This window comes from Odocoileus virginianus, chromosome 17 (genome assembly GCF_023699985.2).
Source record: "Odocoileus virginianus isolate 20LAN1187 ecotype Illinois chromosome 17, Ovbor_1.2, whole genome shotgun sequence".
In the NCBI taxonomy this organism is placed as follows: Eukaryota; Metazoa; Chordata; class Mammalia; order Artiodactyla; family Cervidae; genus Odocoileus; species Odocoileus virginianus.
In genome coordinates this window covers 49,405,058-49,546,626 of record NC_069690.1, presented here as the reverse complement: position 1 = coordinate 49,546,626, position 141,569 = coordinate 49,405,058, and the positions used below count along the sequence as shown (strand labels likewise).

The following is a 141,569-nucleotide window of genomic DNA, read 5'->3' as shown; positions in this document are numbered from 1 at the left end:
CACCTCCCCCGCTCCACGGAAGTGGCTTTTGTCAAGTCACTAGCAGTCTCGATGCTGCCAAGTCTGCTGCACACGTTTCTGTCTTCACCTCCCTCAACCTCTTAGAAACATTCAACCCAGTTGGCTGTGGCCCGCTCCTGGGCAGGCTGTGCCTGCTCAGCCTCCGTGACAGCTCACCCATGCTTTACTTCCTGCCTCTCTGTTCCTTCTCAATGTCCTTTGTGTTTGTCCCTCTTCCTCTCCCCAGGGCTCTCTCTGGGTCCAGATGGCATCATTCCTATGACTGTAGATAGTGTGATAGGAGTATGGTAACTCTCTCCTCTGAACTCTAGACTGAAATACTCAATTGGCTACTGGACCCCACTATGTGGATAATAATAGGCATGCAACCAACAGCATCTGGGATGAACATTTGCCCAAGGACCTGCTTATAGCACAGGGAGCTCTGCTCAATAATATGTAACAACCTAATGGGAAAGAATTTGAAAAAGAAGAGATGCATGTATCTGTATAACTGAATCACTTTGCTATACACCTGAAACTAAAATAACATTGTAAATCAAGTATGTTGTTGTCTAGTCCCCAAGTCCCTTCTGACACTTTTGCAACTCCATGGACTATAGCTTGCCAGGCTCCTCTGTCCATGGGATTTCCCAGGCAAGAATACTGGAGTGGGTTGCCATTTCCTTCTCTAGCAGATCCTCCGACCCAGGGATCAAACCCTCATCTCCGTATTGGCAGACGGATTCTTTACCACTGAGCCATCAGGGAAGCCGCAAATCAACTATACTCCAATATAAAATAAAAAGATAACAGAAATATATTCTCAAAACAAACAGATAAAATAGATAATCCAATCAAAAATAGGCAGAAGATCTAAATAGACGTTTCTCCCAAGAAGACATATAGACGACCAAAATGCACATGAAAAAGTATTCAATGTTGCTAATTATTAGAGAAATGCAAGTCAAAAGTACAGAGTTATCACTTCCCTGGTCAGAATGACCATCATCAAAAAGTCTAGATAATTAACTCTGAAGGGGGTGTGGAGAAAAAGGTACCCTACTACACTGTTGGTGGGAATGTAAACTGGTACAGCCACTATGGAGAACAGGTTCCACTCCCATAAGGGGCTACAGCCAACTATTAAGCTTGAGGACACAGTCCACTCAAGACTTTCCTCATTTCTAATATCAGTTGCAAGGTCAGGGTCCTCAAGATCACTGTCTTATTCACCCTCTTCCTCAACCCAGGAGATGGTACCACCATCTGTCCAAGCCTCAAATTTGCTCAAATCAAAAGCTGAGATGTCTTTGTGAATTCTTCTTCTCCCTCATCTCTATATTCGGCCTGTCCACAGTTCTATTAATAACATCTCCAAAATACATATAACCTCTGATTCCCCCCACCCACCCTGGTCCATGTCACAACATTTTCTTGCAATAGCTGCCTGCTTTTGCCCCTGCCCTCTCCAAACCAGCCCTGTAAAGCAGCAGGTGCTGGTTTATGTAAACATTTTTAAAAAGTATTTTATCTATCTATCTATGCCAGGTCTTAGTTGCAGCACACAGGATCTTCTATCTTCATTGTGGCAGGATCATTTGTTGTGACCTGTGGGATCTAGCTCCCTGACCAGGGATCAAATCTGGGCCCCCTGCCTTGGGAACACAGGAGCTTCGCCAGTGGATCACCAGGGAGGTCCCAGTGAGTACTGTTTTAAAAACAAGAAACTAATCATATTGTTTCTCCTGCTTAAATTTCTCCAGTAATGTCCTATTGTGCTTAGAATAAAATCTACACTTCTTCCTTTGGCCTCCAAGGCCCTGGTGATCCAGCCCCTATCTATACCTCTTCACCTTTATCTGCTGATCTGTTCTCCCTGCCCGCTCTGCCCCAGTCCTTCCGGCCTCCTTCCAGCTTCGTGACCGCTGAACTCATGCCTGCCTTTGGACCTTAGCTCTCTCTGGAGCTCTTGTCTCCTATCTCTTCACTTGGCTCTTCTTGCTCACTTTCCCATCAAGCCTCTAATGTCCCTTCTCCAAGAGGATTTCTCCTCCTCAACTCTCTGCCCTAATCCCTTGTACTTTCCTTGATGGTGTATTTTCCTTAACATTACTTATCATAATTTGTAATCACTTGTTTATTGGCCTAACTTATTTGTCTGTCTCCTTCACCAGACCAAAATGTGGAGAGAGCAGGAACTCTGTCTGTCCAGATCACCACGGCTGGTCCCAGGCCTGGGCACTTGGCAGACACTTGGTGAGCGCATAAGGCCTTGGATATACATCTTTCTGGGAATAAGATGGATTCTTATAGGTTTCATCCATCCATCCATCCACTCATGCATCCATCCACCCACTCCCCATCCATCCATCCGCCTATCCATCTACCCATCCATCTACCCACACTTCCATCCATTCATTCTGTTCATAAGTCAGAAGCTGAGCTAGCCCTGAGTAGGACATAAAGATGCACCAGCTATGCATCCTGCCTTCCAAGAGTTGATAGCTGGGGAGACATGAGCACAGAAGATATGATATGAGAAGACAGAGATGTCCGCCCCAAAGAAGGGAGCAAAAACGAACACAACATTATAAAGCAATTATATTCCAATAAAGATAAATAAATAAAGAAGGGAGTTGATTGTGCTACGGGAGTCCGGGTGACTGAGTGGTAACTTTCAGACCAGGGAAAGGAAAGATGTGCCTTTTCAGTTGAGTCACAAAGGATGAGGACGTTATGGGCACAGGGAAGTGAAAGGGAAGAAGGGACAGCCAGAGCAAATGCAGAAGCAGGACCTGGGGAGCTACACTGTGTCAGTCTTTGGAGGGTTTGGAATCTGTTTATGGGCTTTTTAAAAAAAATTATTTATTTCTGTTTGCCCTGGGTCTCTGTTGCTGTGGGGGCTTTTCTCTAGCTGTGGTTGAGTGGGGCCTACTCTCTAGTTGCAGTCAGCAGGCTTCTCATTGAGGGGGCTTCTCTTGTGGCGCATGGGCTCTAGGACATGGGGCTTCAGTAGTTGCAGCGCATGGGCTCTGTGGTCTCGGCTCCTGGGCTCTAGAGCACAGGCTCAGTAGTTGTGGGAGCATGGGCTTAGCTGCCTCGCGGCATGTGGGGTCTTCCTGGAGCAGGGATTGAACCCACGTCTCCTGCATTGACTGGGGGATTCTTTACCGTTGAGCCACCAGGGAATCCCTGTTTATGGGCTTTGGGGGAAGTGGGCTGGGCAGCTAGGCCAGGGCCTTGAAGACCACACCTGGGAGTCTGGCTTCGTCCCCCTGGTTTGGAGAGCCCCTCCCAGGGGTGCTGGGTTGTTTACGTTGGCCAGCGTGTATGTGCCCCCTGCTCACCCTAACGGTGTGTCTAGAATAGAGGGGCAAGCTGTGCTGTTTGCAGTGGCACCAGTGGAGAATGAAAGGACACCTGGGTGTACGCACGGCTACTTTCTGGCAGGGACAAGCACTGATAATGTCCTGTGTCAGTAGGTTGGATGTCTTGCAGGCAGATTGCCACATAGCCCCTCAAGTCCAGCCTGGAGTAAAGGGAGCCATGTGACAGCTCAAACCCTCTTTCCACCAGCCACAGGATCAGTCTCTGGCTTCCACCTCAGAGATGTGGTGCTTGAGGACCTGGGGTAACCTCTTCTCATGGAAAAATTTTAATATTTATTTTATTATTATTTTTTGGCTGTGCCAGGTCTTGATTGCAGCACTCGGCCTCTCTGATCTTTGCTGCCGCTTTAGCTGCGGCATGTGGGATCTAGTTCCCTGACCAGGGATCGAACCTGTGTCCCCTGCATTGGGAGTGTGGAGTCTTAGCCACTGGACCATCAGGCAGTGCCCCTCCCCTCCTCCCCTCCCGCCCAGCCCCCACCCCGCCCCCAACTGAATTTAAGAATGTTAGATTTGCAAGGACCAGAGACATGGAGTCCAACTCCTTCATTCTGCAGATGGGGAAACTGAGGCCTTGAAAGGAGCAGTAACTCCCCACCCCCCAGACCACACATTTATTCGTTTAACAAACATTTCCTGAGCATCCGCTCTATGCTGGGCTCTATTTGGGGAGCCAGGGATACAGGAGTGGCAAAGTCCCTGTCCTCACTGAGCTTGCATTCCCGAGGGAGAAGGCAGATAATAAATAGGGAAACAAATAAGATAATTTTAGAGAATGATAAATGAAAGGCTGAGCCAAGACTAAAACCCTGTTCCGTGGGCACCAGAATTCAGGAAGTGAGAAGCTCCGTCCGGAAACTGCGTCAAAACGGAAGTTTGGGCGGAAGTCGGGGTTACAGTCTTGGGAGCCTGGAGGCAAGGGGTGTGAAAGGAAGGGTCTGGAGTCAGGGAGCCAGGCTAGGGCCAGCTGTCCGTGGGCAGGGAGCCGAGGGGAGGCAGCTCTTCTCTGGGGCGGGTCCAGCCCTGCATTGTCTCTCTCTGTGGGGCTGCCAGGTCGGAACACCCAGTTCCAGATATAGTCTGACCGCAAAGATAGAGGCCTTTTCTCCTTGGCCTGGACACCCATTGTATTCATTCATCCCAAAATGGCATTCCCATTTTCAGCAGCCCACTTACAAGGGGAGTTTACAGACACCCCTGGAGTTTTCAACATGAACTGTGGCCATATCAGAGTTTCACCATCCTGTAATTATGCAACTGACTTTTCCCTTTTAAATCCACGTGGAGCTCAACAAAATATTAGCAAATCAAATCCAACAGCATATAAAAAGGTCTATACTCTACAACCAAAAGGGATTTATCCCAGGTATGCAGCACAGATTCAACACTAAAAAATCAGTTAATTTTTATAATTATATATTTATTTGGCTCTGCTGGGTTTTAGTTGAAGAATGCCGTATCTCTCTTTTTTTTTTTTTAAGTTGTGGCATGCAACCACTTACTTGGGTCATGTGGGTTCTAGTTCCCTGACCAGAGATGGAACTGGGCTGCCTACATTGGGAGCACAGAGTCTTAGCCACTATGCTAAGAAAATTAGCACAGGAAAGTTCTGAAAATCAATTACTGTTAATCTGTCATATCAACAGGCTGAATAAAAATCCTATGGTCGTATCAATGAATATAGAAAATGAATTTGACAAAATCCAACACCCATTCATGATAAAAGCTTTCAGCAAACTAGGAATAGAAGAGAACTTCCTCAACCTGATGGAGAACATTTTCCTAAAAAATCCTACAGCTGACATAGTACTTAATGGTGAGAAACTAGAACTTTCCCCATTAAGATCAGGAACAAAGAAAGGATGTCACCTCTCTCCACTCCTTTTCAAAATCACACTGAAGTTCTAGCTAATGCAATAAGACAAGAAAAGGAAATGAAAGTTACACTGATCAGGAAGGAAGAAATAAAATTGTCTTTGTTAACAGATGACATGATTGTCTTTGCATAAAACCCAAAAGAATCGACCAAAAACAAACAACCCCCCCTTTGGAACTAATAATGATTATAGCAGAGTTTCAGGATGTAAGGTTAATCTAAATTCAGGTGGTGGTGTTTAGTCACAAAGTTGTATCCAACTCTTTTGCGACCCCATGGACTGAAGTGCCACCAGGCTCATCTGTCCATGCAATTTCCCAGGCAAGAATACTGGAATGGGTTGCAATTTCCTTCTCCAGGGGATCTTCCTGACCCAGGGATTGAACCCATGTCTCCTGCATTGGTAGGAGGATTCTTTACCACTCAGTCACCTGGGAAGCCCAAATTCAGGTGTAGGATTTTCCATCTACCTCCACTTAAGTTCCTCTCATTCATTGCACCTCTTGACCTGCAATCTTTTGTAAAATCTTGATTCTCCCCACTCAGTTCAAGACCAATCCCTCACAGCTGATTGCCTACGATCCTAATTGTTCCAAATTACTGGCCAAACAAAACTCATGACAGACATCCCCACCTCCTGCCACTATATGCTTCTCGAACCTTCTCTCTTGGGACACCAAGCTTCTAAGGAGGGTCCTTCAAACCACCTAGGTGCACTGAACTCGCCTGAAACCCCCCAAGGAGCCTCAGCCATGCCCTGCCAGCTTGAGATGTAACAGCTGCTATGGGAAAGTTCCGGAAGACTGAGAATGGATGAGACCTGCCCCTCACAGCCTTCCCGTTCACTCTAGGGCATATTTCCCAGGATGCAGAGATGGTGGATGACTTGCTGGCCTTACTCAGTCACCATCTCTCTTGCCAACCAAGCATGCCCTTCATCTCTAGTAAAGCCGCTGTTCAGGCTCAGGCTGTTTCTCTCTGGATTGAGAGCAAAATTACCCAGAGCTCCAGCCAATTCTCAAGCTTCACCTGCAGTGAGGGCTCAGACTCAGGACTTTTTGGGAGGCTGAAACAGATCAAACTTTCTCTGTCCTGGCCAAAGACGGCATCCTGGTGGTGGCATCCTGGTGGCCTACTTCCCAAATTTCTGCATTTCTGCTGTGGCCCAGCACCAGGAATGCACCTCCCATCCCCCTAGTTGTAAATCTCAAATCACAGCTTTTTCTCAGATGGGGTATGCTGGCGGTAGGGTGGGAAGGGGGTAGCTGTGTTGTGTCTCTGCCACCACTTAGGGCCTTGGCCTTGGCAGGCCAGGGGCCTGGAGGAAGTCACCCCAGATGGCCCTCCCCTCCTGGTCTGACACTCTGTGGAGGAAATCTGCTCCAGGAGGTCTTGGAGGGCAGCCTGGAGCTTCATGCAGAAACCTCTGGGCACGCAGGAGCTACGAGAGTTCTGGGAACCCTCAGGGTCACAAGGTTGGGGTGGGGGAGAGGTTACCATGGATAAGGAGTGGGCTAACGCTGATGACACTTTCCAGTTGGGGCTCACTAGGTTGAAAGAAGCCTCCCTTTTTCAGGCACCTAATTAAACCAGCCTGATGATTTCTCCTGCCTATGGGGAAAGAATGATCGTAGTGTGGCCACATTTATTTTGCACTTACTGTTTGCCTCGAGATGGGGTTCCCAGGAATGGGTTTTCCCTCCCAAATGAAGTGAAAGTGAAAGTCACTCAGTTGTGTCTAACTTCATGTATAGTCCATGGAATTCTCCAGGCCAAATTCTGGAGATGGTAGCCTTTCCCTTCTCCAGGGGACCTTCCCAACCCAGGGATCAGACCCAGGGCTCCAGCATTGTAGGCGGGTTCTTTCCCAGCTGAGCCACAAGGGAAGCCCAAGAATACTGAAGTGGGTAGCCTATCCCTTCTCCAGCAGATCTTCCTTACTTGGGAATGACTCGGGAATCGAACCAGGGTCTCCTGCATAGAGGGAAGCCCCTCCCCTCCCAATACTGATCCTTAAATCAAAGGAATTGATCTTATCTCAAGGTGTAAATTCCAGCCTCATCAGCATCAGCTCGGGGAAGATTCTATTAGGAGTGGGAGGGGGTTGGTTCCTCTGACCCCCAAACGTCAGTGCACTAACCTGTCATCCTGACATGTGTGGGCCTGAGAGGTAGAGGCCCAAGAATTATTTTTTTTTCTTAATATATATATATTTCATTGAAGTATAGTTGATTTAGTGTTTCAGATGCCCAGCAAGGTGATTCAGTTATAAAATACACCTATCATTTCCCAGATTATTTTCCATTATAGGTTTTTACAAGATATTGACTATAGTTCCCTGTGCTAGACAGTAAAGCTTTATTGCTTGTTATATATCTATTTTTTTTTAAATTAGAAATCTAGCACTGAGAATTATTTCTTGATCCAGAGCAGTCATCCGTATGTTCATTTGGTGTTTAACGCATGCCAGGCACTGTTTCAAGTGCTTCGCATTCATCATCCCAGCTACTAAGTGGTGGAGCCAGGATTCAAATGTGGCTCTTGGAGGGGCCAAATCCACGTGCCTGCTGCTACAGACACAGCCTCCCTCTGGCTCGCCCAGTGGGGGATGGTGCTCAGCCCGGCTACCCTCCCCCAGCCCGGGGCCTGCCCAGGTTGCAGTCCCATCCAGTCTCCCCCTGGGCTGCCCTGATCCTCACCTGTCTGTCCTCTTCAAAGGACAGACCAGAGTCCTCGGGCCAAGCCCCTGAAAGGCGTGGGCTAGGGTGGGTGTCTGGCAAGCCCTGGCAGGCCCCAGGCTCAGGCTTCCTGGGGCCTCAAGTTGGGAGTGGTGGGGGCTAAGGGCCCCCACCTGTAGCTTGGTAAAGAGCCTTTGTCAAGGTTTGGTTTTTCATTTGCACCAATCAACTCTAAAATACCCTCCCAACTTCCTCAGCAGCCAGCCTGCACACACACACGCACACACACACACGCACACACGCGCGCGCGCGCGCGCGCACACACACACACACACACACACACACACACACATTCTCTCTCGCTCACTCACTCGTTGCTTCTATGAGTCATTTCCCACCTGCTCCAAGGGGTGGGGAGGCTAATTAGTTCCACCCAGGCGTGGGGCTTCCTGCCCTCCGCTGGCTCTCTCAAAGGTGCCCCCCAAGCATGGTGATGGGGGCTCCATGGATGGTCCCCCTCCAACTTGTGTGTGCACAGCTACATCTACACACATATCCAGAGCCACCTTGTCCATCCTCAGGCAGACCCACCCCTGCACACCCGGCCGCCTCCCCTCACTCTGCCGGCTCCCACCTAGGTCACCCCCTGGAGCTGCCAGCCTCTGTTCTCTCTGCCACGCACCCTCCCCACAACCAGACCATGGCTGCCAGGCCTTTTTCCTGCCTTAGCCCTATCCAGAAGGTGAGAACAGCATGGTTCAAAACTGGTTCTGAGCCTGGAGAGCTCCAGGGCCAATCTGGCCCCGCTTCCCTCCATCCACCCCTAACCATCTGGGTAGCCTGGACTTTGACCCCTCTCACCCACACTTGGGCTCTAGGTCCCTGCCAGGCTCAGGGAATTGGACGAGGAGTGTTAGGAAGAGCGGCCTGCAGAACCTGAGCCTATAACCCAAACCCCCAAGGAAGGCCGATGGACCGTCCCGCCCCTCCAGCAGCTTGGCTTTACCACTCAGAGAACTTGGTTCAAGCCCAGAAACTGCTCCAGGGATGTTTTCTCACCAGTGACCCTGTGGAAGATCCTTCTTCCAAATTAGGCCAATCAAGAACTTAACAAGCCTCAAAAAAGACAAGAGTCACCTGCAGCTCTTACTAAAATGTGAGCCTGGGGTAGGGGGAGGCTGGGGTAGGGAGAAGCTCGGCTTTGTCCTTGGCTCTCAGAGCCCTTAAGGCAATACCTGTAAACCACACACTCATAAGGGGAGCTCTGTCCGTAGGATAAAAGCATCTCTTGGTAGGAAAAAAACCCACCGCCTCCCAGGTATGTAGGGTACCCAGGGCTGGACAGGGTCTAATGCTTCCTGCCAGACACCCCCACCTGGTAGCTTCTTCTCCCCTTCTGTTACTCCCAACCCCCCAACAAGGAGACATTTATTTCAGAGTCATAACCTGATAACAAGCGTACAGTGAATTCCTAGTTAACACTTATATACTTGCCAAGCACTACGCTGGGCACCTCACATGCAATGAGCTCATGTAATCCTGACATGATCCTATTGTTATTATTCCATTTGGCAGATGAGGAAATGGAGGCACAGAGAGGAGAAGGAAGTTGCCAGGTGTTATTTATGTAGTAAACTGGGGCTCTCGGAAGAGCCCCTGGCTCTGAGTCACCAAGGTATGTCATTACCCCAGAGTCTAAACTGGGCCATGCCCTTCTCGCACCTATGGGGGTGGAGGAGGGGCTGGCACCTGCTTTCACAAACCAGTTCAAAAACAGAGTGGGGTCTGGTGACTCTTGTGCATTTCTGCTGGGCCTCCCGGCAGAGGGCAGGGAGGCCTGCGCGGGGTCGGGGGCAGCCTGCCCTTTGAGGGGCACCGAGGCCCCTCTGCCACTCCTGACGCCCCTCCCACTCTTCTGATTGTCCCGTTCCCTGCCCCCCCGCCCCGCCACACACACACAAGGGCTGCCGGCTGAAAACTGCAGGGAATAAAAATAGCTGTGCTGACGAGGCAGAATGGGGGCCAGAGCACATGAAAGGCCTGGGGCTGGGGTGGCAGAGGTGGAGAGACCCTGGGATTTCCCCAGCCCCATGAGCACCTTCCAATGGAGCCGTGGGGGTGTCCGGGCCTGTTCCTGCCACTGCAGAGTTGGGGACCCCCAGGGGTGCCCCCGGGGACCCACTGCCCCCAGGGTCTCGGGGGCGAGCTCTGCCCCAGGGAGTAGGGGCCGTGGCTACTGTGGACAGAGCCCTGGCCCCTCACGAGCCGTGTGCCCCAGGTAAGTGACAGGACCCTCTGAACCTGAGCCTTCCCTAGAGAGGACTCGAGGGGCAGAGGTTTGTGTAACATGGACGGGGGCTGCTGACGCCCCCTCCTCTTCCCCTGCCTTCTCTCTACCTGCTCTCCGAGGCCCCTGGGCTCAGATCTTTCATGTCCCTTCTATGCATCTCTCCTATCACCTGGAGAGAGTGAGCCTTCCCACTGTGGTCTGGAGGGTCCAATCCCTCCTCTCCTCTCTGCCTTGCCTCCCCTGGGAGCCTTCTCTAAACCCACCCCTTCCTGCCATCACCCACGCTTTTCTCTGTTCTGGTGGCCAGAGTTGCCCCCAAAGGCAGGGACTTTGTCAGGACCGCCTCCAGCATCTGGCCAGGAGTTCAATGCCTTCAACATCAGCTTCAGGGCTTCCCCTCCCCTGGGCCTGGGTGGGTCGGGGCAGGGAAGCCGGCTGGGCAGACTTTGACACTCAGGCCAGCCTAGAGCTGGAGGCCACCCTGAATCCTGAGCCTCCACCCTATGCAGGTTCGGATGCAAAAATGACAAGGAAGCCAGGCAGGGATGGGACCACCTAGGAAGGACTCTTAGATATCTTCCCCAAAGCCCTCCCATCTCATGAGAGCTGCCTGGCATGAAGAGGGTGGGCCTTGGGTTATGTCTGGGCCCCTGCATCATCCCACACAGGGGACATGGCTCCAAATACTAGTGCAGTGGCTACAACCATCCACATCATTGGCCACGAGCAGGGGACTGGGGATGACCCTGGAAGAAGCTGGAGGGTCCTGGGAGAACCAGCCCTCTGACGCCTGCCCCCAACCCCAGCACTGTCACCCCAGATGAGTGACCACAACGCTCACCTCTGGTTTTGCCCCAGCTTCTGTCAGCCTCCTCCCCTCTCCAGACTAGACAGACACGGAAATTGGTCTCTAGCTGCCCTCCCCAAGCTGGCTCATCTTTAGGGGCTGAATTAACTGGCCTTCAAGCCTTCCCAGGTGGCTCAGTGGTAAAGAACCTGCCTGCCATGCAGGAGACACAGGAGATGCAGGTTTGATCCCTGGGTTGGGAAGATCCCCTGCAGGAAGGCATCGCAACCTACTCTAGTATTCTTGCCTGGAGAATTCCATGGGCAGAGGAACCTGGTGGGCTACAGTCCATGTGGTTGCAAAGAGTCAGACACAACTGAGCAACAGTTACATCATGTTAAGGCTCCCCTGGGCTCTAGCCTTCCTGGGCTCTGGGGCAGGTGCCCACAGTGGGCAGTATAGGTCGGAGGCGGGCCTGTCTAGTCTCCACCGGGAAAGCCATCTCCCCACAGTGGGGTGTCACAAGCTCTCATCAGGACCTGGCCCCCCGCCCTGACCTTGTGCCCTGAGCAGGGTGAGGGGCACTAGCAGGGTGAGCCGTGCTAATGCCTTAACGGGGCAGAGTGGGAAGGGGCTCAGCCCCCCTGCCCCTACCAGGGCACTCTTGGAAGCCTCAGAATCCCCCCCATCCCACCCCCCTCCCCAGGCCTTCTAATGGGGCATCTTCTATCTTTTGAACAAACTCCCCCCAACACACACAAAACATACCTCCCTTCAGCTCCATGAGCCTCCAGAAACACCTTCTCCCATCTCTGCTCAGACCATCAGGCCTTCTTGGCCAGCCCCTGCCCACGCTCCCTCCCAGCGTCCTGGGTGCCCTGCTCTGCCAGCGAGGAGGGGGCCTGTGCTCTGCCCTGGCACTGCACCCCTGCTGCCCCCCACCTCCAGCCCCCTCACCCCAGCTCCGGTCTCCTTCTGAGTCCCCCAGAGACCCTTCAGTGTGGCGGCCCCATGAGGGATGCCCCTCGCCCCGGACTTTCTGGCTCCCTGTCCCCACACCCCCTCCACTAAGAGGAGCTGCTCCTCTGCCCGCCTCCTCCTCGGTTTCTCCAGGAGAGGAGCCCAAGTGTGCCCTGGGGCAGGGAGAGGCAGGGGCAGCGGGCAGAGCCCGGCCGGCCTCTTAGCCCGAGATGTGTCCTTTGCTGGCATCTCGCAGATTCCCGTTCCAACAGAGCAAAGGAGCCGCCGCCGCCCCCCAGCCGGCCTCCCGCTCTCCTCCCCGCCAGCCCTGCCTTCTGGGCCACTGCGACCAGGCCAAGCCGAGTCACTGCTCTGGCCCCTCCACCCTCCTCCCCTGAGAAACTCAGTCCCATCTCTGTCCCTTGGGTCACCCCGTCCGGAGCCGAGCCTTAGCCCCTGGGCCGTCTGTGACCAGGACGACGACCCTGGTTGAGGGCAGGGCTGGCCGGCCAGACGGGGGCACAGGCCGATGGGGCAGGGAGAGGCAAGCACAGGGATCTGGCCGGGGTCATGGCACAAGGAGCTTGGGCAGGGTGGCCGTGGAGCGGGGCCCGGCGTGGGCAGGAGGACAGCGGTGCCCGGAGCAAAGTGGTGACTTCCTCGGAGCCAGGCTGGGCTGGGGGCCAGGGCGCCAGGCCCCTGGGGGTGGCCTGCCCTCGGGGTGCCCGGCCCGGCGAGGCACGGGGGTGGGGGGGCGCGATACTCACTGTTGGACGGGAGCAGACGAGCCTGGAGCGGCGTGCCCACCTCGGGCTGGGGCTGAGACTCTGGGGGACTTGGCCGGGGGGCCGGCCGGCGGGGACAGCTGCTGCCGCTGATGTCACAGGGTCATGAGTGAAACCTGAGGACCCGGCCAATCTTCAGGTGGGAGCCTGGGCCGCGCTGGCCTCACGGGTGCCCGGGGCTCGGCTTGGGACTGCCGGGGCTGGGGGGCCGCTGACCCGGAGCGTGACACGCTCAACACGTTCGTCCACTCTCACACACACACACGCACACACACACGCCCACTGGGGCATGCGTCTGAGCCCACAGGCTCATTCTCATACGGGACTCTCTTTCACACTCGTTCCCAGAAGCACTCCCAGGGCACACACTGGCTGGCACACTCTACACACTCACGGCTGTGTTCCCCCCTGCCCACTGTCACACTCATACACGCTCAGCCGGACAAGTAAACTATACCCTTCACACAGTCACACAAATGCGTCCACTGCGTGTCACACTCATTCAAATACATACCTGCTACTCAGAAGGACACGCTCCCATGCTCACCGTAGGTTTGTGGACATATGTGTATTATTACACACATGCAGCCACATGCCCTCTCCTGCCCAGATGAGCATAGATGTTGCATATCCCAGACACTATAGTTGTATCAAGTGTGTACATGTACATGTACCACAGTCATGCCCATGCATTTGGGCATTTCAGGCATGTTATTTTTATCCGGGTGTTTGTGCCCACAAAGCATGCTTCATTCACATGTACATAGGACCACCTATATGTACCTATGGTCATTATATTTTTTAAAAAATATTGATTTTATTTATTTGATTGCACAAGATCTTAGCTGTGGCATGTGGGATCTAGTTTCCTGACCAGGGATTGAAACTGGGCCCCTTGCATTTCCCAATGTGCGGAGTTTTTTACCAGTGGACCAGCAGGCAAGTCCCTGATCACTAGGTTTTTATCAAGCGTGTGTCTGTCTGTATTACCCACACCCACATCTCACACCCATGAACTCCTCCCCCAAACACAGCTGTTTAGCAGGACCACACAGTGGTCTTGAGGGTCATTCCTCTACCAACACTCCCCCACCCCACTGACTAGACATCTGTCCCTCGGAAGTTGGGGAGGGGGTGGGGTGAGGGGAGGGACGAGGTTAGTCTAGCCCCCCTCCCCAAGTTCCACTCTGGGGCTGTGGTGACCTCTAGTGGAGGTGTCGAGAAATGACCCATGGCTTGTTGCTCATCAGCTCCTGCCCTGGGGCAAACAAGAGAATCTCTGAGTGAATCCAGAGTAACTGTTCCCCAAAACGTCCCCCAGTCCTCCTACACCCCTCACTGCCCCTGACTTTTCTGGCAGCCAGAGCTCTGTCTGAGCTGAGCCCAGGCCAGAGTGGCCTTTGCAAGGGGCATAGGAAGCCCGGGGAGCGGTCACCCTCCGTCCTGGGAGCTGGCCCCATGGTGCCGCTCCCCCCAGGGGCCCTCTGTGGTTCCAGCTTCAGCACAGTCCAGCCCCTCCCTGGGGCCAGGCCTGGCTGCGGTCTGAGAAGTTCCTGCTCTGCCCAGACTTCGAACAGCTCCTCCCGGTGAGTCATTGACACCCTCAGAGGCGTGTCTTTAGACCAAGGTGGAAGCCTTGGTGTTTTTGCTGCAAGGTTCTTTATCCTGCTTTGCTCACTGACCTGACAACCATTTTCCGTGTGGTTGTTGTCAGGAAGCATTTAACAAGAGGTTTCCTGTGTGCTGTTTTGGATCTGTCAGGAACGCTCTGGCCCTTATTAATTCCTGAATATTCGGGATTTAAGAGGAGTGGCAGGCCTTTCCCAGGGCTGAGGAATCCAGGCATTTCTCATTACAATGATAAGTACCCTCTTCCTTCTTATGAACCATACAGTAAAAGATGATTGTTTGCAACTTTCTCTTTGATAGGGATCGTCTTATGTTTTGTAAGCCTGGAATTTTAATCTTTATCTTTGCTGAGAATAACTACCTTGTAAGACAGTATATATGCCCACACCATGTTGATTAAAACACCTTTGCTCCATCAGAGCTTTAGTCCCCATGTCTTTCTTTTTTTTCTCTCTCTCTCTATTTCTGGCTGATTCCCTGGAGTGCGGAAGCCAGCTGCGTAACCCAGGGAATATTAGCCTCTTTACTTCTTTCATTGTCTCGTCGTCGACTCCGGACCACCAGGTTCCGGTCCATTAAAGGACCAACAGTTGTATTGCTAATGTAGTCCAGCATCTGCCGGTCCGACTTCTTCTTTGCTTCTTCTGGCATTCAGAGAAAACATGAGATTTTATCTCACATCCCTTCACAAGTTGTCTCCCTGAAACTGCTCCTCGGGGGTCCCTCTCGTCACTCCCAGTCCTGATACAGCTCCAATTTGCTTTGCTGCTGGCCACCGTCTGGAATTCCCGGTCAGTGTTCCTTGATAGCACACTGCTCCCTGTCTGTGGGCACTGGAGGGGAGGTGGTGGGAGGCAGCTGTCATTCCCAATTATGGCTCTGCCCTTTAGGTCTCTGCCTTGCCACTGCCCAAAGCTCTATGGAGTCAGACTTTCTTTAATGAGGAATTGGGAAGTTATTGAAGGGAATTATAGTACATAAGGCGGCAGGGTTGTATGCATTCAGTTGTATGGGTTGTGCACTGCACAATTCTGGTAACCAATCACATCTATAGTCATTATAGATTAGTGTATTTAAGATGATAGTTTTCTAGCAGATGGTGGCAAAATATCTCAAGGAAGGGGCTAATTTTTCTGATTTGCCCAAGGTGCCATTTGGATTAGGGATGGGGCTCATGGGAAAACAAAAGCTGTGTGTTCCCGAGGGGAATGCATACTTCTCTATTGATAACAGGATTCTTCCTTTCTTTGGGAAACTGCTCCTCCCCTACTCCAAATATGTGATTCTGGCCAAGCTGCTGATTACAGGACAGCCACCTTGCCCTGGCCACTGAGATGGACATTGTCACCTAGATCTGGCCAATGCTCTTGGCCACAGTGGTTGGTCCAAAAGCTGGATATGTGACTCAATCAAAGGTCTGTATAGTCAAAGTTATGATTTTTCCAGTAGTCATGTAGGGATGTGTGAGTTGGACCATAAAGAAGGCTGAGCACCAAAGAATTGATGCTTTCAAGCTGTGGTGTTGGAAAAGACTCTTGACAGTCCTTTGGACTGCAAGGAGATCAAACCAGTCAATCCTAAAGGAAATCAACCCTGAATATTCATTGGAAAGACTGATGCTGAAGCTGAAGCTCCAGTACTTTGGCCACCTGATATGAAGAGCTGACTCATTGGAAAAGACCCTGATGCTGAGAAAGGTTGAGGGCAGGAGGAGAAGGAGATGACAGAAGACGAGATGGTTGGATGGCATCACCAACTCAATGGTGATGAGCAAGCTCTGGGAGATGGTGAAGGACAGGGAAGCCTGGAGGCTGCAGTTGGACACAGCTGAGTGACTGAACAACAGCAAGAGCCAGTGATAGTCCTTCCTGAGGATTTATATGTATCAACACAAAAGAAAGATCTCTCTCTCTGTGGGATTCTCTAAGTTTGTCTAGAGTAACTGAAGCACATCTGAAGGTGCCCAGGGTATCTCTGTCAGAAGTGAAAGAGTCTGTTTATAGGAAGGGGGGACACCATGCAGAGAGAGGGGGACAAAGAGGGTGGATTAGAGGAACCTGAAGACACCTGAGTCAGTTATACTATGAACCAACTCCATCACTGTCCTTCTGTATCACAAGAGCCCAAAAATGTTCCTTTTATTTAAACTGGTTTAGGTTGAATTCCAGCTGCCCACAGCCAAAGAATTCTGCACACTAGAATCCCCTTTCAGAAAAATCTCATCCTGACCCATAGGAATTGGCCCTGGCACATCCTGTCCCACTTCCGACCCCTTGGCCTGAGCAGTCAATTTCTCCCCTGAATCATTCGGTCAAGGGTGACTTCCTGGGAGTTTGGCAAGTGCTCCCCCATGGTTAGGGGCACCCCAATTCCAGGGAGCCCAGAAGGGTAGGATTCTGGACTCCATATCATAGCTCTGTTCTGGTGGGGTGAAACCTGTAAACTGTGTCCCCAGCACACAGCATCCCAATCCCACCGGTGTGATCTATGTGTGCGTGCTGTGTGCATGTTAAGTCGCTTCAGTCATGTCTGACTCTGCGACCCCGTGGACTGTAGTTCTCCAGGCTCCTCTGTCCATGGGATTCTCCAGGCAAGAATACTGGCGTGGGTTGCTGGGTCCTCCTCCAGGGGATCTTCCTGATCCAGGGATCAAACCCGTGTCTCTTATGTCTCCTGCATTGGCAGGTGGGCTCTTTACCGCTAGCACCACCCGGGAAGCCTGATCTACATGTTTATAAGTCCCCAAAGTACCATCAGGGGCCTTTTGGATAACTTACACCCCCCACCCACCCACCACATACACATGCACACACACACATACATACATCTCACAAGGATAACCACAATTTGTAGAAATAGCAGAGTTGGAGCCTCTAAGAGGAAAAATTGAATTTCTTTACTGTTACAATGTCAAGACTTCTGTCCACAAATCCATTAGTCTTGTAATTCTGCAAAGCGGTATTTAATACTTCTCCTTCAAGAGTCACATTCTAATTCCTTCCAACTTGTGCCTCTTTAGGAACTGGGCCCTCCCAAAAGAGCCTGCCACTAGGTCAATCTCTCTCCGTGTGGCACCTCCTCATCACGGACATTTCCAGTTAAATTCCTTTTTATTATTATTAATTAATTATTTGGCTGTGTGCCTCTGCAGTTAGGGTGCACGGGCTCAGTTGCTCAGTGGCGTCTTGGATCTTAGTTCCCCGAACAGGGATTGAGCCCACGTCCCATGCATTGGCAAGTGGATTCTTAACAACTGGACCACCAGGGAAAGTCCCTCCACTTGGATTCTTAAAGGGACCCTTGTCTCTCCCCTTCCATCTGAGGAAGAGAGGAGGGAGCCACGTGCTCCCATCCAATGCTTTTTAATGGCTGCACACACTTCCTTGGAGTGAATTGCCTCCATTTACATAACCACTTCCCTATTACTGGATATTGGGTAACATTCAACTTTCAGCTCTTAAAAATAACACTGCAATGGACACATTTGAGTAGGAATCTTTTTTCCATGTCTAGCTTATTGCCAGGAATAGATTTACCAAGGCAATGGGGAGGACTTTTGGTACATGTTGTCTTGGGACATTTAAAAAAAAAAACACAACACAAAACTGAAGGTGTAAATAAGGGTCCCCATTGAGAAGAAAAGGAAAGGAACTATGTGGAATGTTTAACACCCCAGACAAAATAATAGTAGGCAGGGTGAATAGTTAGGAAGTCAACTCCATTGTTGCACTGATAATAGCGCTGCCAGATAAATGCGTGGTTTTCCCATTATTCAAAGGGCAAGGGCTTCAGTTTCCTTTGACAATGAACTCTAATTGGATACCAGAACCAGATTGTTTGAATCTCAGCCCTGTCTTCCAAAATATAAGCAGTCTCACATAAGGTTAACATACAATCTTACATGTGAGGTATCAAAATGATCACTCTTCCTGCTTCTCTTCCACAGCCGCCTCCAGCCCACCCTGGGCTTCCTTTACAGGGAAAGAAGGTGGCTTCCTTGCTGGCCTCCCTGCCTCCAGCTCTGCCTCATTTTAATCCACGGACCTTTATATTCCCAGACGAATGTTTTTCAATGTCTCCTTTGGTGTTTCTCATCATGGGACACAAATTCATCAGAGAGCTACTAGAAGAGATTTCCCCCAGAGTTAGCAGCAACCTGGACAGAGGACATGGAAAAAGTGGGAAACTGGTGTCTTAGTTTGAATTCTCCCCATAGCAGAGCCTGAAACAAGGACTTGGGAGCAAGTAACTCATTTGGAGGGTGATCCCAGGAGGCACTGTGAGGGGGTGGAGACGTGGGGAGACTGGCAGGAGTAGGCCACCCTGACAGCTTCTCTATAATTGCCCCCCTCTCTCTCCCTCTTTCCTTCTCTCTCTCCACACACATGCACATTTATACATATATATAATTTTTCAAACAAAAATAAGATCTTACTCTGCTTTCTGATTGCCTTGCTCGACTCTGCTGGACATTGTTCCACATCAGATATATTTTGTACCAAAATTGTCAGTGGTGGAACAAGAATTCCACTGGGAAGACACATCCCATCAGACATCTATTCTTTCTAATTCTGGCTGACATAAACAAAGATAAGACAAACAAGATAAATCTTCCTAAAACATAGCTGTTGACACGTCATCCGCTTATTTTGCTCCTGCAAAACCCACCAAGAATTTCCCATTACCCATATGGCAAAGCCTCACTTCTATAACTTGGCCATGGAGTCTGACCTGGGTCTGCCTGGAACATCCCTCCGCCCAGCCCCCCTCGCCCCGCCAGGCAGTTTGAGCCACTGGATCTTTCCAGGTCCTGTCTCTTCCTGCATCCATGCCTTTGCTCTGGCTGTGTCCCCAGCCTGGGCTGCCCTGTCCCATCCACTGGCCGCATTCTAAGGGTCTCCACTTCCTTCAAAACTCCATCCTTCAGCGACTGAGTCCTCTCTTTTTCATGATCCTTTCTCGTATGGTTCATTCATAGGAGGCTTTGCACAGGTTACACTGTGCCCTCCGTTTTCACTTCCCAACAATGCTGGGACCAGCAAGGATACACCACTGTGCCTAGAGTGCTCAGAAGCAACACACGCAGGCACCTCCTGGGCACAAGGCTTGGTTCCCTCTTCCCACCTGGAATGAGGCGGGGTCTGGGACCACAGTGCCCCATCTCAGCTTGGTCATGGCTGTTGAAGCCATAAGACCCCTGGGATCAGCTAACACACTGCCCACATTACCCCATCTCCCAGAGACAGGGACGAAGCCTTACAGATGAGGAGGTACGGATGGCCTTTCTGGTTCTAGACGCCAGGACTGCTGGGAAGGAGAACAGAAGAGAAGTGGAAGGTGGGGGACGGGCAACTCCAGGGTGCTAATCCCAGCTTCCTGTCTGGATTTTCTTCGACTGCTGCTCAGGGCCTATCTTAGGATGGTCACAGCTGCCGAAATAGATCTCTCCCTTCACCTGTTCTTAAGCAAAGAAGACCTTGATAACTTCCTGTCGAAAGAATGCATGCTTTGGTAGTTTTTTAAAGATAAAGGACAATAACGGGGGCACTGATGTTAAACTCCCCGCTCTCCACTTCTTTGGAGAAGTGGCTCACCTTGACCGGGGACCAGGGAGCAAACAGGGGCCAGCCTCTTCCGCGAACTTGGTCCGTGTTTCCTTCCATGGTCTGCTCCAGAAGCCTCTCTTGGCCTGCAGGCCAGCCCTCTGATTCGGAGTATGTGTCTGTGCTCAGTCATGTCTGACTCTTTGCAACCCCCATGGACGGCAGCCCGCCAGGCTCCTCTGTCCATGGGACTGTCCAGGCAAGAATACTGGAGAGGGCTGCCGTGCCCTTCTCCAGGGCATCTTCCCAACTCAGGGATGGAACCCGCGTCTCCTCCATCTCCTGCACGGCAGATGGGTCCTCTACCGCTGAGCCTCCGAGCAAGAGATGTGGAGCAAACCCCCTGCCCTCCTTACTCACCTGCCCCTCGCCCCCAAGCCTACTACAGTATAATTCTCTACTCCTAACTCGTCATCCTAGTCAACTGGGCTCCAGTCAGAAAACCAAGTGTCCGAGGTGGGGTGGGCCTCCCCAGTCACTCATTTATTCATTCAACAAACATTCCCCGACCCCCTCCTCCACCCCTCACCCCCACCCTTCCCACCCCGCTCCCCAGGCCTGGTGCTGGGGATGCCCAAGAGTGTGAGATACAGCGTAGGATGAGACGTGATGTCCAGAGAGCCCCAGCGCAGGGGTTTGGATGTGGACATCTGGGAGAGAGTCGGGCCTCCGGAGCTGTGGGGTAAGGATCCCTGGGAACCCCTCCTCCTTAGAGTTGGAGAGAGCAGAGCAGGAGGCGGGGACTTAGGGCGAAAGCCCAGACACCAGAGCGCAGGCTGGACCTGCGCATGCGTGGGAGGAGACTTTGGCGTCCTCCAGGGTCGTCAAGGTAACCCTGATCCCTGCAGTTGGCCATGGCCTCAGGGACTGGAGGGAGCTGGAGCCATCCCCCAGCACAGACTGCAGCCCCGATGGTGAAGGCTGAGTCAGGGAGCGGAGCCTGCCTTTGTCTGGAAGACCTTGTGGGCAGGCGAGGGTGGGGGGCCGAGTTGGGGAAATGTTCCTGGAGGGGGTGGTGAGGAGAGAGACCCCAGCCGGAGAGGAAGAGACTTGATGGAGAACTGGGAGGCCGTGGGGGCCAGAGGGGAGAAGCTCCTGCAGGTTTAGGGGCTCCCCATCCCTTTCCCGCCTGCCTGACTGAGCCCCCCTCCCCCCAGTCCTGGGTGACCATTCTGCAGCCCCTCCCATGGACCATCCCACCTCCATCCCCGCAGCCAGGCCGCGTGAAGGAAGGTGAGACTCCGGGAGTTCCCCATGTTGTACCCTGCTCTGCCCAGCACATTCTCTGGGCACGCCCCCACCCCACCCCACCCCCCCCCCCCCAACCCACCGATCCACTCCCGGGGCAGGACGCTGGGGAAATGAACCTGGCATCACCAGCAAGGGCAGGGGAAGGGCTGGCAGGGGCTTGCTGAACTCCGGTCCCCTAGACCTGCTGGAGCTGATGATGCTACAGAACGTTCAGATGAACCAGCTGTTTCTGAGTGGCCAGGTGGCAGCGGTGCTCAACCAGGGGCTTTCCTGGACTCACCCACAGGTGCGTTGCCTGGGGGTGGGGGTGGACTACTAGAGCTGCCCACCTGCAGCGACAGAGGTGGGCAAACATTTGGGGTTCCCTCTATCTTGAGAAAAAAAAAGAAAACCAGGCAACAGAGGAGCCAAAAGTCAACCCACATCTATGTGGCTTCTCTGTTTGGCATCTATTATGTGCCAGATGGCTATGTCATCCTCCATGGAGTAGAGGTAGGGGGTCCCAAAATCCAGACCATTCAGGTCTTGTGTTCAAAGATCCCCTGCAGTGCATCCCCCGCTGGACTCCCAGGGACAGAGAGGCTCCACTGTACCCTGGGACTATAGGGTACCTGATAAATTACTAGTGACTCAATTGCTTTTGTTGAACAAGTGACTGAGTAAATGAATGACTATGAATACAAGGCAACTTTGGCTGTGACTGGTACAAATTGTGAGGGCCACCTGGTTGGGGCTCCTCGGAAGAGCACATGGCCTTAGAACCAGCCCTTAAAAGTCAGGTAGAGGAATTCCCTGGTGGTCCAATGTTAGGACTATGAGCTTCCACTGCTGGAGAGCCCAGGGTTCAATCCCTGGTCAGGGAACTAAGATCCCAGAAGACTTTTTGTGTGGCCAAAAAGAAAAGATAAGAAAAAAAAAAAAAAGCCAGGTAGGATTCTGATGCTTGAAGGAGGTGAGAGGTGTACAGTCCACCATCTAGGTGAACAGTGACAAAGTCAGAGACAGAATGGAGAAAATCTTGTGTGCGTGTGCGCGCACGTGTGTGTGTGTGTGTGTGTGTGTTGGGTGGGGGTACATGGGAGGAGCTCCAAGGAGGACTTTATTTAGCAGATGATAGGCACCCTGAGAGGTCTGGAGGAGTGACAACGGGTGGAGAGAGAATGCCAGTCAGCTTGGAGGGAGCAGAGAGGGGGTTCAGGAGGGGCTGGTCGGAGGCAGAGGGAGAACCTGAGGGGCTGCTGCCGTCCCACCCCTTCATCCCTCCCCTGCCGGCCCTGGAGGTGGGGATGGCCCTGGGGATGAGCACCCCACCTCAACAGGGGCGTAAGTGGATCAGGGACTGGGGCTTGAGATGGGCTGGGACCCGGAACTCTTTACAGAAGTGCTTGCACCTGGACTAACCATCAGTGGAAAACAAAGGAACTAAAAATAACTGCACGCATGCGCAGCTGGGGCACTTATGAACAATAAGCTACAAAAAGGTCACAAATCAACTGCCGTTTCTGAGCTTCAGGGAGCAAAAGAAGGGTACTACGCATGATCCCTGCACCCGCCAAGAGAGTGGGCTGGCCACCTAAGCCACCCCTCCAGCCCAACCCGTCCATCAGCCCTCACTCTCTCCCCATTTAAGGAACCAACCCACTCTTCTTGGGGAGGGAGCTTGGGCACCCAGCGACTCTCATTCTCACTCCCTGGTGCAGCTTGAGTCTCAGTGAATTCTCAGCCTGAATTCCTTGGTTGGTTTCTTATTAAAATCTATTGATTAAAGAGCCGTATCGGACTCTTTGTGACCCCATGGACTGTATACTCCATGGAATTCTCCAGGCCAGAATACTGGAGTGGGTAGCCATTCCCTTCTCCAGGGGATCTTCCCAACCCAGGGATCAAACCCAAGTCTCCCACATTGCAGGCGGATTCTTTACCAGCTGAGCCACAAGGGAAACCCAAGAATACTGGAGTGGGTATTCTATCCCTTCTCCATTAAAGGGTCCATGACCCTGAATCGGTAACAGGGTGAGGCCAGCAGGACTCCTGGGCCCAGCTCTGGAGTCATATTTGGATCCCTCCAGTCCCTGCTTGGCCACTTAGGAGCTGGGTAGCCTTAAAAAAGCTGCTTAACCTGTGAGCCTCAGTTTTCCCACCTGCAGAATAAGGAATAAATGTCTCCAAAGTGCTTTGCTTGCTTGTTCTAAATCCCCAAAAGACAGGAGCCGTTTTGAGCTGCATATCTGAAGAAATAATTCAGAGGAATGGAGGACCAGGGGCAGGGAGAATCTGACGCTGTATCCTCTCCCCTCCCATCTTGCACAATCCCCAGGTCTCCCTGGAGGTTCAACAGGCGGAGGAGACTGCAGCTCAGGAGGAGGCACCTCTGGTTTTCCACCACCACTATCTGCCCTGCCCGATGCATGCCCTGGGCCCCCTGCTTCCCTGGCCAGGCCCTCTTCTTTCCCCTCCCCTACACCAGCCCCACGTGCAGGATTCAGCTGTGATTCAGCACCACCCTCCTGCACCTGGAAAAAGGAGGGTGTAAGTGAGGCTGGAGGTCTGGGTGCTGCCAAGGCTTTGTTCTGGGGCTGGAAGAGCTGGACAGGGTCTGTGGGTGGGGTGGGAAGACTTGGGGGTCAAATTGCAGAGGCCACTCTGAGAACTCTGATGGGGGGTTTCTTTTCCCTTTCCCATCTCAGGAGAGCGGTGCCCCCACCCCCACCCCCCAGTGCCACGGGAACTGTGGGTGCAGATGTACCTCCAGCTTCAGGTAGGGACCAGGTGGGTGGTCAGCAGGGCCCAAGTCAAGGGGTGGATCCGAAGGCTGGGAGGGCCACAGGCCCTGAGGTGGGGGGCATGTCCTATTGTCATCACTACAGAGAGTGGGTCTCTCCCCTTAACTCTTCCTTGGGGTCCACTGAGGCAGGGGGCAGTCGTGGTGAGGATGCTTCTCCCCCCAGACTACTATGATGCGGAGAGCCTATAATGAGGACAGACAGCAGCCCTGGGGCCCAGGCCAGCCTCATTGAAGAGTTGGAAACAGCCACCCTGGAGCCTCCATGTCCCTCTCGTGCCTAACAACCCCTTTCTCCACCTGGCAACCCTTCTTACCTTCCCATGCCCAACCAGGCCATCTCCCCGGGGTGGATGAGTTCCATCTCCTTGGGGTAGATGAGTCCTGTCTCCACCACTTGGAGACCTTGAACCAACCTGATCTCTGATTGGGGTGAGAGTCCCTTAGAGCTCCGTCCAGGCCCCAGAAGCCACATGAAAGGCCAACCATGTCCAGTTGATTGCTGCCCCGGTTGGCAGAGGCCTGGGAGACGGAGCCCTCCCTCGACCTCCTCCCCTTCCCCTCTCTCTGGATGACCAGGACTGCGGCGTCTCCATTTAGCCCAATAACAGAACTGGAGGTAAGAGGCGAGGACTGCTTTTGTTTCCATGGCTCTCCGAAGGCCCAGAGTGATGGGGGAGGCCTGGCAGGGAGGTTCCCGGAGCCCAGCCACTGGGCCCCCACACTCACCCCTGGTGCTGGCTCTATTGGCAGAAGAGAGAAGCCAGAGCCATGTCCTGGAAGGCCACGTGGGAACAGAGTGTCTCTCTGCCCCTCTGGGCCAGGCGGGTCTTCCCGCCCTCCGTCAGGAGGAAGCAGCCTCTCAGGGTCCCATGAGGCTGGGTGCCTGGCGCCCGGGCCGGTCGGCCTGGGGGCACGCCAGGGCCTGGGTTTGCTGGGGCTCCGGAAGGCCTCCGAAGGAGAGGGCGGAGGGGGCAGAGGAGACGTTTGGAGACAGAAGTTCAGCCAGGCCTGGTGGCTCCCCTTCCTGGCCATTCCCAGCAGGAGACATGAAGGCACAGGGTTAAGTCCAGGTGTTTGTATTCAGGCTGTTTGCCTTGGTCCCCCAGCCAGGCCTGGACCACACCCTAAGGAGCCACAGTGAGTTCCAGTGGCCGCCGTGCCAGTGGCCACGCCGCTCATAGAGGCGGTGCCCGGTGGCTCCCTATCAGCCTCCTCCAAGTGGCATACACACCGTAATGACCTGTCCGCCCCCGGAACCACTTCTGGCTGAAGACAAAGCACAGGAGGATGAATGTCACAAACAAGAGCAGCAGCACTATCACGATCGCGATGATCACCGTCTGGTTGTTGGGCACAGGCTCTGGGGAGAGAACGGGTAGAGGTCACAGGAGTCCTCTGGTCCCAGGTGCCAGGCTCAAGAGGGGCAGCTGTCTACCCGTCACCCACCCATGCACACCTGGTCATCCTGCTGTCACTCGGCATTGCAGGTATGAGTGGCAAAAGGTGTTATCACTAGAAGGAAGGAGGACCCAGGTCCAGGCCTCCAGTCGGCCTCTGTGAGACCATGAGGGCAGATGGACTCAGATGGTCCCCATGCCATGCGCTGCGAAACCTCATGGTCTGGACTGTGGCGTGTCCAGGCCAAGCCCCTCCCTGGGCAGAGAGGAGGGAGCTTCAGCCAAACTCTCTGAAGACAAAGAGGATCTTCGCCATCTAGGGTCACAGAAGAGCAGGGCTCCAGGGGACCTTAGGAGTCAGTCAGGTCAAATTTATCATTGCAGAGAGCGGTCAAGGCCAGAGAGGAGCTTGACGTGGTTAAGGTCACCCAACTCGCTCATGACCAAGCAACTAGTCAGAGTCCAAGCTAGGAACTCGCTGGGAGCTCCAGGGAACCCCGGGGATCAAGCGTCGTTTCCCCGAATGCCTCCCCTGAGCTGGCAGAGAGTGGGGCAACGGCGTTCTCTTCCCCAGAGGGGCTGAAAGTGAATGCATCCCCTGCTGATCTGTGGGCTCCCCCTCACCTTTGACTTCAAGCCTCTGGGGATCTGAGACCCTGTGGACGAAGCCACCGCCGCGAGAGCGCAGGTCCATCTGGGCCTCGCATGAGAAGTTATAGAGGCCGTCTTCCCTGTGAGCTGTGGTGTTGTGGGTGACCACGGCATCTTGGGGGGAAAGTGCTGTCCCCACAATGGTCTGATTGTACAGGATCTCAGTACCACGGAGCAGGGTGACAGTGAGACCTTCGAGGGGGGCCACAGCAGGGACCCTGCACTCGATGGTGAACAGTGTCCCTACGGCCACTGAGGTGGGCGACAGCGTCAGCAGCACTTGCTTTGGAGGGTCTGCAGGAAAGCGGAAGGGAGGTCTGGTCAGGATGGGTGTGCATCTCCGCAGGCCCCACCCAGCCCAGACCATCCCCTGTAACCACTGTGTTCTCAGGATTTACGCTGGGCTGAGCTAAGGAAGGAGGAAGCAGTTGAGGGTGAAGGATGTACTGGGTGGTAGTTTTAGGGACATGATGACCTCTGCAATGGACAAGAAAGGAGGTGCCCTGGTGTCTACAAAGAAAAGGTTCAGAATCCCTTCAATCAACTAGAAAGATAAAATTTGGGGCTGTGTCTCTTTCCTCTCCATAAATTCAATAGAAACTTCAAAAATTAAACAGTTGGATAGCTTTGTTGAGAGAGACTTAGAAGGGAGTACTCACTGGAATGGGGCCGTGAATTGTGAGATTATCAGAGGCGAGGGCAAGAGTCAGACCTGCCTTGGATTTCAGGATCAGGTTTAAAACTATCTCTATCCCTTAGCTATTAAACTCCATGCTTCCCTGAGTTCCCTTTAAAAAAAAAAAAAAAAAAGATTTATTTCTTTGGTTGTTCCAGGTCTTAGCTGTGGTACATGGGATCTAGTCCCCTGACCAGGGATCAAACCCGGGTCCCCTGCATTGGGAGTGCTGAGCCTTAGCCACTGGACCACCAGGACATCTCTCTGTATTCATTTCTGAACTAGAATACCTAGTCCCCATTACCCCAGGATAATATGGTAGATTTAGGACATGTTTCTACTCATTTGATCACTGATAACAGTTCTGAGCGATACCCTGGGTGCCGAGCTTCCGAGAGAACCTCGGTCTATCCATGGTCTCTGTGGCCCGTGGGCAAGGGTGTGTGTGTGTGATAGTCACACATTTCCAAAGGGCCCTCAGAGGGAGATAAGACCAGGACCTTCTCTCCAGGAGGTGAATGGGTTAGTGGAGAGTGTGCCAGCCCTCCTGATGGGGTCCCTGCTGCTCGTCACAGGATGTGGGGTGTTCTGGTGATGGGGGTGCTCCCCAGCTGGGAAGACTGTGGGAAATGACTATTAGATTTATCTAAACCTTGCTTGGATTGCTTGCTTCTGAGCAAATCTCAAAATCCTGGTTGCTGGCAGGGTTCGAAGAGGCCGGGGGTGGGGCTGTGAGCATATTCTGAGCCTGTGGCCTGGATCCAGGAGCCCAGGGAGGTGGGGGCCACAGGGGAGCGCCCAGGAGCAGTGACATAGCAGCTCTGGGTGGGTTTGCAGACACAGGCTCCGGTCTCGGGGAGCAGGGCCCCGTGGGCGACACTCACAGAACACGGTGATGTGGAAAACTTTCGTCTCCTGCTTGCCGCCGCAGGTGGAACTGCACAGGAGCTCCTCATCCTTGGAGATGTTGTAGACCTTGAACAGCTTCCACTGAGTCTGGCTCTCCAGGAGAGTCTTGTTTAGGGCTGTCTCCAGAACAAGTCTCTTGGGGTCCGTACAACTGGCAGTACAGTTAATGAACTGAAACTCTCCAGACCCCACCATCAGTTGCTTTGGCCCCTCGAACGCCTTCTCACCAGACCCTGGAAGGACAGAAAACACTGGGCAGCATACACCCCTGCTGCCCTGACCGATGGGGCTGCCCACGATGGGCAGTCTGATCAAGGGGTGCTCTCTGCTCCTCTCTCCTTGTTCAGACATTACTGCCTCTGGTCTAGACCAAGGGGGATGCGCCCTAGTTGTCTCCCTGCCCCTGATGCTCGCCCAGCTGGTCCCCTCCAGGTGAGTCTTCCTCATGCACCTCTGCTATCCCCAAGAAGGTTGTATTCGAACTTGCCCCCCAGCCCAAATGACCCCTCCTCTGTGAAGACCTCCCTGAAGTGGAGGTGGATCGTGTCCTCTCAGGCCCCTTGTCCATGAGTTCGGAGTCCCTCACTCCTTCCCTCTCTTCTGCAAATCCTTGTAGAACACCGGCTGCATGGCAGGCACTGTTCTAGGCTCTGGGGAGCATCAGAGACGGAAGAAGCTCAAAGCTTGTCCTTGTGGAGCTCGCACTGCTGCGAGGGACGCAGAGTAACAAACTAGGGAACTAGCCAGCCTGTCAGTTGGCGCGAAGTGCCTGGGAAAGGAAATAGGGAGTGGGGCGGGGCTGCCACGTAATACTGTGCTCTGGACAGGTTTCATGGAAACACTGACATTTGAGGAAAGGAGGAAGGAGATGGGGGGAGCTTGGCTGCCAGGTATCTGCAGAGGGCAGAAAACCACCAGTGCCAAGACCCTGGGCAGGGGGGACACCAGGATGGCTGGAGCCCAGTGAGGAAGGTGAGGAATCTGAACTGAAATTGGCCGGCTGGGCCTGTATGTGTCCTGTGTTCCCGCCAGCAACACCCACCCACCCCCACCTAGCCCTCAGCTGGGGAAAGAGAAAGGTTCTGTCGGGAGAGAGAGAGCTGCCTCTGAATCCTGAGTTTGCCAGCTCTGTGGCCTTGGGCAAAGTGCTTTCCTTTTCTGAGCCTCAGTTTCTCCATCTGTCAAATGGGCTAGTAATCCCTTTCCTGACTGGTTGTCATGAAGGCACCTGACAGGTTTTCCAAAACAGAGTGCTCACACCTGGAGGCATTCTCCTTCACCGTCCCCTGGACTCCCCAGAAGGGGCTTCGTTTTCGCTTTGATGGTCAGCAGAAGACGATGCCCGCCACTGGCGTCTGCTCTCCACTGGGCCACCTCTGAAGACCAGCTGGGACGGGCCCTCACTGTCCCTTGAGCCCCAGCCTCCATTCATCTCCCCATCAGTGTCCACGACTTGCCACATCCACTACCCTGAAGTTATGGGGCTTGTTCAACCCAAAGTGTGAAGGCCAGGTCCCCCATCTGCTGCCCCGGGGTCATGGGGTCATGGGGAAACCAGGCTTGCATAGCATCCTGCACCCATGGTGGGCAGCCGCTGTGCTCAAAGCCTCAGCGACTTCGGGACAAGGACCCCCTTCTCCACAGGACATCAGGGGAACAGGCGCCCCAACCTCTGGCTGGCACGCACCCAGTCTGGACCCCCAGGCTCACCTCGGCAGCAGAGCAGGGAGAGAAAGGCTGCGAGCGCTCCCCAGCCACCAAAAGGGGCCATCGCGAGTGGCATCCGCAGGCTCACAGGGAGCGTTGAGGACTGCCTGCAGAGAGGGGCAGGGCGCCGGTCAGGGAGGCGGGGGGTGGGGGGAGGACTTGCAGCTGCAGTCCGGAACCCCCAGCCTTCCTCCGCTCATGACCGCATTTCCCCTCATTATCTGAGTGGTCTTCGGGAGGCCACATGGAAGGCCAGCTCCCAGGGCAACAGGTCTGCACGAAGTTGGGCAGAGGAAGCCAGGAGTCAGCTGATAAGCGGGACATACCTAGTCCTCCTGGCACGGTCCTATGTGGGGTGGGTGGGCACCCGAGGCTCATGTGTGTGAGATGTGTGTGCACACGGGACAGTGACCACTACAAACCCCAAATCTGGGGAGTCCCAAATCCCACAGCACATTTCATTGGTGTCAGCAAGGGAGGGACTTTCCAAGCTGGAAAGAGGGTTTGGGAGGCGATAGCTGGACATTCTCCTCCTTCCTCTGCCCCTCCCCTCAGATTTCTGGTGATGCACACGGCCCCCTGCACTTTCCTGTCTCTAAGCTGAGTGTGACTTCACGTTACTAAGACAAGGAGGAAGGAGAAGAAACCAGCGTTTCACTGATGCCCATTCTCTGTTAGGGACTAAGTAAGGTTTAAGACACTGTCTCATTATCACAGCAAATCCACCAATTTTGATCGTGCATTGAGGAAGTTCAGGGCTCAGGTGAGTTAATAACTTGCCTAAATCACAGATATTAGGTGATGGGACTGAGGTGAGAACTTAGGAATGAGGAGTGGCTGGTTGGAGAATTGGTAGTTGCCAGGGATTAAAGGGAGGGAGAAATGGACTGAAAGAGCAGAGAGGATTTTAGGTCAGAGAATCTACTGTTTACAGTGGTGCACAGGTGTCAGTACACACTTGTCCAAACCCACAGAATGTGCACACCAAGACTGAACCGTCATGTCAACGATGGTCTTTGGGTGATAATGACATGTCACTGCATGTTCCTCAATCATAAGAAATGGACCACTCTGGTGGGGGATGTTGATAACAGGAGAGGCTGTACACGTGTGGGGACAGGAGGTATGTGGGAAGTCTCCACTTCCCCTAAGTTTTGCTGTAAGCCTAAAACTGCTCTTCTAAAAAGGAGTCTACTAAAAAAAAAAAAAAAAAAAAGGAGATAGTGGAGGACAGAGGAGGCTGGTGTTATAGTCCATGGGGTTGAAAAGAGTCAACACGACTTACAGACTGGACAACTACAACAGAAAAATAGCTCAAACACACCACCTTGGAAGGCAACCTTCTGGGTTAGGATGCTTGTCAGCTATGGATTGTTGTTGAAAACGCAGGCTTTTATGACTTCCCTGGCTGTCCAGTCGTTAAGACTCTGCTTCCAAGTGTTTGATCCCTGGTCTGGGGAACTATCATTCCATATGGGCATTCCATATGCGTGTAGAATGGCCAAAAATGAAGAAAATGCAGGTTTTAAACTCAGTTTTTAGCGGCTTTAGAGGAAGTCATGGTCTCAGCCCTTTCTTTTTTTTTTTTTTTTTTTGTCTCAGCCCTTTCTAAATTCTCATCTCAGATTACATTTTAAAAATATTTATGTATTTACTTGGCTGCACCCAGTCTTAGTTCTGGCATATGGGATCTAGTTCCCTGACCAGGGATGGATCCCAGACCACATGTGCATTGGGAGCTGGAAGTCTTAGCCACTGGACCACCGAGGGAAGTTCCTTGGATTACACTTTAAAAATATTTAAACACAAAACCCAGTTCTACATTGTTTATGAGACACATCGAATGAGTAACAGGGTGGAATAGTTGACAGTGGAAGAATGAAAAAAGATATACCAGGCAAAGCTAACCAAAAGAAAATCCAGGAGGGTCTATTCATATCAAAGAAAAAGGAATTTTAAGACAAAAAATATTTATTAGGGATACAATGAGTACCTAGATTAAATGGTCAATTTATACAGAAATTATAATTGTTGTAAACTTGTAAGCACTTAGTTTGAAAGAACAACAAAGAGATAAAACCATCATCATAGCAAGAAATTTTAATACAGCATCTCTTTATATTGAATAATGAAATAAATGTTAAAAGATGCTCAACATCATTAATCATCAGGGAAAGGCACATCAAAACAACAATGATGTATCACCCCACCACTATCAGAATGGTTATCATCAAGACAACAAATAAAAAACATTGGCAAGGGTGTGGAGTAAAGGGAGCCCTCGTGTACTCTGGTGGGATTGTAAACTGGTGAGAATGCTGTGGAGAAAAGTACGGAGGAGCCTCAAAAATCAAAAATAGAACTGCCGTATGATCCAGCAATTTCACTTCTGGGTATTCTCCTGAAAAAACAAAAGCACTAATTCGATGACATGTATGTTCACCAATGTCCACTGTGGCGTCATTTCCAATAGCCAACATGTGAAAGTCACCTGAATGTTCATCCATAGATGCATGAATAAAGATGCAGTTGGTATAACTACACAACAGAATATTATTCAGCCATAAAGAATGAAATCTTGCCATTTTCGACAACACGGACGAACCTAGAGGGTATTATGCCAAGTGCAATGACTCAGACAGAGAAAGACAAATACCATATGATCTCACATATATGCAGAATCTGAAAAACAAAACCAAAAACAGGCTCCTACATATAGACAACAAATGGCTGGTTGCTGGAGGCGAAGGGGCCGAGTAGGATCCAAAACGGATGAATGGGATTAGGAGGTACAAAGCGCCAATTACAAAGTGAGCCACAGGGATGTAACACAGCATTAGGAGTATGGTCAGTAATATTGTAATAACTTTGTATGGAAACAGGTGGATACTAGACTTATTGTGGTGATAATTGCATAATGTATGCAAATGCCAAACCACTCTGTAGAACACCTGAAGACTACATAATACTGTATATTATAAGCCAACCTAAAAATTTAAAGTAATGTATCTTGCAATTCACAAAAGAAGACTACAGACTCATAGAGACAGAAAGCAGAATAGTGGTTGCCAGGGCCTGGGTACAGGGGGAAACGGCGAGTTATTTGTTTATGGGTATAGACTTTCAGTTTTGTAAGATAAAAAAGTTTCGAGATCCATCAGGAAACAATGTGAATGTAACACAACCAAATGTACATTTAAAAACTGTTAAGTGGTGTATTTTGTGTTATTTGTATTTTACCATAATTGAAAATTAATTAATACAACATTGTAAATCTTCAATAAGCTTAAAAATTAAAAACTTACAAAAATTAAAAACTTATAAATCATTTATGCCAAGGAATATGAAACCAAGTAGACCAAGTCTTAGAAAAAGTCAGTTCAGTTCAGTCGCTCAGTTATATCCGACTCTTTGCGGACACGCAAAAAGTAGAACTTACCTAACTTTGATTGAAGAAGAAATAAAAAGCCTGAATAATTATACAAGTATTAAAGAAATTACATCCATAATTTGAAATCTTCCCACAAAGAAAATATCAAGTCTAGACAGCGTTACAGATGTTTAAGTAGGGATAATTCTAATCTTACAAAAACTCTTTCTGAGGATGAAAATAGCAGGAACACACCCTCTTCCTATGAGGCCAGTGTAACCTTAATACCAAAATGAGACAAGAATAGGATGAAATAGAAAAATTAGAAGCCAATATCACTCATGAATACAAATGCAAAATAAAAATACAAACAACCAAATCTAGCCATGTATTAAAATTATTAGATGTCATATCCAACTATGAAAAGCTGGTCACACGATAGAATAGAAAGCTGCAAATGTCATTTATTATTTTGGGAATAGTAAACTTTGGTGCTTTATGTCACATTACTTCGGCCTTCCTCTGAAATTAGCTGCATTTACAGCAGATAATTTCCTGCAACCTGAGACTCATCTTATGCTCCATGACCCTACCTCAAGTTTATACCATGTTTCTTTTTTGCTTTTTTGCCTCAGGGTCTTCTTCAATGTTTTGGAGTCACTTAGCTATCTGCTAGTGTTTCCCAGAAGCCTAGGAGTTTCAAGTTTCCTAACATGAAACCCTCAACCAACTATAGGCCAAGAGCTAGTAGCAATATGCTCCAGCCTCTTTCTTTTGGGGAGGCAATTCTAGCCAGCATCCTGTAGACTTATCAGAGATTCTGAAAGGCTTGAACTCCCTTTGCTGACACCTGCGGCATCAGTTATGCATCTTCTATTGGCTTTCTCTCCCCTGTTTCAGTCTTCTTATTCCTTCACTCCCTACTTCCTGGCCTCAATGATTCAGTAATCTACCTGAAATAATCTACCTGAACTGAAGTCCTTGTTGCAGGCTCTTACTTGAAGGAGCCCAGGCTAAAAACTTATGTTGCAGACTTAAGAAGAAAAAAAATATGATAATCTTAACAGATATAGAAAAAAAAATAATGACATTCAACATTCTTTCATGATAAAAGCTCTTAACAGACTACAAGGAAATATCCTTAACATGATAAAGGAAACTTAGAAAAAGTTTGCACATGTCCTATTAATTTTTTAACATCTGTATTATTTTTCTAATGAGTAAATCTCGGAACATTTCCTTTAAAATCTGGAACCAAACAAGGATGCCCACTATCTTTGTTTCTATGGTAACATTTTGCCAGAGGTCCTTGAGAATATAGTAAGACAAGAAAAAGAAATTAAAGGCCTAGGGATGGGAAAAGAGCAAAATCATCAGTATTTTCATATGATATGGTTGCCTAGATAGAACATTCAAATGAATGATCGGAAAATTGATTCAAAATAATCAGAGATTTTAGCAAGACAGCTAGCTGTAAGATCAATATCCAAAAAGAAATTGCTTTTGTATAGAACAGTAACAAAAAATGTAATTTAGGACTTCCCTGGTGGTCGAGTGGTCAAGACTCTGCACTTACACTGCAGGGGCCACAGGTTTGATCCCTGGTCAGGGAAGTTCTGCAAGCTGCATGGAGTATCCAGGAAGAAACAGTAGTTTCAAAAGCACATTATGTATAGTAGCAAAAAAATAGAAGTAATACATATACAGAAACAAAAAGATAGCCAAATATAAGATCTACAGTAGGAAAGTTATAAAACACTATTTTTTTTATAAAACACTATTGAAAGACATTAAACACAATTTAAATAAGTGTAGAACCAGCCCATGTTCATGACTAAGGGATTCAATATTATAATGAGGACAATTCTCTTCCTATAGATTTAGTGCAATTCCAATAGATTCCAAGAAGGGATTTCATGGAAAACAAAAGATGATTCTAAACCTTATTATGGAAAGAACCAATGGACCAAGACACCTCTGCAGAAGAATAAAATGAGGGGATTTGCTCTACTAGATATTAAGACTTACTATAATATATAATTTTAGTGTAGATGTAGGCAAATTAACCAATGGAGCAGTAAAGTGCCCAGAAATAGTCTTGCATGAAACTCACACACCTGACAAAAATGGCACTGTAGATCACTAGGTGGAAGAAGGATATATAAATGAATGATGCTTAATCAACTGGTTAACTATATGGAGAAAAAAGATGGGAAATGTATCCCTATATTGCTCCCTTCACTGGGAGGGATGTATCCCTTCATTCCTCACATGGAATGAGGAAATCAATTTTATCTAATTTAAAGATTTACTTGTAAAAGAACACTTTAAAAACTTTTATAAGAAAATATATACTTAGTCACTCAGTCATGTCCAACTCTGTGAGTCAGTGGACTGTAGACTGCCAGGTTCCACTGTCCATGGGAATTCCCAGGCAAGAATACTGGAGTGGGTTGCCACTTCCTACTTCACAAGATCTGCCTGACCCGGGGGTCAAACCCTCAGCTTCTGCAGTGGCTCCTGTGTTGCAGGCAGATTCTTTACCTGCTGAGCCGCCGGGGAAATACATGAGAAAATATAGGAGCATATTTTTATGTCCTTGGGGCAAGGAAGGATTTCCTAAGCAAGACCTCAAGATCACCACTGCTAGAATAAACAACTGATAATTTTGAGTATATGAAAGACATGATGAACATTTCAAAGAAAACAAAATGTCTCAGCTAATGAAAAGATGCTTTTACTCAGTAAGAGCAAGGGAAATTAAAAGCACAATGAGGAACCACTTTATATCTACTAGATTGGCAGAAGTTAAGAAAGTCAACAAGACCAACTGTTGGAGAGGCTGTGGGTCTCGTATATTCCTGGTGAGAGTGTATTTTGGTTCTCTGAGAAATGATGAGGCATTATCTTCTAATGCTGAATAGTGTTATATCCTATAACCCACAATTCCACCCTTAGATATATGCCCTGGAGAAATTCTTACACTAAGATCCAGAAGACCTGTCCCATTCTTACTATCTATGTGACCCTGAGCAAGTCGTTTTAATCTCTGTGTGCCTCAGTTTTCTCCTCTGTAAAATGGGATTACCCATAGCACATTCCTTATGGGATGGTTTGTGGAGTAAACTAATTAAATGACAATATTTAAAAGTATTCAAAACAGTAACTGGCACACAGTATATGTTACATGACTATTTCATAAAATGAAAATAAATGTGTATGTGATAAAGCACTAGACTGCATATGTGATTAAGCACTAAATTAAAAGAAGAATCAAGAGAACAATAAAAGCAGACTTTGGGAGGGTGGTTATTTATGTCTGGGTGGGAGGTGAGTAGCACAGTAGGTAGACAGAAAGTTTAGTGGTAGTTCATCCTTGGGTTGAGTGTTGGGTTCAGGGAGGTTCATTATATTATCTTCATGTACAATGCACATGCATGTTACATAGATGTGTTCATTATGTGTCACATATTAAATTTTACAAAAAGAATACAAAGGGAAAAGAGAAATTCCTACATACCTAGAAAGAAGAGGCTCCTTGGAAGTATGAGCCACAGGATAGGAAAGTCCCTTCTAACCAGATAGGATTTCATTGAATAGGATTCATCAGGAACCTTGAATATGACCCCAAGAAGCTGGGGACTATACTTGTGCCCTAAGCATCAACTCTGAGCTCAATCCAGATGAACTGGACCCACCTGGGCCATGGTGGGAAGGCAGTTCACGCTTCTAAGACAGTTATGTGGTTGACAGAGCAGGAGAGGAAGAGAAAGGGCAAAAAGGGAAAATAACCACAAAGCAATAGGCTGTTGGACTCAGAGAGATGGCTGACGTGAGCTCCTCATGCAAGGGCCAACCAGACGGAGGAAATTTTGTAACAACTCCAGCCCCTGGGCTTATGGGCAGACAGGGAGGGAAAGAAGAAGAACTCAAGTGTTGATTGACAATCTATCCCAAGCCCTTTCCACTGTGCCAAGAGGGAAGTGGGGAGCATCCCCTTACCTGTATCAGCAAACGGGTGCTGCTGTGATAGGTAAACAGGGTGGCCGAGGTCCAGCTTCCAGCAGCCGTTGTTCCCTGGGCTGCTGCTGGTTCAACAAGTGCTACCTGGTTTTTGACTGATTTCCCTTCTCAGAAGTCACGTGCTTCCTGTCCCAGCTCTGACCTCATCCTCACATCACTTTCTGTTTGTTATCTCTTGTTTTAAGCCCTGGTAAATGCATACCGGGGCTTCCCAGGTGGCTCACTGCTTAAGGATCCGCCTGCCGCATGTGGGAGCCGATTCCTGAGTCAGGAAGATCCCCTGGAGAATGAAATGACACCCCACTCCAGTGTTCTTGCCTGGGAAATCCCAAGGACAGAGAAATCTGGCGGGGTATAGTGCATGGGGTCAACAAACAGTCGGACACGACTGGGCATGCATGCATGCAAGGGACCAAGGTAGTTGAGACCACAGATGCTGAAGATCCCCTGGTTGGGGATCTTAGTTCCTCAGCCAGGAATTAAGCTCGGGTCATGGCAGTGAAAGTGCTACTAATCACTGGACCAGCAGGAAATTCCCTCTGCACCCTTTTTTTGATGTGTGGTTTCTGTGCTCCTGGGGGCCTTTGATGAACAAGACAGATCCAGGATGAGCCGCCCACTGAACCCCTGCAGGAGGCTTGTCAACATCAGGGAGCAAGGTCTTCCCTGTATTTGACATGCCCAACCACCAAACACTTCTACTTACACCTAAGAACAATTGTTCTGAGATCTTTCACATCTGCCACTTCACCTAACAATCAAAAAAACCCTCCCCTGGCAGAGTAGCTTTGTACCAAGAGGCAGAGTTTCAGAGCTGGGTGCTAGGCAGCCAGCTGGGCTCACCCACAGCAGAGGTTTTGCTCTCACAGGCCTGCCCCTCAGCGCCTACCACTGAGAGTCCTGGCTTAGCAAAGACACAAATGAGGATGCATCTGGGACCAAGACAGGGCTTTCCTGGTGGCTGAGTGGTATAGAGTCCACCTGCCAATGCAGGAGATGCAGAGGCTGTGGTTCGATCACTGGGGCAGAAAGATCCCCCAGAGGAGGGAACGGCAACCCACTCCAGTATTCTTGCCTGGAGAATCCCATGGACAGAGAAGCCTGGGGCTACAGTCCACGGGGTTGCAAAGAGACACGACTGAAGCGACTGAGCACTGCACAGACAGGACCAGGGGCAGGGAGAGTCTGATGTTGTGTCCCGTTCCATGTGCACAATCCCCGGGTCTCCCTGGAGGGTCAACAGGAGGAGGAGACGGAGCCCCAGGAGGAGGAGATGGAGCCCCAGGAGGAGGCCCTCTGGTTTTCCACCACCACTACCTGCCCTGCCCGATGCCTGCCCTGGGCCCCCTGCTTCCCTGGCCAGGCACTCTCCCTCCCCTCCCCTTCACCAACCCTGCTTGCAGGACTCGACTACCATCCAGCATCTGAGAAAAGGGGAGCTTCCATGAGGCTGGAGGTGTGGGTGCTGTCAGGGCCTTACCCTGGGGTTGAAAGAGGTAGCCAGGGGCCAGGGGTGGTGCGGCGAGACCTGTGGGTGAATTGCTGATGCCACCCCAGGAACTCTGATGGGGGATCTCTTTTCTCTTCTCCATCTCAGCAGAGCCATGCCCCCACCCCCACCCACTTGTGCCACGGGAACTGTGGGTGCAGCTGTATCCCCAGCTTCAGGTAGGGACCGGGTGGGTGGTCAGCAGGGCCTAGGCCAGGGGATAGATCGGAATGCTGGAAGGGCCATGTGCCTTGGGGCGGTGGGGGGCAGGTCTTATAATCATCACCACAGACAAGGGGGTTCTGTCCCCTTAACTTTTCTTCCTTGGGGTCCACTGAGGCAGGGGTAGTCTCGGTGAGGCTGCTTCTCCCCCCAGGCTACTGATAGGTTACAGTGAACAGTGTCAGACTCGTGATCTCCAAAGAAGATTTAGCTTAAGGACCAGAGACCAGGCTTAATCACTCAAGAGGTTTTGTGTAGCAGAGTTTTATTAAAGTATGAAAAGGATAGAGAAAGCTTCTGACCTAGACATCAGAAGGGAACGGAGAGTGCCCCCCTCGCTAGTGTTAGCAAGGGAGTTATATACTTTTTAAATTAGTTATTACAATAAATCAAAAGAATGTCTTTAGGTTGTGAAGATCTTACTAGACCCACTCCCGTAATTTACTTTTTTTAAGATAACAGGATTAGCCTGAAGGTTTTCAGGAAGGAAAAACTGCCCTCAAGCAGGATACATTGTTGTTATATAATCCTCAGTACACAGTTTAAACTGAGTTGTTTGCTGTAATCATCAGTTCCTCAGGTTAAAGAAAACAACGTTTTATGTGACTAAGGGCTTCCCTTATAGCTCAGTTGGGAAAGAATCTCCCTGCAATGCAGGAGACCCGGGTGCAATTCCTGGGTTAGGAAGATCCCCTGGAGAAGGAAATGGCAACCCATTCCAGTATTCTTGCTTCTTGCATAGAGGAATCTCAGGAACAGAGGAGCCTGGCAGGCTACAGTCCATGGGGCCGCAAGAGTCGGACACGACTTAGCGACTAAACCAGTAACACCATGTGACTAAGAAAAAAAGATGTTTGTTCTTTCCTCCTCCTTGAGAATTCCAGGTCCCTTTCTCCTCCTCCCTGGGGACCCCAGACTTCTTATCAAGCTGCCTAGGAACTGACTCTCTCACTACTACGATGCTGAGAGTCTCAAGACATGAAAACAGACATCAGCCCTGGAGCCCGCGCCAGCTTCATCACGGAGCTGCAAACAGCCCTGGAGCCCCCGTGTCCCTCTCATGCCGAACAGCCCCTTTCTACACCTGGCAACCCTTCTTACCCTCCCATCTCCCACCGGGCCCTCTCCCCGGGGTGAGTGAGTCCCGTCTCCCACCACACGGAGGCCTTAAACCAACCTGATCTCTGATCCGGGTGAGAGCCCCTTAGGGCCCCATCCAGGCCCCAGAAGCCACAAATGCCAACCCTGTCCCGTTGATTGCTGCCACGGCTGGCAGAGGCCTGGGCGACGGAGCCCTCCCTCGACCTCCTCCCCTTCCCCTCTCTCTGGATGACCAGGACTGCGGCGTCTCCATTTAGCCCAATAACAGAACTGGAGGTAACAGGCGAGGACTGCTTTTGTTTCCATGGCTCTCCGAAGGCCCAGAGTGGTGGGGGAGGCCTGGCGGGGAGGTTCCCGGAGCCCAGCCACTGGGCCCCCATACTCACCCCTGGTGCTGGCTCTGTTGGCAGAAGAGAGAAGCCAGAGCCACGTCCTGGAGGGCCACGTGGGAACAGAGTGTCTCTCTGCCCCTCTGGGCCAGGCGGGTCTCCCCGCCCTCCGTCAGGAGGAAGCGGCCTCTCAGGGTCCCATGAGGCTGGGTGCCTGGGGCCCGGGCCGGTTGGCCTGGGGGCACGCCAGGGACTGGGTTTGCTGGGGCTCCGGAAGGCCTCCGAAGGAGAGGGCGGAGGGGGCAGAGGAGACGTTTGGAGACAGAAGTTCAGCCAGGCCTGGTGGCTCCCCTTCCTGGCCATTCCCAGGAGGAGACACGAAGGCACAGGGTTAAGTCCAGGTGTTTGTATTCAGGCTGTTTGCCTTGGTCCCCCAGCCAGGCCTGGACCGCACCCTAAGGAGCCACAGTGAGTTCCAGTGGCCGCCGTGCCAGTGGCCACGCCGCTCATAGAGGCGGTGCCCAGTGGCTCCCTATCAGCCTCCTCTTAGCGGCGTGCACTCAGTTGTGACGTGGCCGCCACCAGTACCGGTACAGGAGGACGGATGTCACCAAAAAGAGCAGCGGGACTACCACGATCGTGATGATGATCCCCGTCTGGTTGTTGGGCACGGGCTCTGGGGAGAGAAGCGGTACAGGTCACACAAGGCCTCTGGTCCCAGGTGCCAGGCTCAAGGGAGAACAGGCATCCACCTGTCACCCACCCACCCATCCCCTGGTCATCCTGCTGTCACTCGGCATTGCAGGTATGAGTGGCAAAAGGTGTTATCACTGGAGGGACGAGGACCGGGGTTCAGGCCACCAGCCTCTGTGAGACCATGAGGGCAGATGGACTCAGATGGTCCCCTTGCCATGGGCTGCCAGACCTCATGGCCTGGACCGTGGCGTGTCCAGGCCAAGCCCCTCCCTGGGCAGAGATGAGGGAGCTTCAGCCAGACTCTCTGAAGACAAAGAGGATCTTGGCCATCTAGGGTCACAGAAGAGCAGGGCTCCAGGGGACCTTAGGGATCAGTCAGGTCATCTTTATCATTGCAGAGAGCGGTCAAGCCAAGAGAGATGAGCTTGACTTGGTTAAGGTCATCCAGCTCACTCTTGACCAATCAACTAGTCAGAGTCCAGCTAGGAACTAGCCAGGAGCTCCAGGGAACCCTGGGGATCAAGCATCGTTTCCCCGAGTGCCTCCCCTGAGCTGGCAGAGAGTGGGGCAAAGGCGTTCTCTTCCCCTAAGGGGCTGAAAGTGAATGTCCCCCTTCCTGATCTGTGGGCTCCCCCTCACCTTTGACTTCAAGCCTCTGGGGATCTGAGACCCTGTGGACGAGGCCACCGCCGCAAGAGCGCATGTCCATCTGGGCCTCGCATGAGAAGTTATAGAGGCCGTCTTCCCTGTGAGCTGTGGTGTTGTGGGTGACCACGGCATCTTGGGGGGAAAGTGTTGTCCCCACAAAGGTCTGATTGCACAAGATCTCAGTACCACGGAGCAGGGTGACATTGAGGCATTCGAGGGGGGCCACAGCAGGGACCCTGCACTCGATGGTGAACAGTGTCCCTACGGCCACTGTGGTGGGCGACAGCGTCAGCAGCACTTGCTTTGGAGGGTCTGCAGCAAAGCAGAAGGGAGGTCTGGTCAGGATGGGTGTGCATCTCCGCAGGCCCCACCCAGCCCAGACCATCCCCTGTGACCACCGTGTTCTCAGAAAGTGGGCTAGGGATGGAAGGAGGAAACAGTTGAGGGTGAAGGATGTACTGGGTGGTAGTTTTAGGGACATGATGACTTCTGCAATGGACAAGAAAGGAGGTGCCCTGGTGTCTACAAAAAAAAGGGTTCAGAATCTCTTCAATCAACTAGAAAGATAAAAGTCTGGACTGTGTCTCTTTCCTCTCCATAAATTCAATAGAAATTTCAAAAATTAAACAGTTGGATAGTTTTGTTGAGAGAGATTTAGAAGGGAGTACTCACTGGAATGGGGCCGTGAATTGTGAGATTATCAGAGGCGAGGGCAAGAGTCAGACCTGCCTTGGATTTCAGGATCAGGTTTAAAACTATCTCTATCCCTTAGCTATTAAACTCCATGCTTCCCTGAGTTCCTATTGTTTTTTTTTTTTTTTTTTTAAGATTTATTTCTTTGGTTGTTCCAGGTTTTAGTTGTGGTACGTGGGATCTAGTCCCCTGACCAGGGATCAAACCCGGGTCCCCTGCATTGGGAGTGCTGAGTCAGCCACTGGACCACCAAGACATTTCTCTGGGATCATTTCTGAACTAGAATACCTAGCCCCCATTTCCCCAGGATAATATGGTAGATTTAGCACATGTTTCTACTCATTTGATCCACTGATGACAGTTCTGAGCGATACCCTGGGTGCTGAGCTTCCTAGAGAACCCTGGTCTCTCCATGATCTCTGTGGCCCTTGGGCAGGTGTGTGTGTGTGTGTGTGTGTGTGTGTGTGTGTGTGTGTGTGTGTGTGTGATGGTCACACATTTGCAAAGGGCCCTCAGGGGGAGATAAGGACCTTCTCTCCAGGAGGTGAATGGGTTAGTGGAGAGTGTGCCAGCCCTCCTGATGGGGTCCCTGCTGCTTTTCACGGGATGCGGGGTATTCTGGTGATGGGGGTGCTCCCCAGCTGGGAGGAGACTGTGGGAAACAACTTTTAGATTTGTTTAAAGATTGCTTGGATTGTTCCTTTCTGAGCAAATCTCAAAATCCTGGATGCTGGCATGGTTCAAGGGGGCCTGGTGAAGGTGTGAGCAGATTCTGAGCCTGTGGCCTGGATCCAGGAGCCCAGGGAGGTGGGGGCCACAGGGGAGCATCCAGGAGCAGTGACAGAGCAGCTCTGGGTGGGTTTCCAAGCACAGGCTCCGGTCTCGGGGAGCAGGGCCCCGTGGGCAACACTCACAGAACACGGTGATGTGGAAAACTTTCGTCTCCTGCTTGCCGCCGCAGGTGGAACTACACAGGAGCTCCTCATCCTTGGAGATGTTGTAGACCTTGAACAGCTTCCACTGAGTCTGGCTCTCCAGGAGAGTCTTGTTTAGGGCTGTCTCCAGAACAAGTCTCTTGGGGTCCATACAACTGGCAGTACAGTTAATGAACTGAAACTCCCCAGACCCCACCATCAGTTGCTCTGGCCCCTCGAACGCCTTCTCACCAGACCCTGGAAGGACAGAACACATTGGGCAGCAGACACCCCTGCTGCCCTGCCCGATGGGGCTGCCCACGATGGGCAGTCTGATCAAGGGGTGCTCTCTGCTCCTCTCTCCTTGTTCAGACATTACTGCCTCTGGTCTAGATCAAGGGGGATGCGCCCTAGTTGTCTCCCTGCCCCTGATGCTCGCCCAGCTGGTCCCCTCCAGGTGAGTCTTCCTCATGCACCTCTGCTATCCCCAAGAAGATTGTATTTGAACTTGCCCCCCAGCCCAAATGACCCCTCCTCTGTGAAGACCTCCCTGAAATGGAGGTGGATCGTGTCCTCTCAGGCCCCGTGTCCATGAGTTCGGCTCCTCCCTCACTCCTTCCCTCTCTTCTGCAAATCCTTGTAGAACACCGGCTGCATGGCAGGCACTGTTCTAGGCTCTGGGGAGCATCAGAGACGGAAGAAGCTCAAAGCTTGTCCTTGTGGAGCTCGCACTGCCACGAGGGACACAGAGTAACAAACTAGGGAACTAGCCAGCCTGTCAGTTGGCGCAAAGTGCCAGGGAAAGGAAATAGGGAGTGGGGCGGGGCTGCCACGTAATACTGCGCTCTGGACAGGTTTCATGGAAACACTGACATTTGAGGAAAGGAGGAAGGAGATGGGGGGAGCTTGGCTGCCCGGTATCTGCAGAGGGCAGAAAACCACTAGCGCCAAGACCCTGGCGGAGAAGACACTAGGATGGCTGGAGCCCAGTGAGGAAGGTGAGGAATCTGAACTGAAATTGGCCGGCTGGGCCTGTATGTGTCCTGTGTTCCCGCCAGCAACACCCACCCACCCCCACCTAGCCCTCAGCTGGGGAAAGAGAAAGGTTCTGTCAGGAGAGAGAGAGAGAGCTGCCTCTGAATCCCGAGTTTGCCAGCTCTGTGGCCTTGGGCAAAGTGCTTTCCTTTTCTGAGCCTCAGTTTCCTCATCTGTCAAATGGGCTAGTAATCCCTTTCCTGAATGGTTGTCATGAAGGCACCTGACAGGTTTTCCAAAACAGAGTGCTCACACCTGGAGGCATTCTCCTTCACCGTCCCCTGGACTCCCCAGAAGGGGCTTCGTTTTCGCTTTGATGGTCAGCAGAAGACGATGCCCGCCACTGGCGTCTGCTGTCCACTGGGCCACCTCTGAAGACCAGCTGGGACGAGCCCTCACTGTCCCTTGAGCCCCAGCCTCCGTTCATCTCCCCATCAGTCTCCACGACTTGCCACATCCACTACCCTGAAGTTATGGGGCTTGTTCAACCCAAAGTGTGAAGGCCAGGTCCCCCATCTGCTGCCCCGGGGTCATGGGGTCATGGGGAAACCAGGCTTGCATAGCATCCTGCACCCATGGTGGGCAGCCGCTGTGCTCAAAGCCTCAGCGACTTCGGGACAAGGACCCCCTTCTCCACAGGACATCAGGGGAACAGGCGCCCCAACCTCTGGCTGGCATGCACCCAGTCTGGACCCCCAGGCTCACCTCGGCAGCGGAGCAGGGAGAGAAAGGCTGCGAGCGCTCCCCAGCCACCAAAAGGGGCCATCGCGAGTGGCATCCGCAGGCTCACAGGGAGCGTTGAGGACTGCCTGCAGAGAGGGGCAGGGCGCCGGTCAGGGAGGCAGGGGTGGGGGGAGGACTTGCTGCTGCAGTCCGGAACCCCCAGCCTTCCTCCGCTCATGACCGCATTTCCTCCCATTATCTGAGTGGTCTTCGGGAGGCCACATGGAAGGCCAGCTCCCAGGGCAACAGGTCTGCACGAAGTTGGGCAGAGGAAGCCAGGAGTCAGCTGATAAGCGGGACATACCTAGTCCTCCTGGCACGGTCCTATGTGGGGTGGGTGGGCACCCGAGGCTCATGTGTGTGAGATGTGTGTGCACACGGGACAGTGACTGCTACAAGCCCCAAATCTGGGGAGCCCCGAATCCCACAGGACACTTCATTGGTGTCAGCAAGGGAGGGACTTTCCAAGCTGGCAGGAGGGTTTGGGAGGCGATAGCTGGACATTCTCCTCCTTCCTCTGCCCCTCCCCTCAGATTTCTGGTGATGCACACGGCCCCCTGCACTTTCCTGTCTCTAAGCTGAGTGTGACTTCACGTTACTAAGACAAGGAGGAAGGAGAAGAAACCAGCATTTCACTGATGCCCATTCTCTGTTAGGGACTAAGTAAGGTTTAAGACACTGTCTCATTATCACAGCAAATCCACCAATTTTGATCGTGCATTGAGGAAGTTCAGGGCTCAGGTGAGTTAATAACTTGCCTAAATCACAGATATTAGGTGATGGGACTGAGGTGAGAACTTAGGAATGAGGAGTGGCTGGTTGGAGAATTGGTAGTTGCCAGGGATTAAAGGGAGGGAGAAATGGACTGAAAGAGCAGAGAGGATTTTAGGTCAGAGAATCTACTGTTTACAGTGGTGCACAGGTGTCAGTACACACTTGTCCAAACCCACAGAATGTGCACACCAAGACTGAACCGTCATGTCAACGATGGTCTTTGGGTGTTCCTCAATCATAAGAAATGGACCACTCTGGTGGGGGATGTTGATAACAGGAGAGGCTGTACATGTGTGGGGACAGGAGGTATGTGGGAAGTCTCTACTTCCCTTAAGTTTTGCTGCAAGCCTAAAACTGCTCTTCTAAAAAGAAGTCTACTAAAAAACAATAAAGGAGATAGTGGAGGACAGAGGAGCCTGGTGTGTTATAGTCCATGGGTTTGAAAAGAGTCAACATGACTTAGAGACTGAACAACAACAGAAAAATAGCTCAGACAGACCACCTTGAACGACAGTCTTCTTGGTTAGGATTCTTGTCAACTGTGGATTGTTGTTGAACATGCAGGCTTTTAGGATTTTCCTGTTAGGGTTTCCCTGGTGTCCAGTTGTTAAGACTCTTTGCTTCCACACAGAGGGTGAGCCTTGGATCCCTAGTCTTTTATCCCCTAGGAATTAACATTCCATATGCGCATTTCATGACCAAAAAGAAAGAAAATACAGGCTTTTAAACTCAGTTTTTAGCAGGGTTTATAGGGAGTCATTTGCTCAATCATTCCTAAATTCTCATCTCAGATTACATTTTTAAAATATTTAAACACAAAACTTAGATCTACATTTTTTATGAGGCACATCTAAAGAATAAGAGTGTGGAATGGTTGAAAGTCAAAGAATAGTAAAAGATACACCAGGCAAAAGCTAACCAAAATAAAACCAGGAAAGTTCTGTTCGTATCAAGCAAAAAGGAATTTTAAGACAAAAATATTTATTAGGGACAGAGTGAGTACCTAGATTAAAGGATCAGTTCACCTGGAAATTATGAGTTCTAAACTTGTAAGCACTTAGTTTGAAGGAACAACAAAGAGATAAAATCATGATCATAGCAAGAAATTTTAATACAACATCTCTCTATTATGAATAATGAAGCAAATGTGAAAAGATGATCAACATCATTAATCATCAGGGAAATGAAAATCAAAACCACATTGAGATATCACACACCACTGTTAGAATGGTTATCATCAAAAAGAGAACAAAAAAAAAAGCATTGGCAAGGTTGTGGAGAAGAGGGAACCCTCTTGTACTCTTGGTGGGGTTGTAAATTGGTGCAACTGCTGTGGAAAAAAGTGTGGAGGTGCCTCAAAACATTAAAAATAGAACTGCCATACGATCCAGCAATTTTACTTCAGAGTATTCTTCTGAAGAAAACAAGAGCACTAATTCGAAGACGTATATGCACACAAATGTTCACTGTGGCATCATTTCCAGTAGCCAACATGTGGAAGCAAATTAAGTGTTCATCAATGGATGCATGGATAAAGATGTGGTTGTATATCTATACAACGGAATATTATTCAGCCATAAAGAATGAAATCTTGCCATTTTCAACAACACAGATGGACCTGGAGGGTGTTATGCTAAGTGCAGTGAATCAGACAAGGACAGTTACCAAATATGATCTCACTTGTATGTGGAATCTGAAAAACAAAACAAACAAAACCAGAACCAGGCTCCTAAATACAGACAATGATTGGGTGGTTGCTAGAGACTAAGGGGCTGAGAGGGTCCAAAATGGGTGAATGGGATCAAGAGGTACAAAGCGCCAACTATAAAATAAACCACAGGGGTATAACACAGCATAGGGAATATGGTCAAATAACATTTTGATAACTCTGTATGGAGAGAGGTGGATACTAGACTCATTGTGGTGATAATTTCAAAATGTATGCAAATACCAAACCACTGTGTAGAACATCTGAAGCTTACATAATATTGTACATTATAGGCCAACCTAAAAATTTTAAATAATATATCTAGTAATTCACAAAGAAGACTATACAGATTCATAGAAACAGAAAGTAGAACAGTGGATGCCAGGGCCTGGGGGCAGGGGGGAATGGTGAGCTGTTTGTTTAATGGGTACGGAGTTTCAGTTTCACAAGTTAAAAAAGTCTCAAGATCCATTATGAAACAATGTGAATGTAAGACAACCATATGTACATTTAAAAATGGTTAAGGGGTGAAATTTTTGTTATGTGTACTTTACCATAATCAAACATTTAATTAATACAATGTTGTAAATCAATTACACTTCAATAAAGTTAAAAATTAAAAGACTATAAATCATTTATGTCAAGATATATGAAACCAAGTAGACCAAATCTTAGAAAAAGTAGAACTTACCTAACTTGATTGAAGAAGAAATAAAAAGCCTGAATAGTTCTACAACTATTAAAAAATTACATCCATAATTTGAAATCTTCCCACATAGAAAACATCAAATCTAGACAGTGTTACAGAAGTTTAAGTAGGGATAATTCTAATTTTACAAAAGCTCTTTCTGAGAATGGAAATAGCAGGAACATGCTCTCTTTCTTTGAGGCCAGTGTAACCTTAACACCAAAATGAGACAAATTAGGATGAAACAGAAAAATTATAATTAAATTATAAAATTATAATTTTATATTATATCTTATATTCAATTTTAATTTATATTACAAATATACTTTTATATATTATATTTATATTATACACATTTTGTTTATATTATATATTTATGTTATATTATATTTTATATTCACTCATGAGTATGAATGAAAAATAAGAAAAATACAAACCTAGCAATGTATTAAAAATATTAGACATCATATCCAAGTTAGGCTTAGCTATGAATAGTTGGTCAAACAATAGAAGAGAAAGCTATGAAGGTCATTTGTTATTGGTGGTAATAGTAAACTTTGGTGCTCTATGTCACATTGCTTATGCGTGCCTCTAGAATCAGCTGCATTTACAGTGGATAATTTCCTGCAATCTTAGACTCATCTTATGCTCCAGGGTCCCACCTCAGGTTTATACCGTGTTTTTCTTTGCTTTTCTTCCTCAGTCTTCTTCAATGCTTCAGGAGTCACTTAGCTACCTACTAGTGTTTCCCAGAAGCCTAGGAGTGCCAAGTTCCCTAACATGAATCCCTCAACCAACAAGAGGCTAAGAACTGGCAGATACAGCTCCAGCCTCGTTCTTTTGGATAGGCGATTCTGGCCAGCATCCTGGAGACCTATCAGAGGTCCCGACAGACTTGAACTTCCTTTGCTGACACCTGCAACATCCGTTATGCATCTTCTATTGGCTTTCTCTCCTTCCCTGCCCCAGTCTTCCTGTTCCTTATTTCCTGCTTCCTGGCTTCAATAATTAAATAATCTACCTGAAATAATCTACCTGAACTGTAGTCCTTGTTGCAATCTCTACTTTTGAAGGAGCCCAGACTAAAAACTTACATTATAGTTTTAAGAAGAAAAAACATATGATCATCTTAATAGATCTAGGGAAAAAAAATGATGACATTCAACATTCTTTCATGACAAAAGCTCTCAGCAAGCTAGATGGAAATGTCCTTAATGTGATAAAGGAAAATCAGAGAAAGTTTTCATATGTACTATTATTTATTTTACATATGTATTATTTTCTTTGATGAGGAAATTTTAGGACATTTCCTTTAAAATCCACAACCAGACAAGGATGACAACTATCTCTGCTTCTATGTAACATTTTCCCACAGGTGCTAGACAATATAGTAAGACAAGAAAAAGAAATTAAAGGCCTAGGCATGGGAAAAGAGTAAAACCATCAGTATTTTCATATGATATGGTTGCCTAGGTAGAAAATCCAAATGAATGATCGATTGGATGAATGATTCAACATAAGAGATTTTCGCAAGACGGTTACCTGTGAGACCAATATCCAAAAAGAAATTGCTTTTGTGTATAACAGTAATGTACAAAAATGTAATTTAGGACTTTCCTGATGGTCCAGTGGTTAAGACTCTACACTTATACTGTAGCGGCCACAGGTTTGATCCCTGGTCAGAGAAGTTCTGCATGCTGCATGGAGCATCCAGGGGAAAAAAGTAATTTAAAAAGCACACAATGTATAGTAGCAAAAAGATAAAAATTATATATATATGTATATATGTATATATATATATATATGTATATGTATATATATATATATACAGAAGCAAAAAGATAGCAAAATGTACGTAAGACCTATAGTAAGAAAGTTATAAAACACTATTGAAAAACATTAAGTACAATTTAAATAAATGTAGAACCAGCCCATGTTCATGACTAAGAGAGTCAATATTATAATGAGGACGATCCTCTTCCCATAGATTTAATGAAATTCCAATGGATCCTAATAAGGGTTTCATGGTACACAAAAGATAATTCTAAAACTTACTATGGAAAGAACAAAAGGACCAAGACACTCCTAAAGAAAAATAAAATGAGGGAATTTGCTACTAGTATTAAGACTTACTATAAAATATGATATTAGTATAGATGTAGGCAGATTAACCAATGGAACAGCATGAAGTGCCTAGAAATAGACTTGCATGAAACTCTGACACATGACAAAACTGGCATTGTAGATCACTGGGTGAAAGAAGGATATATAAATAAATGATGCTAGATCAAGTTAACTATATGGAGAAAAAAGATGGGAAATGTATCCCTACCTCACATGGAATGAAGAAATCAATTCTATCTAATTTAAAGATTCGTATATAAAAATAACACTTTAAAAACTTTTATAAGAAAATATGTTTAGTTGCTAAGTCATGTCCAACTCTGTGATCCCATGGACTGTAGACCACCAGGTTCCTCTGTCCATGGGATTTCCCAGGCAAGGATACTGGAGTGGGTTGCCATTTCCTACTTCAGGAGGCTTTTCTGATCCAGGGGTCAAACCCTTAGCTCCCGCAGCGGCTCTTGCATTGCAGGCAGATTCTTTACCACTGAACCACTCACTGGGAAGCCCTTGAGAAAATATAGGAAAGTATTTTTATGTCCTTGGGGCAAGGAAAGACTTCCTAAGCGAGACCTCAAGATCACCACTGCTAGAATAAACAACTGATAATTTTGAGTATATTAAAGACATGATGAACATTTCAAAGAAAACAAAACCTCTCAACTAATGAAAAGATGCTTTTACTCAGTAAGAGCAAGGGAAATTAAAACCACAGTGAGGAACCACTTTATATCTACTAGATTGGCAGAAGTTAAGAAAGTCAACAAGACCAATTGTTGGAGAGGCTGTGGGTCAATAGGAACTCGTATATTGCTGGTGAGAGTGTATTTTGGTTCTCTGAGAAATGATGAGGCATTATCTTCTAATGCTGAATAGTGTTATATCCTATAACCCACAATTCCACCCTTAGATATATGCCCTGGAGAAATTTTTGTACCAAGAACCAGAAGACCTGTCCTCTTCTTATTATCTGTGTGACCCTGAGCAAGTCACTTTCTCTGTGTGCCTCAGTTTCCTCTTCTGTAAAATGGGATTAACCACAGCACATTCCTTATGGGAATGGTGTGTGGATTAAACTAATTAAATGACAATATTTTAAAGTATTTGAAACAGTAGCTGGCACACAGAATATGTCCTATAACTATTTCATAAAATGAAATAAATGGATGTGATAAAGCACTAAATTAAAAGAATCAACAATAAAAGCAGACTTTGGGAGGGTGGTTATTTACGTCTGGGTGGGAGGTGAGTAGCACAGTAGGTAGACAGAAAGTTTAGTGGTAGTTCATCCTTGGGTTGAGTGTTGGGTTCAGGGCTGCTCATTATATTATCTTCCTGTACAATGCACATGCATGTTACATAGATGTGTTCATTATGTGTCACATATTAAATTTTACAAAAAGAATATAAAGGGAAAAGAGAAATTCCTACATATCTAGAAAGAAAAGTCTCCTTGGAAGTATGAGCCACAGGATAGGAAAGTCCCTTCTAACCAGGTAGGACTTCATTGAATGGGATTCATCAGGAACCTTGGGTGTGACCCCAAGAGACTGCAGACTATATTTGTCCCCTAAGCACCAGCTCTGAGCTCAGTCCAGATGACTTGGGCCCGCGTGGGCCATGGTGGGGAGGCAGCCCCACGCTTCTAAGTCGGTTATGTGGTTGACAGAGCAGGAGAGGAAGAGAAAGGACAAAAACAGGAAACAACCACAAAGCAATACACTGCCGGACTCAGAGAGACGGCTGACGTGAGCTCCTCATGCAACGACCGACCAGTTGAGGGAAATTCTGCTGCATATCAGCCCCTGGGCTTATGGGGGGCCTGGAAGGGGTGGGTGAGGCCCGGGGAAGGGCAAAAACAAGAACTCAAGTGTTGACTGACAATCTATCCCAAGCCCTTTCCACTGTGCCAAGAGGGAAGCAGTGAGCATCACCTTACCTGTATCAGCTAACGGGTGTCACCGTGTTGGGGAAAGAGGGTGGCTGGGTCCAGCCGCCAGCAGCCATTGTTCCCTGGGCTGCTGCTGGTTCAGCGAGTGTCACCTGGTTTTTGACTGGATTCCTCTCTCAGAAGTCACGTGCTTCCTGTCCCAGCTCTGATATCTGACTATGCCTTTCTGTTTATTAGCTGTTGCTTTAGACCACAGTAAATACACACCAGGGCTTCCCGGGTGTCTTAAAGGTGAAGAATCCACCTGCCCATGTGGGAACTAATCCCTGAGTCGGAGAGATCCTCTGGAGAAGGAAATGGCACCCCACTCCAGTATCCTTGCCTGGGAAATCCCATGGACGGAGTCTGGCAAGCTACAGTCCCTCGGGTTGCAAAAGAGTTGGACATGGCTCAGTGGCTAAACAACAGCAACAAGAAAACATGCACTCGGTAAAAGTGACCATTCTAACCGTTTTTAGTGTAGGGTTCTGTGGCATTAAACACATTCACATTCTGTGCAACATCCACCACCATTCCCCTCTAGAACCACCATCCCTCACCCTCATCCCAAAGCGAACACCGCCCCTCTCCTTGAAACGCTGGCTTTCTATCCCCCTCCCCGCAGCCCTTGGAAACCACTGTTCTTTTGGTTTCCGAGTTTGATGACCTGTGACTGAGCACTCCTGTGAGTGGAATCAGACATCATTTGTCCTTTCGTGACTGGCTTATTTCACCTAGCTTGATGTCCTCAAGGCTCATTCGTGCTATAGCACATTTGTTAGAATTTCCTTGCTTTTGAAGGCTGAATAGCATCCCCTTGGATGAATACACCCCATTAGGTTTATCTACTCATTGGTCAGTGGACACTTGGAATGATTCTTCCTGTGGTTCTTGTGAATAACACTTCTGTGGTCGTGAGGGTAAAACAAGTCTTCAGGGTCCTGCTTTCAACTGTTTGAGGCAAATGCCCAGAAGTGGAATTGCTGTAGCCTATGATAGTTCCATGTTTTCTTTTTTTTTTCCCCCAGTCATGCCCTGGGGCTTGCGAAATATGAGTTCCCCAACCAGGAATTAAACCCAGGTCACGGTGGTGGAAGTGCTGAGTATTAACCACTGGATCACCAGGGAATTCCCTCTCCACTATTTCTTTTGATGTGTGTTTTCTGTGCTTCTGAGGCCTTGGATGAATGAGACAAATCCAGGATGAGCCGCCCACTGAATCCCTGCAGGAGGTTTGTCAACATCAGGGAGCAGGCAGGGTCTTCCCTGTATTTGACACACCCTGCTGCCCAAAACTACTTACACCTAAGAATGATTGTGTTCTCAGATCTTTTCACGTCTGCCACTTCACCTAGCAATTTAAAAAACCCCTCCCCTGGCAGGGTAGTTTTGTACCAACAGTTTCAGAACTGGGTGCTGGGCAGCCAGCTGGGCTCACCCACAAGCAGAGGTTTTGCTCTCCCAGGCCTGCCCCTCAGCACCTACTACTGAAAGTCCTGGCTTAGGAAAGACACAAATGAGGATGCATCTGGGACCAAGACAGGGCTTTCCTGGTGACCGAGGGGTAGAGAGTCCACCTGCCAATGCGGGAGATACAGGAGACTGGGATTCGATCACTGGGTCGGGAAGATCCCTTGGAGAAGGAAATGGCAACCCACTCCAGTATTCTTGGCTGGAGAATCCCATGGACAGAGGAGCCTGGCGGGCTACAGTCCATGGCGTTGCAAAGGGTCAGACACGAATGAGCATGCACACGTGCATGCAAGGGACCAGGACAGTTGAGGCCACAGTTGCTGAAGTTCTGCTGGCTTTGAAGTGATCTCTCCTGTACATTTGTGCCTCGATTTCTTCATAGAAGTTTTTTTGAAAGCTTCCTCTCACAATGCTGGTCAGATGTTGGGGTGGGGGCATCAGGATCCAAGGCTTCGAGGGGCCCAGGGGACTTTAGAGTTTTAAACACAAATCAGGGTTTGAGTGTCATTCACCGTTTCCCCTCCTCCACTCCCCCTCTCCTTCTCTTCTCTGCTGAGTTTCTTGTGCCTTCCCCTTTGAACCACCAAGAGCAGGTTCAATAAATGTTAATTAGATTTAAGCTAATGACTAGGTTTTATGAGACACGTGCGTGTGTGCTAAGTCGCTTCAGTCATGTCCGATTCTGCAAGCCAATGAACTGTGCCTGCCAGGCTTCTCTGTCCATGGGGTTTTCCAGGCAAGAATACCGAAGTGGGGTGCCACTTCCTACTCCAGGGGATCTTCCCAACCCAGGAATTGAAATGAACCCAGGTCTCCTGCATTGCAGGTGGAAACTAACACAATATTACATAAATCAACTATACTTAAAATTTTTAGAAAAATTTTAAAAAGTCAGTTAGATATTACCAGATGTTTATGGTTTTTAACTATTAGAGTGTGTGTCCAGGATCAGAGGTGACAGTCACAGAGTCTGGGTCCAGGGACAGCGATGGGACCTTGTCAGGCGAGTTCTGGGGCTTGACCCTGACCGCCTTTTCTCCAACTTCTGTGTAAGCTTTGCAGCTGTAATGAGGCCACCCAGCCACAATCAGAAATGTGTCACAACAACACAGAACCGCCTCAGTTCACTTGTCAGTTCACATGTCAGTGACATGCCCTAACCTAACTTCAAGAGAGGCTGGGACTGCCGTCTTCCTGGGTTTCCAGAAAGAGGGAAACAAAATCGGATGAAAAGATAACATCATCTCCGCCACCCCAAACACCATTCCTTCTTTATTCCCGTTAATGAAAGGAAGTAGTTGGACATGAGGGCACATCCTCGCTGGGAGAATCTCCAGTGAGTATATGAAAGGCCTCCGAATGGCATTGCAGTAAACAGGGAATCTTTATTTGATTCAACGTTTCTTGAACCTATTTGGTCACTGAGCCTCTTTTTCTGAGTTTCACTTCCCTTGGAACTCTGAGGCGCGAACTTTGGGACGTGGTCCTGTGGGTCTTGGTCCTCTTATCTGTACCGGCTGCCTCTCAGTGCCCGGCATCTGGAGCAAGAGGTGACCCTGGGGAATCCTGGAGAATGGACGGCCACCCCACCCCCGCCCCACGGTGAACCCGTGAACCCTTCTTTCTGGTACCTCCCCACCCTGCTTCCTGTGTCACACCCCTTTTTCTAGGAACTCATCACTGGGAGGGGAGGCCCTCAGGCTTTATTTAGAAGGGACCCAAACCCAACCTCTGACCCAAAGGAGACTTCCCCTTAGTCTGTTCAGGGTGAGGCCCTTCCCCTCTGTTGGATTCCTCCCGAGACTGCACCCGCTGCCTTGCCGCCCTCCTCTGGCCTGGCTGGGCGGTTCAAGCTATTAGCAGCCCTTCTCCCTTCCGGAGCCGGGATCTGCTGTCGGGGACCCTGCGCCCCCGCTTCCAGCTTAGACGCTTGTTCCTCATCACATGACAGACATCTGTGCCCCCACCAGCTCCTCCCACATCTCTCCAGGCCAAACTCCTGTGTCTTCAAATGTCAGTGAGTTTCCAGCCCCTCACAGCCCTGCCCTCCACCTCTGGCCCTGTCGTTAATGTCAAGGCTGGACTTATCATCATCTTTGTTTGGGCTCAGCATTCCAGTTTCTGGTACCTTCTGGAATCTTCATTGGGTCATGAATCATCTTGGTGATTGGTCACTCTTTCCAGCTCTGCATTGCCTGCAGATAAACTTCCCTGGTGGCTCAGATGGTAAAGAATCCTCTTGCAATGTGGGAGACCTGAGTTTGATCCCTGGGTCAGGAAGATCCCCTGGAGAAGGGCACGGCAACCCACTCCAGTATTCTTGCCTGGAGAATCCCATGGACAGAGGAGCCCAGTGGGCTGCAGTCCTTGGGGTTGCAAAGAGTCAGACACGACTGGTGTGACTTAGCACAGCAGAGGCAGACAGACTCACGAGCCTGCATTCCTATGGCTTCATCCAAGTCGCTGAGCCAGGCTGGGGAGGGGAAGGCGGATTTTGAAGTTCAGGGAGTAGGGGGTGGGAAGGGTACTTACTGGGCTCACCTGCCAACCCGCTCAGAGGCCAAGTTTACATCCTCAGTTGCTGTCTTGCCGGCCCTGCCCTTCCTGTGTCTGGAAACGGCCCCCAGGAACCCCTGCCATTTTCCAATACGGTCTCCCAGGGGCTGCCATGTTCTCACCAGCCCTGTTCATCTGCTCACGGTTAATTGGCTCAGACACAGGGTAATGACCTGATTTTCTGCCTTGTCAAAGGGTCTGGTTTGTTTCTCACCAAAGAAAGGATGTTATGTGTTCTTTCTTTTAATATTTATTTATTTGGCTTCGCCTGGTCTGAGTTGTGGCATACAGTATCTTTGGGCTTTGTTGCAGCACGTGGGATCTAATTCCCTGACCAGGGATCAAACCTGGGCCCCCTCTGTTGGGAGCATAGTCTTGTTTGCTGGACCACCAGGCAAGTCCAGTTAAGTGCTCTTGATCTTGAGGAAATACTGGTCTGCAGGGGGAGAGGACTAAGGCCAGCCAGCCACCAGGGCACAGGTATCCCAGCTCAGTGCCTGCCTGGCCCCGTGAGATAGACAAGCAGGCGGGGTTAACTGTGACTTTTTGTTATCATCTCCTGAAGCAATGGAACAGTGACAGATTTTATTTTTGGGGCTCCAAAATCACTGCAGATGGTACTGCAGCCATGAAATTAAAAGACTCTTACTCCTTGGAAGAAAAGCTATGACCAACCTAGACAGCATATTAAAAAGCAGAGACATTACTTTGCTGACAAAGGTCTGTCTAGTCAAAGCTATGGTTTTTCCAGTAGTCATGTATGGATGTGAGAGATGGACTGTAAAGAAAGCTGAGCACAGAAGAACTGATGCGTTTGTACTGTGATGTTGGAGAAGACTCTTGAGAGTTCCTTGGACTGCAAGGAGATCTAACCAGTCCATCCTAAAGGAAATCAGTCCTGAATATTCATTGGAAGGGCTGAAGTTGAAACTGAAAGTGCAATACTTTGACCACCTGATGAGAAGAACTGACTCATTTGAAAAGACCCTGATGCTGGGAAAGATAGAAGGCAGGAGGAGAAGGGGACAACAGAGGATGAGATGGTTGGGTGGCATCACTGACTGAATGGACATGAGTTTGAGCAAGCTCTGGGAGTTGATGATGAACAGGGAATCTGGTGTGCTGCAGTCTATGGGGTCGCAGAGTCGGACAGGACTGAGTGACTGAACCAAACCTGAAGCTAAGGCATGTGTCTAGCACACAGGACAGAAATGGGCCAAATACAAAAAGGTAGTACAAACAAGTGTGTTCACTGGTGGAATACAATTGGGTATATCTGCACATACATCTAATAACTCTGGGGAAAAAAAAAAAAGTCCATGGCCCTGGCCTGACGACCTGTTGGCCTCGCCCTGTTCTCAGAGGTGGGCGAGGGTGCTACCAGCCACCTCCCTCCCTGGCCTGGACCAGTCCAAGACATGACCCCAGTCTGGGCTCAATAGCTCCGTGGGGAATCTGAGAGCCACATCAAGTGACAGAAGGCAGCAAGCAGGTGCCAAGTGATGCCATCTAAACATCTCCTCCTCTGTCGCCCCCATCTCCTCCTGCCTTGCGGCTCCCTTCTGCTCCCTTGGACTTGGCTGCATCCAAGGACCCATGCTTCAGAGAGAGGGAGTGTCCATGGCTCTCAGGGGTGCCCCTCGTATCCCCTGGGTGGGGATAGGGGTGGGAAGTCGGGGGATGGGATGCTGGTTGGCTGAGTGGAAGGAGCGAGTCTCCAGGCAGAGCCCTTGCTGAGCTGTTCTGGGGCTGGCGGGTCCTTGGGATCCTCTGGTGAATGACCCCCTCCTGGTGGCGCAAGAGAAAGCAGAGCATCCTTGGATGTCACCAGAGGGGATGCAGCCCGAGGGGTGAAAGCATGTTAGTAGGATCCTAAAATCCAACCAGGCTGGCCGCTGAGCTCGTGCCTCGGCGTGTGGGCAGACATCTTATGTGCTTTGGACACATGGCACGCCGTGTCTTTCCCACCGCTGTGTTGGCTGAGTTGCCTCCCTGGTATTTCTCCCCTTTTGGATTTCCTGGACCAACAACCTATTTACACCTGCCCCAACCCCTGCCGCACCATGAGGCATGTGGGTCCTAACCTGGCCACCTTCCTGGAATTCAGCCTGAACCAGTACTTTAGGGGAAACTTTCTGCAGTGTTTCAAGGAAGCTCTGCCCACAGAAACTAAGGAGGGGATTTCCCTGGAGGCCCAGTGGTTAGGACTTTCCAATGCAGGGGGTGTGGGTTCGATCCCTGGATGGGGTGGTCCTAGGATTCCCACATGCCTTGTGGCCAAAAAATAAAACAGAAGCGATACTGTAGCAAATTCAATACAAGACTTTCTTTAAAAATGGTCCATATTTAAAAAAAAAAAAAAAGCCTTTAAAAAATATAAAGAAACTAAGGAGGACTCTCCAGCCCTGGGACTCTGCCATGAACACCAGCAGGTAAACACACCCCTCCTGCCTTTCTTCCCACCCACTGAGCCCACTGCTCCCTCACCAGCCAGACACCTACCCAGGAAGACAGCCCAGAACGACCCCCTGGTCTGAGAGCGGAGGTCGAGTCTTTAAGAAGATGGAGCTGGCTTCCAAATCTAAAACTGCCTTTATTTGTGGTTGGCTCAGCGTAAGGTGCCATCATTGATCAGCAGAGTTATAAAACTGTACAGGAGGTACAAAAATAGGCTGTTTAACTTAGATAATTACGTCACATCATCGACCTTTAAAAATACACGTAAAAATTGTACAATCTGGCAGTTTATAAAATATAAAGCTAAAAAGAGGATTTTTAGGTTCCACAAAGAGGATTGTATCACACGATTAACACATACCCATGAAACAATTAACTGTCCACAGAGAAGACACAATGGCACAGAATTTAACAAGAAAAAAAAAAAATCACTTAAAAATTAACATTTTTACCCTGACCAAATTATTCACCCTTTAATGACAAAACTACTGTAAGGCGTCCATCCCATGGAAGGATACAGTATAACTTTTCCAGTTTTAAAATGGTCAGGGGTGTTTATCCAAAGCAAATCTGATGTGCTTTAAGCAAGTGCAACTGTCACTGGATACACTTCAGAGTAAAAATTAAATAAATATAAATAGGTTCAATAAATAGGTCGTTGCAAAAAGAACACTACATAAAGTTAGCATCTGAGAATGGTAATGCTTTCCAGGTCAGTGGGGACGCCCCCGTCACAGCTTCCGGGACACTGAGAAGGATACTCTACCTGCCGGACACTCGGGAACAGGGGGTGAGGCGAGCCGGGTGGGGACTTTGGCTGGAAGTGTTGGTTAAGGCTGCTCCAGTGGGGAGGCTCGTTGTGGTTTTCCAATGAATACAGAGAGGATTTAAGTCCTGATACAAGCACTGGGACCAGTTACTCGTGGGAAATCACTGATTCACAGAGAAAACCAAATATACAAAGAGTAGACTCTTTGGTTTAAAAGATAATGGTCCAAAAAAATAAAAAAAGAATGATGACGGTCCAACCCTGGAAAGTGGAATTCCGGCTCATCTGTACAGGACACCTGGAGACTTACTTCCAGGCAAGGTCAAAGTGCACAGAGATGCACAAATGAGAACAGCCCCGGGAGACCCAAGCCTGGCCCCGGTCCAACTTTGGAGAAAACAGCGTCCAAGAGGAGAAAGCACTACAACCCAAAGTCCCCCCTCATATCCTCGACATCAGACCAGCCATCAGTTCACCTTCTTCATTGAGGTGATAAATGGATGGCATTCACACAAAACCTCACCCAAAGGATCAGTCAACTGAAGAAACTACTCCAAGATGGTGAAGGGTGGCCAAGGAAAAGAAACACTGGGAAATATGAAGAAGAGGGATTTCAGAAGCTGAATGATAAGAGAGAAAGCTCAAGAGAATAGAAAGAGGCTCCTTTCAGATGTGCTGTGCTGTCCTCAAGCCCTTCCACAGAAGGCTGTGAAAACGGAACCAGCCCACCTCCCTGGATGACCTCAAGGCTGAGGGTCCGATGAACAGAGATACACAATGAGAACAGTGCCGGGAAAGCCAAGCCTGGCCACGGTCCAACTTCGCAGAAGAAAGCATCCAAGAGGAGAAAACTTTACGACCCAAAGGGCCCCCTCACATCTTCGAGGTCAGACCAGACTCCTTCTCGCACTGCGGTGATAAATGAATGGCGCTCACACCAAACCTCACCCGAAGGATGAGGGGGAGCTCTGAGAAGGAACTTTCTTCTCGAGTTGGTAGGAAGCAAGCGCTTAGATGGGCCTGCTAACCGGTGGACCTCCCACTGAAAGACGTGTAAGGGGTGGGAATGATGTCTCCCTGGGGAGAGCCGACGAGGACTACTGCACTGAGAAAGGGGGAGATGGGAGAGGAACTTGGCGCCCAGGGTGGCAGGCATGAGACCTCAGGTGCTTTAGTGACATCACGTAACACCTGTGATTGCCGAGCGTGCAGACGCTCTGGTGCCCATGACAGGTGGAGCTCTTTAAAAACAAGTTAAAAGGGCTCAAGCAGCAGCATGAGGATTCTGGCAGGTGTGCCAAGGACAGATTCGACACAAGGTTCAATACAAGATTTAAAGAGACGATGGTGTCCTTGGGATTCCTAACAGATGTGACTAAATTCTGTCTTAAAAATGAGACAGGACTTCCCTGGTAGTCCAGTGGATAAGAACCGGTCTGCCAATGCAGGGGACACAGGTTCGACCCCTGGTCTGGGGAAGTTTCGCTATGCCTCGGGGCAACTAACTGAAGCACCGCAACTACTGAAGCCTGTGCGCCCTACGGCCTGTGATCTGCAAGAAGAGAAGCTACCTCCATGAGAAGCTGGTGACCTCAGCTAGAACAGCCCCTGCGCGCCACAAGCAGACAAAGCCCGTGTGCAGCAACGAAGACCCAGCACAGCCAAAAATAAATTAAAACAAAAAAAGAAGATAAAGATGGTGTACTTGTGAAAATGCAGCCTTCCAGGAATCGTACAAAAGGTCAGATCAATGGCTCAACTGTGACAGGACGTGGCCGACTGCAGAACCCTCTTTTCATGAAAGAACACCTTCCTGCCCAGAACAAGAAACCAGAATTCTAGAGACCGGGACAGGATAAACCAGATGGTGCCCGAGGTGTCAGCATGACAGGAACCCATACAAGACCTCACCACTTGTGAGGACTGACGGGTGGCTGGGTTCTCAAAGGCGATGGACAGAAGATGAACAGTAGGCAATTTGCTGGGTGCCAACCCCAGATGCACACCCTTCCCCACCCCCGCGTTTTCTTCGCAGCGCTGGTATTTACTCCCTGCCCGCTCTCTACCACTGGCTCACAAGAAAGCCGAGGTTTGGCCTGTTTGGTTCACCTGTGTCTTTGGCACCCAATATCCTGTCCAGCACATATAGAAGTCCTCAAATAAAATACAGTGAATAAACGAGTTTGAGACAGTTGGATGGTTAAAAACTAGTACCACAAGCAGAAAAGGCAGTTAAAAAAAAAAAAAAACCTGTCCTGGAGGCAAGAGGGGCCAAAACAGAGAGACGAGACAAATCCTGGGGTGGTGGGAATGACCTGGCTACTCCCCAGAGAGAGCATTCAGCAGAGACAAAGAAGAGGCGGCTGACCCCCTAACCCTGCCCCCGGTGGCACAGGAAGCTGACGGTCCTTTAAATCACCCACGGCACCTTCTCCTTCTCCACCTCGAACTGTCTCACCATCCGTCCTGGCGGAAAAGTGACCTGCAGAGTCATATGAGAACAGCTGGGGCGGAAGCTGGCCCGGGAGCATCAGAGCTGGGAGAAGACGACGTTGGTTTTCCGTGTTCCTGAAAAACGGACAGCATCGTACGAGACACTGATGCCGACCGAGGATGCCGGGGTTCCCAGGTCTAAATGAGGTAACTGATGAGGTTTAAAGATGTAGGATAATTTTAAGAGAGAGAGAGAAAAAGAGAAAATGGCTTTAGGCAGACGGAAAAGAAGGGAGCTGAATTCACTGAAGGCAGAATGAGTGTTTTGGTGACTGGTTCTCGTTCAAATCCACTGCCAGAAAGCATCTTGCGGGGAGAAGAAACACCGATTTCTCTCTGTCAGTGAGAGCAGCCTGATAGTAACGTTCTTCCTCCAGCGCGGAATCTCTGAGTTCACCAGGACCGAAACGCAGTGGTCCATCCACCTGGCTGGAGAAGGTACACAGAAAATGCTTTCTTACCTATATCCTGACTGTATTAAACCTCTAAGGCTTTTGGCAGAGAAAAGACAGAGAAATTTTTGACTAAAACTAACGTTAAAACGTTGTATCAATTTGGGGGGGAAAAAAACCATGGTATTGACATAGTTTGGAGAATATGATTTTGAGGTTGTGTCATGCATGTACATAGTGTTGCTACAATGTTTTACTCTTCAGCATTAGAGAACCAGGGGATGGGGCTTTTGGTACCCTACAAAACAGAAGATGTATTATTCTGTTTCTTGCATTGCTTCTTCATGAGTAAGCTTCAAGTTCAGTTTAGCTCACACTAATGTAGCATTCTACGGTATGATCAAAATAAAAAGTCATTAAAATCTGCCAAGGGAAACATAAAAGCCTGCCCACAAAGGGTGTGGTGACCCTGGCCTCGGCCCTCAACCCCCTGGCCGGTCCTGCTGGCCCCAGGGACAGAGCGGCCTCACCGCCTGCCCACTGGCCAGGACTCTCCAGGTGGGCCCTCAATGTCCATCTGGCCTGCTCCCCTCCGGCCCCTCCGGCCTGTCCCTGCCTGGGTCCGAGCTTCTACCCCTCATAGCCAGGGGACTTATCACCTCTTGCCCCCAAATGTTCCTAAATAACCCGAGTGCCCAAGGCATGGACCCACCGCCACCATTCAGGCCACTGGTGCCCGGGGCCACGGCATCCTCTCTGTGTCTGTGAGACCTGCAGACATTGCCTCGCCTTCCAGAGTGCTGGGCTGGCCTGTCCCCTCACCGCGCCCCCACACTCAAGGCTCTCGCCGCCCCAGAGGAAACGCTGGTCACAGTGACCTGGGAGCCTGTGGGTGCACCAGTGATCAAGGAGACCTCTCTGATCCCCAGGGACGACACCCTCTGAAGGCCCTCCCCCTCCCAGGGACCCTCTTCTCCAGGGCCCTGCTCCTAGCAGACGCCACACTTGGTGCAGCTCAGCCTAGCTGGTCCGAGAAAGGGGTGCTCCTGGACCCAGCATGCGGGCAACATGGAGGGGTCCCTCGTCTCTCTTCCTTAAAGGCCTACAGGCTGGCATCAGACAGGGAGTTTTAAAAGAAATGCGAGTCTGAAGCGAGTATATCCAGGAGAGAAGACGGACAGCGCTCCTCTCTGCCTCTGGGACTGGTCCTCCTTCCCAGACATCCCCCGATGGTCCAACTTTCATGACCAGCATCTTCCCAGCTCCTCCTCAGGTTGGGGGTGGGCAGGGGGGCATCACCTCTCCCTCTGCCCGGGGTTGGCATCTTCCCCTGCTGGCTGCGGAGCGGGCAGCTCAAGGCACTTGGCTTCGGGGCCTGGTCTCCCTGCTCGGCCGGGAGGCACCGGGCTGCGGCTCGTAGAGACCAGGCCCTCAGTCCCAGCGAGGCCACCAGCGTGGAGGCCGCCCGGCTCAGAGGGCGTCTGCAGTCACTGAGGGCTGGGGCTCGGGGGGCTCGTGGTAGTAGGGCTGGAAGGGCCTCTCGTGGCGGCACAGCTCCATGGCGCGGTAGGTGTGCAGGAGGAGGTGGGGGAAGCGGGAGGTGAAGTAGCGCACGAAGCCGTCGGGGAGGGCGCCCAGCGTCTCCTGCACCTCCTCGGGCAGCTCCCGGTAGTGGTGCTTCTGCAGACAGGCAGACAGACACACGGTCGGCGGAGAGGAGCCCGTGGGAGCCGGGCCAGACCCCCGCTCGAGGAACACAGGCTGTGAGGCTGGGTGAAGGGACCACCCGTCCACTCCCCGGCCTCCTCCCCTTCTTTGGGGGAGGCCTCTGAGGCTGGTGCGGGGAGAGCGGGGAGCGGCAGTCAGGTGCAGGAAGGGCCCCCATAGACGGACTTCATCATCCGCTGTCCAGGCAGGAACAGGGCACCGTGCAAGCCGGTGAAGGATGCGGCATCTGAGCCCGCTTCCCAGAGCACGGCTCCCCGCCCCAGCATCCCTGAAGAGAAGGCTCATCCAGGGGAAGGAACAGCCGCTAAGGTGTCTAGTGCAGCCACGGCCGCCCAGCCTCTGCGAGCTCCTCACTCCAGGGAGGCCGGAGCACCCACGGGGAAGGGATACGAGGAGCGGGCTGTGCAGCGGCCCTGCCCGGCCCCACCGTGCGCCCTCGGCCCTCACCTTATTCCTCATGGCTCGGAGGAGATCTCGGACCGAACTGCCTTTATAGGTTCTGAATTTCCGCAGATCTAGAAAAAATGAAAAACAAAAACAAAGAAGGGAGGCAATGTAACAAATCCATGAGATTCCAACAGAAAACAGTTCCTGGGGCTCCTGGAGATGAAACAACTTAGGACAGAAACTAACTAACTCCATCCTCATCGCAGAGTTTCCCAATTTGAACCTGGTGCGGGGCGAGTCTGAATTCTGCCTTCCATCATGCCCGCAGTCAGAGATGACCGCTGAGAGCACCATGCCTGTCACAAACCCGTCACTCTGAGAGATAAAGGAGGAGACACACGGGAGCAATGGGGTGACCGGCTATCCATACCACAGGAAGCCTCGACCCCAGAAGCGGTATTTGTAGCCCCAAGCGGCCTGGAGTTGTCGCTTCCACACCTGCATCTCAAAACCGTTCACAAGAACCGCTTCCGCCCACAGGCACCCGGGGCGCCTCGCGGTCACCTGTCTGCAGGGGGACGGTGATGTTTTCCCGCCAGTCCATCTTCACCACGGCCCGCCCACCGCGCTCCAGCTGCTTCACTATCGGGCCGTCCAGGGCCTCCTTCTCTATCCGGTCACTCACGTCCTGGGAGGGAGACAGGGCAATGGGTGATGGTCAGTGTGGAGGCGCCAAGGGCCGAGGACAGACACGCGGGGTGACGGGACGGCCACCCCTGCCTGAGCTGGGCGGCGAGGGTCCTGCCTGCTCCCGGGAGCAGCCCTGTCTGCCGCTCGCTGCGGAGAGACCTCCCGGCTCCACCACAGACGCGCGCCAGTCCACAGGCCCGCAGCCCCTTGCCCGCGTTTCACCCACACTACGTGCCACACGGGGCCACGTGTGCAATCTGTATCATTGATGAAGCAAGAAAAAGGTTCACTTGGATTGACACGCTGTAACTTCTGTGTGCCCACACACACAAAGCCATGACTAAAGGTGGGGGGGTGGTGGTGTTTATCATTCTTCAATCAAACAATTAGAAAAAACAGGAAGCCAAGACTTCTTTCCGAGGAGAAAAGCCAGTGACAAGAGTATCAGGTCCGAAGGCCCCAGCTATGGATCCAAATCCTGCTCTGTTTGAGGGGATGCACCCGGCCACGGGCCTCGCGGAGTCCCCATCGGTGACAGAGGTCCACTGGGCAGCCTTGTGGGGAGCACAGCCTTCATCTTTGATGAAGATAAAATCAGACCGGCTGGCTGGCTAACTTGCAGTGGCAAAAGGAAAGCCTTGGAGGGAACTGATGGTCAACTTGGGTACATGGGGGGCTTCCCCCGTGGCTCAGTGGTAAACAATCCACCTGCAATGCAGGAGACACAGGAAACAGGGGTTTGACCCCTGGGTCAGGAAGATCCCCTGGAGCAGGGCATGGCAACCCACTCTAGCATTCTTGCCTAAACAACCCCATGGGGAGAGGAGCGTGGTGGGCTATGGTCCACAGCATTGCAAAGAGTCAGACATGGCCGAAGCAACTGAGCATGCACTTGAGTATATGGGGGCCCTTGGAGCTGAACCTCAAAGCTGGTATAGCTCGTGATACAGACGGAAGCCTGTGTGTTCACAAGACATGTGATGGAGATACCAAGAACTCCCATCCCAACCCGGGGTGCGGTGAAGGTCCCTCTGCCTGAGCTTTATTCCTGCATTACATCTTATCATCAGCCAAGTGACCTGGCTAATCTAGAGGTCCCCTGAAGACGTCTGACCTCAGACATAATGTTACTGCATACTTAGACTACAGTGTGGTGTAGACATAAACATTTATGTGCACTGGGAAACCAAAAAGTATGTGTGACTCGCTTTACTGCAATATGTGGCTTATCACCAGGGTCTGGAGTCGAGCCTGCAGTATCTCCCAGGTCTGCCTGTATGAAGAGAATATACTGAGATGCCAACTGTGGTTCTCTTTCGGTTGTGGGATTATGGGTCATGTTTCATTCTTCGTTCTTTGCTATAGTTCCTAGAAAGAAACAGGAAAGCTTAAATGAATATTTCTGATGAAGAAAACAAACATCTCCACCTGGAAGAACTGGAGCTGCTTTTCCAGGCTCCAGAAGAAAGGGTGTTTCAGCACATGCTTCGCTGACGGGCGCTTCTGGGGATCCATGGCGATCATCTTCTCTATTAACTCCCGGGCAATGACGTCCTCTGCAGAGGAGGAAATAGACACACAACTTGTTATGACCAGCCTCAAGCTGCAAGCAAATAAATACCCAAAACCTTAACGGTCTGCATCCCTGCGACTCAAGGTTCTACTGACAAGTGAAAGTCGCTCAGTCGTGTCCGACTCGTTGCAACCCCATGAACTATACAGTCCATGGAATTCTCCAGGCCAGAATACTGGAGTGGATAGCCTTTCCCTTCTCCAGGGGATCTTCCCAACCCAGGAATCGAACCAGAGTCTCCTGCATTGCAGGCAGATTCTTTACCAACCGAGCTATCAGGGAAGCCCTGATAGCTACTGAGGGAAACCCATTCCAGTAACATGAGACTTCAGCTAAAAAGGAGAGACCCCCTCACGCAGTTAATGAAAAGGAGTGATCCTAAATACTCGCTATCAGAGTCTCGGGCGACACTGTCCTGCCTCCACACACTGGCCTCTGGGCCACGAGGATAACACACTGGCTGAACGTGGATGGACACGGGTAGAGAGTCAAGATGAAGGTTAAAAAGGAGTGTGCTTTCCCTGGTGGCCCAGTGGTTGAGAATCTGCCTGCCAATGCAGGGGACATGGGTTTGATCCCTGGTTTGGGAACTAAGATCCTACATGCCATAAGGTAACTAAATCTGTGCATCACTGTGCCCTAGAATCTGTGCTCCGAGACAAGAAAAGCCACTGCAATGAGAGCCTGTACACCACAATTAGAGAAAGCCCACGTGCAACAATGAAGACCCAGTGCAGCCAAAAATAAATCAATAATAAAAACAGAGCATGCTGCAAAATACTATGTACTATTTAACTCCATTTTTTATAAAAATATGAATATGTGTCTAGAGAGATGATCAGAATAATGTGTACAAAGGTATTGATAGCAGTCATTCCTCACTGTAATGGATCTATGAGCCTTTATACTAATCTGTTTTGTCTCCAGGGAATAAGGAAAATTAATCCATGAACAAAACTATAAGATAGTTTAAATCTTTTTAAAAGGCAGGAGTAGGTGTCATAGGCCAATTACAATGTGGGAAGCCCTTCAGTCAGGCAGAAAGGCTTGTCCTCCTGCCTGGAGAGTGAGGACCCAGACCATCTGTCTCCAGACCAGGGTGACCCCCTGACCGCCAGGCCACACCTGAGAGACCAGTTTACAGAGCATGGCCCTTCTGTCTCCCCGAACGTCGGGACAGGAAGGGATCTCAAACTGTTTAACCCTCAGGAGTCACAAACTAGAAAACAGAGGTCCCCAAAGAGGCCCTGCCCCGGTCACAGAGGTCACTGTGTGACCTCAGGAACCCAGGAACTACTTGGCTTCAGGACACCCCACCAGCCCTCCAACCAGCTCTGGACCAAGTCCTTGTTCACTGAGGCCCACTGGGCGAGCAGCTGCAAAGAACGCCCTCTGGGGGCTCAGAGTTGGCACCATCCCCGCCCGCAGGGGCTGCTTCCGAGCCCCCCACTCTGCCGCCTGCTCACCGTACTTCTTGGGGTGCAGGCAGTCGAGCCCTGCCCCCCGCCCAGCCCCCCACTCACCATGCTTCTCAGGGTGCAGGCAGTCAAGGCTGTAGGCACCCAGGAGAATGTTGGCCTGGCGTTGCAGGGATTTGCCAAAGGGGTGGCTGCCCTCGGATATCACGTAGTAGAAGACACAGCCCGCGGAGAAGATGTCCACCGTGTAGGTCTGAAAAGAAATGAGGGGTGTCAGATGCACTGGAGGGTGGGGGAGTTATTCTCACCCAGCAGCAGAGGAGGGGGTGTTGGGAGAACACCCTGAAGGTGCCTTGGGAGAACCAGTGGATGGGGTGCAGCTGCTCGGAGAAGTGCTGGGCACAAAGAACTGGGCTCTGGAGCCAATGTGTGGGACGCTGGCTCCGCCACTGGCCCCCGGAAGTCCGCTGGCCACTCTGCACCTCAGCATTCACAACCATGAAATAAGGATAAGCCCATGGGGCTGCTGTGAAGATTAGATGCATCCTTGCTGCTAGTCATTCTTTACCCAACCAGCTCATCACTCCTTGAGGGCACGGCTGCGTCTGCATCCCTGTGGTACCCCAGGTTCGTGCATACAACAGGTCTTAACCTTTGTTAATAAATGAAATACAGCTTTTGGTGGGAATTTTCTGGCAGTCCAGTGGTTAGGACTCTGCGTTTCACTGCTAAGGGCATGAGTTTGATTCCTGGTCAGGGAATTAAGATCCTGTGTGCTGTGTGGTTAGGCCAAAAAATAAAAAAAAGAGCTTTTCATTCAAAAACAGCTCCAGAAAGTGATTATTTGACAAGTTTCTAGTGCGCTCACTTTGATGTTATCTATTAACATGTCTCACTTATCCCATGAAACCATTCCGTGTCTAGAGATGAAACCAGTGTGTGTGTGACTTCTAGCTCGGTCTACGTGGGGTGTAACGCTGGGGTGTAACCCAGGCACGGCGTGGGTCTCTCACGCCAGGCCCCACCACTCGGATTTTCCACCAGACGACGTGAGGCTCTGGTGAGAGAAAGTCAGGAGCTGGTCACCTTCCTCACTGGAGAAAACACACCCTTCACAAGAGCCTCGTGAGGTGAGCGGAGGAAACGTCACCATCCCCAGATGATGACACAGACAGAGGTTTGATGACAAGCCCAGGGTCACTGCTGGGGAATGACAAACCAGGGCAAGACGCAGGTCTTATTGCCAAGTCCGATAAATTATTCTGTTGTCAGAGCGCTCCTGAGGTGGGTGACAGATTCAGTACCAGAGGAACAAGTCCACCAGTGCTGACGTCCTCACCTAATGGCCACTGCCCGCCTCCTCGGGGCACGGCTGATGCTCCCCGTTTTCCGCAGCCTGTGCTGCTGCGTCCCCAGCATTCCCCCAGCATCCCTCCAGCATCCCGTCCCTGATGCTGTCCGGGGGCTCCTATCCTGCATGCTGGTCCCTCTGCCTCCCAACCCAAGAGCCTCACCTCTAGACTCAGCTATGCTCTTTCCCAAACTCATTTCTGCCACTGGTCCTTGTAGTTTAAATCCTCTGTAAGCTGATAAAACACACATGCCGCCAAGTCTGAGGTAAGCTGAGTCTTTGGTAAGACTTGATACGAGAAAGTTGCTACAAAAACTGCTGTGGGATTAGACGTGGGAGACTCAACTGTGAGCTAGACGGGCCATAAATAGCTCGAGGCTAGGATTCCGCTCTCAAATCACTCAGGGGGTGTTTGAAACGTCCGAGTCTCAGTGCAGAACCCACAGAAGGCATTGTGAGCGTGCTTTATGCAAGAGAGGAAATCAGCAACTCCATTCAGTTGGGCCCAAAGTCAAAACAAGACCTTGTTTTACAGCAAAGATTTTTCTTAGAGAGCTGTTACTTAAATTTAAAAATAATGTTTAGAGTGTGTATGTATTTTCTTATGACTCTCTATAGTAACTTTTTTGATTAATAGACCAAATGCTGGTCCCCAGTGAATTAGATAAGATGGCTCTGTTGCATCTTATCTATTTTAGGATGGCTGATCCCATCCAAGTCTGATTGTGGAGGTGTCAGATAATCCTCCAGGGCCTTGCTGAGCCAGAAAGCAAGGTGCTCAGACACGACTGGGCTCTTAGCAGAAGAAGGAAGAACCCAGCTCAAAGAGGCTCTGGTTGGGCAAATCTGGAACAATTTGAGTACCAAAAGGAATGGGAGCTATTTTCACAGAAGTTTAAGAAACATCAGATGAAGCTCAGCTTTCAGGAACCAAGGACTGCCAGATAATACTAGCCTCTACATTAAGCATTTAGATGCTTACCTGAAATCTGCCTTGTACAAAGATAGATTGAACTGCACATTGTTTAAAACTTGACTGCTATTAAAGCAGAAATTATAAAGTTGTAAAAAAAAGGGGGGGGGATAGGAATAAAAACAAGACTATACCGGGTTATATTACTGTTTTTTTTTAAATCCATGAGTCCATACTGACTTAAAAAAAAATAGAAAGGGCATAGAAAAATGTCAGCTAATAAATGTAGAATTTCAACTGAATGGAGTGATTCAGGCAAGGGATGCCAAAGGATGCTGAATCACTACCTGAGTGACTGTTGGTATTGGGATACTGACATTCTGCCAGGGTGTTGCCCCACACGGTCCTGGCAAAGGGGATATGCCACTGTTAAATACCTGTGCCAGGTGGGCCAACTCGGCATCACCAGTAGGAGAATAGTAATAGTAACGGTACAACCTGACTGTGGTTGTTTTTGTCCAAAACACTTAGTTGGAATCCAACTGAACCTTTAGACCTACTTCTAGTTCACAGGAAATATAAGGAATAGATGGGCAAATTCAACATCACCAAGAGGAAATGGGTGAGTGAATCCTGAGTGGGGCATTCTACAGAGAGGCGTCTGGACTCTGCAGAGAGCCACTGTCACGGGGCAGAAAAGGTGGGAGAACCGTGTCAATTAAAGGAGAGAGAATCAGGGACTTCCCTGGTGGTCCAGTGGTTAAGACTCCACACTCCCAATGTAGGGGGCCTGGGTTTGACAGCTGGTTGAGGAACTGTTCAAATGCCATGCAACAAACACACTTGGTTGGGTCCTGGTCGACAAAATCCAGCTCTATAACAGACCTCTGGGGAACAACTAGGGAAACTGGAATATGGATTGAATACTAGGCATCGTGGAAACAGTATTAATGATTGAGGTGTAATCATGGTGAGGTGATTAGGAGGTAGAATGTACTTGTCTTTGGGAGACAAGTGCTAGAGAATTAAAGGGTAAAGGGCTGGGAGGCCTGCCGCTTATATGCAAGTAGTTTCAGGGACAGAGAGAAAGTGAAAAATATTGACAGATGCTGAACTGGGGTAGAGGTACAGAGGCTCTCATTGCTCTCAATTCTCTCTATTCTCAAAACAGAAAGTTGGAAAACCAAAAATTTAAAAAAGAATGAAAACTGGAAGTCAGCTCACCTTAGGCTAGCCCTGATTTCCCAGTTTCCCAAAATAGGGGGAAAGTGATTGGAAGACTAGGGGGGGAGGAAAAACAGACCACTGCCTACACCTGCCTCTTTCATTCATGGACAGGAGACGATGTTAAAGTGGCAGCATGTGCTGCTGGGAGAGTAGCTCTTTGCTAAAAAAAATCCCTCTCCAGCAGTGAGCCTGCAGCCCGTCGGCAACTGGAGGTTCTGACTCCCAAAGGTACAAGAGGCTGGCTCCGCGGTTTTCACAGAGCCGTGCTCATCACTCACGGGGTTCTCCTTGCAGTCTTCGCTCAGCATCTCTGGGGCAATCCAACCTTCGGTGCCCGGCACGCCCGAGCGGCGGCTGAAGCTGTGCCTGCCCACGGCCAGCTTCTTGCAGAGGCCGAAGTCGGAGATCATGGCCTTGATCCTGCCGTGTGCGTTGGGCATGGAGAGGAGGATGTTGTGGGGCTTCAGGTCTCTGTGAACTAACAGAACACCCCAGGTGAGTCCACGTCTTCTACCATGGGGACGTGCCCTCCCCAGATTCCCGAGAGGCCCGCTGCTGCCTCTAAAGCTCCTGGTCTTCAAACGTGAAAGTCCTCAGGTTCGTAGACAACTGGGACCCCAGCCATGCAGCAAAGAGCTTCAGCAGAGGCGAGGCCCATTGGGCAAGTCACCTCCCCTCCCGGTAAGGGGAGGCTTCTCACCGATGTTGAGGGAGTGCAGGTGGGCCAGGCCCGAGGTGGTCTGCTGCAGCAGGGTGATGGGCTCCAGGCCGAGGTGGGCGAAGTCCTTCTGCTCCACGTACTGCAAAGAGACACAAAGGTGGGGTCACCGCACGGCACCCCTGGGACTCCGCTCCTCAGCACACTTCTCTCACTCTCTCTTTTTAAAAGTGATTCAATTTTATTTAGAAAAACTCTGCCTGAAGGCTTTTGCTTTAATTAACATCTGGTATTGGGTCAGTTTGTTTTATTATATTTAAGAAAGAAATGAGAACTTTTACTGACAATGTTTTCTGTCTACTTCCATATTTTCCAGCAGACTTTCTCCTGAAGTTATAGGCTAACTTAAATAAGCAAACAAGGCTCCAGTTTACTAGTTTATAATGAGATGATGAGAGGGTAAGAAACCCAAGTTCATTGCCTCCTACAGTAAACTCTATGATGAAGCCAAATGATACTCAAAACAGTTTTACAGCCTTGAAACTGAGCAAAAGGGATTCAATGGATGATCTTAATGACTCCAGTCATCAACCAGCATCCTCCTAGCCCACACCAGCCCTGACTAGCAATGAGAAGAAGGACCAACCACGTTTCCTGGAAGCCAAGAGGGAGAGAGATGCCACCTGCAAACAAAGATTTTCCCAGGCAGCCGAGGGGACCACACAATTAAAGTTTGGGTGAGGACTTCCCTGGGGGTCCAGTGGCTAAGACTCCAAGCTCCCAGTGCAGGGGGCCCGGGTTGGATCCCTGGAACTAGATCCCACATACCGCAACTAAAGACCATGCATATAGCAACTAAGAACTGGTGCAGCCAAGTAACTAAACTAAAAAAGCTGGGGAGATGAAAATGCACTATATTCCACTGTTCATGGCTAAATGTGTACATACCCTTGTCGACATGCAGCAAACGGTACATTTAAAATGAATATATTGTAATGTAACCTTAATCAAGCTAATAAAACTAAATGGGAAAAAAAAAAAAAAACAACCAGCAGGCAGTTCCTAAAACGGCGCCAGAGCTGCGGGGAGAGGGACCGGGGCACCCACCTCCTGCAGCGTGGCCGCGCACAGCTCGATGGCGATGTACTGGAACTGCCGGTCCCTCTCGGTGCAGAAGTAGCGGATCACGTTCGGGTGCTCGTCCGACTCTCTCAGCAGCTGGACCTCACGGTCCGCGAAACTGAAACACTCGGGGAGGATCCTCTTGACTGCCACGTCGCGGTTGTCAAACATGCCCCTGCCGGAGGAGGAGAGGAAAGCGGGCTGAGGAAACGCTCGGAGAGCCCTGGGCCCGCAGGGCTCCTTCCACCGACGCAGCGGCTGCCTCGGCAGCCTCACAGCCCAGGGTGTCCCGACCCACCACCTGGAGGCCCCATGGCCATCACTACCCTCCCTGGGGGAGCTCTTCCGTCTGGTCACCGCAATGACCCCCCTGCGCCCCGGGAGCCGATGGGAGCTCCTGCGTGAGGCGGTGGGGGTCCGTGGCTCTCCAGACCACTCACCGGTACACAATCGTGCCCTCAGCTCCGTGGCCCAGGACGTCCTTTGGACAGAAGGAGATTTTCCCAACAATCACCATGCTGGTCTCCTCATCTGGGTCAAAACAGGGAAAAGAACAGACGTGACCTAAAGAACCTTGAAACCAGAGTGGCTGTGAGCTCCCTGAGGTCAGATGGAGGAATGAGAATTCAGGTTTTACGCCCCTGGGGCCCTGGTGAGCAGGAGCCCCTGGGTCCTCTTCCCACGCTCGTCCAGGGCCGACTCCTCGGTCTCCACCTTCTGTTCCTGATTTACATTAATTACTGTGAGGATGGGAGCCTGAAGACAGGGCTTCTCTACAGGTCGGCCTAAAGGTCTGGCTCTGAAACACTCAGCTCGTGACGGGGGCGGGGGGTGTGTGAAGTGGAGAGACTAGTAGCAGAGTCTGCAACCTGAGACCCAGGACTCTGGGGTCTCCTGCCCTGGTCCTGCATCCATCCCCCCAGAACATCAGCCCCGACAGTCAGTCTGAGCCCACCTCCCCGAGGAAAGCGGCTCCACAGCTGCACATGTATGTGTGGTCCCTGGCCACCCTGGGGGATGCTCTGGACCCAGACGCCAGGGTAGCTTAGTCGGCAGCGACTCCCAGCCCCAGCTGAGTGAGACGGAGGAAGGGGTGCCACGGTGGCCCCCAGGAAAGAAGCCCTCTGAGGGGAGAGGCTGAGCGATGGGGCAGAAGCCCAGCCCCCGAGTGGGAGGGAGGGTGGGAGGGGTGAGACCTCAGCAGACCCTTGGGAACTTCATAAACCCGTGGAGACCCCCCGGAGGCTCTGGGGGCTCTGTGGTCCTCAGGCTGTGTTTCCACGAAAGAGCAAATGGCAGCTCCCTTTACCCTCATCGTCCTGCTCCAGGAAGGGGCTGGTGACAGCCTTGGAGGTGGAGCCGGTGGAGTGGACCGAGTGGTTGGAGGCTCGGGGGGACGTGTTGGGGCTGCTGGTGGCCGAGCTCTCCGAGTACTGGCCGGACGAGTCCTGGAGTTCCGCGTCCTGTGCCGCGTCCCCGGCTGGGTGGAAGGGCAGCTGCTGCTGCTGCAGAAGCTGGATCTTCTCCAGTTCCTTCTGGAACTGCTGGTGCTGGAGCTGCCGCTGCTGGTGGATGCTCTGGGAGGAGAAGCACATGCCCGGGCCAATGCAGCCGCTCCCCCGGCGGATGGGCGGGCGAGGGAGGACGGGCTGCCTATGGCAGAGGAGCGGGGGATACTGGACGTGACCCTGGGGGCGGGACGCGACCGGTAAGAAGGCAGCGGGGGCAGAATCCGGTCAAGGGCTGGATGGAAGTCTTCCTGCCTGTCAGACTTCCTAGGACAGCCCATTCCCCCGACTGGAGGGGCCGGCAGTGGCAGCTGAGGAGGGATTCTGATATAGGTGGAGGACTCGGCCGGGTGGTGGGAGTTCCGTTCAATTCTACGGTTCTGGGGCTTTTCTGAAAGTCTGGGGTAATTCCCTGGCGGTCCAGAGATTAGGACTCTGAGCTTTCACTGCCCAGGGTGTGGGTTCAATCCCTGGTTAGGGGGCGTGCTAAGTTGCTTCAGGTGTGTTGGACTCTGCGAGCCCATGGACTACAGCCCGCTGTCCATGGGATTCTCCAGGCAAGAACACTGGAGTGGTTGCTGTGCCCTCCTCCAGGGGATCTTCCCCACCCAGGGATCGAACCTGCGTCTCTTATGTCTCCTGCACGGGCAGGTGGGTTTTTTTATTTTTTTATCACTAGTGCCACCTGGGAGTGTGGCCAAAAAAATTAAAATTATGAAAGCCTGAGGATTGGTGCAAGAGTGAAACCAACAGGAAGAATGGGTACCAGGTGTCTGAGAGCTCTACCGTGGCCATGCACGTGGCAGAGGTTTGTGCAAAGATCAGCAGTGAAGATCAGTGCAGAGGTGAGGACGCTGGGGCTGAGATGTGGGGAGCCTGGCCGAGGTCGGGTTCCCAGTTCATCCCGCTGCCTTCCCCATGCCCACACGCCTCTCATTTAATCTGAATGACACATTCCATCCTAGTTTGAAGTAGCAGCGACTGTGATTATTAATTGTCCCCACGCGTGGGAGGGAGGGTGACTCCAAGGATGGGGGTGTGTAGCCAACACTTTCCTGGGGGTTTTCTGGAGAGCTCGCTCTCTCTTTTTCAACTTGGGTTGAAATTCTGGAAATTCCATCTAGTAGCTGGGTTACCTTGGGAGAGTTACTGAACTTCCCAGAGTCTAGTTTCTTTCTTTGTGGGTAGGGGATAAATAGGGCTTCCCTGGTGGTGCTAATGGTAAAGAATCCGCCTGCCAATGCAGGAGACCCAAGAAATACACGTTTGATCTCTGGGCTGGGAAGATCCCCTGGAAAAGGAAATGGCAACCCTCTCCAATTTTCTTGTCTGGGAAATCCCATGGACAGACCATGCCCCTTGGCTTGTGGGATCTTGGTTCCCTGACCAGGGATGGAAACCAGGCTCTGGGCAGCAAGAGAGCAGAGTCTTAACCACTGGACTGCCAGGGAATTCCCATGTGTAGTCTTAAAAAAGAAAATACAGTTAAGTATTTAAAATGATCTGCAAGCAAGGTTTCCAAATCAATTTTTACAGTCAAACTGTAAGTTGTAAGTACAAAACTGTAATTTCCTGAGAAGTGAGCATCTCTTTGATTACAATGTTTTTGAAGGTAAGCCAATATTGACTCTAAAGTGGGGGGAAAAAAAGTATTTGCTTGTTTGTTGCCTTTGTCTGGAACTCACTGACAGGCAAAGGTTCAGAAACAGGTGGGTGGAGGCGGGTGTGGTGGGTGAAGGAGCAGACCCTTACCAGGGGGTAGGTGATGATGAAGGCCACCCAGCCGATGAGCAGGAAGGTGCTTAAGATGATGGTGGCCATGTCCTTGAGCATGGAGTCCACGGGGGCCTCGGGCTTGGCAGGGGCGTGATCAAACTTCTCTTCCATGTCCGGAGAAACCGTGGTAGGTGCGTTTTCTGAAGTCTGGTCAACCAGGTTGATGACCTTGTGTGGGAGAGAGTGGTGACATCACTGCTCAATTTCCAGCCAGATATAAAAGAGCCAAACAATCAGGAGAAGCCATGACTCAGCTCAGATGGGAGTGGGGTTTGGGGGAGAATGGATACATGTGTGTGTATGGCTGAGTCCCTTTGCTGCCCACCTGAAACTATCACAACATTGTTTATCGGCTAGACCCCAGCACAAGATAAAAAGTTAAAAAAAGTAGGAGAGAGAAGCCATGATTATTTATGAGCAATGACTATGCTGTGAAATATGTTGGATTGTTTTTAAAACCCACCCAAGACCACAAAGCCAGATAACTGTTGCCCTTTTCAAAGCAACTGCCTTGAGAAGCCATGCGCTATTGCAGTGACGGAATCATTACTCAAAAAAACGGTTTTCAGAGAAATACTTTAGAAAGTGCCTTCACATGCAATATTGTTTCGAAAATCCTTATTTAAGGCAAAACCCTCTTTTGACGGTAGATTTGCCGTTTGGGGAAACTCTGAAATCTTCAGTAACAAGGCTGGTGGAAAGCTGGTGGTCCACTTGGTAACAGCATTTCACATTAAAAAGGAAAACACACAATCACACAATCTAGGAAGTAATAAAGCAGCTTTCCAACATTGCTTGTAAACTTTCAGTGCGACTCCAAACACAAAAACACTTATTCAAACAGTCCACTATATTTCAAAGTTTTTAAAAAGCATTAGGGTCCTTTGTTAAGCCCCAAATTAACTCAGATAAAGTGGAGTTTTTGCCCAAACTCTTCAGAAACTGTAGGACTTCTAGAAAAATGCATTGATTTGTTCTGGGACATCTACTTGTCCAGGCGTGCTACAATTATTTGCTGGATGAGATGGACACACAGCCTCCTTGGCACCCCCCACGTGCTCACACCTCCCTCCCCCTCCCTCGGGCCCTCCGCTGTCTGTAGGGGTGTGTGGGTGGCCTGGCTGCTGGCAGCTGAGGAATGTGTGCTGACCATGTGACCAGAGACAACACCACTCATTTGGTTATATTTGCTCAAGTGTGTTTGTTTTTAAAAGTTAGTCTTAATACCAGACAAATGCACGTTAGAGTATTATAATGGACTTTCAAAGGACTCTTTGCTCAAGATGGAACGATTATATAGGAAAATCTCAATGACAACCATCTCTGGGTGTTAGATCAAGGGTATTGTTTAATTTTCTTTTTAGACTTTTGCTAGTAGGGTTTAATAACAAATATGCTGGGCTTCACTCAGATCAAAATCAGATGCAGATTTTAGGGCCCTGGTCCCTCTCCAATCTGGCTGCCTCCGAAGACGAGGGACAACTCAGCATGTCCCTGAATCTTAAACGTCCATGTTATTTTCTTTCCGTTTCTCTCTGAATAAAAACCTAAAACTCTAATGTGAATTTGATATGATCACAGCGCACCCCCCACCCCACATCAGCCAGTTATTCCCCTTTCTCCAGCCCTGCCCACAGGCCCTTCTGAGTCACAGGACCCTCACCGGCAGGGCTGCAGTATCCGCCAAGCCCAAACGGCCTCTGGACCCCCACCCCCAGCCCCCACCTCTGGGCCCCGACCCCCAGCCCCCACCTCTGGGCCCCGACCCCCAGCCCCCACCTCTGGACCCCCACCCCCAGCTCTGGACCCCCACCCCCAGCCCCCAGCTCTGGGCCCCGACCCCAGCTCCCACCTCTGGGCCCCGACCCCCAGCCCCCAGATCTGGACCCCCACCCCCAGCTCTAGACCCCCACCCCCAGCCCCCACCTCTGGACCCCCACCCCCAGCCCCCACCTCTGGGCCCCGACCCCCAGCCCCCACCTCTGGACCCCCACCCCCAGCTCTAGACCCCCACCCCCAGCCCCCACCTCTGGACCCCCACCCCCAGCCCCCACCTCTGGACCCCCACCCCCAGCCCCCACCTCTGGGCCCCGACCCCCAGCCCCCACCTCTGGACCCCCACCCCCAGCCCCCACCTCTGGGCCCCGACCCCCAGCCCCCAGCTCTGGACCCCCACCCCCAGCTCCCACCTCTGGGCCCCGACCCCCAGCCCCCACCTCTGGACCCCCACCCCCAGCCCCCACCTCTGGACCCCCACCCCCACCTCTGGGCCCCCACCCCCAGCCCCCACCTCTGGGCCCCGACCCCCAGCCCCCACCTCTGGGCCCCGACCCCCAGCCCCCAGCTCTGGACCCCCACCCCTAGCCCCCACCTCTGGGCCCCGACCCCCAGCCCCCAGCTCTGGGCCCCGACCCCAGCTCCCACCTCTGGGCCCCGACCCCCAGCTCCCAGCCTCCTGCAGCCTCCGCACCTACCCTGCACCCCAGAGGCTGCGCACATGGGCGGAGCGATGGTCTCCCCGCCCCCTGGCGTCCACCAGCAGATGAGACAGGGCTGGAGCTCTGTGGGTCTTGGAGTGTCTTCGCTGGAGCCCCAGGCTCCACTCCCTCCCCACTGGCTTCAGGCTCAAGTATGCTCTGAGAACCCCAGAACTGCCCATGGTGTGAAGGAAACCCCCCTCAAATCATCCTAGTTTGGGTGGTCGTCTGCTTCCTGCTGAGAGCCTGAGAGCAGGCTTCATATCCTGGGGCTCAGGAGGGCGACCTGGGCCGAGTCGGGCGGGCTTCCCGAGTGCCCCACACCCACTCAGCAGGCGCCCTGGGTCCCCGCCAGACACAGCGGCCAGAGCAGGCCATGCCTGGCTTGAGAACTCCTCAGTCTCCCACCTGCTGTCTCTGCCAGCTCTCCCCTCACTGCCCCGCCTGGAACATGGTCACCTGACCATGTCTCCCACGGCTCCCTGCCGGGCATCCTACAATCCCGTCAGGCTGTCTCCTCAGCCCCGGAGCTGGACATGCAGGGCTAACCCCGCTCTGGGCCGTCACCTCTGCCTGCTTCCCTCCAGCACGCCCACCGCCTCGCCCACAGGCCCCCGCCCCGCCGTCGGCCCTCCGCACTTTGTCTGCTGTGGATTCCACTGCACCCCTTCCCCTCCTGAGTGGACTGCGGGTCCTAAAGGCAGGATAGATGCCTTATCCCCCAGCTCCTGACTCGGGCGCCGGTGCCTGACAGTCCATGTCCCCACTCACCTCCTCAAAGCTCTTCTCCGAGTCGGCGGGAATCACGTTCTCCCGGTGTTTGGGCAGATTGTTGGGGAAGCGCTCCAGCATTTTGGTGGACGCAGACAGTGGGGTTTCGTGGTGTCCTGCCAGAGAAAGCATGGCCTCTAATGAGAACGGTTTCCCCACGCGGTGGCCGCACTCGACACCCAACTGAGACATCAGTCGCCACCCAGAGAGGCGCCCTCGATGAGAGCTGGGGACCGGAGGAACTCCACCAAGACAGAGCTCTTACCTTCGAAGGCCACGCATGCAGTATTCTGAATCTCACAATAAGGAGCAAAGACGTGGTCCTGTCATGAGAAGGACTGGGATGTCCAGGACACATTCAGAGCAAGGTGTGCGCGCGCGTGTGTGTGTGTGTGTGTGCGCGCGCGCGCTCAGTCGTGTCCAACTCTTTACAATCCCATGGACTGCAGCCCGCCAGGCTCCTCTGTCCATGGGATTCTCCAGGCAAGAGTACTGGAGTGGATTGCCATTCCCTTCTCCAGGGGATCTTTCTGACCCAAGGATTGAACTCGTGTCTGCTGCATTGCAGGTGGATTCTTTGCCATCTAAGCCCCCAGGGAAACCCCCAAGAACTAGTCTGAACTATGTATACTTCTCATCTGGAGAAATCCCCTTGAACTCTCTCTCTAGGTCAGTTCTCTACACCGTCAACACTGCTCATTAAGGGAAGCCTAGGTTTGTTATGAGCCACATAAGTTCCCCTCATCTTTCAAGGAACACTGAGATGGCAGGATTTCCTGAACTGGTTGCCTGCCTCAGACCTCTGGCTCACACTTGCCAGTGGGGCCCAGGGATCTGACCCGGGAGTGTCTCCAGGTACCTATGAGGCTTGCGAACAGCAGACCCTCAAGCTAAGAGGAGGGTAAGGTTGCCCCTCCACATGCCACCCTGAACTGTGGCACTCTGCCTGCTGCTCTCAGGGTTCCAAGTCCTGTCCCTTGGCCAGGTACCACCCAACACTCTGTGATGAGCCCAAATCCCCTCTTCCGCCCACAGTCCTTATAAACAGGCCTTCCCCTAGTGGAGCCTTTAGCAGCATCACGGAGGGCACTCTGAACCTGCTGTGCTACGAACGTTGACTGAGATCCTGAAACATTTCTGTGCAAATAGGACCTGGTCTTCTGATTTTCCAACAGAGCCATGAAGACTTTTTTCTGGATCTTTCATGGTCTCACATATATATTTCCTCAGTTTCCAGTAACTTTTTTTTTTTTTTTTATCTTTGGCTGGGCTGGGTCTTTGTGGCCACGCGTGGGCTTTCTCCAGTTGTGGGGAGTGGGGGCAGTGCATGGGCTTCTCTCTGTGATGGGTTGTTTTGTGGCAGAGAACAGGGCTCCAGCAGTTGTGGCAGACAGGTTTAGTGGCCCCAAGGTACGTGGGATCTTTCTGGGGCAGGGACAGAACCCATGTCCCCTGCATTAGCAGGCGGATTCTTAACCATTGGACCCACAGGAAAGCCCAGTTTCCAATAATTTTTTCATTCTTAACCACTGGTAGACAGTCAATGCAACCCGTAACTGCTTTATAAAACCAAGGGGCCCTGTGATATTAACGGCCTCTGCCCATCAGTTCTTTCTTTCCTCCACCTTGGGCCCATTCTCAACATGCTTTCCAAACTACATCCATTCAGAAAAAAGGGTAGAATTATTTTGTTATCTTCTCTACCCATGATTTGGTAAAAGTAATAACCAGAAGAAGAATGGAACAAGGAGTCAGGATGAACAAAGAACAACAAGGCCTGGATGATGGTAAAGGGATGCGTGGGGGCTCCAGGACATCTAGCTTTCTCTCTGTGATGCCCAGTTACGTCCCCCCTTGGTGAGTAAACGGGCATATGACACCCGAAGGCAGTGAGTGTGACCGATGAAGGCAGAGGTGACAGGAGCTGTGTCTCTGGCGAGCCTCCCAAGCAATTAGAGTAATCCCCCATCCAGATGCCACTGCCTGGCTGCCTCCCGGGTCTGCAGGCTCCTAGGCGGCCCCACTTCCCTTTCCCGGCGCCCCAGGTCTGACCTCTCTCTGCCCTGGCCCCAGTCCGCATGAGCACTGGGAGAGAATGGTGGGGAGAAAGTTCATCAGCCCCAGTACTGCACCCCCTCTGGGGCAGGAGACGGCAGAATCGGGGAGTGGACGCCACACAGGAAGGGCAAATCTGATCAAGAAAACTGTCTTGCTCTAATTACTTGTGATGCTCACCAACAGCTCCTGTCACCTCTGCCTTCCTCGGTCACATTGACTCACAGGGGCCTCCAAGCCTGGGGGCCATCAGGGATGGCAACAGAAACGGAAGAGAAGGGAAAAGGGACCATCCCACACCCCCGGGACTTCTGCCTGCTGTGGCTCCTGGACCGCAGTCCAGCCTCTGACTCTTTTCCACCCTCAGTCCCTCCAGGGTCTTCAACTCTTTCCTCTCCAACCCCTCCTGCTCACCCAACACCAACTCCCAAGTAAATTCCTCCACAGAGGATGCCTGCTTCCTTAACTCTTAACTGGATATAACAAGGGAGCCGACCTTGCAAAGGGGTCATTTGTGGGAAATCAGGAAATATTCCAAAGTGCCTGGCACAGACATCCAGCACATGTCAGATCAGCGCACAGAGCTTGCAATATTTAGTACTGGAGTTTTGGGACATTAGTCAAATGATTTCTGAGAACTGACTTGGTAATACAGCTAGCCTGTTTTGTTTTCCTTGGGGGTGAAATAGTCCGCGGTCTGAAAGACCAGCGTGGACAGGCACCGAGCACAGAGCTGAGCGCTGTGACTGGTAATGTCGTCTCTCGGCCACAAGGAGGCAGCAGGTCGTCGCCGGTGCCCCGAGGAGCTGACTTACCGATGAGCAACCAGTAGTTGCGCAGGTAGTTGAGCTTGCTCTTCCCTTTGAGCCCGGGGTCGAACTTCAGGTCCGTGCTGGGCGTGATCACACACTCCCCTTTGTCCCCGATGGTGACACCGTCGGTCTGGGGGCCTTCCAGCAAAGGAAGGGTGCTACCCCTGGGCTGTGAAGACAGACCGGAGTGAGGCTAGGGGCGGCCAGGAGGACAGCAGTATTCCTGCGCGGAGCTGGCTGGGAAGGCAGTTCGGTTCAGCCGCTCAATCGTGTCCGACTTTCTGTGACCACATGGACTGCAGCACGCCAGACTTCCCTGTCCATCACCAACTCTGGGAAGGCAGAGCGGGATTCAAAGTCCCCAAGACGGGGCAGGAGCAGCCCTTCCCCTAGGATATGACAATGCTGCCCTGATGTCTTTTAAAATTCGGCTGTCTTTTTATTTATTTATTTACTTATTTACGCCACACTGTGCAGCATGTGGGATCTTAGTTCCTGGGCCAGGGATCGAACCTGTGCCCCCTTCAGGGGAAGTGTGAAGTCTCAACCACTGGGACGCCAGGGAAGTTCCTTGGGCGTCTTTTGAAATGCGGACATCTCTTTAAATCTAGGAACAGGGAAACAGGAAGGGTGTGTGTGGAATTCCATGAGGCTACTGTGACAAGCAGATATAAGTGATGGAATTCACACATGGTACAAGTGACCGGGGTGCGAACACTCCAGCTGCGAGCCCAGTGCTGGCTCGGGCACCGCTGGACCCTGGCAGGCCCTGCCCCGAGCAGCTGACAGACTCACTGGGAAGACAGGAGATGCCAACCAAACAGCTCAAACACTGTCCCAGACGGTGATGCCTCAGACTCTCAGAGACGGGGCGCTTGAGGCGAACTGGCAAGGCTGAAGGAGCCTGGACCAGTCACCAAAGGATGCTCAGGATTTGAGGAGGAAAAGGGAAGACAGAACAATCAAAGTGTGAGGCGCAGCCTGATCAAGGGCCGAGAAAGATGGACAGGAAACTCTTGGAACTCAGGGAAGAGAGGAACGGTGCAGTCCCCACAGTGACACCGGCTGCGGGGCGGACGGGCACCGCGGGGCTGGCCTGCGGAGGGCCTGAGCCCCAGCTGGGGAGTCCAGACTTGAATCCAAAAGCCAAGGGGAGTAACCGGGGCTTCCCAGGCCCAGGAGGCTGCCTTAGTCAGAAGACTCTGCTCATGAGGTAGAACATGGTACGTGCACAAATTATCTCTGAGGATTTAGGATGTGTGTTTTGTGTCCTTAACAGGATGTTTGTATATAACTCAGTTGTTCTTTGCTGAAATGGAACAGGAGTGCTTCGAGGTTGCCTCCGTGAGCCCCACCCCCGAGCCCCCAGAGTGGACTTACCACAACGGCGACGCCCTCGTGTACCATCGAGGGGGAAGCATAGAGACTGGTGGAGTACTTCCCCACATACAGGGTGGGCCTAGGAGCAAACAAACAGATACATGCATTCCACTGTCATTTAAGCTCTGGACCCACAAAAGGGGGCTTTCTGGGGAGAGTCACAGCCCTGACTACCGCCCCCAGGAAGAAGCACATGAACCCCCGAGCTCTGAGCATGCGTGGAGAGGGTGAGAGGCAGGGGGACTGCCCTGGGCCTGAGGAGAGCAGGGCCACCGGCCCTGATGTCACTGACGCCTGTGACGGGCCACCTGCCTGCAGCCCGGGTTTCCTCATTCGCCAGTGGCGGGTCTGCCCCAGTGGGTCTGCCCTCAGAAGGGACCCTGAGCAGTGATCACCCGGGGAGACAGAAGGCTGGAGTGCGTGCAGCCACCCCACAGCCTCTAAGACGGCCCGGCCAGCATGCTTTGATGACTGACCTGCCACCAGAATCCCCACCATGATGACTTGTGGACACCCAAAGATTCTAGATAAAGGTTCTACAGAAGCCTGGAGAAAAGTCTTATCTGAACGCCTGAAGCAAAGGGGCTGCACAGGAAATTTCAACTGGGTGAGACTTCTGGTGGGTGGTCTGTCCCTGTCGGGGGCACTGAGGAGGGGAGGGGACCTGGCTTTGTCCGTGGTCGTCATGAGTGTGAAAACACGAGGTTGCACGTCCAGACCCTGCTAACCAGGGTTACTATCAACAGCCAGGCTGGGGGGTGGGTCACCCACTAAATTCTCTACACCTCTCTCAACAAACACCTTATTTGAACAGTGCTATGAACTCAGGGAACATTACACACCCACTTGATCTTCTCCATGGCTTGGCAAAATGGGAAACTGAGGTTCAGCAAGGCTAAGCTGAGTTAGCCTTACAGGCTATTCACAGGTGGGGGTGGAGAACACAGGCCTGAGTCTTAGATACACACATACTCTGACACTTTTTTCCTGATTTTTAAAGCAAATACAACTTACAAAAAATTTTTTGGGAAATACAGAAAGTTAAAAAATAAACCACCTCTCCCGTATTCCCACCACAAGAGATAGATTTAATTGCACTGCAGTTACACTGGCAGTCTCTTTCCTATATCCTCCCATAATTTTGGCTTCCCCAGTGGCTCAGCGGGTAAAGAATCTGCCTGCAATGCAGGAGATACAGCAGATGTGGGTTTGATCCCTGGGTTGGGAAGACGCCCTGGAGAAGGAAATGGCAACCCACTCCAGTATTCCTGCCTCGGAAATCCCATGGATAGAGGAACCTGGTGGGCTACAGGCCATGGGGTCGCAAAGAGTTGGACGGGACTGAATGACTAAGCACCCTAGCACCCATAATTTCAATGTATTTAATATTCAAGAATCTGAAGTATCCAGGGGTGCCTACTTCTTAAGATTCCGAGGTTTCTGAACAAGCTGTTCTTGGCTGTTTATACTCCTCATGACTTCAGGGGTGTCTGCCCCATGCCCTGGCACCCAGTTCATGGTACAGTACACTGCTACAGGACCAGAACGCCAGGGTCATGGCTGCGCCCTTTCCACCCCTAGTTCTGGACTCACGTCAGCTTGCTCTTGGCCTCCGTCTCCTTGGGGAACGGGTACTTCCACTTGGTGATGCGCCCCACCTCCCCTGACATGAAGGTCAGGTAACGCAGGGTCTCCACGGCGACGTTGATGTGCATCACCTTCCGCAGACCCTCGCGCTGCCAGATGTAAAAGGCCACCACGGGCGAAGCATAGTTTTGGATCCACAGGACGTCCCCAGACTCGCTGTCCACCGTCACCACCAGCCCATCGCCATTGGACACAAAGTGGGACATCTCTGTACGAATCAGATAAACACAGCGTGTCAAGACTCACCTCAGCTTGCAACCACATCCTCCGTGCTCCTGCCAAGCTGCAGTCACCCGGCCAGAGGAAACAGGCCTTCTGGAGTGTTCTCAGAATGCCTCCCAACAACTCTACTGGCTTTCAATGAATCTGCTCAGGCTCTACGACAGAGAGAGCTGCCTGGTTTATAAACGGGAGACAGGGTCACCCTCTCACGTGGCGGTGTTCTTTTTTCACTTGGTAATTTGAGTCAGTTAGTGGGTTTCCCTGTGGCTCAGATGGTAAAGAATCTGTCTGCAGTGTAGGAGACAGAGGTTCCACCCCTGGGTCGGGAAGATCCCCTGGAGAAGGGAATGGCAACCCACTCCAGTATTCTTGCCTGGAGAATCCCATGGACAGAGGAGCCTGGTGGGCTACAGTCCATGGGGTCGCAAGAGTTGGACACGACTGAGTGACTAACACAATACACACACAATTAATGGGAGTAAATAGTGCAGAGAAGGGAACCAGAGGAGATCCTGAGAACCTGGCATCTTACAGCCATCCTTTCAAAGCTACCAGTCAAGCTGGACAGTCAGGGCTGACCACTGACACTGGCCGCCGGAGACCCCAGAGGACATCTGTCAGACTTTTGGGTACCAGTGTTAAGATGGCAAAACTGGCTTTTAGTTTTCATTTGAGTTGGGGGAATGCTTCATACAGAAATAACTTGGGAATGAGCCACAGTTATGTAGGTGGTTGTTCATATCAAACTGACATTTAATTCTGCTTCCCATGGGCTTGTAGTCAACTCCTGCGACATAGAGGGACTCCACGAAGTGTGTTCTCCCTCTTCTCGGGGTAAACTCGCCACTGTTTTACCTGGGTTCCCTTCATACTTCTCACTCAGGCCCCTGCCTTACACACTGGCTGTTAAAAAATAGATAAGTAAAAGGGAATTCCCTGGCAGTCCAGTGGCTAGAACTCATACTTTCACTGCAAGGGGCCAGGGTTCGATCCCTGGTAGGGGAACTAAGATCCTGCAAGCCACGTGGTACAGCCAAAAAGAAAAAAGGAAAACAAAAACCCCACTGACTGTTTAAGTATTTACTACAAGTCCACGGGAAGTCCAAAACCTGGTGACCAAGAAGGTCTTAAAAGGAAATTCGGCTTTCTGGAACCCTCGTTTCCCCACAGGGCATAAGTGCCCGCCCGACTGCGCCATGCCAGGGAGGCTGGGGCGGCCTACTCACTGTAGTCCCCGTCGTCCTCGGGCAGCGCGGCCGCGTAGTCGAAGTAGGTGGCGTTCCAGCGCAGCTCGCGGGTCTTGGTGTCGTACATGGTAATGGTGTACTCTGAGAGGGGAACACACAGCGGCCTGTGACCTGCAGGGGCCACGACACCTGCGGGGGTGCTGACCTCATCTAAATCACAAGAGACAGACCCTCCCCAAGTGGCGTCTGAGAAAGTCCAGGCTGTCCATGTGGGGAGAGAGGCCATGGGAGGCTGGAGTCCTGAACGCATGAGTGAACCCGGCCCACAGCCTGTGGAGCAGAGACAGGCCGCCCATGCTGTGCCCTTGAACTCAAGGCTCCCGAATCATGAGCAATGTCCTGGTGGTGTTTTAAGCTACTTAAGTTTTCAGGTGGTTTACTATACAACAGAGAGCGGACATTAGAAGTCGGTACCTAGATGTGGGATGGTGCCGTAACAGAAACCTAAAACACGCGGCACCGACTTTGGGACTGGGAGGCAGATGGAGGCTGGAGGAGCAGTAAGGGAACAGCTGATGGAAGTGGAAAACGATGACCCAGATTAGGTGGTGGTGACACAGTTATTAGTAAGACCACTTCTAGCTGTAACTGGAAAAATAGAAAGATTTAAGCAAGTGTGGCTCTGACTAAGGAGATTTCCAGGCAGAATGCAGAACACGCCAAATGGTTTCTCTTAACTGCGTGTGGTATGACACAAGGCCGATAAGCTAAAGAGGAAACCACTCCGTTTTCAAGTTGAATGTAGAGGAAATATAGAGGGTCCGGGACTGATGCTCCAGCTGGAAAACACTCTCAACATAAAAAATGGCCTTAGGGCAGGACTCTGCAGGTGGTCCAGTGGTTAAGAATCTGCCTGCTAATGCAGGGAACACAAGTTGGATCCCTGGTCTGGGAACTAATATCACACATGCTTCAGGGCAACTAAGGCTGTGCACCGCAACTACTGAAGCCGACGCTCCCTAGAACCTGTGCTCCACAAGAGAAACCATCACTATGAGAAGCCCGTGCACTGTAATGAAGGGTAGCCCCTGTCTGCTGCAACTAGAGAAAGTCCACACGCAGCGGCAAAGACCTAGCACAGCCAAAATGAATTAATTAAAAGAAAAAGGCCTTGGGGCAAAGATCAGGTTCAGGTGGGCTTCCAGTAAAAAATGGCTTCAGGGGTCAAGATCAAATCAAAGATGAAGCTGTAAGACCCTCCTCTAGGGCCTCAGAAAGATTCAAGGTGATCCTCCATTGACCTGCTTCCCCTTGTAGCTCTATTTCAGCTGTCCGTTCCATAGCTCTTATGGAGCAGCGGTGTAGGTCAGGGCGGCACCTGTGAAATTTGGAAGGTGGGTCCCTGGAGGGAAGGGCCGCCCGCCCCCCCATTCACTCGCTGCGGCCTCTGAGCCCCCGCCACCTGTCAGCATCCTGCCAGGCGTGGAGACCCGGCAGGTGAATAAGACCAAGTCCTGCCCTCAGGAAGCCAACAGTCTAGACAGGAGGGCAATTACGATTTAGAAACGCTTGGCGACAAGAGTTGAGAAGGAGGAGGAGGCTGAAGAGAGAAGAGGTGGGAGATGGTGCGGTGGGGAGGCTGCTGATGCCTAAAAAGGGCCAGCGATGGGTGGTGTGGACAGCTGAGGCTGAGAGCAGGCAGCCGCAAAGGTGGGGGCTGTATCACAGGAGCTTCATAATCCTCGGGCAACAGGGAGCTCCTAGGGGGTATCATAAAGGGGAACAACATGTAAACCTGTGTGTGGACCAGACTGCTCTGGGTGCATTCCAGAGAATGAAGCCTGGAGGCAGAGACCCCAAGGGAAGGCTATTTCAGGTCATTGTTCACAATCAGGCAGGCTGTACACGATCAATGGTTCCTTCTTACCTGTTCGTCCCAGATACAGCAGAGAGGCTGATGGGCAGAGGCTGTCTGCAAAGGCTGATGACAGGGTCTGCTGCTTTTCCCCGGTCAGGAGGTCGATAACGTACCAAATGTCCTGCTTTTTACCTACAGGGTCACAAGGACACGTGGTGGTTAACACTCACCCAACATGGAAAAAAAAATATCCCCACCAAATCAGCAGCCCAAGATGCTCTCTGAGCTGAGAAACAGGCCTGAGATTCTCATGAGGTTGAAGACACTTATTTGATGCTCTGTGGGTGACCAGGTTAATGGTAATGGGCAGATAATAAAGCTTCTTGGGCCACTGGGTTCTGTAACAACTTAATAACCTAGTCGTCGTATAAAAATGTCTCCACGCCTAATAACATAATAATGCACAGATTTTATTGCTCTGATGAGTAGCATTAAAGATGAAAAATCTGGCCTGTTAAGACAAACCTTTTCCCATAGACTAGGATCTATATAAATCCAGAAATGCACCCAGGGCTCATCTCCCTGGTAACCATCATTCACACATCTCAACATCCCTACTAATGAGCCCTCATGTAAAGAGGATCTACAGACACTATTTTATAACTCTAATTAGCTGGTAACTGTGACTGGGCAGTAGAGCTGGTGGCAACTACGTGCTAATGAGGCCAAAGCTATCTCGGCCTCCACCAGTAAGTGACTCCTCAGCCACACGCTACACCCCTCCTCTCGGCCAGCTGATTATAAGGTATGAACTGGGGGACAGCGTAGCTAAACAACACAATTAGCAAAACTCAAACCTATGGTTACATACACCAGGGCATCCTGGTAATGGCAAGTTCCTAAGAAAACTTTTTATAAACACTCCGTATTGTTTTAATGATTTTATTATCTGCTTATTTATTTTTGGTTGTGCTGGGTCTTCACTGCTGCGTGCAGGCTTTCTCTAGTTGCGGTGCACGGGCTTCTCATTGCAGTGGCTTCTCTTGCTGCAGAGCATGGGCTCTGGAGCACATGGGCTACAGTAGTTGCAGCTCCTGGGCTTTGAGCACAGGCTCAATAGCTGCAGTGCTCGGGATTAGTTGCTCCGAGGCAGGTGGGATCTTCCCGGATCAGGGATGGAACCCGTGTCTCCTGCACTGGCAGGCGGATTCTTTACCACTGAGCCACCAGGGAAGCCCAATACAGGGTATTATTTCCACTATGATTTCAAGATAAACACAGCTCCTGCCTGAAGGTCAACACCTTCACTGTGATGTGCACGTTTCTGTTTTGTAAGGTCTGTCTTCCAAAGACAAGCCTTCTCTCTGCTCACTCGACTCTTCCTACCTTATTGGCTATGTTTCCTATTTCAAGGGACTCTTGGAAGCCAAGTACCGAGATGCCAGCAAGCTCACAGGGCACCTGAATCTGCTAAAGCTACACCTAGTTCTAACAGAGGGAGCATACGTGCCAGTCCACACGTCTGAAACTCGTCCATGGATCCTAACTTCCTGCTCCCAGTGACAAATCTTAATATGAAAAAGATCTGAAGATGGAGATAAAACATCACCCAACAGCTGTGGCCAGAATCCCTTTCTGTCTGGCCTGGGCGCCCTTCTGGTTACTACAAGGACCGTTGACAGTCTGCGTGACCCAGCTACCACTTTAATGGATGGGTCGGGGCAACTGCCACAACTTTAAATGCACCCTAAGTAACGAATTGTTGGTCAGAGCTGGAAGATCAGCCAGACAACAGTGACTACAGATGGTGAAAAGATGTTCAGAGGGGCCCGGGCACAGCTCAGAGCACAGAGAAAGCCTCTGTTGATCACTTCCCCTGAATCCCTGGGCCAGGGGCTTCCTCATTCTGAAGGTGTGGAAAGAAGAGCCCCAGTCTCCTTAGACAAAGATGTAAAATCCAGCCAGGCCCTGTGCTTGAGACCCAGAAACACACATAAAAAGCCTCCAAGGCATGAACAGGCCGTAAGCACTTTCAGTTCCTCAGAAAGAAAGCTGCTTTATAAATACAGGATATTATTACTACTATGCTTTCAAGATAAATACAGCTCTCCTTTGTGTCACAAATGCATTTTTATTGACATTTTGGCAGCAACCTGGTCAAAGAAAAGCAGCTGATCTGATGCTTTGAAAGACGTGACCCCTGTAGGTATGAAGGCGGCTTATCTAAGCAAGCTGTCAAGTGCTGTTTTTATCCATTATTCTGATAGCAGGAAATACTAAGAAAGCCCTATAATTAATAGGCAGAACCTGGCTTCCCTTTCTTGGCTCCAACTATTGTAATTCACTTTAAATTTCATCCAGTTGCTTCTGGGTATGTTGCAATCTGTAAATCGCAGGGGTAGGTCAACACAGCAGCTGAAAGCTTGTTCAATGAGTAACCATATGAATGGTGTCAGATCTGCTCCCAAGTGGGGTGGTGGGGGGAACCCTTTCTTAACTGGTCAGCTAATCCTGGCCTGAACCAGCACAACCGAGGCAAGAAAGGCCTTCCCCAGAAGGGTGGATAGAGGAATAACTATACACACATCTCCTCTCTCTCAGACCCACCACCTTCCCAGATTGCGGCGTTCGCTTCCAAAAGGGATCAGCGTCAGGAACTCTTACCCATGTAGAGAATGCCATCTGAGCTTCGGCACGGAGATGCCTGCACCAACTCAGGGATCGTAAAGGGAAGTTTCTTTAAAACAAACCAAAGGAAAAAAAAAAACAAAAAAGCAAAGCAAAAGAAAGTTAACAAGGTCTTGTGCAATGATTACAGTTTCACTGCAGTCTGTTTCTGTTACCCAATTCTGCTAAAAAGAGATGGCACATCGGAGTTTTCCTAACTGGAAACCAAGGAGAAGGGGGCACCCTAGGCTCCCCGCACACTGTGGGCAAACCCTTGGCTTCCAGGTCCTGGGTGCCGGCCACACTGGGTCTTTTATGTGACACGCCCCCTGGAAGTCTCTAGTCCAGAGCCCTTCTGGGGCTCTTTGACCTTTTCTGAAAAGACACACAAATATGGAGAGAACTACACAACCTGTAAATCCTAAGGCTTGGGGGTGGGGGCGGGGGGGTGGTGGGGGAGGGAGAATTGCCCTGTCTTGGAAAACTGTCCCAGAGCTGCTTAGACGGGAGTAGAAAACACCCCTCGGAGTGAGAGTCAACCAGGAGACTGTCCTGAAGGGCGGGCTCGACGGAAAAGAGAAGCCATTACTCTGTGGGCAACACAGGCGAGTTTGGGGAAGGAAGAGAAGTTTTGGTTTGTTTCTAGCAACGAATTCTCCTACTGAAAAACAGAAGAAGATTGGGCTTTTTGGTATTAAAAGGAAGTTATGGTAGGTGCGGGAAAAGAAACTCAGAGCAGTCCACGTTTCAACTGCATTTCATCATAAAAACCGATCTTTCAGAGTTGACAGCTGACATCTGACAAGCTCTTTGGGTTCGAGTTTGTTTCAGAACACTTTATTTTTGGAACATTATGTGTTCTTGAAACCATCCCGTGGCTACCTGCATCATGACAACTGTCACCTTTCTTGCCAAGAAAGCAAAGTCAACAGAATTTTCAAGGAACCAATAATGAGGATTTTCCCGTCATCCCAATGTTTAAACTAAGCCTTAGCAGAAAAAAGTATGCCCTGAAGAAGCTGTCCTGAGCGGGCTTCTTCCAGGTGTTTCTGAGGATTAGAATGTTGTTGCAAGGTTTTCAGTCTGGAATGTTTTCCAGTCTGCAGTGTCTGGTTGAGTGTGGCCACCTTGGCCTCCTGATTCGAGGCCCAGGCTGGAAACCACGTTCTTGGAGCTGCTAAACCACACCAGGCGGTTTGCGGGTGGTGGCAAGAGCAGCCTCTGGAAGGTGGGGGTTCATGGAGCACCCCCTCCACCTGGTGCTTTGGCCTTGGGCACATTCCTTCTCCTCTCTGGGCACACTTTCCACACCTCTGCTGTGGAGATGACCATATGTGTGGGCCCATTTCTAAATTCTCTTTCTGGGGAGCTTTTTAAAAAAATCCTGACAACCTAGGTCAATCAAATGGGGACTTTAGGATTGGGACCTAGACAGTATTTTTTTAGAGATTTCCAGGTTATTACAATGTGCAGCTAAGGTTGTGAACCACTGGTCTATTCTCAAATGGAGGTGGGAATGGAATATAACCCACCCACCCCCACCAAGGGGATGTCTACTGGGGGAGTGTACAGTGTTGCAAACTACACTGCTCCCCCAAATTAAGAATCACTAAAGTTAGGGACTTCCCTGGTGGTCCAGAGGTTAAGACTGCACTTCCACTGCAGGGAGCATGGGTTTGATCCCTGGTCGGAGAACTAAGATCTTGCATGCCAGGTGGCCAAAAAATTTTTTTAAAAAAGATAATAATAATAAATCACTAGATAAAGTGAGTCCTGTTCCTGAAAGGATATCACATCCTTCCAGTGTGCTGGGTAAGCCCTGAGAACCTGCTAGTACAGATCAGTGTTTTTAAACTCTGGGCTATACATTTAAAAGCTCATCGAGGGAGCTGTGAAAAGACACCTCTGCCCAGGTGCCAGTCTGAACCACCTGATTCAGATTCCCAGAATTTTTGTAAGTTCTCAGGAGATCTTGATGTACAGCTGTGGTTGAAGTCAGTGGTCTAGAACCTCCGGAGCACCAAGAAGCTAAATACACTCACCGTCAGGCCTTCGTTGTTCTTGCCCCCAAGCGTGTACAGGCTGCCATCGTTGGGATCTGGGAGGAAGGCAGGCCTGCAGACCAAGCAGGAAGTATCAGTGACAGGTTACAGCCCAGGGCACAGAGTAAAATACCAAAGCCAGGCCAAACCATGATCGGTAGGGAGGGGTGTGTGTGCATAAAACAATTCCATCCACTTCTTTTTCATCTTAGCCACAGATAATAAAATATCCTTCTGGTAATCTCCAATGGTCCCCAACCTTTTTTTGGTACCAGGGACTAGTTTTGCGGGAGACGATTTTTCCATGGACGGTGGGGTGGTGGGTAGGGGGGAGGGTATGGTTTAGGATGATTCAAGTACATTCCATCTATTGTGCACTTTATGTCTATTATTATTACACCAGCCCCACCTCAGATCATCAGGCATTAGATCTCAGAGGCTGGGGACCCCTGGTCTATACTATACTTGGTGTGGAAAAAAAAAAAGACAACCTGCAGTGGAAAACTAGTCCAAAAACACAGAAGAGTAAATCATCATTTAGTCAGAGCACACTGGCTAAAGGTACAATAGGGGAAAAGGACCCAGCAAGTCTGCTTTTCAGTTTCCAAGTCAGCTGCACATACAGGACCTCAACAATTAATGTTTAATAGCATGGCATGGTACCTAAACAGGGAGAACAAATGTGTCTTTGGTGTTCACAAACATTTATTTTTAGGAGGCAATAAAAGCAGACACTGACAGCTTGACATGAGAAAGAAGCTGCCTAGGGGATGGGCCGGGTTCTCACCCGCTGCTTCTCAGGGAGCAGGTTCAAGGTGTTCTTTTGTGACGCTAACCTGCTAACCACTGAATGACGACCAGTCACGCAGAAACCCCTGGCTGAATCTTTTCTCTCCCCAGTTTAGAGCATCATTTGAGGCTCTTAGAGATGCCATCCAAACTTTTACACCAACACACACACTCTAGGAACAAGTCATTTTCTTGTCTCCTCTCCACAGTTTAGCACAGTGAATGGGGCAGAGATCCAAAGATGCCTGGGCCCTTTTGAGGACTTTGGAAGCTTAAGCTCAAACTCACCTTAAATTACATCTCAAAGAAGCCTTTTTAACACCCCTGCCTCCCCACCTCGCCCCTCAAGGAACTGACCACCCTCTTCCCAATGCAGGCTTCTTTCAAAGTACCCATGAGTCTTTCTATGTCTCAGTTATTCTCATTCTACTTACTATTAATATCTATGTATACATGTGCTCCCAGCAACTAGCTTCATAAACACTGATTGAGTAAAACAGAAAATGAATCAAAGGCAAGTGTGCAGCAAATTAGAACACTTACTCTTCCACGTGTGTTGGAACCTGCAGGACTGGATCTGTGCAAAAGAACAATAAAGGCGTTGTCAGATTCTAAAATGTCAAGATTCCTAGAGTTCCTAGGTCCAGCTCACAAGATGGACCAATAAATTTATCTACATGAGAAAACGTAGGTGAAGGCACTTTAAAAAACTCACACAAAAACACAAATGTAGGCTCTTGGGAGCGGGGCTGGGGGGGGGGGGGGGTGGGGGGGGGGGGACGGCGGGCTTCCCTGGCGGCTCAGTGGTAAAGAATCCACCTGCAATACAGGAGATGCAGGTTCAACCCCTGGGTCGGGAAGATCCCCTGAAGGAGAGCATGGCAACCCACTTGAGTATTATTGCTGGGATAATCCCATGGACAGAGGAGCCAGGTGAGGTACAGTCCATGGGGTTAGACAAGAGTTGGACACAGCTTAATGACTGAGTACATGCACACACACATGCACAGATGCATCACTCATGCAAGCTCTTAGGTCTGTTGCTGAGATTGGAGAGAGGGCTGAGGGCAGGATGGAACTGCTCTCAGGAAACTAGCCTGTGACTTGGAGGCTGGACATACAAGGAAGCACAGTGACAACCCACAGTGGACAATGGGTCACAGTGTCACTATCTGACACATTAAGGACTTCTAAACCTAAACCATCTCTGGGTCAGGTACCTGGCGTGGTGCTAGATATTTCCATTGGGAAAGCAAAACTGTGGCTTAAGAAGCAGTTTTGCTGTTGATGAGAATTTGACTGGATGGTAAATGGATACATCCCTTTGGCCCAGCAATATGATGACTTTAGAGCTGAGTGTTCATTCTGCTTGATCCCCTTTGATCCATTAATTCCATATCTATAAAGTCTGGTTTAAAAACAACACAAAATATATAAAATGCTTTCTGAACAAAGATCTTCACAGTAGCATCACAGATGACCTAACTGTTCAGGGATGTGGTTAAATTATGGAATGTCCACTTGGCAGAAAATTAAGACTTCTAAAGTCGCTCAGTCATGTCCAACTCTTTGCAACCTCATGGACTGTAGTCCGCCAGGCTCCTCTGTCCATAGAATTCTCCAGACAAGAACACTGGAGAGGGTAGCCATTCCCTTCTCCAGGAGATCTTCCCAATCCAGCAATCAAACCCAGGTCTCCTGAATTGCAGGGAGATTCTTAGAGCTTCTAAAAGGGCTTATAAAGTTTTATAACTATATATGTTCAGGAGAAAAAAAAATAACATTGTACCTAGAATATTAATGCAGCTGAGAAAAAAAAAAAACCTATGTGTGTAAAAAAAGAAAAAAAAAGAGATGGAAAGGTAAAAAAAAGTGCTAAATTGTAAGTTGCCTTTGTTGGAAATATAAATGACTTCCCCACCTTTTCCACGTTTCCCCAAATTTCTACAAAAGTAGGCATTACCTTTGAAATAGGAAACACAGTTTTCCCTTCAAGTCATTTTAATATTGGGTTGGCTGATAAGATTGTTCAGATTTGTCCACTTGATGGTACAGAAAAACCCAAACAAACTGTCTGGCCAACCCAACATTTGCCGTCATCTGAGTGACAGAATTTATCCTGGGCACAGATCACAAGGACAATCCTGAGTCCACGGGGTGGATGGAGGCCACTGACTCGGCAGCACTGTAACAGAGCTGAAATCCCAGGCAATGAGGTGTTTCTAGCCATTGGGACCCCACAGGCTATAAGCCATGCTGCCCACAAAACTTCAAAGCTAGGGTCAAGGACGGCAAATGCTATGATGTGACTCTGGATACAGGCTCTGCTTATGGTGACAGACAGCTGTCTAATTCCCTGGGTCAGCTGGGATTCTCAGATGAAGGAAACCCTTTCAAGCCTTATCATGTGTTGACTTTGCTTTGCAGGCCCAGCTCCCACATGAAGGCGGACCGGTGTTCACAACAGAGGCGCACACACCACATGTGGTCTGTGGGCAGCAAACAAACAATTCATTAAAACCAAGAGCATTTCAGGAAACAGGAGGAACTTTCGGTTGGTAAGCACATGGTGAGCGTCCCCATTAATCACCTCTCAGTACACTCTCACAAACAGACTGATGCAAGAGACAGGAAATGAGGGTGCCTAGCCCTCACCCTCCTGAAACAGACAAGCAGCAGTTATAACCCAGTGCCTCCAATGCATCCCAGAAGTTGAGCACGCCAGGGAGAGCGAGAAGGCATGTTCCAAGAAAACACAGCAGGAGGAAGGTGTCCAATCAATTCGTTCTGGCCACTTAAAGGTGCCACAGATCAACAGAGATGACGAGGACAATACCAAATCCGAGCTGCTCACCAAAAAACAAGATGTGGACACGGAGGGGGTTTCAGTGCCTGCTCCCAAGCTTATCTTTGCTGGTCAGTGTTTGCTCACTCTCAGGGTCTCCTCCTCTACTGTGGATTTTCCTGGTTCTCTAGAGCTTATTCAGCTTATCTGACATGGAGGTCTCAGGTCCCAAAGTGTGTCCTGCACCAGAAAGGTTCCAGTTAAGACACAGGCCACTGGCAGGAGCCAGGGAAGGGCGGCTGGACATCTACAGCAGGGTTGGGGAGCCACACTTTCTCCTAGGCTTAAGGGGACATGACCTCCAAGAGGGGCGCCTTCTCATTCACTCGTAAAATAGGGCCCCTGGAATAAACATCTGCAGAGCTGCATGCATGTCACAGAAAGCAAATGTGGAACAAGGGCCCGTTCTGCATATTTTTCTTCTTAAAGAATCATTTGAATCTAAGGTTTCCTTTCAAATACTATAGGAAACTGGAGGATAATTACAATATTGTGATGGTTTTTGCCATACATTAATATGAATCAGCTATAGGTATACATGTGTCCCCTCCATCCTGAACCACTTCCCTGGTGGTCCAGTGGTTAAAACTCTGCATTCCCAATGCAGGGTGGCACGGGTTCAATCCCTGGTCGGGGAACTAAGATCACACAAGCCACGTGGTGTGACCAAAATAAATAAATAAATAATAATAATAATAAAAAACCCACAAGGGAAGGAAACATAAGACAAAAAAATGGCAGCCTGTTGATAACTGTTTAAAGATAGAATTGACAACACCGGCCTGTCATTTTACTGTTCTCTCTACCTCTGCTTGAAACTTTCCATATTAGAAAAGGTTAAAGGATAAAAATATTTGAAAAGCCAGTAAAATAAAAGGAAAAAGCATCAGCTGAAAATGTGCCATGGAAGCCCAACATGAAAAGGAGTTGTTTTGGATTTAATAACGAGAAGTGGACTTAGGCAAGATTTTTGCTCTTAAAAAAAAAGTCACCTTCATGTGAAAAGAAACAGTGGCCTAACCCTAAGGCTATAAACAAATGCTGCTACAAAATAAGCCTCTCTATCTATGGAAACCAATAAGGACGAAAGCCATCTCACCAAGCTGTTTTACTTTCAGAAAGGGCAGGGGGAAAAAAAAGAGTTGCTTTACCAGTGTAAAAATGGGTGTTACTCAAGGGAAAGGTAAAGATATCAGAAGAGGGAAAAAGAAAAAGCTGAAATCAGTGTTTGGTCTCCAAGATCAAGACAGAAACAGATCTGCCCACTGCTCCCCTGGGAGCGGCCACTGGACTCGGCTCCCTTGGAGGGTCCATTTCAGGCCTGATTTACTCCGGAAGATGACATGCATGGTCCTGTTCTGTGCTGATGGAATCCCCCTTTTGAACCCGAGGCAGAAATGACCCAAGACATACGTAAACATGTTTATCTCCAAAAGAAGTGAGTTTTCATCTTCCCAAGAACACCTTTTCCGCCGTCCTCTCTCGAACCTCCTACCTCCTCCTCTGCACTGGGCCCTGAGTGCACACTGGACCCTGCTCCCTTCCTGAGCCCCGGGCCTCGAGGTCTCGGTCCATTAGCAGCCAGCCCCACGCTTCCAGCTGCTTCACCAGCCTGCGGGCGGTCCCGCGTGCCTCTGCCCCTGCCACGGGGCTTGACCCTCCCCTCGCCCAGTCTCTCCGCTTCCCGGCCTCTGTGGCCCTGTGCTACGCCGGACTTTTCACTCATCTCTCTCTCCCCCTCTCTCCCATCTACTCCTCTCCCTCTCCTTCCCTCTTCTTACTCCAACAGGGAAGAACTTTTCCTGGCTCTCATCTCGGTTCCCTCAGAGAGCACACCCATTTCTGTAGCTTCAACCATAATCACAATGGGGAAATTCTAGGTCCCCATCTCTCAAACTCTTCTTTCTGGACCCACTGGACATTTCCATTATCTCCTGCCAGCACCTCGACCACCACTTGCCCAAATCACACCCTCCATCATTCTCTCCAGATTGGCTTGGCGACCCTGTTCTCCTAGGAGACAGGGAGTCCTCAGACCACACTGCTGATGCTCATTTCTCCCGCAGAACCTGCCATCGGATGCCAGACTCTCTGGTCTATTCCATCATTCTGTTTCCTACTTCCAGCATCTTTTCAGCATCACTGGAACCCCTTGTCTTTCAAGAGCTCCCTTTTCTCCCAGTCTGTGTGCCCTTTGGGATGAGAAAAACCTAGGAATAAATCTGAGTTCTGCCACTCATCAGCTGAGTGACCTCGGCAAAACTACTTAATCTCTCTGAGCCTCAGTTTCCTTGTCAGTAAAGAAAAAAATAAAGAGATAGAGATAATAACACCAAACTCAAGGGGCAACTTTATGTTGATTAAATAAGGTTAAATATATCTTAAGATTGTAAGTCAGTGCCTTGACATAGAAGAGTGATGCTTCTGAAGACATAAATCAGATCATGCCTCTCTGCCACTGACAATCCATTGATGGGTATTTTGTTGCCCAATAGAGGCCGATGTTCACCCAGTGATCTGTGAATCCACGCAACCCCACCCTCCCACACCCACCCTGGCAGTCTCCCATTATTTCTTCCTTACTCTATTCCAGCCATGCTCGAATACAGGCTACTCCTGGACTACTGCCAAGTGTAAACCTGCCTTGGGGCCTTTGTGTATACTGCTCCCTGTGCCAAGGTCTTTGATCAAATGTCACCATCTCAGAGAGGCCTTCCATGACCACTTCCTACCCCCCAGGACCCCCTACTCTCTTCCCTGCTTGATTTTTCTCCATGACACTGACCACCTCTGAAGTGCTCTGTATTTTACTTTTTAAATGTCTGACTCTGGTCACTATAAGATCCGTGGGGGCTGGATTTATCTTCTGCAGTTTGCCAACAAAGGTCCATATAGTCAAAGCTCTGGTTCTTCCAGTAGTCATGTACAGATGTGAGAGCTGGACCATAAGGAAGGTTGAGCACTGAAGAACTAATGCTTTCAAACTGTGGTGCTGGTGAGGACTCTTGAGAGCCCCCTGGACAGCAAGGAGCTCTGACCAGTCAATCCTAAAGGAAATCAACCCTGAATACTCACTGGAAGGACTGATGCTGAAGCTCCAATACTTTGGCCACCTGATGCAAAGAGCTGACTCATTGGAAAAGACTCTGATGCTGGGAAAGGTTGGGGGCAAGAGGAGAAGGGGATGACAGAGGATGAATGGTTGGATGGCATCAATGACTCAAAGGACATGAGTTTGAGCAGCCTCCAGGAGATGGTGAAGGACAGGGAAACCTGGCATACTGCAGTCCATGTGGCCACAAAGAGTGGGACACAACTTAGCGACTGAACAACAACAACATATCCCCGACATCCTGGGTACTTTCCAAGTCCTTCCCTGGGTACTTCTTAACCACTGGTCCAGTGGTTAAGAATTTGCTTTCCAACATGCAGAACACAGGTTTGATCCCTGCGATGGGGAACTAAGATCCCATATGCCATGGAGCAGCTAAGCCCAAAAGTCACAACGAAGAGCCCATGAGTTGCAACAAACACCCAGCACAGCCAAAAAAAAATAGTGCCTGGCACACGAGAGGTGTTCAATATATTTACTGACTGAAACAATCAACAAATGTTAGTTTCCTTCCTACTTCCACTCTTGCCCTGCCTGGATATCCATCGCTGCCCATTCTATAATCCAGCAGCTATGCTCCATCAATCCTCCACCCAAAATCCACTGGGCAATCCTCTCTCCTCCTCCTCAGACTTCTGAGCACTGCTGGAGAAAACACCATAATCACTTGTGGAGATAGGAGAATGTAACCATGGCCAGCTGGGCCCCGTGGCATAGGAGATATGTTTATCTACTTCCTGTTCTGTTCCTCACAGCTGGTGTATCAGACTTTCATGCCTTGCCTCCAGGCCCCTTCCTCTCCGCACATGACTCCCCTCTGTGGCACAGGGGAACTCAGAAACTTCCTACTCCTTGTCCTCCAGGTTTGCCAATCCCACGCTACCCTGCATATTTCTATAAAAGGACATGCTTTCACCTTCACATTCACAGATACTTCACACTCACACATCTAGAGCCCCCAGTATCCTGTCTCCCAGGGGTCTTCAAGTCCTTCTGGAAAACTCCTTCCTCTGCCTGTAAGCATGCCAAACTCCTCTTTGCACCTTTCCTAAATGCGTCCATTTGAGTCTTTTTGGTTGTGTTATTTGGCTACACCACACAGTTTGTGAGATTTAGTTCCCAGATCAGGGATTGAACCCATGCCCTTGGCAGTGAGATCTCAGAGTCCTAACACTGAACTGCCAGGGAATTTCAAGTGGCAACTGAATTGCATCACAGCAAAGGCCCCCAACTCAGCTGGGCAAAGACAAATCCTTGAAAGGAAAGCAGTGCAATCTAATGCTGAAGCTACTGAGGGCTCAACACTTGTGGAGGACTGCTATGTTTCTCTTAAAAGTCTAAAACTTTAGCTGCCATGCCCTGAGAGCTGACTGTGTGCCCAGGGCCCCTCAGCACACGGGGGGACCACAGGCCTGAAGTATTCAAGGCTCTGCAAAACCTGGGCTTAATTCTTCTCCATTGCAACTCTTCCCAGAACTCAGCCCATGCTTTCCTGTGAGTCTCTGAGGTCACCATCACCTGCCGAACTCCGTCCACCTCTGTCCGGCCTTCAGATGCCCCTTTCTCCAGGAAATCAAAGACTGAGTGCCCACTGCACTTGGCACTTAGCACATTTCTCAGGTGACAGGTACTTAATTGCATGTGGCCTCTCTGGTTCTCAAAGATCTGGGGGCTGGATTGAATTTTAAGTACTTTGTAGGGCAGGGACCATCTATTTTTGTTTCTTGAGAAATACACACGGGAAAGTGTCTGGGGCTTATGACAGTTCAGTGAATAATCACAACGTGCACTCCTGTGTAACTGCTGCCAGGGTCTTTGCTCCCCTTATACTCAGCAGGTAAAGCTGTCTGTAGAATGTAAGGAAGTCGATAATTTAAGATATCCAATGTCGTACATGGAATGCAGTCACTCAGATAAGTTTATCTTAATGAGAAGGGCTTTTCCACACAGAAACCTACATGATAAAAGCAAAAAAGAGCTGCCCAGGTGTAGCTCTGTTTGCTCACTCACACTTAAAAATTATTTAAGTTTACGGGAAGAAAATGATATGGCGTTTGCTTCCAAATGATGGAGATGGGGGGAGCAGACAGTCATGTGTGAGTCATCACTGAAGCTGGATACCTGAGACTTTCATACTATTCTCTTTACTTCTGTGTATGTTGACGTTTTCCTAAAATGAAAAAAAAATTTTAAGAAGAGAAGCTAAAGAAAAAAAAAGGAGCTATTTAAGGAATACTTTTCTGGGAGGGGGGTGGGGGGATGAGGGGGGTGGGGTGGGATGTGGCGGGGAGGGTCTGAAAAGAAAGACCTATTCTTCCTGCCCAGCCTCAGCTGTAGCATGAATCTTGATAGCCTGATCCTATAATGTCCCAAGGCTGGAAGAGAGAAGAGAAGCCCAGGGGAGGAGCATGAAGGACCCTGTCAGCACCATTTCAGGCTTCCCTCAACACAGAAAAATCTCTCCGATGAAGTCGGTCACTATTTGAGTTCATCGCTTCAGACCAGAGTTTGGGGCAGATGGCCTCTCTCTGCAGGTGACTCTGGGCCGACTCACTCTCACGTGGGAAGAAATCAGATCGCTTTGATTACAGAGGCCGCAAGAACAGGCTGCCATCTGACTGGAGCTCGAGAGGCCTACGGGATCCTTTCCGTCCCTAGATGAGTGCCGATGTTTCTGGAACACATTGCTTCTCCAGTGGAATGTAGGTGGGTGCGGGCTTTACTGCCCTGCTCCTCCTCACCCTTCTTTCCAAAGCACCATCTCCCCGCTGCCCGTGACGCAGCCCGCATTTAAAACCAGCCCCAGGTGAAACTAAAGCCCATTATACAGAGCGAAGTAAGCCAGAAAGATAAAGACCATTACAGTATACTAACACATATATATGGACTTTAGAAAGATGGTAACGATAACCCTATATGCAAAACAGAAAAAGAGACTCAGATGTACAGAACAGACTTTTGGACTCTGTGGGAGAAGGTGAGGGTGGGATGTTTCGAGAGAACAGCATCTAAACATGTATATTATCTAGGGTGAAACAGATCACCAGCCCAGGTTGGATGCATGAGACAAGTGCTCGGGCCTGGTGCACTGGGAAGACCCAGAGGGATCGGGTAGAGAGGGAGGTGGGAGGGAGATCGGGATGGGGAACGTGTAAATCCATGGCTAATTCATGTCAATGTATGACAAAAACCACTACAATAATGTAAAGTAATTAGCCTCCAACTGATAAAAATAAATGAAAAATAAATAAATAAATAAAACCAGCCCTGGGGCTTCCCTGGTGGTCCAGTGGTTAAGAATCCGCCTTGCAATGCAGGGGGCTCGGGTTCGATTCCAGGTTGGGACTAAGGTTCCCACACACCTTGGAGCAACTATGAGCCCACACGCTCTGGAGCCCAAGAGCCACGGCTAGAGAGTGCAGGCGCCGCAAGGAAGGATTCCACGTGACCCAACTGAGATCCCGCCTGTGGCAACTAAGACGAGACGCAGCCAAATAAATATCAAAGACAAAAAACAGCCTCAGGACCTCCCTGGTGGCCCAGTGGTTAAGAGTCCGCCTTGCAACGCCGGAACATGGGCTCGATCCCTGTTCGAGGAACTAAGATCCCACATGCTGCAAGGCAACTAAGCCTTTGAGCCACAGCTAGAGGGCCTGCAAGCTGCAACTGGAGTCTGTGCACTACAACAACAGAAATCCCACATTTGATGCAAGAGAGATCCCCATGCTGCAGCTAAGGCCTGATGCAGCCAAATAAATAAATATTAAAAGACACACACCAGCCTCGTCTCCGACTGGAAGCCCTCTCCAGGAGCAAGAGGTCTTCCTGTCGGCTAGAAACTTTGCAAACCAGACCCTTCTCAGTGCCCCTCCGGCAGTGACCAGAAATGTCCTGGGCTGGCCCTCTTCAAAGGGATTCAAGGGCTGAAAAACCACAGATGAAGTCCCAACCACCCTGTGCTCCCGGGAAGCCCCCCGGGATACCCCGCCTTTGAGAGCCTCCTTCCTTCTAGGAGCAAAACGACAGAGGGTGGACAGTAAGCGGAGAGACTGTGGAGAAGAGAGGGGTGAAAACCTTGGGATATGGCGCGGTGGGCACTGAGGAGGGAACAGCCGGAGGCTTGTGAGAAGAGAAACGTGGTACAAGACTCTGAAGGCAGGTGAAGACAGGCAGGCACCAGGGGACAAAAGGGGATGTGAGAAAGAAGCAGGAAGCACAGAGGGAGGGTAGCGTAGCGGGTGTCCCTGGTGGTCCAGTGGTTAAGACTCTGCACTTCCAGTGCAGGGGTGAGAGGGTTCGATCCCTGGTTGGGGAACTAAGCTTTCATGTCACATGGTGCAGCCTAAAAGCAACAGCAAGAAGAAAACAAATAAAGAAAAAAACTAAGGGCAGTGAGGAAGGCAAGGCCATAACCCCAGTAAGGTGGTCTGAGACAGTTTGGGAGTGGGGTGGGGAAAGGAGGGGTGGTCAGAACCAAACAGGAGGGGAATAAAAACATCAACAGGATTTAGTCCCGATAAGAAAAATGAAGTGAAGAAACGGAATGAGTTTAAGAGGACATGGAGATTTTAATCCCAACTGATGGTGAAGCTAGCTTGGTTAGTCTGCATGCAAAAAGCTGCCATTTCCTCAAGAAAATGCTTAAGGGTCTAGTATCCTTCTTTTTTACATAAAAATCATTGGTAGAAATGAGGTCATTCAGCACTCCCCCACCTTAACTAAAAACTTGAGTCTCCTCAATACGGTCCACGCACTCAAGTGAACCAATTAGGGACTCCTCCCCAGCGGCGGCTCATTTCCTTCCTCCAGAGGGAAGGAACTTGGGTAATCTGTGCCCTAAACTCCCATGAAAGTTGTCAGGTCCAAGTTGTAGGGCAGCAAGTCTCAAAATTTTCCTCAAAGGTCAGCTTACATGGCAAGAGCGTTTTAAAATAGATTTCTGATCAGAAGCTCTTAAAATCCACAGTGACATTCCAAATCTTATCAGAACTAGGGGGAGGGCGCCGGAAGCTTTCTCTCAGGGTAATCTCTTCCAGGGGCTTCCCTGGGGGCTCAGCAGTATACCACCCGCCTGCCAGTGCAGGAGACTTGGGTCTGAACCTGGGTCAGGAAGATCCCCTGGAGAAGGGAATGGCAACCCTCCCCCACAGTCTTGCCTGGAGAATCCCATGGACAGAGAAGCCTGGTAAGCTATAGTCCACAGGGTCACAAAAGAGTCAGATATGACTTAGCAACCAAACAACAACAATCTTTGCAAGTCACCAAATGTCATGTTTGATGAAGATGATCCTGTAGAAATACCAACATAATCTGAAAAACCAGCCATCGTACCAAAGGCTGTTGGACTCTAAGGTCTCACTCATCCTTGCCTTGGCAGAAGTAACTCAGGCCAAAAAACACACCCTGCATGCTACAACCAACCACGAAGGAATTCAAGCTATAACCAATCATGAAGGAGGACAAGACAATTTAATGCTTGGGACTCCGCCCCAGTGCCTTTCAGGATGTCATTAACTTCACAGAGTTTAATTCTGGAGTGATGAGAGTGTTCTCCCAAAGGTAAGTAAGAGGATGGTAACTAAGTCACAGCCAAAACTGGCCTTTTATCCTGAGCTTCAATATTCACAACTGTATTCCAAAATACACCAAGCAACGTTGTAGAGAATGCCTGCTGGAGCTGAAATCTCTGCTACTGTGTGTGATGACCGCTATTTTGTTTTGTTTTGTTTTTTTGGCCATGCTGTGTAGCATGTGGGATCTTAGTTTCTCAACCAAGGATTGAATCTGAGTCCCCCGCAATGGAAACGCTGAGTCTTAACCGCTGGACCACCAGGGAAGTCCCATGACCACTATTTCCAAGAGCCCCTCCATAACATGGGACATATTGTTCTGAGGCAAACCCCAGGCAAGTGGGAGGGACGTGAATTGGGGGCACAGATACACGAGGCTGTGTACCAGCCGGTGCTCACTGAAGCTAAGTGATGGGTGCAAGAGTGTTCATTCGGTCATCATCTCTTTGTCTGTGTATGTTTAAACTCTCTTGATAAAAAGCAAAACACTCAAAAAAAGAAAATACTTTTTCAAGAGACTCAAAAGCAGAAACAGGCCTCTCTCACAGCCCCTCTCAGAAACTTAATTTTTAGTCCTCCAAAACAATGGAGAACAAATAAACACTTTTCTGTACTTCGGCAATTAGGGAGAAAGGCAGTGATGGTGTATCTTAAGCCTAGAAAATTTCTTAAGAGAAAATGGATTAGAACTACTAACGAAACATCGGCCCCTTTCCCAACCTCTCCTCTCTTGAGTGTCACACAGAGTTTTTGGTCAAGCTGCTGATGGTGGCTTGCTAACACTCTAGGGGTACACAAACCCTGCCTGAAGAACAGGAGAGAAAGCCAACTGCAGAAAGTCATGAAAAGGCACGTGCAGCCAAAGATCAGTAGCTGAACTGGAAACTTCCATGAAGATGCATCCTGGGGAGGCAAACCCCAGCCTCGCCCGCTTCTCCCTGGGGCCCGAGCCGGCATTGGGTGTATTAGAAGTTTACTGAGACCCCCTCCTTCAAGGAGTTAGAAATCCACCATGAGGACAAACATAGCCAGAAGCTCACAGGAAGCAGGAAGTGCCGGTACAGGCAGAGGCTTCAGTGCACTGCCTCTGGAGCCTGAGGAGGGAGGGGTTCGCCCTGCAGCAGGAGGCCAGGAGGTGAGCTGTGAAGGGGCCTTAATGGATGGAAGGGGACCTGGGCAACACTGCAGGCTGCTGGTGGGGAGAGGACATAAGAAAGGCCCCGTGTCTCCGAGACCTGGCGGCAACGAGCAGCTGAGGCTGGAGAGGTGGGTGACAGCCGACTGTGAAGGGGCTGACAGGTGTGATCAGGAGCTTAGACCTCACCCTGGGGCCCACTGCTTCTTCAACTGACTGTGGGGAAGGGCCAACTGTTGAAAAGTCCAACCCCCCAGAGATGAGGCTTCTGCGCCCTTCTGTACTTCTCTCCTTACAGGCGAGGAACACGGGTGGGCAGACCACACTCGGAGGAGCACTGCGATGCACAACACTAGAGCAACACCTTTCAGCAGGGGTGCAGCATGGTCTGGGCAGCCGTTTCAGAGGGTGTGTCCGCCGGCAGTGTGCTGGGTGATGGGGAGCGCGAGGCAGGCAGCAGGGATGGTGGTCAGAAGCTGCTGCATGGATCCAGGAAGTGCATGTTGAGAGCCAGGCTAAGACACTGGCAAGGGGGACCGGGAGGAGGGGTCAGGTTTGGGAGGCCCTCTGTGAGTCCACGTGACAGGACTGGGTGGCCAAGGGGCAGAGCATCGCTCTTTTCTGGCCTGAGTGGCCCATAACTATCAGCACAGGTAGGAACTATGAACAGAGACACAAGGTTGGAAATTCACAGGAGAAGATGTTCTTCAGGCTTCAAAGAACTAATTTTGTTTTTAATCCTTCCCTCATAAGAAATCTCCAATATTAACCATTTAGGGGGCATCTCAGGAGTTTGGAACTCTTTGGATGCATGGGTAGCTATTTTTATAGTTAGTAAAGAATGGTTCTAAGGACTTCCCTGGTGGTCCTGTGGCTAAGACTCCACACTCCTAGTGTAGGGGGCCTGGGTTTGATCCCTGGTCAGGGGACTAGATCCCACATACCACAACTAAGAGTTCTAATGCTGAAACCAAAAGATGCTATGTGCCACAACTAAGACCCCGAGCAGCCAAATAAATAAATGTGTGTTGTTGTTTTTTAAAGATATGGTTCTAAATTAGACCTAGTCCTCTGGACCTACTATTACAGGAAAGGAGATGGAAGGGAATGAGAGTGGGGGTTGCTACAGAACCATCTGAAGTTTAATGAAGATTTGAGTGTCAGACTCCAAGGGGAGTGTAAGAAGCCCTAAACCAGCCATGGCAATACCAAAGAGAGTCCTTTAATTCCACCAGGCCGAGGCAAGCTCTGTGAAACGAGTCTAACCCAGAACATGACAGCGACGTTCTCAGTTTGTGTCTGAGCTGGGAGTGCAGAAATGAAACACACTCAGTCATGTTCAGTGGTGAAATTTCAGAGACAGACAGTGGTGCTGCTGCAGTTACAAAATCACAGCTTATTGGGATCACACCTACAGGAAAATGTCAGGACTCAAATCTGTTTCCAAAAACAAACAGAACTTGTTTTCTGTACTAAGTGGAGTTTGCTGCTGTGTTGTGAAAAATCTCCATTTCTGGGAACAGCAGCACATGTTTGGTTGAGGAACAAAAGCACCTGCCAAAACTATTCTGTGGATAGAAAAAAAAAAAAAATCACCCCCAGTTTCTTGGTCCCTGAAAAAAGTAAACAGTTAGGAAACCACAAAATGGAGTAACAGGTAAGTGTTCTGCAGAACTCCAGTTTGATGACTTAGAGGTGTCTGCATCGGCAAGTTTCTTCCATTTCAATCTGACTCACCATGGCCACTCAGGCCCAAGCCCGCAACCTCCCTTGTCTGGACGGGTGCAGCAGCCTCCACAGCTCTTATGGCCACTATGTACTTTATCTCCTTATCTGATTCCCCCATAGAACGAAAGCTCCACGAGGGCAAGGATTCTGTTGTATTTTCAGGGTCTAGAAGAGTAGCTGGATACATTTATAAATCTACTTATGTAGTGTTGCTGTTGTTTTCCACTGTCTCCCAGAGCCTGCTCAGATTCACATCCATTGAGTCAGTAAAGCTATCTAACCATCTCATTCTCTGCCGCTCCCTCCTCCTTTTGCCTTCCATCTTTCCCAGCATCAGGGCTGGAAAACCAAAGAGTTGGCTCTTAGCATCAGGTGGCCAATGTATTGGAGCTTCAGCTTCAGTCCTTTCAATGAATATTCAGGGTTGATTTCCTTTAGAAGTGACTGGCTTGATCTCGTTGGTGTCCAAAGGCCTCTCAAGAATCTTCTCCAGCACCACAATTCTTAAAGCATCAATTCTTGGGTGTTCAGCCTTCTTTATGATCCAGCTCTCATATCCCGACAAGACTACTGGAAAAACCATAGCTTTGACTACACGCAATTTTGTCAGCAAAGTGATGTCACTTGCTTTTTAATACTCTGTCTAGGTTTGTCATAGCTTTCCTTCCAAGGAGCAAGCACCTTTTAATTTCATGGCTGCACCTACCATCCACAGTGATTTTAGAGCCCGGGAAAAGAAAATCTGTCACTACTTCCACGTTTTCCCCTTCTATTCGCCATGAAGAGATGGGATCAGATGTCACTATCTTAGGGTTTTTTTAAATGTTTTCATTCTCCTTTCACTAACATATTAATGGTTTTGAAATGTTTAGTTGTAATTGCAAGATTAAAATTAAATTGAAAATTCAGGGTCTCTATATGTTACCATCTTTAATCTTTGTATAAAAATATACAGAGAGACAGAGAATTCCCTGGTGGTCCAATGGTTAAGGCTCCATGCTTCCTCTGCAGAGGGAATGGGTTCAATCCCTGATTGGGGACCTAAGATTCCACAAGCTACACAGCCCCCAAAAAGGGGGGGGCGGTATGGGGGCGCTCCCAATACTAGATAGGGCTGAATTCAGCTAAAATCAGCCAATTTATTCTCAGAAAAACAATGAGACTTAGAACATACTGAAATTTCACTGAATTAAATTGAACTGAATTTCATTACTTAAAATTCCTAGGTCTTAATCAACTTTCTCTAATTCTGCCCGCAAGTGTCTTTTAACTCCTGCCCGCTCTGCCTACCTAACCAGTTGCTGGGTTCCCCTGACTCTATTTCTGGCAGGCCCCTCATCCTTCCCACCTCTTCCCTTTTCCCTGCCCCTTCCTCAGGTCTGTCTGCCTCTCTCGTCGCACACACTGCTGTAGCACCTGCTGAGTCACTCACCTGCTCAGCTGTGTGAATGGCCCCCAACTTCCTGCTCCCTCAGGCACAAACGCCTCAGAGGCTGCCACAGGCCTCAACATCCCCTCTGTCTGCCTCCCTCCACCTCCATCACCAAGTCCCTCCCAAACCGGACCTGTCCCCACACCCCGGGCTGGTGCCTCCTTTGTTCCCCGCCAGGCTTCCACCGACTGAAATCTGATGTATCCAGCGAGGCTCCGATGCACCTATGGAGCCTTTCCTGGCCCAGCTGGGACGGTCTCCTAGCACCTCTCTGCGGTGGTTACAAGGCTGCTTCCCTCTTGAAGTTCTGTGTACTTGTCAAGTCTCCCTCCCGACTGTGGGCTCCTTGAGGGTAGGGGCTGTCTTTTTCCTCTTTGGGCCCCACACAGTATCTTTCACAGATAGAGTTTAGAGTTCTCTAAACTTGCGTTAAACTTCAAAGGAGACAAGGGACCTCCCTGGTGGTCCAGTGGTTGAGAACCCGCCTGCCAACGCAGGGGACATGGTCCCATCCGGAAACCAAGACCCCACATGCCGCAGGGCAACTAAGCCCACGCACCATCGTAAAAGATCCTGCGTGCCACAACTAACACCCGATGCAGCTAAACAAATATTTTTCAAGTATCTTTAAAAAATAAACAAACAAATAAATAAAGGAGGCAGGTTCTTTCAGCTCTAAATTACAGGAGAGAACAGATTGTTTCTTATGTTTGGCTAAGTAACAAACAAGACAGGACACAGTTTTGCTGGCTACAGGCAAGGCTACTTGCAAAAATTAAGACTTGGAGATCGATCTAAAACAATACACGCAGGGAAAAAGCAAAGCAGAAGAATGAACTGGCTCGGGGGCAAAAATGTCGTGCCTGGGAATACTGAAACTAAGGGACCAGCCCTCATGTTTAACAGCAAAAATGTTTATCTCAGTCCTTTTGTGACTTGCTGATTTTCATCTCTGGACAAAATCAGACATTCTGAAATATAAAGAACTCTGCTTAAACATGAGAGCACAGATAATATTCAGGGAGCCTATAATGCATTGCCAAAACTGGGCTCTCCCATCTTGCTGTGGGCTCTCCCTCCGGAGGGACGGTCCTTTCCATCACTTAAAGTCCATGCTGACCCAAACTGGCCTGGACAGGTGAGTCTTGGTTACCCAGCTGCCAGCATCTGTGGATGGCAACTAGGTTTGCTGCTGAATGGACAAGATGATGTGTGACCTTCTGATATATGCTAATATTTTTCCAACTAAAAACACTGTTTTGGAACATTTTATTAATGAAGGAAAAACATTTGCTGTGTTCAAGAGAATAACGAGTCATGGCTTAGTGACGAAAGAGAACATACCAGTCAGACCCGAATTTACGGCCAAAGGACAATTACGATAGGATGGAATAAAAGAGATGACTTTGAGAGCCCCCAATCCTGGGATTTGCCTGGCATTTATCCAGGAAGATTACTTTGGGAACTGAATATGATTTCCCAGCTGTATGGAGTCCACGCTGCCTACCATCACCAGGAAGACAAGATGATAAAATGGAAGCTTGGTAGAGTAAATGAGAAACAGCCTCTGTCTTCCACTTCCCTCAATGTAAACAGCTAATAACATGACTGACTTGGATGAATGTCAAATCCAACTGCCCTCAGTTATTTCAGCCTCTATAAAAACAAATGAGTAATTTGAGGTTAAAGAAGATCGCTTCTTGTAATTATGATTACAAGATTCTAATCATTAGAACTTAAAAAAAAATTAATGTAATATGTCTTCGTAAAGACCAACCAGCCAGGACTATTCATAGAAAAGCCTAGAGCCATTTATACATGCAATCTAGACAACTGTAAAAAACATAATAATAATAAAAAAGATAAAGCTTGTCTCAACTGATGCCCTGAGTGGATAATCACAATTCAGATTTTAAACATACCCTTTGTGTACACTTCCTCTCTTCTCTTTGACTCTTTTCCTTTTTTAATTTATTAAAATCATGTAAATCATTTATTAAAATCATGTTTCTCTCTTTTTCTGGAATGTTTCCTCGGAAGCAGCTGAGCAAATGTCCATGTCACCCCAGGACCAAATCCCAATTACCTTCTTTTAAAGTCCATTTGATGGAGCCTGTCCTCTTGCTGACGGCATGCAGACTTCCATCCAACGTTGACACAAACAGCAAGGTTTCAGGAAGTGTCACAGTGCTGGGACTCCCCAAAACCTGCAGTGAGAGGTGGAAGAATGGATGTGGTCAATGTGATTCTTCATCTTGGGTGTGCACAACCACAGACCAGCCCCCCCACTTACCTGAAAAGTTATCCTTCTAAGATCCACCATGTCACAGATGAAGAAACAGAGGTTGACAAGCTCAAGTTCCCATCAAGGGCATGTGTCTGGACAACAGCTGGTTTTGGACTAGAACCAGATTGCCTTATTCTATCTGAGCAACAGTCCTTCCCACACAAGGGCTAATGACCTAACATGTCAGGGACAGGGGACTCTGAAATGGTCCAAGGCCAGCCTCCACAGAAACAGCTGGGGAAAGTATGTATGCTCAGCTTTGAGTTCCTTTTCTTGGCTATATTTTACTTTCTGAAACCTGGTTATCTTGCAAGATTCCATGCTAAAGTAGAATGCCAACACACCGACACACAACTTACGAAATTTTAAAGGCAAGGAATCTGGCTCAGTGGCAAAGAATTTGCTTGCAACACGGGAGACTTGGGTTTGATCCCTGGGTTGGGAAGATCCCCTGGAGAAGCGAATGGCAACCCACTCTGGTATTCTTGCCTGGGAAATCCCATGGACAGAAAAGCCTGGTGGGCTACAGTTCATGGGGTTGCAAGAGTCAGACACAACTTAGCGACTCAACAACAAACAACAACAAGGAATTCGGGGGAAATATTTAAAGCAAAATAGGAAAAACAGCTCTCATTATAGAAAGAGTTTATATAATAGTAAACACCAAGATTTTGAGGGAGACGTATTATAAAAGAAAATGTATGACTCAGGGAGTTCAACTTGGTGCTCTGTGACAACCTAGAGGGATGAGATGGGGTGGGAGGTGGGAGGGAGGTTCAAGAGCAAGGGGACACATGTATACTTATGACTGATTCATGCTAATGTATGGCAGAAATCAACATGATATTGTAAAGCAATTATCCTCCAATTAAAAATAATTTTTAAAAATTTGCCATAATAACCCAAATTATTCTTCACTTATAAAAATACAATTTAAATTAAAATGTACCTTTAATCTTTAATGAATTTTAAAAATATTCTACAGAAAATAACCAAAGGTAGTGAAATTCACTTTCTCATCCACTATCGGTTGGCAATGAAAATTATGTTAATGCAATCTTTCTGGAAAGCATAAAAGTATTCATGCTTTTGACTCTGCAGTTCCTCTTCTACATCCTAAAGAAGTTAAGTCCAGCTATGGGAAAAGCTCTTTGCACAATGATACTCATCAAAACCCATTTATAAACACACACAAAAAAACCAGGAAAGACCTGAACACTTCTAAATGGCTGAAACAAACTAGGACACAAACAGTCAATGGAATATTATGTAATCATTAAAATGGCCCTTGGAAGAATCTACAATATAGAGAAAAACTTGTATGTGTTGTCACATGAGAACTATAGAATCCAAAATTTAATGTACACTGTGGTTATGATTAACTGGACAGCCTTTTTTTTTTTTTTGCTTGCCTGTCCTCTAGGTTTGCTAGGAACTGTACACTCATCCACATGGTTTCCATGGGAGCGAATGCGTGTGTGCACACGCACGCACAAGCAGGCAATAGCTGGTACGGTTTCCTAGGATAACTCCCTCCTGAAGTCCGGGCCCACTCAGCAACGCCGCCTGTAATGAGATTTTCTCTTCTTTGTCACTGTACTGTCACACCAATCAGCTGGTTCCTGCAGGTCTTGAATTAAAAACGGGTCAATGCAACTTGCTTACACTGTGACAGCTTAAATTTTGGCACAAACGCTTTTTTAAAAATACAGCAGTATGGCTGGCTTTTAGCATGAGACATAAAGACTGTGCCTGGGAGCCTGAACCCCAAAATACCTGGCCACTCTTGGTAAAAGCCAGGATGACACTAATTAATCTACTAAAGCAGATGGCTCTCTCCAGGGCAGCCGGAGCTGGTGGGACAAACCTCCAGTGCCTGCATTCCTTTTCCAATGTGGAGACCCCCTGGCAAAGGGGCCAGGCAGCTGCCAGAACCCCTCTACCTCTTGCCTGTGTCTGGCCTGCAGGGGAGAAGCCCTGCCCTCCACTTTGCCCAGGGCGAGGACCCCTTACCTGGGATGAGTGAAATAACTGCAAGCCTTACGGTTCCTGCTGAATCTACCCTCCAGGTTAAGCCTTAAGGCTGAGAAGAAGAATCTGCTTTTAACTCCACTTCTGCAAGCAGGAGATCGGTCTCAGTACAACCTGGCTAGGAAAACAGAAGCCCCAACGTGGTGGCTGCCCCGGGCGGAATCCCAAGTCTTGTACACCAACTGTCTAAAGTTATTTTGGACCATGGGGTATGGATGGTGACTAGCCTCACCTGGACCTGCTCACACCTGAACACATATCACCTGCAGCACCTGGCCTGGAGAACAGTAGCCCCGTGATGCCCACTGAGGCTGGAGCTACTTGGGACCCCGGGGGAGGGGCTACCTCCTCTGACAAAGGGGAATGAACGGGTCTGCGACTTGATGTGGGGTGGTGGGATTAAGTTAGGTGGGGGTAGTGTGAAGGTTGAATAAATGAAATGGGAACATGTATGCATATCTGGGGGCCAACAGGTGGAAACCCGCCCCTCTGTCACACAGTTACCCTGGGAACAACCACTCTTGGGTCTTAGGAATCATGCCAGAAGCAGGTTGAACAATCTGGGTGACTGAAGTACTAAGAAATTAAACTCAGAAAAGAGAAAAGGGAATTAAACTCGGGAGGTTTCTGTGGATATGTTTTTCTCCATGTGGAAAAAGCTGGATGAGAGAGAGAAAGATAAAGACAGAAAGAAGGTTGAGAAGAAACACGGCAGAAAAGCTGGGAGAAAGACCCTGGCCTCCAACACTTCTCAGGCCTGGCCAAGTCCTGTCCTTGGGCCCAGGGACACTCAACCCGTGCAATCAATTCCCCTGTTTGCTTAAGCTTGTTGGAGCTAGGTTTCTGTCCCTCGAAACTGAAACAGTCCTAAATACACACACCCACACACACACACAAATATTTTCAATATATCTATAGAAAAAAATGAAAATATTGTAAAATTATAGCCCTAGTTTTTCTCCTTTATTTTCTAAATTTTCTGTAATGTGATCATAGAAAGGAGATGGATAAGTTAGCAGGTGGAAGAGAAGCTGGGATTTAAAGGACCTTCAGTAAGCCCCTAAATCCAGAAGCCCTTTCCACCTCAGGGTATTAGGTAACCCGATCACCTTTGATCACTGAAATCCACCAAATAAGGGACAGGAGTTTAGAAACACAAAGGTCTCCCAGTCAGAGAGTGTGCATCCAGAGAACAGAAGAGTTTCATTGTAATTAAAGCCTACAGTACAACTATAATTAACTAAATGCCCCCAAATACATCTCATCACAGTCTTAATACTAAAAGGGGCCAAAACTTACTAAAACATATTAGTGCTGCTCCACCATTGGCATGGAAACGAAAACCACCTGCCTTGTCTGAGCATCTTGGAAACCACAGGAAGAGCAATTGTCCACGGTTGGTTGGTGACTAGAAATAAAACACTCATCGCATAACTAAGATGGTCTTCTAAAAATCTCAGAAAGACCAGGTTTGGCTGGAGGTCGAATTTAGCAACTGAGAATGCTGAATTAATCACAATGTCCACAGTGACGTCACAAACCCCATCACACCAGGCAGATTCTTCTCTTCTTTGAAGCTCTTGACAGTTTCAAATTAGAAAGAGACACTCTGAGCAGCATTAGTCTCTCATGAGGCAACTTAATATTACAAAATCTCTGCCTTTTTCTTCTCCTGGCATTTTTTAAAGCATTAAAATGCTTGCCTTCAGATACAGCTGCTATTTGTTGTTGTGGTAGTTTAGTCGCTAAGTTATGTCGACTCTGCGACCCCATGGACTGCAACGTGCCAGGCACCTCTGCCTTTCACGATCTCCCAGAGTTTGCACAAATTCGTGTCCATTGAGTCGGTGACGCCATCCAACCATTTCATCTTCTGTCCCTACCTTCTCTTCCTGCCCTCAATCTTTCCCAGCATCCAGGTCTTATCCAGTGAGTCGGCTCTTCGCATTGGGTGGCCAAAGTACTGGAGCTTCAACTTTAGCATCAATCCTTCCAGTGAATATTCAGGGTTGATTTCCTTTAGGATTGACTGGTTTGATTTCCTCACTGTCCAGGGGACTCTCAAGAGTCTTCTCCAGCACCACAATTTGAAAGCATCAATTCTTCAGTGCTCAGCTTTATTTGTGGTCCAACTCTCACATCTGTACATGACTACTGGAAAAACTATAGCTTTGACCACATGGACTTTTGTCGGCGAAGTGATAAGTTGCTATAACTCATGTAAATGCAATAAGCAACTAAACGCTCAGTGTGGGACACTGAGCACCGCTGAGAACTGTGTGGACCTGAGACATTTAAACACACTGCTTCATGGTGATGGTCTTGCATATCACCTTCACCCTGCTGGTGTTCCATTCTCCCTGCAATGGATGAAAGGGCTTCAGGTCCCAGAGCCACACACACTAATTTCCAGAGAGCCTGAGAGCAGAAAGGAAAAGGCTGATCCTGCCAATCAGCCTGGAATCTGCCTCGTTTTTCAAACTAGTGGGTTATATACTCCCGGCTTCATTGGTGACTTCTAAAAAAGTAATTGCAGTGACATGGTGGAGGCCGTGGCGGGTAATCTAGTCTAGTCTAAAATGAGACATCCATTAGCTAATTGGTCCTCCTGGAAGTCTGGCCCTCTCACATGAGGTGACCCTGACATAACAACTCTGGAAATGCCCCGTCTGAGGACCAGAGAGCTGGGCAATTTGGGCCAGATGATGCTGGGAAAATGTGTGCCTGTAAAAACAGCTTATTTCATTTAGGTTGATTCCATTGCTAAAATCCAGTCCTCACTGCTACTTGGCTCAGCCAGGGCTGCCTCCTTGAAAATGTAATTCCCGGGCTGGATCCTCATGTTCAATTTTCTTATTATAAAGCAAGATTAAAATGCACCACTTGCTTTGCATTTCCCACAAAAGACATGAACGCAGTTACCAACTGCTCATATAGAGATGATTAAAAGGTAGTTAAGTCTCCAACAATCTCATTTTCTAATATTCTAAACTCAGCTAATTGTCAGCTGCTCCTGCATTAATGAATTCAAATGTTTATATTTCAGGCAAGGAAAAAGAAGTCTTTCCTAAAACAAGCTCTGGAATAACTTTGTTTAGTATAGACATAAGGGACTGTCTATACAAACATTCACAAATCATGTGTTTAGGTAGCACAAAAACAAATGAAACAGCCTCTAACACACCTTTTTTTTAAAAGATTTAAAAAAATAGATATATATTTATTTGACTGCATCGGGTCTGGCTGCAGTCGAGGCATGTAGGATCTAGTTCCCTGACGAGGGATAGAACCCTGGCCACCTGCATTGGGAATGTGGATTCTTAGCCAGACAAGTCCCTTTAAGATTTTTTTGATGTGCACCATTTTGAACGTCTTTTACTGAACTTGTTACAATATTGCTTCTGTTTTATGTTTTGGTTTTTCTATCACTAGGCATGTGGGGGTCTTAGCTTCCCAACCAAGAACCAAACCCTCATCCCCCAGCACTGGCAGGCAAAGTGTGGACCATCAGGGAAGTCCCAAACCTACCAGTTTCTGAACTAGAACTTGGGACGGGTCAGGTCAGAGGCAGCTCCCCGGTGGCTGGAGAAGAGCCCACAAAGCTGGGGTCTGGCTACTGGTAGCAGCTGCCAGGCTACCACTGACAAGGCTCCTCCCCTGCACCCACCCTCTGGCCCCCGAAGATGAACAGCAGGAAGCATATTGCGCGCTGCTCTAAGATTCGGAACCCAGGGCAGCCCCGTGCTTCTCCAGTAGGGTTTTTCAAGAGGCTGCATTTTCCAAAGAAACATAATTCGTAAATTTCAGACACATATTTCAAGAACCAGCCTACGGGTTAACAGACTCCCTAATAACAATGGTCAGAAACAAGATCAGTGAACTTGGCACAGACCTTTCATCTCAAAGTCAGAGGGAAGAAGTGGGGCCATGCACACACGTGTCTGACACCCAGATGTAAAGTGATCTATACATGATACTGTAGTATTGGGTCTATGCCCAAACTAGTGTGTCCTTGTTGCTAAGTCATGTCAGACTCTTTTCTGAACCCATGGGCTGTCCATGGGATTTTCTAGGCAAGAATACTGGAGTGGGTTGCCATTTCCTTCTCCAAGGGATTCTCAGGACCCCAGGAATCGAGCCCGCGGCTCCAGCTGTGTCTCCTGTATTGCAGGCAGCTTCTTTCCAGTTGAGCCACAAGGGGAGACCACAAAAAAAAAAAATAAAAAATAAAATAAAGAGGATGTGCACACTGTGAACAAGAGAGCCATATACTTCTCAGGTGGCGTGCAAACTGATCAGATCTAACCCAAATGTCCATCTCCAAAAGCTCAATCTTTATAGGCACTTTCCTGTGAAACTTTTCCCATTCTTAACCTCCACTCCAACGACCCAAACCATTTATAATCATTAGAATACAATAATCTGGCTAATTACAAAATGGTATTATTTTTCTTTTAGGAGTACCACATTGATTTCCAGGATTTGCTGAGAGGTGGGATTTTTTTGCTTGTTGGTGTTTTTTTTTTTAACCAATTTTTTCCTGCATGGTCATTAGATTACTGTTACATTACATAATCCTCACTTTTAGTTTTACTTACTTAATTTCTATCTGAAAGACACAAAGGCCAAGTCCATAAAAAGCAGAATTCTAATTTGGAAAATAGCTTAAAATGTGACAGTTCACTACCTTGGTAGTGTATATTTTAAGGCACAATAAATCCATAAAACTTTTAAATAAAGACATGGAAATATTGCTTAAGTATGCTTGAGGTATAAGCAGAGATTAAAGGGTGATTCTAAACATTCTAAATTATTCTTGTGGAATATTTTTACTAGTTTTCAAGCCCGAGACCCATACAGAAAGAGTCTAATGATTGTGTCTTTGAACATATATACTCTCCCTGGTATAAAGAATCTGCCTGCAATGCAGGAGACACAGGTTTGATCCCTGGGTCGGGAAGATTCTTCTGGAGAAGGAAATGGCTACCCACTCTAGTATTCTTGCCTGGGAAACCCCCTGGACAAAGGAGCCTGGTGGGCTATAGTAGGTAGGATCGCAGAGTTGGACACAACTGAGCGACTAAACCACCACCACTCTTCCACCAAACTGAAAATACAACACTTGTATTAGTTGAGCAAAGATATTGGCATGTGTCCAACAGAAAACCCTTATACAACCAGAGTTGCACCTAAATTCCTGGAAACTATAACCGGCCACCAACAACCATTCTGCCTTGTGCAGTGCAAGGCTCCCTGCCCGGGCTCAAACCCACTGCACAGCAGGCCATAAAGGTAAAGGGAAGGTAAAGTGACTTTTGGTTGGTTGATGAATATCCATTACAGTATTATTAAGACTTGAGATAGGCATGCAAGTGAAGGAAAGGTTCCACAGGTAAGATTTCCAAGCTATTTTGCTTTTACTACTTGGGACAGGGGAAATCTTGAGAACAATTAAGACTGCATGTCACCAAATGTAGAATAATAAATTGCAAATGGACTTAGAATGTGCTAGGGAATCAGAGCTTCTAATTATTAACCTTAGCAATAATGCTTGGAGGTGAGAAGGGCATTGGGTGCTGGGGGATGTGCCAGTGCCAAGGCACCACAAAGAGGAGAGAAAATGAGACTTGTACATGTGCGCGTGTGGGTGTTATGGGGGAGATGTTTCCTATAGATAAGAAAGCAGAGGTGTGGAAAAATCGCAAGTAGACTGGATCCTCCTGTGGGCTATACCCAGTTGAAAGCCACAGGATGGGTGAGCTTATTTGGAGAGCTTATGGGTAAGACACTTTCTGGCTTGTCATACCAGATCCCAGTACTATAGGGCTTCCCACCAAAAAAAAAAAGGAGGGGAGGGGAACCTGTGCAATTTAGCAGGAAGTTCCTCAAAACAGTATTATGTAACATAGCCCCTTGGCAGGCCCTAAACGATTAAAAAAAAAAAGACATCTCTGTCTACAATTCTATTTGCAGCCATATTATACACTTCTGGCTGCAGACTCTAGCAGAGTCTGGCCCTTTGCAATTCTGGTGGCTTCACAAAACTACTAAGTGGGGTACTGTCATATTTGGCCACATGGCAGAAGACTGCCCAGCGATGGCCAAAAAACCATCAAGAATTCTCCAAAGCAGCATGTGACTGAAATCAGTGCCCAGTAAATGCCGACACACACCCATTACATAACAGTCTCCTGTTGAAAAATGAAGCCCACATCAAGATCAGTGGAGCAGGCTAGACTAGCAGCTCCCGAAGCCCTTCCTTTGAGGGTATCTCAGGTCTGACGAGACAGAGCCAAAGAAGTGAAAGAGTTTGCCTCCTCTGTTAGCCTCTGCTTTTTTTTTCTTCTTTTTTTATCCTCTGCTCTCTTATCCATAAGAACCATTTCCCTCATCACACCCACATGTGCACACACGCAAGTCTCATTTTCTCTCCTCTTTATGGTGCCTTGGCACTGGCACATCCCCCAGCACTCAATGCCCTTCCCACCTCCAATATTGCTAAGGTTAATAATTAGAAGCTCTGATTCCCTATTCTAATCAAACCCTGCTTCCCATCCCCCATCTCACTGACACACCTGAATTAAGAGTCAAGTACTCGGTATGGGTTTCCCTTGTGGCTCAGCTGGTAAAGAATCTGCCCATAATGTGGGAGACCTGGGTTTGACCCCTGGGTTGGGAAGATCCCCTGGAGAAGGGAAAGGCTACCCACTCCAGTATTCTGGCCTGGAGAATTCCATGGGCTGTATGGTCCATGGGGTCGCAAAGAGTTGGACACGACTGAGCAACTTTCACTCACTCAGCTCAAATGTGGAGACCTCTATACAGTCATCTGTACACAGTGACACAGAAACCTCATTGGGTTTATCCCAATTCAGTAGACTAAGGATGAAGAACAGAATTAAAACACCGGTGATATTAAAGAGACTTTTAACTGCATCTATGTTTTAATGGTTTTGGTCTAGGATAAAAATCATGCCAAACTCTGATACACTTTGTTTATCTGTGCTTAGGTCAGCAATAATCCGTCAACTGTATATATTTCCTTCTAATCAGCACATCGGCTGCTGTTTCTTGACATCAGGTCAATAAAGGTAACCATGACATTTGCTTTGGATGGGAGTCAGGTGTCTGACTGGGATGCAGAAAAAGGGCAAGGTTTAACTGAGCAGTGCTTTGTGGTTTCCAAACTCAGCCACTGAGAGAGTTAAACTAGTATTTGCAGCAATTCTTGCATGTGGTGTAATTAACCACCACCCAAGACAGTTAATTCTTGGTGGTCTAGGCTGCTCCTTTAATGGATCTGATAAAAGGTTCCTCCTAAGTCCACATCATTTCTGACAATAAAGGTGTGCTCATTTCAAAACAGGTGAAGACACTTTCCCCAACTGGTTCTGGGGCCCCAGGCTAAGTGTCTAAGTTCAAGCAGCTGGCAGTTCCATTTGTCTTTGCGGTCCCTCTGTCATCAACTTATATTGACCCCAGGGGAGGAGCATATCTATTTGGGCAGGAAAGGTGCTACAGGAAATCCTTTACCACACTGTGGTCAAGGTACCAAGCCCTGTTCTTAGTGTGATATCGAATCTCTAAAGTTGTTAAGCATTTTATTAATATTAAAACTAAAACCCAAGGTTTCACCATCATTTAGTGGTTGAGATTTAGAACGCACGTATCACCACTATTATTATTCAGTCTTCTTTACTGAAGGGAAACAGCAGCAATGCAGGCCTTGGAAAAAACTAAGACTCCTATTAGGCTCAGTTACCTTCATGGAGCAGCATCATAAACAAAACCAATAAACGTCTGATTAGACCATAAATTCATAAGTGGACTACCAGCTTTACAAAAAGCCAGATTTGATCTATTTGAGTAGCACATTCATCTGCAGTTAAACCTATTATTAGGAAGTCTTCCTATAAAAACTCCAACGGAAAAACAAAGGCTCAATTAGATACCAAATTTTTCAGTCTTGATAACAGCAATTAATCTGAAACTGTCAATTTTGCTCTTTAAACTTGGTAAGAGATTCCTTTCTGCAAGAGACGGACGGAAAGGGTCGAGTAGAAAGTGGATAAATGCTCTAGTTGAGTAAACATTATCCACAAACAACTGTATTTACGACATAATTGCCACCTAGGCTTGCCAGATGTTGCCAAGCTTTATAATGGAAGTCAAACACTATGAAATCTGCCTGAAGTTGAGCTCCTTGGCCAGATCAACTTTCCCCTAGACAAGAGCCCCCATTGTCTGAAGTACGTCTGAGGATTACCCACTGCCCGGCTGGCTCCATCCACCAGGCCACCTTCCCCTCTCCAGTTAGCTGATGGTCCCGGAAATCCACATGGTCCTAAGACAATACAGATCAAACAAGCAGGGGCTGTTTACAGCTTCTGGGATATGTAACTTCAGTGACGAAAAGAACTGGAGAAGGTCACCTTACCCCAGCCTCTCAGTTCACAGGAGAGGAGTCAAGGCCCAGAAAGTGAAGTGACTAGCCCAAGGCACCACAGACTGCTAACCGGACTGGAACCAAGGTCTCTCTGCCTCGCCTCCTGGTCCACTGCACACTGCACCACACTATAATTTCACTGCTTTAAGTCACGGTTCTCTGAGAAACACAGGCTTCAATTACTTGAGGCCTGGAGTCCTTTGAGTCTTGCTGGAGCTCAACACTCTGTTCTGATGGGGAAGGGGTTGGGACCTTTCAGATGAGACACCAAATTTGTAATTTGTAGATTCTACATAGCCACCCAATAGACCAAAGGCACTGCAAATGATACCGGATGGGGCCTTAAAAAAAGTGTTCTGGATAAAAATTTCTGAGATGAAAAAAAAAAAAAATTCCTGAGATCCCACTGTAGATCTAAGTGGGCTGGGATCACATCACAGAAAGTCAGGGGTCATGGACTTAGCCACTATAAAAAAAAAAAAATTCCTGAAATACATTTATCCAGCCCCGTTCTGATGGTTCTTAAAAAAAGTGCTCTTTGATGATGACGGTGATGAGACAGTGGCCACTGCCCATTCCTTTGATGAAGTGAGTCACTCTTTTAATGCCAGCGCCAAGGAAACGCACATTACTGATTAGCACCGAACGACTCCTTTTGAACATGGGGGACCATTTTAATGACATATGTACACCCATGAGCCTCACGCAGCGAGCCGTGACAGCTTCAATTTGCAGGAATAAGATGCTTGCAAAAATATTGACTTTTTCATGGCAAAGAAAATCTTATAAACAACAAGATCCTACTGTACAACACAGGGAACTATATTTAATATCCTGTGATAAACCATATTGGAAAAGAACATGAAAAAGAATGTGTGTGTATATATATGTATATATGTACAACCAAATCACTCTGCTGGTTTGATTAGAAACTAATACGACATTGTAAATCAACTATCCTTCAACAAAAACAAATTTTAAAATAAATAAAAAATAAAATCTTATGCCACGGGATTTCCAAACTCTCAGCATAGGTTTCTATTTTCTAGGCTCTTCTGAGAGGCAAATATAAACATCCCAGTGCAATTCCCACACATTTGGACAGAGATAGGAAAGCGTCAGAAACTGCTAGGAAGACTGTTGGCACAACCAGACCTACGGAGTCGTGGTGTGAAAACTGCAGCCTGAGAAACTGCCGGAGATGGAAGGACTGCTGCTTCCTCCGGCGTATCAAGGGTGAGCAGGAAACCGGAGCAGGAAAGAGTTACCCCAAGAGGACATCACGACTTTGGGTTCAAGGAAGAAGCCCTTCCAGACACCAAGGAGGACTGAACTCCCTCCGGAGGAAGGAAGAACAGCCGTCCAGGGCCGGGAGGGGAGAGGGCACAGGTTTCTAATAGGACTTGCTCTGCCAACAACAGGCTCCATCCCCGTCAGGTTTCTGCTTTCTCTGGAGGTCATCCAACCTCACTGCCAACTTCTCGGGGCCAGAAGAATGGCTTCCATGGGCAAGTGACCTGTGTGGCAAGGTGGCCAAGCTTCCTACTCTGTTTTTCCTTCTGAAAACTGAGCAATAGCAGTATCCCATTGAATGCTCAGAGAGCAAAATAAATATGAAGGATGTCAAAGACGAGAGTTACGTAAATATTAGGGAAGACCATTTTAATAAAGAAAACTGGTGCTGGTCAAAGATACCAACAGAGAGTAAACAAAACTCAAAACCTGATTATCCGCTCTGTCCCAAACCTCCGGTGCTCCCCATCTTTTGCTCTTGTGGGCAGACAAGGCAACGTAAAAGCTGGTGGTGACAAGGCAGCAATAATGTAAGAGCTGGTACTGACACTCTAGAATAATCAAGAAAAGGTTAAAATGCTTGGTTTGTGGTATTTAAGAAGGAAGAATAGTATAACTGCTGAAAAGGTGTCCACCCCACAGTTCTAGGGCTGTATTTGAATTACCTGGAAACTCACTTATGCAACAGCCCTCATTTTCTGACGATGTTGAACAGTTCAACACATGTTTGCTACGTTTCATGTTTTGTGCCCGAACAGTATAACGAGTCTGCAAAAAGTGCAGTCACTGACCTCTCTGTACCTCGGTTTTCTCACCTGTAAAATGGGGGACAACAATAATACTGATTTTAAAGCATTGGTGAGTTAATATATAATGGGTTAAAATGTGTAAAACTCTTAGTGTACAGTCAGCATCACATAAGTGTCAGCTCTTATGATTAATGATTAATTAATCATTAATTCGGGCTGTGTAAGACTCTAGGAATTTTTTAAGAATTGGGAAGACAGAGGATGAGATGGCTGGATGGTATCATCGACTCAATGGACATGAGTTTGAGCACGCTCTGGGAATTGGTGATGGACAGAGAAGCCTGGCGTGCTGCAGTCCATGGGGTTGACTGAGCGACTCAACTGAACTGAAGACCCTAGGATCTAATCACAACAATGATCTGATTCCTGCCCTCGTGGAGCTTACAGTCTAATAAGGGACCACAGGAGTAAAAAACAAATATTACATAAACAGAATGGCAAATTGCAGTAAGTGCTATAAAAGGGACATCCCAGGAACCACAAGAGTGTATCAGGAGAAGCCGATCTGGTCTGGTGTTACAGGGGGCATGATCACAGTGTCAAATGTTTTTCACAAGGTGTAACAACTGAATGAAGATCTGCAGGAACTGGAAGGTGGGTGGAAAGAAAGGAAAATCTCCTGGGCAGAGGAAACAGCCTGTGCAAAGGCCTGGAGACTAAAAATAATTTGCTGGATTTGAGGACCTATCAGGCCAGTGCTGCTGGAGAGAGAAAGCAGAGGGGATACTGGGACAAGGAGGGGCTGGGGAAGCAGACAGAAGGCCACGGGTGTAGGGACTTCCCTGGCAGTCCAGTGGTTAGGACTCCAAGCCTCCACTGAAAGGGACACAGGTTTGATTCCTGGGCAGGGAAGTAAGATCCCACAGGCCTCACGATGTGGCAAAAAAAAGAAAAAAAACCAGGCTGAGTGTGTACTTGTACAGAGTGGGTCACAAAACCCACATTTTCTTTGTTTCCTGTGCAGCTCACAGAATGAGCAGGAGGGCATGCTGTTCCTACGGGTGCAAAGCAGACCTGGAGCGGGAAAACCACTCCTCCAAGGCGAAGCGTTAGATACACCAGACAGTCTGTTCACAGCCCAGGAGAGTCTTCCTGGTGCTGCCATTTAGACTCACGTCGGACTCGCGTTGCTTAGTTGGTTTACAGCTGAATAGGAGCATCACACACCGAAACTTCATGGGAGAGTTTCATAAATGAGACTGTTTTTGTGAGGCCCACAGAGCAACCTCAAGGCAAGTTCTCCTGCTTTTGAGACCCGTCATGTGGGGCACTTCTCCAGTCAGACCCCAGGCACCGGATCACAAAGCCCCCCTTGGGAGGCCAAGGAGTGACAGGCGCCCCCTCCCCCTTCTCCTCTCCAGTGGAGCGGGGGGGGGGTCCCTCTCTGCAATAACTGCAGTCACTTCCAGGGCTATTTTCTCTACAGGAGGCAGAAATCCAGGGCGGGGGTGGGGGGGGGGGGAGGTGGGGGCATTAACCTTCCAGGTCGTGGCTGAGTCCTGGATCACGGGCTCACGTTACTCAGGAGGGTTGGCAAGGCCAGGTAGTATTTATCAATCTCTTCCAGGCACTCCCTGGTTCACTCTTCTTCCTGTTGGCTGACTCCTCTATGTCCAACTTACTGGTTCGCTTATTTCAACCCCCACCCTCATATTGGACTCTTCTCTCCTACAGGCAACACGGAAAGAAGGGTCCTGTTTTCCATGAGGCGCTGGAGCCTCAGGGTCTGTAAGACTCCTGCCTTCAAGGATTTTACCATCTTGCAGAGAAACAGTGCAGTACAGGGAGAAAGACGGCAGCCTCCAAGACTGAGCCTCCGGGAAGCTGATCTGGCAGCATGCCCGGGCCCTGCCCAGGGCAGTTGCCTAAGATTCTGAGCCCACATGTCCCTGCTCAGGCCTGCTGCTCACTCTTTGGCCCATCCTGTGTTCGTGCAACTCCAAAGCCCATTCATCCTTAAAACTCCAAGTGAAGGGACTTCCCTGACAGTCTAGTGGTTAAGACTCTGCTTACACTGCAGGGGGAATGGGTTTGATCCCTGGTTAGGGAACTGAGATCCCACAAGCTGTGTGGGGCAGTGAAAAATGAAAAATACATGGAACTCTAAGTTAAAAACCCCCAAGGTGTCTCCATGAGACTGTCACAAGCTCAACAGATGTTATTTGGGTGAATGAAGCTGAGAGATGAGCTGGGGCACAGGGATATATGTCCTGGTTCGAGCTCTGAACAAATCATTCAGTTTCTCTGTGCGTCAGTTTCCGATTCTCTAAAGAAGACTGGGCTGGGCGTGCCCTTTAGCTCAGAAGTAGGACAATCCAGGGTTTAGCAGGCCCTCATCTCTCCTCATGGTTTACTGTGGATCCTTTTGGTCCTCAGTCAATCAAAACATGACCCAAACCCAAGTAAAAATGAGAGTGTTTAGAAGTCCTGATGACTTTGAACACAGTCATGAAAGTCCTGGTCTTTCAACACCCCAATCTCTCCGCTTATCTTGAACTATTGCTACATTGAAAATTATAATAGTAATAATCTGATTCACTTTAAGGTTCAGGGTGGGGAAAAGAAACACCACAGAAATGGACTCATATTATGTGGGAGGAGGTAGGTGACTCTCAAGTACACGTCCTTGCCATAGACTCTTGAACCAACCATCTCCTAATCTGAAAGGGAGATCTCTATTCTTCTGCAAACCACAAATCCGATAAGTGATTGAACTTCACCCCAGTACCGAAAGCCCCAGAGACTTCCAAGTACTGAACCGTCAGATAAAAATGATACAGGATTGGTGTCAGAAGCAACTGTGGTTTGGTTTCCCAGTTCCAGTACCCAAACTACAGATAAACATGTTCTTAATCTCTCTGTGTAAAGAAAACCATTTTCTTCTTTGCAAAACCAGACCCTGGCAAGTGGAAAATGAACCCTAATGGAAGGATTGGGTGAGGTCACTGGATTGTTTAGAGGAGGTGGTGACTTCGACGTCAGATTCCCTAAACTTGGCCTTATACTGTTCTTGTGGTATTTGAATTTATCTGGAGATTTTATAAATACATCCACAATAGGTAAAAACTATTTAGTTCTGTTTGTAAATATACATACACACACTCACACGTATATATACACACCACCTGTGTATTTGAGAACAGAAACATCACAAAAATCAAAGAACTGCTGCCTCTGTCCCCTGAGTCACAGGGGCTTCTGAGGTCCCTTGACAGACTTTTAAATGTTCTCTTCTTATGTTACTGTTAAAAATTGACAACAGTTATACTCAATACCTCATTTTTTCTCGGGATTTGCAAACATACATGAGCAGTCAATACCAGTCCTCCTGGGGACTTCCCTGGTGGTCCAGTGGTTAAGAATCCGTGCTGCCAAGGGAGGAATTCGAACCCTGGTCAGAGAACTAAGAGGCCATGTACCATGCGGCATGGCCAAAAGCTCAACAAAACAAAACAAAAAAGTGGAAAAAACGCCAGTCCTCCTGAAGATCAGATGAGAAATAAACTGGAAGATGAACTGGTATAGGGACCCCACCCCTAAGTGACGTGATGCTACTTAAGGGTATGGGGAGGGTACAGTGGTCAGGGATGCCCCAGGCTTCTGCTGGACCCTACAGGACCACCAAGCCCTGGCTGGTGAAACCACAGCCCTGTGGCAACTTCCAGGCCCCCTCTCCGTTGCTCTGCTCTTTCTTTTCTTTCTTTCCACAGGATTTTATCACCTTCGCACAGTCTATGTATTTTGTATCGATCATGCTGCTGTTTCTTGTCTGTCTTCGCCAAGTAGATGGAAGTTTCACAAGGGCAGGAGCCTTTGTGTTGTTCATTAGCGTGTCCTAAGCCCCTCAGACAGTGTTGGCATATACAGCAAAGCTGGTGGATGAACTGGTGGGATCCACTACGTTCGGGAGCTGGGGGGCTTGGAGGCTCAAGGCGGAGGAGCCCTCACCTTCCCCCACCCAGCTAAGAGGGAAGGTGGAACAGTAGAGCTGGGGCACTCGTCCCTTTACCCTAAATGGTGCCTAATCGGAAGACATTTAAAAAGAGGCCCACGAAGAGGTTTTCTAGTTCCATGGCCCTGTTTTACAGATGAGGAAACACAAGGGAAATGACTCACTTGCCGAAATCTCCCAACACCCAGCCCCTCATCTCCCAAGTCCCACTCACAGAAAAAAAGGCCATTTTTACATACCATGTAGGTCAAAGGTGTGTATGAAGGGATTTCCCTGGCGGCTCCAGTTGGGTTAGGACTCTGCACTCCCACTACAGGGGGCACAGGTTCAGTCCCTAGTTGAGGAACTAGGATCCCACAGCCAAAAACAAACAAAAAAAACACCCATGCGTGAAAACAGAAGACTATGCCTATAAACGACATTTCGAAAGAGCTAAAATGACCAACTACACTAGTCTACCTGCTTAGTGAGCACACACCCAATCGGGACTTCCCTAGGATTAAGTTCGGTCGGGAAACCCAGCTCGCAGCCCGGAGCTCACCCAAGAGTTAGGTTAGATGCCGAGCCCCGTTCAGAGGCTGTCTTCAGGGACTTCCGTGGTGGGCCAGTGGTTAGGACTCTGTGCTTCCACTGAAGGGGACCCAGGTTCAAACCCTGGTCAGGGAACTAAGGTCTGTCAAGTCACACAGGGCAGCCAAAAAAAAAAAAAGAGGCCGACTTTACAGAGTGACCTCCCACTTCTACTGACTTTTGTCAACATGATTCCAGCAGAGTTTAGATTTGGTCTGGCCCAGTCCATGTGAGTCTCAGAAGTGAGTTTCCTCTTGTTCCTATATCAGCTCTTAGGATTCTCTGGGTAACAACTGAGGGGCAGTGGCTAAGACAGGGACTGGCCATCTCCTGTGGGGCCTTCTGCAGTGCGGCCTTTCAAAGGTGCACCTGCTGCAAAAAAACTTTCAGGCTATGGCAATCACCCAGATGCCCAGAATACTCCAGATACACAGAAAGGCGGAGAAGAACATCCCACACTGGGCCTTCTGGCAACTCGTTTCCAATGTACACATTCTCACCCTGCTAAGAAAGTCCCTTTTGGCTTTGTATGCTTCATTCTTGTACTTTAACAGTTCAACTCACTCCTTCCACAGATTTCTCCCATACCCATTTGCCTTGGCTACTTCACTCTGGCTACAAACTTGAAGAAGGATTTTATTACCCATGAGGGGATGTGAAGGAACCTGGAAAACGGTATTGTTTGGATTCCTTCAGGCCTCTTAATGTATGAAGAAGGCAAAAATAATACATCAGCTTCAGTGGAACTGCAATTCTAAACATCTTATAATTCAATAGTGAGGTGTATTTGAATAGAAGGCCAGTTATCGGTTAAAGCTGATTTTTTAAAAAGCAAATTCAGTAGATAGTACTCCAACAACAACAACAACAAAAAATATCCGTCTGTCTGGAATTACTTGCGCTTTAAAAGGTGGATATCGTGTAGTAGAAAACACATAATACAGGTTTCCCAGGTGGCTTAGTGGTAAAGAATTCGCCTGCCAGTGCAGGAGACAAGGGTTCGATCCCTGGTTCAGGAAGATGCCACATGCCAAGGAGCAACTAAACCTATTGAGCCTGTGCTCTAGAGCCTGCCCTCTGCAACAAGAGAAAACCATCACAATGAAAAGCCCACACACTGCAACTAGAGAGTAGCTCCACTAGCCACAAGTAGAGAAAAGCCCGAACAGCAACAAGACCCAGCACAGCCCCAAATAAATAAATACGTAAATTAGATATATATATACACACATATATATACATATATAAAGAAAACATATGATGCTAGGTTCTCTATTTCTACCTTTTTTTTTTTTTTTTTTTGGCTGCACTACATGTGGGATCTTAAGTCACGAAACCAGGGATCGAACCTGCATTCCCTGAATTGGAAGTGCAGAGTCTTAACTGGATGACCAGGTAAGTCCATCTATTTCTAGTTCTGCCACTAACTAGCAGGATGTATCAGTCCTAACTTCCATATAACACGCTGAAAGCTGGCAGCTCTGGCCTGGTCCGGGGCTCTGTGACATCACAGGGCACAGGTAGACATGCTGGCTGAGTCCAGAATTAAGGAGCAGGGCTTCCCTGAGGGCCTCAACCTGGCTGCACATTAGAGTCACCTGGAGTTTGTTTAAAAAAAATTTTTTTTTAAAGAGAGCATGACAACTTCCTCTCCTAGAAATTCTGATTTCATTCATCTGAAGTAGGGCCTTGACATAAGGTTATTTTAAAAGGTCCCCGATGACAGTCAGCTGGGGTGGGGAAGCACTGACTCAAGTTAACACATTCCCACTGCAGCTGAAACAGGTGTTTCTCTCACTCCTAGAGGCTCCTCAGGAATCACGGGTCATTTGCTTTAAGAGGAAGGAGATCCGAGTTAGTTTTGGTCAACAAACTCCCCTGACCCAACTGGAGATCAACGACAACATCAGGTTCAAGGCTTCTGACGGCACTGTTTGTTCAGAAAATGTATGAAAGGAGAAAAAAAAATCCGGTTTCCATGACAAACTCTCCTGTAGCCAGGACAATGATTCCCCCCACTCTGAAATACAGAGGGGAAGACAATCTCTTCAAGTAAGGGGTGGTTTTGAATTATAATTATAAATTAGTCTACTAACTAGGGAAATCATGTTTCATACATAAGAGGACTACCCTGGATCAAGGTTCATTTTTTTAATAGTGAAACATCATGCTGAGTGAAAAATGAAACTGACTTGGAATAATCACAGGCCATTTATCTCCTGGGGTTTGGCAGTGGGAAAATTAATCTCATGACTGATATGAGGGGCCGATCAAGAGAGCACCACACACTGGCGGTCATGTCCACCCAAGCAAGTATCTTGGAACCCCTCTCATTGTGTGGAAAGAAATCCTGTTGATAACATCTCATTAAAGAATGGAAATTACATCTAAAGCAACATTTTCCTTATTCCCTGCCCCAAATCCACAGCCCATTCACCAGATGATAAAAAAGCTCCTTGTCTCATTGGTCTTCAAGAGCCTCCAAGAGAAATCTCATCAATATTCGCTGAGTGCCTGCTACAGAGGGTATGGCCGACTCACCGTGCTAAATGCCACAGAGGATGCAATGATGAGCAAGACTCGGTTCCCGCCCTCAAGGACAAACCAGCAGGAGAAGTATGCCACCCCCACGCAGGGGACCTTCCCGCCCCCTCCTCTCTCCATCACCACCCTCTCCTGAGACCCACCCGAGCTACTCAAGCTCCCTCCGCAGCGGCCCAAGGGCCAAGACTACTCCCTCTCATGTCATCACACACCCACTTCCTGGTGCCAGAACCTGGTGGGAAGTGGGGCCCTCTGCAAATACAAACCCCACCCCAGACCCAGCCTGACCATTAGAGAGTTCTGTCTTTTCAGGACACCTTGCCCAAAGCTCTGACTGCAGGAGGGAGGAGCAACTCTGCTTAAAGGCTTCTAAGATGTGAACTTTCGGTTTTGCTATTTCAGAAACATTTTGGGGCAAGACCTTACAGAAAAAACATGCACCTGCTTGGATATTATTAGACCTCAAGCAAAGAATTGAGCTTAAATGGCAGATTTGGTGTAAGAGCCTCTTCACCTGCACTGTCCCCATGATCGATGGATGCAGTCAATGTTCCTGATGGAGATGCTCAGAAGGCAGCACTCCCACCCAAAAGCTGCATCTTTCTCAGGTTGAAATGAAAGGTAAGAGACTGCGACTCTCCCGGGAGGATGGAGACCACTGGAGCATCTCCCCAAGCCTACTGCAAAGCCTCTTTCCACTCCTTCTCTGGATCCCATTTCTCACTGCGACATGGCTCGGTCAGTCCTCAGGTTTCTTCTAACAAATGTATCAGGACGTAAGCACTGCAGGGGCTGCTCTTTTAAGGGAAGCAGGAGGATCAGATTCTAGGTTCGGTTCCCTCACTGGCCCATAACCATGGACAGGTCACCGGCTCTGTCTGGCCTCAGCTTCCTTGTCTATCTGCCATGGGAACACAGCAAAGCAGTGACTGTTCACCTTGGGAGGGCAGTGGTGATGCCTGGGTGAGGGTAGTACCTGCCCCAAAATACCACCCTCGAAGGTTCTAACCTGCTCCCACCACTGTCACTGATGGTCATGCATCCCATTCCTTAGGTGGGGGCAGGATGGGGAAAATATTAAGACTTAGTGGGACGTCCCTGGTGGTCCAGTGGCTAAGGGTCCACGCTCCCAATGTAGGGAGCCCAGGTTCAATCCCTGGTCAGGGAACTCGATCCCACATGCTGCAACTATGACATGGCATAGCCAAATAACTAAGTAACTAAATAAGTACTTTTTAAAAAGATTTATTGGCCTAAACCAGCATGATCTTTCCTAGGAGCCTAACATACTCTTTTTGTTGTTGCTATTTAGTCACTAAGTGGTGTCTAAGTGGGGTTTTTGGGACCCCATGGACTGTAGCCCACCAGGTTCCTCTGTCCATGGGATTCTCCAGGCAAGAATACTGGAGTGGCTTGCCATTTCCTTCTCCAGGAATCTTCCCAACCCAGGGATCAAGCCCATGTCTTCTGCATTGCAGCTGGATTCTTTTACCACTGAGCCCCCTGGGAAGCCCAACATACTCTGATGGGAAGCTATGCATTTATCCACACACGCTCCCACTGCTCACAATACATCTGGAACTTTTCGGAAATTTTCTTCAAAGAATACACTTTTGAATCCTCTAAGAGGTAGAAAGTCTCTCATTAGTTTTTAGAAACAACCCAAAATCCAAGTGCCCTTTATAAATCATGCAATCAAGCTAAGTAATAACAGTTTTGATCAAAACTTTGGTGTGGGCCATGTCAAAGCTATATTCAAGCAGAGACTGGAAAAAAATGGGAAATGTTTTAAGCTGTGTAAGGATAAACAGCTTAAGAATTAATAAAATAAATACTTGCTTTTTCAGGGCAAGTATTTTTCATTTTAAAGTTGAATTATTAAATGACATTTTTTTAAAAAGTTGAAAAAAAGACTGATTTGTTTGACATGAACATTGACCCTGAAGGGGTGATAATTTTGAAAGACACAACATTCTCTTGGATGAAAAAGTTCAGGTACTTTTGTGGAAAAAAGCAAAACAAATATTTCCCTCTATTGTCAAGTGGTACATTAATTTTCCTAGAAAAAACAGCTGTATGGACAAGTTAACGTTTTAAGAACTGTAACCTCCAAAAGAGACAAACAATGCATCAATTTTTGGTTTATAAACAGTTTTGAGTCAAAATTTTAAATGGCCTCATAATCAGGTATCAAAAGAATCGTGGGAATTCCCTGGCAGTCCAGTGAAGGACTCGGTGCCTCCACTGCCGCGGCCAGGGTTCAGTCCCTGGTCAGGGAACTAAGATCCTGCAAGCCTTACGGCACAGTCAAGGGGGAAAAAAAAAAAATCTTTTCTGTAGAGGATGGGTTACCCATAAAATCAAACTCAAAGAATAATGCCGAGGTATTTCTGAAGCCACATCTGCTAGAAAGCTGATCTGAAACCACTGCAGACCAAAGGACCTATATTAATTAACATTTCTCGATAGGTTTGTAGGTACACAGGGCATCATGAAGGAACTGCTGTGGTTATCCAGGTCTTTGAAATATAAGCAAAATAAAACCCACACATTCCATTTTCAGACTTTAAATCCACCCTGCTAAAAGAAAACACTGTAAAGCTTACTTTAAAATGACTATCGTGAAGAAGGTTGGTTTGTGCTTTTTAAAACATCTACTATTGCCTGGGGGCTGGAGGAGGGAGCTCTTAAAGAATACATATGACCAGCAAATTCCAGTCCTAGGAATTTATCCCAAGGTAGTAATTAACCAGTTAAGATGGGCCTTGGAGTTTAGCAATAAGGATTATCACAACTGTTCATAGTAATGGAAATTAAAAGCAGCCTGAATATCTAAATGGTTGAGTGGTCAAATTACGGTATACCCATTCAGAGAAGTATTACAGTGAGCTGCATACAGGGAAGCAGCCAGTGAGAATAATGTTGCAGAATTAAATTTACTGACCCAGTAAGATCTACGGTATATTCCAGTTTGGGGAAGAAAAGCATAATTTATGCAAAGTGAGCACATAAAAATGTCCAAAAGGACATATATCAAGATATTAATAGACTAGTCATCAGAGAAATGCAAACCAAAACCATAAGGAGTTATGACTTCACACCCACTAGAACAACTGTAATTTAAAAAAAAAAAAAGGCAGATATTAAGCGTTGGTGAGAAAGCCCTCCTAAACTGCAGGTGGGAATGTAAAACAGTGCAGTTGCTTTGGCGAATGGTTTGCCAGTTCCTCAAAAGGTTAGACAGAAAGTTACAACGTGACCTAGAAATCCCACTCTCCAGTATATACCCAAGAAAAATAAAAAATACACGGCCATTCAAAAATTTATACCTAAACATTCACAGCAGCATTATTCATAATAGCCAAAAAGGGGAAACAACCCAAGTGTCCATCAAATGAAGAACGGATGTACAAAATGGGGTCTATCCACATAGTGAAATATTGTTGTTTAATCACCAAGTCCGGCCTGACTCTTTTCTACCCCATGGACTGTGGCCCGGCTGCAGTGAGTTGCCGTTTCCTTCTCCAGGGGCTCTTCCCCACCAAGGGATCAAACACATCTGCTGCACTGCAGGTGGATTCCTTACCACTGAGCCACTAGGGAAGCCCTAACAGAATATCATTCATCAATAAAGAGGAAAAAAGCAAAAAAAGCACTGATACAGGCCATAAGATGGATGAACCCTGAAAATGTTACGCTAAGTGAAAGAAGCCAGACGTGAAAGACCATATGTACTATGATTCTATTCATATGAAATGTCCAGAATAGGCAAATCTATAGAGACAAATGGAGATCAGTGGTTACTGGGGGCTGGGAGGTTTGGGGGATGTGGGGAGTGACAGTTAACAGGTATGGAGTTTCTTTTGAGAATGATGAAAATAACATAAAACTGACTGTGGTGATGGATGCACAATTCTGTGAATACACTAAAAATCTGAATTGTATAGTTTAAACGAGTGAATTTTATGACATGTGAATTACAGCTCAAAGGGACGACAGAGATGGTTGGATGGCATCACTGACTCGATGGACCAGAGTCTGAGCAAGCTCCAGGAGTTGGTGATGGACAGGGAAGCCTGGCGTGCTGTGGTCCATGGGGTCGCAAAGAGTCAGACACTACTGAGCTGAACTGAAAGCTGTTAAAATGTTAACAGAAGTAATGTTTGGGTAATAGAATTATAGGTTTATTGTGTTTATTTTTTAAATTTAGACTATATTTTCTGACTCTTCTTTTTACCATAAATATGATTATTTGGGAGGTTTTCTCAAATCTTCCCATGTTATTATACAGAAAGCACCAAACACAAAAGATTTGAAGAAAAGGAACTCTACCTTTCTTACAAGAGTGGAACAACTGGAAACAACCCGTGTGACCCCAGTAGGGTGATCACGAGGCAAAGTATGGCTTGTTACCACATTAACCCTGGTCAGTTTTGACCCCAGTCCCCTATCCTGAGGCTGACACAGAAGACTCAAATGCTTTTTGCGTAGATGATGGTTTACTAAGGTGCTACTGAAAGTGACAGACGCAGTGTGGACTCAGAATATTACCTAACAGGTCACAAAAGACGTTTTGTGGGAAAAAAAAAAACTGAACGAAAGTACAGAACACACATTTATACTGTCTGACTTGCTGGGTATCTGTACGTGAGCAAAGATCTTAAGATAATCAGAAGTGAGGCAGAGCCTGTGTAAAAGTGAAAAATTTTAAAAGTCATGTATGCAAGGACCTTGGGACTTTGTTTTTGTTTGGTGTTTGGGGGGAGGGTGGGTCTCAAGTTCTAATTTTCCCAGTCCACATGTGTTCTGGTGCACTCACTCATTTAAACACCCCTAAGCACTTGTTGCTCAGAGGCAGCAAACCCTGAAACCAAACATGGAATATAGGTAAAGATAAAATAACGGGGGGAAAAAACAGTCCCCAGCCCCTGAGAAATACAGCCAACCAGCATGTTTATTATTCACAGACTATGATTCACTGTCCCTGTTTTTTAAGCCAGCATCACGCTCTAATCATATTGCTAGGTTACAGGCCCCGAGTTACGCGTGCATAATAAAAACGGAATCCATCAAAATGATACATTAGGCTTTTCTCCCCTATATCATCTCTTTAGGGAAAACATTTGATCGTGATAAAACACACACAGTATTAAACCTAAATATTACTGTGGATTCCCCAAACCAAAGAGGTTTCCAATGAAAATGAAATAGTTATCCTATGAGTATTCAACCTGGAAAACAGAGGTGCCATCAAAGGCAGGCAAAAAACTACATCCCCAAGGCCCACGCAGGTGCTGCTATTCGGCTCAGACACGAGGAAACCTTTTTGCGGCTCACTGACTTTTATATTCAGGAACATGGTTTACCATCAAACTTTCTCAAGAATCACTCTCATGCACATTTTCTCTCATGATTTTAGAAGTTGTATCACTGTGGAGAGCCACGTGGGCATGCAAGTTAAAGAAACACAACAGACAAATGCGCACTACAGTCTAATTTCACGATCAGCAGTCTTGAACATGAGCTTCAGCAAACACTCTCCTCCATAGCAGAAATACTTGAGACCTCCTATGAGGATAATTCACGCAGGTAATAAGTATCAGAATAAATGAGAAGCAAGGCCATTTCTAGATAAGACTTAACGTCTCAGTGTGTTTTGTGGACACTTCTCCGGGACCTTGTTTAGTCCCTTCTAAAACCAAAACATCAGCTGAATAAAAGATATCGCATATTCTAAAGTGCCCTGCCTCGCATTTCACAGATCTCTTTGGCACTTGAGAGGAGTGACACCCAAACATGGCACAATGAGGACCAGAGGACAGCAAAGACGTGACAGCAATGATGCAACACAAACCAACATCAGGCACAAGATCAGGTCCAGGAAGGAGGAGGAAACTCACCGACTGAATAGAGCACCTTCTGGATTAACAAGACAGGCTTGGGTGCTTAGAAACACGGAGGTAACTGCATTTTAGGTCCGGTAGCCTAGAGTCTCGGCTTGTGGATGTCTGGCTAAGACACACACTGGAGGAGAATCACAACAGCCTCCACTGCACTAGTTAGTTCATCAATCAAAGAGAAACAGCATCAGAAAAAGATCCCCTGCCCAGGCATTGTATAACATTTAAAAATGATGACTTAAGAGTAAAAAACACCTTCTGGGAGACGGGATGGCAAGGAGAATTTACATTATTATCTAATATGATGTGCCAGGTCTCTCCACACGTGTGACTGTGTCAGCTGTCCCCATTTCACAGATCAGGAAACAGAGTCTCGAAGACTCTGCAGACACAGCTACCAAGGGACCAGAAAGCACTTAGGCTTGTCTGATTTTACAGCCACTGCATTCTGCATGCAACATCACTGCAGCCTAGTTTAACTGCAAACTCTGCATTTAGAACTTCAAAATAATAATTCCCAGGTTCTCTGCTGGTGCAGTGGATAAGAGTCTACCTGCCAATGCAGGAAACACGGGTTGGATCCTGGTCTGGGGAGATCCCACGTGCCACGGAGCAACGAAGCCCGTGTGCCGCAACTATTGAGCCAGTGCTCCGCAATAAGAGAAGCCACTGCAATGAGAAGCTCAAGCACAGCAACAAGACCCAGCACAGTCAAAAGTTAACTAAAAGAAAAAAAGATTTTAAAAAATAACAATTCCACTATGTTTGGGAATCGAAATTTTTACTGGTAGGCAATTCTGGGAGTGAAATTCTGACCTTTTCCCTAAAGAGCTGTTACAACTCAAATATAACCTTTTGATAAGGGTTTGAACTCTTTTACCAACTCTGGGAATTTTGGATTCTAAATACAACTTGGAAATATTTACATGAACTGAAACTATAGTCCCAGTTAAAGGCTACAGTTATTTTTGGTTCTTTAGCCAAAGTTATTCAATAACTAAAACACTAGAATCCAGTGACAGAACAGTAAACGAAAAGAGGTGGCAAAGAAACCCACATACACAATGATGATATGAAATCATTGGTCTCCGTGTCATTCATTTTGGTCATTCTCTTTATACTCTTTTTTTTGTGAATGTATGCCAGGCACCAGTTAACCAATCCAAGATGAAATGTTCAAGTTCAAAACCTGACTCCTGTTGAGAAAGTGGATTTTTTTTCCCCTCAACTGGAAGGAAAACTTAACTTACATTACTTTCGTGGTGTGTGTACAAGTTTTCCTTTAAAAAAAAAAAAAGAACTTGAATTTGAAAAAAAGTGGCCTCCTACTTCTTCAGTTATTTCCAAATTCTTGTTACCCCAAGAGCACAGACTAGTATTTACCTAAAATGCATAACCTCCGAAGAGTTCACGCTGGGGCACTCAGGGACACACATGTCCATTCTTCACCTGAACACCTAGTACCTGATACACCATATTAAAGAATACACGGTGGAGGTCATTAAATACAACCTGCTCCAATGTGCCATGCCCACATCCTGAACAATACATCAAAAAAAAAAAAAAACACCTAAATTAGGTTCTTCCAACCAGAAGGGGAAAAAAAAAAAGCCGAGTCTGTCCACAAAATGTCCTCCCAGCCAAGGTGTCCGAGTCCACAGCCTGAGAGAAGGCCTGAAATCGTTAAATAAATGTAAACCAGGCTCTTCTCTACAGAGAATTTAAAAGAAAAGATGAAAAGACGTTTCGGACAGCCCTGTGGTGTTCTCCCACGAGGAGACAGTCTTTCGTTTAAAGTTTAGGAGCGGCTTCGCCGCTGTCCCATATGGGGTCTTGAAAAACGAGTCCCATTCCCACCGCTTAAACTGCTTAAGGAAGTCTTGCTGCCCCCAAAGGAAGCCCGCCGCCTCCAATACCAAGAAACCTGCAAGGCAGGTAAGCAGAATCGAACTCTTGGGGAAAGAATGCTTAGCCACTTTCAGTGGCATTTGTTTTCCAAAGTTTTCGCATTTTGGAAAGTTCAAGCGAGGATTATAAACGCAAGATATTCCCTTCCCCTTGGTCACAGGGCCCTTCTTGCCCTCTCTCCGCGGCCACCGCCAGGCCAAGCCGGCTCCCACCTGTGGGAAGGGTCCGACAGGTGGGACGGCCTCCCAAGGGCCCGGAGCCTTCTGCACACCCTGAGGTGCCGCCAGGGCGACACAAAGTTGCGTCGGAGAGCACGCGGCCCGGGAGACGCTGCTCGTGACAGCCGCGCCGGCCAGCGAGGCCCCTGGGCGGCGGACGCCTCGGCGGGGCCGGCCGCGGCCGCCACTCCGGCCGGTCAGGAGGCCGCCACTCCCCGCCCAGCGTCGCCTCCGCCCCGGCGGGCGCACGGAGCCTGGGGCCGCCGCCGCCGCCGCAAGCCGCCGCGTTCCCGGCTCGGACCCTAGCCCGTCCCGCGTTGTCTCCCACCCCAAGCTTCCCGGTCACTCACCCCGGGGCCGGGCAGCAGCAATGCCAACAGCAGCAGCAGCAATCGGACAAGCATGGCGAAGACTCGGCCTGGCTCCTGGCCGGCCGGCCGGCTCCAGGGGGGCGGTGCGGGCAGGCGGGCAGAGGACGGGGCGGGGGCGCCGCGACTACAGAGCGGCGGCAGCCGGGATCAGGGGACGCAGCGCTGACTAGGCGGTGGCGGCACCCCCATTCCCGGCCCTATAAGTGCCGGGCGCCGGCGCTTCTTCCGGTCGGGGCAGGGCCGGAGGCGGGGCCGACCTAGAGGCGGGTCTGGGATTGGGCGGAGCCCTGGCTCGGGGCGGGGATTGGGCTGGTCTGGGCGGGGTTGTCGCGGGAGGGGCGGGGTTATAGGCGGTGCCAAAGGCCTCTCCCTGGCCTTGGGTCCCTTGGCCGCGGCCGCGGGAGAAGAGGACCAGGCCTCTGCGTCGGGCATCTAGGGGCGCTGAGTGATCGAGGCAAAGAACTTGTCTGAGGCAAGTGGAGGCCGGTAACCCGGTCACGTGGGCGCATTCCCTGCCCCAGGCGGTCCCACTGACCCCCGCCTAGGGATCCTCTGTGTCAGGCTGGATAAGGAAAGGCCAGGAGACAGGCGGTGCCTTGAGTCCAGAGCCCCGCCGTGGTGGGATCGTCGGTGACCTCCTGAGCGAAGGCAGGCAGCTGGCAGGGGATTCCTGCAAACCCGGCGTTTCTATTCTGCGGGTGGCTATCGCTGAGTTCGCATCCCTGGTGTCCTCCAACTGCGCCTCAGTTAACCCAAAGGTCCCTTTCTTCCCTTTCTTTGCCCACAGAATTCCCCCTCAAATCATATCCAACAGCCACCAATTCCCTTTGGTATAACCATGGCCAAGTCATTGGCCAAACATTACAAACAAGGAAACCATTTTTGGCTGCTGATGTCATGTGTGTTTATGTGGCATTTGTAGATGTGACCTTGTGAGTCTTGACGTGTGTCAAGCTTGGAGAGAGTGGGTTTGTTGAGGACTCATACAAGGTCCATTTGAAGGCTGTGGGCTATTAACCTCATTTAAAGAGCCTGGAAGCTGTTTGGTCACTGGGTCCCATGCTGCTCTCCACTTACATAGGTGAAAACTGGGAGAGAGGACATTGTAACAAGAGAGAGGTTGGAAGCACAATATTTCTATATTCTAGGAGAAGAAGAAAACAAGGATAGCAACTTC

General features: G+C 49.1%; 4 protein-coding genes and 1 non-coding gene across 11 annotated transcripts; 2 read left to right on the top strand and 3 right to left on the bottom strand.

Moving 5' to 3' along the window:
* The first annotated feature begins 20,673 nt into the window (after nucleotides 1–20,673).
* On the top strand, nucleotides 20,674–24,562 carry PRR29 (proline rich 29). The gene is made up of 6 exons (XM_070479800.1): nucleotides 20,674–20,914; nucleotides 21,158–21,233; nucleotides 21,431–21,537; nucleotides 23,569–23,780; nucleotides 23,939–24,009; nucleotides 24,200–24,562. The coding sequence occupies exons 1-6, from the start codon at nucleotides 20,855–20,857 to the stop codon at nucleotides 24,223–24,225; spliced, it is 552 nt and encodes a 183-aa protein (XP_070335901.1). The 5' UTR covers nucleotides 20,674–20,854; the 3' UTR covers nucleotides 24,226–24,562.
* Nucleotides 24,563–24,653: 91 nt separating this feature from the next.
* Nucleotides 24,654–29,463, bottom strand: LOC139029627 (intercellular adhesion molecule 2-like). The gene is made up of 4 exons (XM_070479794.1): nucleotides 29,380–29,463; nucleotides 27,645–27,902; nucleotides 26,058–26,378; nucleotides 24,654–25,396 (listed from the first exon to the last, which is right to left on the bottom strand). Exons 1-4 carry the CDS (start codon nucleotides 29,450–29,452, stop codon nucleotides 25,212–25,214), a joined length of 837 nt encoding a protein of 278 aa, XP_070335895.1. The 5' UTR covers nucleotides 29,453–29,463; the 3' UTR covers nucleotides 24,654–25,211.
* Nucleotides 29,464–34,286: 4,823 nt separating this feature from the next.
* TRNAV-UAC (transfer RNA valine (anticodon UAC)) lies at nucleotides 34,287–34,359 on the top strand. The gene has a single exon. It is a non-coding gene; the product is annotated as a tRNA-Val (tRNA).
* Nucleotides 34,360–38,728: 4,369 nt separating this feature from the next.
* On the bottom strand, nucleotides 38,729–51,973 carry ICAM2 (intercellular adhesion molecule 2). Of its 6 annotated transcripts, none has more exons than XM_070479795.1 (6): nucleotides 51,853–51,973; nucleotides 45,896–46,057; nucleotides 44,602–44,705; nucleotides 42,862–43,538; nucleotides 41,246–41,566; nucleotides 38,729–40,586 (listed from the first exon to the last, which is right to left on the bottom strand). In XM_070479795.1, the coding sequence occupies exons 4-6, from the start codon at nucleotides 43,235–43,237 to the stop codon at nucleotides 40,471–40,473; spliced, it is 813 nt and encodes a 270-aa protein (XP_070335896.1). In that variant the 5' UTR covers nucleotides 43,238–43,538; nucleotides 44,602–44,705; nucleotides 45,896–46,057; nucleotides 51,853–51,973; the 3' UTR covers nucleotides 38,729–40,470. The 6 variants fall into 6 exon arrangements, with proteins under 6 accessions (XP_070335896.1, XP_070335899.1, XP_070335897.1 ...); XM_070479798.1 differs by having other exon boundaries at nucleotides 42,862–43,119; XM_070479796.1 differs by lacking the exon at nucleotides 45,896–46,057.
* A 6,472-nt stretch (nucleotides 51,974–58,445) lies between these two features.
* Nucleotides 58,446–140,590, bottom strand: ERN1 (endoplasmic reticulum to nucleus signaling 1). 2 transcript variants are annotated; one of them, XM_070479792.1, is made up of 22 exons: nucleotides 140,372–140,590; nucleotides 112,150–112,270; nucleotides 94,785–94,818; nucleotides 93,453–93,525; nucleotides 91,408–91,480; nucleotides 88,813–88,935; nucleotides 86,925–87,026; nucleotides 85,423–85,684; nucleotides 83,830–83,908; nucleotides 82,453–82,618; nucleotides 79,583–79,698; nucleotides 76,311–76,502; nucleotides 74,360–74,627; nucleotides 73,491–73,581; nucleotides 73,036–73,225; nucleotides 71,971–72,070; nucleotides 71,549–71,748; nucleotides 67,885–68,032; nucleotides 66,217–66,344; nucleotides 64,663–64,786; nucleotides 64,159–64,226; nucleotides 58,446–63,663 (listed from the first exon to the last, which is right to left on the bottom strand). In XM_070479792.1, the coding sequence occupies exons 1-22, from the start codon at nucleotides 140,423–140,425 to the stop codon at nucleotides 63,454–63,456; spliced, it is 2,922 nt and encodes a 973-aa protein (XP_070335893.1). In that variant the 5' UTR covers nucleotides 140,426–140,590; the 3' UTR covers nucleotides 58,446–63,453. The 2 variants fall into 2 exon arrangements, with proteins under 2 accessions (XP_070335893.1, XP_070335894.1); XM_070479793.1 differs by lacking the exon at nucleotides 140,372–140,590 and adding an exon at nucleotides 112,357–113,233.
* Nucleotides 140,591–141,569: the final 979 nt, after the last annotated feature.

What these genes read in the sequence shown, in the direction of transcription:
- PRR29 (XM_070479800.1), top strand. Translation starts at nt 20,855, where the DNA reads ATGGCCTCAGGGACTGGAGGGAGCTGGAGCCATCCCCCAGCACAGACT. An exon ending in CACAGACTGCAGCCCCGATG is followed by an intron (nt 20,915 to 21,157) that starts GTGAAGGCTGAG and finishes CCCTCCCCCCAG; the next exon opens with TCCTGGGTGACCATTCTGCA. An exon ending in AGATGTACCTCCAGCTTCAG is followed by an intron (nt 24,010 to 24,199) that starts GTAGGGACCAGG and finishes TTCTCCCCCCAG; the next exon opens with ACTACTATGATGCGGAGAGC.
- LOC139029627 (XM_070479794.1), bottom strand. Translation starts at nt 29,452, where the DNA reads ATGCCACTCGCGATGGCCCCTTTTGGTGGCTGGGGAGCGCTCGCAGCC. An exon ending in CTCCCTGCTCTGCTGCCGAG is followed by an intron (nt 27,903 to 29,379) that starts GTGAGCCTGGGG and finishes CTGTCCTTCCAG; the next exon opens with GGTCTGGTGAGAAGGCGTTC. An exon ending in TTTCCACATCACCGTGTTCT is followed by an intron (nt 26,379 to 27,644) that starts GTGAGTGTCGCC and finishes GCTTTCCTGCAG; the next exon opens with ACCCTCCAAAGCAAGTGCTG.
- ICAM2 (XM_070479795.1), bottom strand. Translation starts at nt 43,237, where the DNA reads ATGTCTGAACAAGGAGAGAGGAGCAGAGAGCACCCCTTGATCAGACTG. An exon ending in TTTCCACATCACCGTGTTCT is followed by an intron (nt 41,567 to 42,861) that starts GTGAGTGTTGCC and finishes GCTTTGCTGCAG; the next exon opens with ACCCTCCAAAGCAAGTGCTG. An exon ending in CCAGAGGCTTGAAGTCAAAG is followed by an intron (nt 40,587 to 41,245) that starts GTGAGGGGGAGC and finishes TTCTCTCCCCAG; the next exon opens with AGCCCGTGCCCAACAACCAG.
- ERN1 (XM_070479792.1), bottom strand. Translation starts at nt 140,425, where the DNA reads ATGCTTGTCCGATTGCTGCTGCTGCTGTTGGCATTGCTGCTGCCCGGC. An exon ending in CCTGCACTCCCTCAACATCG is followed by an intron (nt 71,749 to 71,970) that starts GTGAGAAGCCTC and finishes GTGTTCTGTTAG; the next exon opens with TTCACAGAGACCTGAAGCCC. An exon ending in AGCAGCTCCAGTTCTTCCAG is followed by an intron (nt 64,787 to 66,216) that starts GTGGAGATGTTT and finishes TCTCCCTCCCAG; the next exon opens with GACGTGAGTGACCGGATAGA.